This window comes from Ranitomeya imitator, chromosome 5 (genome assembly GCF_032444005.1).
Source record: "Ranitomeya imitator isolate aRanImi1 chromosome 5, aRanImi1.pri, whole genome shotgun sequence".
Lineage (NCBI taxonomy): Eukaryota > Metazoa > Chordata > Amphibia > Anura > Dendrobatidae > Ranitomeya > Ranitomeya imitator.
This window is the reverse complement of record NC_091286.1, coordinates 12,526,331-12,670,509: the sequence shown is the minus strand read 5'-3', so window position 1 is coordinate 12,670,509 and position 144,179 is coordinate 12,526,331. Positions and strand designations below refer to the sequence as shown.

General features: G+C 46.7%; 1 protein-coding gene across 1 annotated transcript; it reads left to right on the top strand.

Moving 5' to 3' along the window:
• Nucleotides 1-94,756: 94,756 nt before the first annotated feature.
• KCNK5 (potassium two pore domain channel subfamily K member 5) lies at nucleotides 94,757-134,058 on the top strand. Its single transcript, XM_069768312.1, has 5 exons — nucleotides 94,757-95,224; nucleotides 122,389-122,500; nucleotides 123,254-123,420; nucleotides 126,609-126,777; nucleotides 129,320-134,058. Exons 1-5 carry the CDS (start codon nucleotides 95,039-95,041, stop codon nucleotides 130,111-130,113), a joined length of 1,428 nt encoding a protein of 475 aa, XP_069624413.1. The 5' UTR covers nucleotides 94,757-95,038; the 3' UTR covers nucleotides 130,114-134,058.
• Nucleotides 134,059-144,179: the final 10,121 nt, after the last annotated feature.

The following is a 144,179-nucleotide window of genomic DNA, read 5'->3' as shown; positions in this document are numbered from 1 at the left end:
TGTGAATAAATTTTACTTCCAAGCCATCGGAAGTTCTGCACCTTGTGGCAAAGACACTTATTTTGATAGTTTCCCACCCAGATTCCTGCATGTCATTTCTTCTTAGCCGCTTATTACAAACTATAACATAGTTTTTTTTTCACCAGATATACAGCACATAGACAGCGAGCATTCATCAAGGGTTACCAAGGAGCAATTGGCATCATGTATCCACAACATGTGAGAGAACGCTGTGGAGACACAGTGATCCTGGGAAATATTCATCATTGTGAAGGATCCCTTTAAGAGCAGGGAGTTCATTCGCAATATCACACAAATAGTTTTGTGGATTATTAGAACACATTATTAAGTTCCAGATCAGCAGAATTTAAACATCTGGAAAACACTTTTCTCATCTTCACTATTACAGTTTATAAAAGATTAAAAACATCAAACAACTCTGGAGATCGGGGGAGGAATGTCCGTGGCCAAGAGCCTGAAATCCAGCTGCCTCCTGAGCAAGAAGAACCCGAAATGTAATGGAATAATCACTGAACCTGAGAACAAAGAGTACTACATGGAAGGTGGGGAGAAAGAAACCGGCCCTGGCCAGGGGAAAAAAATCCTGCCAAAGAGACCAGAGGGCCATGAAGTAAGAGACCAGGACATGGAGAAAGACACCAGCCATGGAAAAAGAGACCGGCAATGGAGAAAGAGATCAGCCATGGAAAAAGAGACCGGCAATGGAAAAAGAGATCAGCCATGGAGAAAGAGACCAGCCATGGAGAAAGAGACCGGCAATGGAGAAAGAGATCAGCCATGGAAAAAGAGACCAGCAATGGAGAAAGAGATCAGCCATGGAAAAAGAGACCAGCCATGGAGAAAGAGACCGGCAATGGAGAAAGAGATCAGCCATGGAAAAAGAGATCAGCCATGGAAAAAGAGATCAGCCATGGAAAAAGAGATCAGCCATGGAGAAAGAGACCGGCCATGGAGAAAGAGACCGGCAATGGAGAAAGAGACCGGCCATGGAGAAAGAAACCGGCAATGGAGAAAGAGATCAGCCATGGAAAAAGAGATCAGCCATGGAGAAAGTGACCGGCCATGGAGAAAGAGACCGGCCATGGAGAAAGAGACCGGCAATGGAGAAAGAGATCAGCCATGGAAAAAGAGATCAGCCATGGAGAAAGACACCAGCCATGGAGAAAGAGACCAGCAATGAAGAAAGAGACCGGCAATGGAGAAAGAGACCAGCCATGGAGAAAGAGACCGGCCATGGAAAAAGAGACCGGCCATGGAGAAAGAGACCGGCCATGGAGAAAGAGACCAGCAATGAAGAAAGAGACCGGCAATGGAAAAAGAGACCGGCCATGGAAAAAGAGACCGGCCATGGAGAAAGAGACCAGCCATGGAGAAAGAGACCGGCAATGAAGAAAGAGACCGGCAATGGAGAAAGAGACCAGCCATGGAGAAAGAGACCAGCAATGGAGAAAGACACCAGCCATGGAGAAAGAGATCAGCCATGGAGAAAGAGACTGGCCATGGAGAAAGAGATCGGCAATGGAGAAAGACACCAGCCATGGAGAAAGAGATCAGCCATGGAGAAAGAGACCGGCCATGGAGAAAGAGATCGGCAATGGAGAAAGAGACCGGACCGCCATGAAGTAAAGGCCCCTTCACATTTAGCGACGCTGCAGCGATACCGACAACGATCCGGATCGCTGCAGCGTCGCTGTTTGGTCGCTGGAGAGCTGTCACACAGACCGCTCTCCAGCGACCAACGATGCCGGTAACCAGGGTAAACATCGGGTAACTAAGCGCAGGGCCGCGCTTAGTAACCCGATGTTTACCCTGGTTACCATGCTAAAAGTAAAAAAAAACAAACAGTACATACTTACCTACAGCCGTCTGTCCTCCAGCGCTGCGCTCTGCTTCTCTGCTCTCCTCCTGTACTGTCTGGGAGCCGGAAAGCAGAGCGGTGACGTCACCGCTCTGCTTTCCGGCTCACAGCCAGTACAGGAGGAGTGCAGAGCACAGCGCTGGAGGACAGACGGCTGTAGGTAAGTATGTACTGTTTGTTTTTTTTTACTTTTAGCATGGTAACCAGGGTAAACATCGGGTTACTAAGCGCGGCCCTGCGCTTAGTTACCCGATGTTTACCCTGGTTACCAGTGAAGACATCGCTGGATCGGTGTCACACACGCCGATCCAGCGATGTCAGCAGGGAGTCCAGCGACGAAATAAAGTTCTGGACTTTATTCAGCGACCAACGATCTCCCAGCAGGGGCCTGATCGTTGGTCGCTGTCACACATAACGATTTCATTAACGATATCGTTGCTACGTCACAAATAGCAACGATATCGTTAACAATATCGTTATGTGTGAAGGTACCTTTCGAGACCGGCCATGGATAAAGAGACCGGCCATGGAGAAAGAGACCGGCAATGAAGAAAGAGACCGGCAATGGAGAAAGAGACCAGCCATGGAGAAAGAGACCGGCCATGGAAAAAGAGACCGGCCATGGAGAAAGAGACCAGCCATGGAGAAAGAGACCAGCAATGAAGAAAGAGACCGGCAATGGAGAAAGAGACCAGCCATGGAGAAAGAGACTGGCCATGGAGAAAGAGACCAGCCATGGAGAAAGAGACCGGCCATGGAAAAAGAGACCGGCAATGGAGAAAGACACCAGCCATGGAGAAAGAGATCAGCCATGGAGAAAGAGACCGGCCATGGAGAAAGAGACCGGACCGCCATGAAGTAAGAGACCGGCCATGGAAAAAGAGACCGGCCATGGAGAAAGAAACCGGCCATGGAGAAAGAAACCGGCCATGGAGAAAGAGACCGGCCATGGAGAAAGAGACCGGACCGCCATGAAGTAAGAGACCGGCCATGGATAAAGAGACCGGCCATGGAGAAAGAGACCAGGACATGGAGAAAGAGACCAGGCCATGGAGAAAGACACCAGCCATGGAGAAAGAAACCGGCCATGGAGAAAGAGACCGGCAATGGAGAAAGAGACCGGCCATGGAGAAAGAGACCGGACCGCCATGAAGTAAGAGACCGGCCATTGATAAAGAGACCGGCCATGGAGAAAGAGACCAGGACATGGAGAAAGAGACCAGGCCATGGAGAAAGACACCAGCCATGGAGAAAGAAACCGGCCATGGAGAAAGAAACCGGCCATGGAGAAAGAGACCAAGACATGGAGAAAGAGACCAGGCCATGGAGAAAGAGACCGGCCATGGAGAAAGAGACCGGCCATGGAGAAAGACACCAGCCATGGAGAAAGAGACCGGCCATGGAGAAAGAGACCGGCCATGGAGAAAGAGACCGGCCATGGAGAAAGAGACCGGCCATGGAGAAAGACACCGGCCATGGAGAAAGAGACCGGCCATGGAGAAAGAGACCGGCCATGGAGAAAGAGACCGGCCATGGAGAAAGAGACCAGGACATGGAGAAAGAGACCGGCCATGGAGAAAGACACCAGCCATGGAGAAAGACACCAGCCATGGAGAAAGAGACCGGCCATGGAGAAAGAGACCGGCCATGGAGAAAGAGACCAGGACATGGAGAAAGAGACCAGGCCATGGAGAAAGACACCAGCCATGGAGAAAGAAACCGGCCATGGAGAAAGACACCGGCCATGGAGAAAGAGACCGGCAATGGAGAAAGAGACCGGCAATGGAGAAAGAGACCGGCCATGGAGAAAGAGACCTGCCATGGAGAAAGAGACCAGGACATGGAGAAAGAGACCAGGACATGGAGAAAGAGACCAGGACATGGAGAAAGAGACCGGGACATGGAGAAAGAGACCAGCCATGGAGAAAGAGACCGGCCATGGAAAAAGAGACCGGCCATGGAGAAAGAGACCAGCCATGGAGAAAGAGACCAGCAATGAAGAAAGAGACCGGCAATGGAGAAAGAGACCAGCCATGGAGAAAGAGACTGGCCATGGAGAAAGAGACCAGCCATGGAGAAAGAGACCGGCCATGGAAAAAGAGACCGGCAATGGAGAAAGACACCAGCCATGGAGAAAGAGATCAGCCATGGAGAAAGAGACCGGCCATGGAGAAAGAGACCGGACCGCCATGAAGTAAGAGACCGGCCATGGATAAAGAGACCGGCCATGGAGAAAGAAACCGGCCATGGAGAAAGAAACCGACCATGGAGAAAGAAACCGGCCATGGAGAAAGAGACCGGCCATGGAGAAAGAGACCGGACCGCCATGAAGTAAGAGACCGGCCATGGATAAAGAGACCGGCCATGGAGAAAGAGACCAGGACATGGAGAAAGAGACCAGGCCATGGAGAAAGACACCAGCCATGGAGAAAGAAACCGGCCATGGAGAAAGAGACCGGCAATGGAGAAAGAGACCGGCCATGGAGAAAGAGACCGGACCGCCATGAAGTAAGAGACCGGCCATTGATAAAGAGACCGGCCATGGAGAAAGAGACCAGGACATGGAGAAAGAGACCAGGCCATGGAGAAAGACACCAGCCATGGAGAAAGAAACCGGCCATGGAGAAAGAGACCAAGACATGGAGAAAGAGACCAGGCCATGGAGAAAGAGACCGGCCATGGAGAAAGAGACCGGCCATGGAGAAAGACACCAGCCATGGAGAAAGAGACCGGCCATGGAGAAAGAGACCGGCCATGGAGAAAGAGACCGGCCATGGAGAAAGAGACCGGCCATGGAGAAAGACACCGGCCATGGAGAAAGAGACCGGCCATGGAGAAAGAGACCGGCCATGGAGAAAGAGACCGGCCATGGAGAAAGAGACCAGGACATGGAGAAAGAGACCGGCCATGGAGAAAGACACCAGCCATGGAGAAAGAGACCGGCCATGGAGAAAGAGACCGGCCATGGAGAAAGAGACCAGGACATGGAGAAAGAGACCAGGCCATGGAGAAAGACACCAGCCATGGAGAAAGAAACCGGCCATGGAGAAAGACACCGGCCATGGAGAAAGAGACCGGCCATGGAGAAAGAGACCAGGACATGGAGAAAGAGACCAGGCCATGGAGAAAGACACCAGCCATGGAGAAAGAGACCGGCAATGGAGAAAGAGACCGGCAATGGAGAAAGAGACCGGCAATGGAGAAAGAGACCGGCCATGGAGAAAGAGACCAGGACATGGAGAAAGAGACCAGGACATGGAGAAAGAGACCAGGACATGGAGAAAGAGACCAGGACATGGAGAAAGACACCGGCCATGGAGAAAGAGACCGGCAATGGAGAAAGAGACCGGCAATGGAGAAAGAGACCGGCCATGGAGAAAGAGACCTGCCATGGAGAAAGAGACCGGCCATGGAGAAAGAGACCGGCCATGGAGAAAGAGACCAGGACATGGAGAAAGAGACCAGGACATGGAGAAAGAGACCAGGACATGGAGAAAGAGACCGGCCATGGAGAAAGAGACCAGGACATGGAGAAAGAGACCGGCCATGGAGAAAGAGACCAGGACATGGAGAAAGAGACCGGCCATGGAGAAAGACACCAGCCATGGAGAAAGAGACCGGCAATGGAGAAAGAGACTGGCCATGGACAAAGAGACCGGACCGCCATGAAGTAAGAGACCGGCCATGGATAAAGAGACCGGCCATTGAGAAAAAGAGACCGGCCATGGATGAAGAGACCGGACGGCGATGGAGTAAGAGACCGGCCATGGATAAAGAGACCGGCCATGGAGAAAGAGACCAGGACATGGGGAAAGAGACCTGCCATGGAGAAAGAGACCTGCCATGGAGAAAGAGACCGGCCATGGAGAAAGAGTCCTGCCATGGAGAAAGAGACCGGCAATGGAGAAAGAGACCGGCCATGGAGAAAGAGACCGGCCATGGAGAAAGAGACCAGCCATGAAGTAAGAGACCGGCCATGGAGAAAGTGACCAGCCATGGAGAAAGAGACCAGGCCATGGAGAAAGAGACCGGACGGTGATGGAGTAAGATACCGGCCATGGAGAAAGATCTCGGCTACCAAGAAAGAGTCATTGCCGGCGATGGAGAAAGAGACCGCCCATGGAGAAAGAGACCAGACGGCCAGAGTCATTGCTGATGATGGAGAAAGAGTCCAGCCAGATAGAAAACAAATGAGCAGTCCGAAGCTAACACTCATTTAATCCTAATTATCTGCCTATTTAAAGTAATCTACTATATATAAAGGTGCTTGCTTTCATTGTACAGGGGAGGAGGTGAGCTGTGATATCACCTATTATGAATGGTGGATCCTGTGTTATCTTCTGTATATAGAGGTGTTATCAGTCATTGTACAGGAGGAGGAGGTGAGCTGTGACATCACCTATTGTGAATGGTGGATCCTGTGTTATCTACTGTATATAGAGGTGTTATCAGTCATTGTACAGGAGGAGGTGAGCTGTGACATCACCTATTGTGAATGGTGGATCCTGTGTTATCTACTGTATATAGAGGTGTTATCAGTCATTGTACAGGAGGAGGAGGTGAGCTGTGACATCACCTATTATGAATGGTAGATCCTGTGTTGTCTACTGCATATAGAGGTGTTATCAGTCATTGTACAGTAGGAGGAGGTGAGCTGTGATATCACCTATTGTGAATGGTGGATCCTGTATTATCTACTGTATATAGAGGTTTTATCAGTCATTGCACAGGAGGAGGAGGTGAGCTGTGACATCACCTATTGTGAATGGTGGATCCTGTGTTATCTACTGTATATAGAGGTGGTATCAGTCATTGTACAGGAGGAGGAGGTGAGCTGTGGCATCACCTATTGTGAATGGTGGATCCTGTGTTATCTACTGTATATAGAGGTGGTATCAGTCATTGTACAGGAGGAGGAGGTGAGCTGTGGCATCACCTATTGTGAATGGTGGATCCTGTGTTATCTACTGTATATAGAGGTGTTATCAGTCATTGTACAGGAGGAGGAGGTGAGCTGTGACATCACCTATTATGAATGGTAGATCCTGTGTTGTCTACTGTATATAGAGGTGTTATCAGTCATTGTACAGGAGGAGGAGGTGAGCTGTGATATCACCTATTGTGAATGGTGGATCCTGTATTATCTACTGTATATAGAGGTTTTATCAGTCATTGTACAGGAGGAGGAGGTGAGCTGTGACATCACCTATTGTGAATGGTGGATCCTGTGTTATCTACTGTATATAGAGGTGGTATCAGTCATTGTACAGGAGGAGGAGGTGAGCTGCGGCATCACCCATTGTGAATGGTGGATCCTGTGTTATCTACTGTATATAGAGGTGTTATCAGTCATTGTACAGGAGGAGGAGGTGAGCTGTGACATCACCTATTATGAATGGTGGATCATGTGTTGTTTACTGTATATAGAGGTGTTATCAGTCATTGTACAGGAGGAGGAGGTGAGCTGTGATATCACCTATTGTGAATGGTGGATACTGTGTTATCTACTGTATATAGAGGTTTTATCAGACATTGTACAGGAGGAGCAGGTGAGCTGTGACATCACCTATTGTGAATGGTGGATCCTGTGTTATCTACTGTATGTAGAGGTGTTATCAGTCATTGTACAGGAGGAGGAGGTGAGCTGTGACATCACCTATAGTGAATGGTGGATCCTGTGTTATCTACTGTATATAGAGGTGTTATCAGTCATTGTACAGGAGGAGGAAGTGAGCTGTGACATCACCTATTGTGAATGGTGGATCCTGTGTTATCAGATGCATGTGCAGGAGTTATCAGCCATTGCACAGGAGGAGGAGGTGAGCTGTGACATCACCTATTGTGGATGGTGGTTCCTCTGTTATTAGATGTATACGGATGGGTCATCAGTCATTGTACAGGAGGAGGAGGTGATCTGTGACATCACCTATTGTGAATGGTGGATCCTGTGTTATCTACTGTATATAGAGGGGTTATCAGTTATTGCACAGGAGGAGGAGGTGAGCTGTGACATCACCTATTGTGAATGGTGGATCCTGTGTTATCTACTGTATATAGAGGTGGTATCAGTCATTGTACAGGAGGAGGAGGTGAGCTGTGGCATCACCTATTGTGAATGGTGGATCCTGTGTTATCTACTGTATATAGAGGTGTTATCAGTCATTGTACAGGAGGAGGAGGTGAGCTGTGACATCACCTATTATGAATGGTGGATCATGTGTTGTTTACTGTATATAGAGGTGTTATCAGTCATTGTAAAGGAGGAGGAGGTGAGCTGTGATATCACCTATTGTGAATGGTGGATACTGTGTTATCTACTGTATATAGAGGTTTTATCAGACATTGTACAGGAGGAGGAGGTGAGCTGTGACATCACCTATTGTGAATGGTGGATCCTGTGTTATCTACTGTATATAGAGGTGTTATTAGTCATTGTACAGGAGGAGGAGGTGAGCTGTGACATCACCTATTGTGAATGGTGGATCCTGTGTTATCTACTGTATATAGAGGTGTTATCAGTCATTGTACAGGAGGAGGAGGTGAGCTGTGACATCACCTATTATGAATGGTAGATCCTGTGTTGTCTACTGTATATAGAGGTGTTATCAGTCATTGTACAGGAGGAGGAGGTGAGCTGTGATATCACCTATTGTGAATGGTGGATCCTGTATTATCTACTGTATATAGAGGTTTTATCAGTCATTGTACAGGAGGAGGAGGTGAGCTGTGACATCACCTATTGTGAATGGTGGATCCTGTGTTATCTACTGTATATAGAGGTGGTATCAGTCATTGTAAAGGAGGAGGAGGTGAGCTGCGGCATCACCCATTGTGAATGGTGGATCCTGTGTTATCTACTGTATATAGAGGTGTTATCAGTCATTGTACAGGAGGAGGAGGTGAGCTGTGACATCACCTATTATGAATGGTGGATCATGTGTTGTTTACTGTATATAGAGGTGTTATCAGTCATTGTACAGGAGGAGGAGGTGAGCTGTGATATCACCTATTGTGAATGGTGGATACCATTATCTACTGTATATAGAGGTATTATCAGACATTGTACAGGAGGAGCAGGTGAGCTGTGACATCACCTATTGTGAATGGTGGATCCTGTGTTATCTACTGTATGTAGAGGTGTTATCAGTCATTGTACAGGAGGAGGAGGAGAGCTGTGACATCACCTATAGTGAATGGTGGATCCTGTGTTATCTACTGTATATAGAGGTGTTATCAGTCATTGTACAGGAGGAGGAAGTGAGCTGTGACATCACCTATTGTGAATGGTGGATCCTGTGTTATCAGATGCATGTGGAGGAGTTATCAGCCATTGCACAGGAGGAGGAGGTAAGCTGTGACATCACCTATTGTGGATGGTGGTTCCTCTGTTATTAGATGTATACGGATGGGTCATCAGTCATTGTACAGGAGGAGGAGGTGATCTGTGACATCACCTATTGTGAATGGTGGATCCTGTGTTATCTACTGTATATAGAGGTGTTATCAGTTATTGCACAGGAGGAGGAGGTGAGCTGTGACATCACCTATTGTGAATGGTGGATCCTGTGTTATCTACTGTATATAGAGGTGTTATCAGTTATTGCACAGGAGGAGGAGGTGATCTGTGACATCACCTATTGTGAATGGTGGATCCTGTGTTATCTACTGTATATAGAGGGGTTATCAGTTATTGCACAGGAGGAGGAGGTGAGCTGTGACATCACCTATTGTGAATGGTGGATCCTGTGTTATCTACTGTATATAGAGGTGTTATCAATCATTGTACAGGAGGAGGAGGTGAGCTGTGACATCAGCTATTGTGAATGGTGGATCCTGTGTTATCAGATGTATACGGAGGAGTTATCAGTCATTGTACAGGAGGAGGAGGTGAGCTGTGACATCAGCTATTGTGAATGGTGGATCCTGTGTTATCTACTGTATATAGAGGGGTTATCAGTCAATGTACAGGAGGAGGAGGTGAGCTGTGACATCAGCTATTGTGAATGATGGATCCTGTGTTATCAGATTTATATGGAGGGGTTATCAGTCATTGTACAGGAGGAGGAGGGGAGCTGTGACATCACCTTTTGTGAATGGTGGATCCTGTGTTATCTACTGTATATAGATGAGTTATCAGTTATTGCACAGGAAGAGGAGGTGAGCTGTGACATCACCTATTGTGAATGGTGGATCCTGTATTATCTACTGTATATAGAGGTGTTATCAATCATTGTACAGGAGGAGGAGGTGAGCTGTGACATCAGCTATTGTGAATGGTGGATGCTGGGTTATCAGATGTATACGGAGGAGTTATCAGTCATTGTACAGGAGGAGGAGGTGAGCTGTGACATCAGCTATTGTGAATGGTGGATCCTGTGTTATCTACTGTATATAGAGGGGTTATCAGTCATTGTACAGGAGGAGGAGGTGAGCTGTGACATCAGCTATTGTGAATGATGGATCCTGTGTTATCAGATTTATATGGAGGGGTTATCAGTCATTGTACAGGAGGAGGAGGGGAGCTGTGACATCACCTATTGTGAATGGTGGATCCTGTGTTATCTACTGTATATAGAGGAGTTATCAGTTATTGCACAGGAGGAGGAGGTGAGCTGTGACATCACCTATTGTGAATGGTGGATCCTGTATTATCTACTGTATATAGAGGTGTTATCAATCATTGTACAGGAGGAGGAGGTGAGCTGTGACATCAGCTATTGTGAATGATGGATCCTGTGTTATCAGATGTATACGGAGGAGTTATCAGTCATTGTACAGGAGGAGGAAGTGAGCTGTGACATCAGCTATTGTGAATGGTGCATCCTGTGTTATCAACTGTATATAGAGGGGTTATAAGTCATTGTACAGGAGGAGGAGGTGAGCTGTGACATCAGCTATTGTGAATGGTGGATCCTGTGTTATCTACTGTATATAGAGGTTTTATCAGGCATTGTACAGGAGGAGGAGGTGAGCTGTGACATCAGCTATTGTGAATGGTGGTTCCTGTGTTATCTACTGCATATAGAGGTGTTATCAGTCATTGTACAGGAGGAGGAGGTGAGCTGTGACATCACCTATTGTGAATGGTGGATCCTGTGTTATCAGATGTATACGGAGGGGTTATCAGTCATTGTACAGGAGGAGGAGGAGGTGAGCTGTTATCAGTCTTTGTGACACACTGCAGCTCAGCTATCACTCGATGATCTTTTTCTTGTGATCGCGGCTTTGTTGCCGGATTATTACCGGTGAGGTGATCATTGCTGTTGTTGTTCACCTTATTCTCTTATTTTGGCCTTCCCCAGCTGACGCTGTACTCGGTGCCGGACGTACGATCATTTTTGCTTTAACTGCATCATTACATGTCGCTCTGTTTCCTCTTGTATAGGTGTCCAGTGTAACCTGTTCCTTGTCCTTTGCACGGTTGCCAGCTATTGTCAGCAGTACAAATACATAAGGTGTTACGTACCGTACCTTTAGAGTCTCAGTCAATACTTTTTCCTTAAAGGGGTTGTTCTCTTTCAGAAAACTTTTCCTGATATGTACAGTTCATTGTAAAAAACAAACTGAGGTGTGCTCGCCCTCCTGGGGTCCAGCTGAATCTCATTATCTCATAGATAAATCTCCGGGTCCGGATGGCATACACCCACGAGTACTAAGAGAACTAAGTAATGTAATAGATAAACCATTATTTCTTATTTTTAGGGACTCTATAGCGACAGGGTCTGTTCCGCAGGACTGGCGCATAGCAAATGTGGTGCCAATATTCAAAAAGGGCTCTAAAAGTGAACCTGGAAATTATAGGCCAGTAAGTCTAACCTCTATTGTTGGTAAAATATTTGAAGGGTTTCTGAGGGATGTTATTCTGGATTATCTCAATGAGAATAACTGTTTAACTCCATATCAGCATGGGTTTATGAGAAATCGCTCCTGTCAAACCAATCTAATCAGTTTTTATGAAGAGGTAAGCTATAGGCTGGACCACGGTGAGTCATTGGACGTGGTATATCTCGATTTTTCCAAAGCGTTTGATACCGTGCCGCACAAGAGGTTGGTACACAAAATGAGAATGCTTGGTCTGGGGGATAATGTGTGTAAATGGGTTAGTAACTGGCTTAGTGATAGAAAGCAGAGGGTGGTTATAAATGGTATAGTCTCTAACTGGGTCGCTGTGACCAGTGGGGTACCGCAGGGGTCAGTATTGGGACCTGTTCTCTTCAACATATTCATTAATGATCTGGTAGAAGGTTTACACAGTAAAATATCGATATTTGCAGATGATACAAAACTATGTAAAGCAGTTAATACAAGAGAAGATAGTATTCTGCTACAGATGGATCTGGATAAGTTGGAAACTTGGGCTGAAAGGTGGCAGATGAGGTTTAACAATGATAAATGTAAGGTTATACACATGGGAAGAGGGAATCAATGTCACCATTACACACTGAATGGGAAACCACTGGGTAAATCTGACAGGGAGAAGGACTTGGGGATCCTAGTTAATGATAAACTTACCTGGAGCAGCCAGTGCCAGGCAGCAGCTGCCAAGGCAAACAGGATCATGGGGTGCATTAAAAGAGGTCTGGATACACATGATGAGAGCATTATACTGCCTCTGTACAAATCCCTAGTTAGACCGCACATGGAGTACTGTGTCCAGTTTTGGGCACCGGTGCTCAGGAAGGATATAATGGAACTAGAGAGAGTACAAAGGAGGGCAACAAAATTAATAAAGGGGATGGAAGAACTACAATACCCAGATAGATTAGCGAAATTAGGATTATTTAGTCTAGAAAAAAGACGACTGAGGGGCGATCTAATAACCATGTATAAGTATATAAGGGGACAATACAGATATCTCGCTGAGGATCTGTTTATACCAAGGAAGGTGACGGGCACAAGGGGGCATTCTTTGCGTCTGGAGGAGAGAAGGTTTTTCCACCAACATAGAAGAGGATTCTTTACTATTAGGGCGGTGAGAATCTGGAATTGCTTGCCTGAGGAGGTGGTGATGGCGAACTCAGTCGAGGGGTTCAAGAGAGGCCTGGATGTCTTCCTGGAGCAGAACAATATTGTATCATACAATTAGGTTCTGTAGAAGGACGTAGATCTGGGGATTTATTATGATGGAATATAGGCTGAACTGGATGGACAAATGTCTTTTTTCGGCCTTACTAACTATGTTACTATGTTACTATGTCATAATAACATTGCTGCAGCCAATCATCTACTGCAGACATGCCGAGCTCATGGATTGGCTGCAGTCATACTGATGTGACATCACCACTGCAGCCAAATAAAAGAGGCCGGAGAGCTGCGGAGACTGAGCGCTGGACCGTGGGAGGGTGAGTAAAGCGCGGGGTTTTTTATATTGAACTCTGCATATAAGGAAAAGTTTTCTGGAAGGAGACAGTTTACATCTGATGATCTTTTCTTTGGATAACAGGAATTATTCTTTTAATGAAGCATTTACTCCACTCAGGGCAAATGCTCACATAGGGGCAGAGAGTGCATAAGTGTGCGGCACTGCGGTGCTAACAGCAAATCTAGGCATGTTCATAAATGCCATCATCAGCCATGAACATCACCCATGCGGAGGGATCAGCCCCCATGTGGAGGGATCAGCTGCCATGCGGTGGGATCAGCCCCATACGGAGGGATCAGCCCCCATGTGGTGGGATCAACCCCCATGTGGTGGGATCAGCCCCCATGCGGAGGGATCAGCCCCCATGTGGTGGGATCAGCCCCCATGTGGAGGGATCAGCCCCCATGTGGTGGGATCAGCCCCCATGTGGAGGGATCAGCCCCCATGTGGAGGGATCAGCCCCCATGCGGTGGGATCAGCCCCCATGCGGTGGGATCAGCCCCCATGGGGAGGGATCAGCCTCCATGCGATGGGATCAGCCCTCATACGGTGGGATCAGCCCCCATGCGGAGGGATCAGCCACCATGTGGTGGAATGAGCCCCGTACGGAGGGATCAGCGCCCATGCAGTGGGATCAGACCCCATGTGGTAGGATCAGTTGCTATGCGGAGGGATCAGCCCCCATGCGGTGGGATCAGCCCCCATACGGTGGGATCAGCCCCCATATGGTGGGATCAGCCCCCATGCGGAGGGATCAGCCACCATGTGGTGGGATCAGCCCCATACGGAGGGATCAGCGCCCATGCAGTGGGATGAGCTCCCATGTGGTAAGATCAGTCGCCATGCGGAGGGATCAGCCCCCATGTGGAGGGATCAGCCCCCATGCGATGGGATCAGCCCCCATACGGTGGGATCAGCCCCCATGCGGAGGGATCAGCCACCATGTGGTGGAATGAGCCCCGTACGGAGGGATCAGCGCCCATGCAGTGGGATCAGACACCATGTGGTAGGATCAGTTGCTATGCGGAGGGATCAGCCCCCATGCGGTGGGATCAGCCCCCATACGGTGGGATCAGCCCCCATACGGTGGGATCAGCCCCCATGCGGAGGGATCAGCCACCATGTGGTGGGATCAGCCCCATACGGAGGGATCAGCGCCCATGCAGTGGGATGAGCTCCCATGTGGTAAGATCAGTCGCCATGCGGAGGGATCAGCCCCCATGCGGTGGGATCAGCCCCCATGCGGAGGGATCAGCCCCCATGTGGTGGGATCAGTCACCATGTGGAGGGATCAGCTGACATTTGGTGGGATCAGCCCCCATGCGGTGGGGGATCAGTCCCCATGCGGTGGGACCCTAATCTTATCCTAAGGCCAGTTTCAGACTGTCATGTACCCGCTTCTCACCACGTGACTGGGGGTTGCACCTGCAAGGGTTAATCTATCTCTCAGTCCAGCATTCAGACTCTGTCCTATGCTGTAATGGGAGCACAAATCACACCCAGACACAGACCATGCACCCCGCTCATACACGCTGACACCTCTCACCAAACACACGGGCGATGAGTCCCGGAAATATTCCTTCTACTATATGCCAATCACCAGGGTCACACACTCTAAGGCTATGGATTCTTTTAGAGCATACAAGGTTCAGATTTATTAAAGTTTTAAGCTTTAATAGAAAAGGTACAATGCTTACAATATAATATATAAAAATATGGAAACAAAAAGTGACATATAAATATGCAAAACAGTTATAAAACTAAAGGGAGAAAACTTACAGAAATATCTAAACTTTGCTGTCCGGCATTCAGCTCCCTGAGAGGGGGATGAATATGGACTGGCTCACATCAGCTTGGCTGCCCCTCAATCTGCGAATACCTTTCTATGCGTAAAGGCCTAATTTATAGAGTCAACCTGGAGGTCAGATTTCTAGACCAGCCTCTCAGGTTAATATTCTATTCCTTGGTTTGTGACTGGATCCTGGCTATTTTACCAATGAATACATTAATTTTCTTTGAACCTATTTGTGTGACTTTTCTTATAGTGTCATGGTGCAATTGGCGTGTCTGTTCAAAAAAAGTCAGAGGGTGTGAAATGTTTCCACTTGTGTGTGTTCAGGAAATCCCCCCTGGGGTGAGACTAGGAAGGCTGTCTTTTCTCAGGATAACATAGGTCATGACCTTTGTGAAGAGCTGCAGCCTAGAACAGATGCTAAGTTAATGCTGGTCATACATCCATACATATACATATTCCACTACACCATCGAAGCAAAGATGTAGAAGAAGAAGGCAAAGAAGAAAAAAGCACAGAAGAACAAGGTGAAAAAGAAGAAGGTGAAAAAGAAGAAGACAAAGAAGAAGACAAAGAAGAAGAAGGCAAAAAAGAAGAAGGCAAAGAAGAAGCTGAAAAACATGAAGAAGAAGAAGAAGAAGATGAAGAAGAAAGCAAAGCAGAAGGTGAGAAAGAAGAAGGCAAAGAAGAAGGTGAAAAAAGAAGAAGGCGAAGAAGAAGACAAAGAAGAAGAAGGCAAAGAAGAAAAAAGCACAGAAGAAGGTAAAAAAGAAGAAGGTGAAAAAGAAGAAGACCGCGAAGAAGACAAAGAAGAAGAAGGCAAAAAAGAAGAAGGCAATGAAGAAAAAGTTGAAAAACATGAAGAAGAAAGCAGAGCAGAAGAAGGTGAAAAAGAAGAAGAAGGCAAAGAAGAAGGTGAAAAAAGAAGAAGGCGAAGAAGAAGAAGGCAAGAAACAAGAAGAAGGCGAAGAAGAAGACCGCAAAGAAGAAGGCAAAAAAGAAGAAGGCAATGAAGAAGAATGCAAAGATGAAGAAGGTGAAAAACATGAAGAAGAAGACGAAGAAAAAGGCAAAGCATAAGAAGGTGAAAAAGAAGAAGAAGGCACAGAAGAAGGTGAAAATGAAGAAGGTGAAAAAGAAGAAGGCAAAGAAGAAGGCAAAAAACAGGAAGAAGGCGAAGAAGAAGACTAGAAGAAGGCGAAGAAGAAAAAGATGAAAAATAAGAAGGCAGAGAATAGGAAGAAGGCAAAGAAGCGGAAGAAGGCAAAGAAGAAGAAGGTGAAAAAGTCAAAGAAGAAGAAGGCGAAGAGGGAGAAGGACGTACAACGATTTACCTCTTGTAAAGTTGGTTCTTGTATGTTCTTCTTTTCCACCTTGCATGTCTTCTTGCATAACTTCATCCAGAATGTAGAAGCAAACAGCACAAATCTCCTTTTGCAAATGATCCCGATCTTCGCCTACATAATAGTCTCCAGCCGAGGAGCAGGAAGTTTCACACGGCGGTGAAGTAGAGGAACAAGAGAGAGCCGACTTCAATTTCAGAGATTTTATTACTACTTAGAATGCATTGGATTCATTTGTATTAATTTTCCTAATTTTTTCAACGAGAAAGGGTTTATATTTTGGTCTCCTTTTACTTCATGAATTTATCTAGGGGATGATATTAGGATCTCTTTAAAGCGATTTGGCCAAAAGAATTAAGAAGCTTCCCACTACCAACAATACATCTAATATAATGAAATAATATATGGCCTTCAGATACTAAGATCTTCGGTAGCCACAATCCTCTCATTTACCCATTGCACCGATGACGCTCCGTGTGCGATCGTGAGAAGTGATTTCATTACACAGAGACATGTTCTTCGTGTACAAACCGCCCTGGTGGTAATATGGTGGTAATATGGTGGGGCATATGTGTAGTAACATCCTACAATTCATGGGAAAATACTTTTTTTTATTTTAGACGCCTCATGTTCGATATGCGTTCTACGTTTTTTGTTTTCTATTTCAAACTGATGAATTCTGAGTGGAGGAATCAGAAATTTTTTATTTCCATCATTAATTTTTAGAAGGTTCCACGTGTTGCGTTTAAAGTGACCCATTTTCACTTTGCCACATTTCTGACATTTTAACAAACTATCAGTTTTCCCCACATTAATATCTAAAACAGAAAAAGGGAAGATGGATAAAGCTTGTGCCCCCTACTGACAATTACTACCAGGATGAATTATGAGGTTAATTAGAGAAGCTGCTGTCTAAATAAACGAGCTACGTAAGATCTTACCTGTAGGTCTGCGGACAATCGCTGGCAGGCGTGCAAAGTACCAGCAACAATGGACACCTATACCCAGAGGAAACTGGGTGAACGTTTAATTAGATGCAATTAAAGATAAGATGTTCCTACGTCCCAGAACAAAGTCTACTGTAGAAAGGAGCAACATCAATTACAATCGCAATTATCACCTCACTCCGGATGTCAACTAACGAGGCAGCGATCACAAAAGAAGTAATGGCAGCGGCCACCACACATTGTATGGAGCTGTGGTTTACGGCCGCTGGGGCCGATATCGGCTGATCGATGGGGGCGCAGGGTGCCAGACCCCATATTATTGATCCAGCCACCACCAGAGCTGATATTGACTGATCGATGGGGGCGCAGGGTGCCAGACCCCATATTATTGATCCAGCCACCACCAGAGCTGATATTGACTGATTGATGGGGATGCATGGTGCCAGACCCCATATTATTGATCCAGCCACCACCAGAGCTGATATTGACTGATTGATGGGGATGCATGGTGCCAGACCCCATATTATTGATCCAGACACCACCAGAGCTGATATTGACTGATTGATGGGGATGCATGGTGCCAGACCCCTATATTATTGATCCAGACACCACCAGAGCTGATATTGGCTGATTGATGGGGATGCATGGTACCAGACCCCATATTATTGATCCAGCCACCACCAGAGCTGATATTGACTGATTGATGGGGGCGCAGGGTGCCAGACCCCCATATTATTGATCCAGCCACCACCAGAGCTGATATTGACTGATTGATGGGGATGCATGGTGCCAGACCCCATATTATTGATCCAGACACCACCAGAGCTGATATTGACTGATTGATGGGGATGCATGGTGCCAGACCCCCATATTATTGATCCAGCCACCATCGGACCTGATATTAACTGATTGATGGGGATGCATGGTGCCAGACCCCATATTATTGATCCAGCCACCACCAGAGCTGATATTGACTGATTGATGGGGGCGCAGGGTGCCAGACCCCTATATTATTGATCCAGCCACCACCAGAGCTGATATTGACTGATTGATGGGGATGCATGGTGCCAGACCCCTATATTATTGATCCAGACACCACCAGAGCTGATATTGGCTGATTGATGGGGATGCATGGTACCAGACCCCATATTATTGATCCAGCCACCACCAGAGCTGATATTAACTGATTGATGGGGATGCATGGTACCAGACCCCATATTATTGATCCAGCCACCACCAGAGCTGATATTGACTGATTGATGGGGGCGCATGGTACCAGACCCCATATTATTGATCCAGCCACCACCAGAGCTGATATTGACTGATTGATGGGGGCGCATGGTACCAGACCCCATATTATTGATCCAGCCACCACCAGAGCTGATATTGACTGATTGATGGGGATGCATGGTGCCAGACCCCATATTATTGATCCAGACACCACCAGAGCTGATATTGACTGATTGATGGGGGCGCAGGGTGCCAGACCCCTATATTATTGATCCAGACACCACCAGAGCTGATATTGGCTGATTGATGGGGATGCATGGTGCCAGACCCCATATTATTGATCCAGACACCACCAGAGCTGATATTGACTGATTGATGGGGGCGCAGGGTGCCAGACCCCCATATTATTGATCCAGCCACCACCAGAGCTGATATTGACTGATTGATGGGGATGCATTGTGCCAGACCCCTATATTATTGATCCAGCCACCACCGGAGCTGATATTGGCTGATTGATGGGGATGCATGGTGCCAGACCCCATATTATTGATCCAGCCACCACCAGAGCTGATATTGACTGATGGATGGGGATGCATGGAGCCAGACCCCTATATTATTGATCCAGACACCACCAGAGCTGATATTGGCTGATTGATGGGGATGCATGGTACCAGACCCCATATTATTGATCCAGCCACCACCAGAGCTGATATTAACTGATTGATGGGGATGCATGGTACCAGACCCCATATTATTGATCCAGCCACCACCAGAGCTGATATTGACTGATTGATGGGGGCGCATGGTACCAGACCCCATATTATTGATCCAGCCACCACCAGAGCTGATATTGACTGATTGATGGGGGCGCATGGTACCAGACCCCATATTATTGATCCAGCCACCACCAGAGCTGATATTGACTGATTGATGGGGATGCATGGTGCCAGACCCCATATTATTGATCCAGACACCACCAGAGCTGATATTGACTGATTGATGGGGGCGCAGGGTGCCAGACCCCTATATTATTGATCCAGACACCACCAGAGCTGATATTGGCTGATTGATGGGGATGCATGGTGCCAGACCCCATATTATTGATCCAGACACCACCAGAGCTGATATTGACTGATTGATGGGGGCGCAGGGTGCCAGACCCCTATATTATTGATCCAGACACCACCAGAGCTGATATTGGCTGATCGATGGGGATGCATGGTGCCAGACCCCCATATTATTGATCCAGACACCACCGGAGCTGATATTGACTGATTGATGGGGATGCAGGGTGCCAGACCCCTATATTATTGATCCAGACACCACCAGAGCTGATATTGGCTGATCGATGGGGATGCATGGAGCCAGACCCCTATATTATTGATCCAGACACCACCAGAGCTGATATTGGCTGATCGATGGGGGCGCAGGGTGCCAGACCCCATATTATTGATCCAGCCACCACCAGAGCTGATATTGGCTGATTGATGGGGATGCATGGTGCCAGACCCCATATTATTGATCCAACCACCAATGGAGCTGATATTGACTGATCGATGGGGGCGCAGGGTGCCAGACCCCATATTATTGATCCAGACACCACCAGAGCTGATATTGACTGATTGATGGGGATGCATGGTGCCAGACCCCCATATTATTGATCCAGACACCACCAGAGCTGATATTGACTGATTGATGGGGGCGCAGGGTGCCAGACCCCTATATTATTGATCCAGACACCACCAGAGCTGATATTGGCTGATCGATGGGGATGCATGGTGCCAGACCCCCATATTATTGATCCAGACACCACCGGAGCTGATATTGACTGATTGATGGGGATGCATGGTGCCAGACCCCATATTATTGATCCAGCCACCACCAGAGCTGATATTGACTGATGGATGGGGATGCATGGAGCCAGACCCCTATATTATTGATCCAGACACCACCAGAGCTGATATTGGCTGATTGATGGGGATGCATGGTGCCAGACCCCATATTATTGATCCAGACACCACCAGAGCTGATATTGACTGATTGATGGGGGCGCAGGGTGCCAGACCCCTATATTATTGATCCAGACACCACCAGAGCTGATATTGGCTGATTGATGGGGATGCATGGTGCCAGACCCCCATATTATTGATCCAGACACCACCGGAGCTGATATTGACTGATTGATGGGGATGCATGGTGCCAGACCCCATATTATTGATCCAGCCACCACCAGAGCTGATATTGACTGATGGATGGGGATGCATGGAGCCAGACCCCCTTATTATTAATCCAGCCACCACCAGAGCTGATATTGGCTGATTGATGGGGGCGCAGGGTGCCAGACCCCTATATTATTGATCCAGCCACCACTGCAGCTGATATTGACTGATTGATGGGGATGCATGGTGCCAGACCCCATATTATTGATCCAACCACCACCAGAGCTGATATTGACTGATGGATGGGGATGCATGGTACCAGACCCCATATTATTGATCCAACCACCACCAGAGCTGATATTGGCTGATTGATGGGGAGGCATGGTGCCACACCCCATATTATTGATCCAGCCACCTCCGCACCTGATATTGACTGATGGATGGGGATGCATGGTGCCAGACCCCCATATTATTGATCCAGCCACCTCCGCACCTGATATTGGCTGATTGATGGGGATGCATGGTGCCAGACCCCATATTATTGATCCAGCCGCCACCAGAGCTGATATTGACTGATTGATGGGGATGCATGGTGCCAGACCCCCATATTATTGATCCAGCCACCACTGCAGCTGATATTGACTGATTGATGGGGATGCATGGTACCAGACCCCCATATTATTGATCTAGCCACCACCGCAGCTGATATTGGGTGATCGATCCACGTGCAGGGGGTCAGACATGGAGCAATTTCATACTCATGATCCATCCACCACCAAAGCTGATATCAACTGTTTGGTGGGAGGTGCAAGATATCAGACCCCATTGATCTCAAATTGATGATCTGTCCTGTGGATAGGCTGATGGATGGGGATGCATGGTGCCAGACCCCCATATTATTGATCCAGCCACCTCCGCACCTGATATTGACTGACTGATGTGGATGCATGGTGCTAGACCCCATATTATTGATCCAGCCACTATCGGAGCTGATATGGGCTTATCGATGGGGATGCATGGTGCCAGACCCCATATTATTGATCCAGCCGCCACCAGAGCTGATATTGACTGACTGATGTGGATGCATGGTGCTAGACCCCATATTATTGATCCAGTCACTATCGGAGCTGATATGGGCTTATCGATGGGGGCGCAGGGTGCCAGACCCCATATTATTGATCCAGCCGCCACCAGAGCTGATATTGACTGATTGATGGGGATGCATGGTGCCAGACCCCCATATTATTGATCCAGACACCACCAGAGCTGATATTGGCTGACTGATGTGGATGCATGGTGCCAGACCCCATATTATTGATCCAGCCACCACCAGAGCTGATATTGACTGACTGATGTGGATGCATGGTGCTAGACCCCCTTATTATTGATCCAGCCACCATCGGAGCTGATATGGGCTTATCAATGAGGAGGCATGGTGCCAGACCCCATATTATTGATCCAGCCACCACTGGAGCTGATATTGACTGATTGATGGGGATGCATGGTGCCAGACCCCATATTATTGATCCAACCACCACTGGAGCTGATATTGACTGATTGATGGGGATGCATGGTGCCAGACCCCCCTATTATTGATCCAACCACCACTGGAGCTGATACTGACTGACTGATGGGGATGCATGGTGCCAAACCCCCTTATTATTGATCCAGCCACCATCGGAGCTGATATGGGCTTATCGATGGGGAGGCATGGTGCCAGACCCCATATTATTGATCCAACCACCACTGCAGCTGATGTTGACTGATGGGGATGCATGGTGCGAGACCCCCATATTATTGATCCAGCCACCACTGCAGCTGATATTGACTGATTGATGGGGATGCATGGTGCCAGACCCCCATATTATTGATCCAGCCACCACTGCAGCTGATATTGACTGATTGATGGGGATGCATGGTGCCAGACCCCCATATTATTGATCTAGCCACCACCGCAGCTGATATTGGGTGATCGATCCACGTGCAGGGGGTCAGACATGGAGCAATTTCATACTCATGATCCATCCACCACCAAAGCTGATATCAACTGTTTGGTGGGAGGTGCAAGATATCAGACCCCATTGATCTCAAATTGATGATCTGTCCTGTGGATAGGCTATTAATATTTTCCTCTTTTAATGAATAAATTCCCTTTTGCCGCCCAATGATGGGATTGTATTCTTTGAATTCAGAAGGATTCTATATACTTTAGTAATATTGTTTCTTCTCCAGCTGTGGTTGTAACAAAAACTCTGTGGGAAAGGAAAGTTTTGATGCTTTTGTAACACGTTACAGACTTTTCAGAAACGCAAAGTGGACCCTTAACCAAATATAAATCAAACCTTTCACTAGAAGCCCAAGACTGGTCAAGGACAAGGACGTCACTGACTGGAGAAGACTTGGAAGAGTTGAAGAAGACACCAGACATTTTGAGAATACAATGGACAGAAAAAGAGACAAACAGATGGACCATTTGACGCCAAACTTGATGCTTAGATAAAGTGACGGAGACCAAATAAGGAGATTACAAGATTAAAGAAAGTCCGGATCATTGGAAAAGGAAAGAAGTGAAAAAAGCAAGATGTCTACTGGCAACATTTTTGCCGATTCTATTTAACGACTTTCACTATTGAATTTCATTGAAGACTTTGAGACTTAAAGAGCTGAGCCAAGATAATGAGAAGATAAAACGTACTGAAGGAAGAAACAGCATTACAGAAACATCTGAGCCAAGAACATGGTAGATCTGAAGTCTCCGTCACTCCAGCTCTATTCTGTACGGCCTCCTCCTGCTTGGCTGTCAGCCTCTATACTATGTGATTTTAGGGAAAAGGAGGAGGTGGCACTGGGCAGGGAATACTGCTGGAGTCACAGATGCTTCAGATCTACCATAGCTCTTTAGCCTCATTTGCATATCAATTCAAACTCTGATTTCTCAGTAATGGAAGAACGGACTGGCCATGTAAAAGTATTGCTGGACTTGCCTTTGAAAGAGGTACATGCACACAAACAAATAGTTTCAGGGATAAAAATCCTTCTGACACACTCCCTTTAATGGAAACAGTAACTACAGAATTGGTAAAACCTTGTTCTGATAGATAGTTGAGGGTTCTAGAGAAGGTTCAGCAACTGTGTATCCTCTATTAATAGCATTCATTGTGGAATACTTCTTTAATTTGATTTTTTTTGCCTAGGAATATTTGTTTTGTGTACATGATATAAAAGTCTACACACCCCTGTTAAAATGCTAGATTTTGTCATGTAAACAAAATCTTGCCAAGAAGAATCATTTCAGAACTTTTTCCCCTTTTAAGGTCTGTCATAATCTGCCCAAATCCACTGAGACTATAAAGGCACAGATGATTGGCCTCGGGGAGACCAAAACATCCAACACCGCGGAGACACCATCACGTGTTTCTCAACGCAGTGATTCCAGAACACTGCCCCCATCCCTTATGGGAAATATGCAGATGCATGTAAAGAAGCTGCGGAGACACCATCACGTGTTTCTCGACGCAAGCAGTGAATAGCCAGGCCTTTCCCCGGGAAGGAACAACCACGGGAAGGGCAGCATCCTATGAAGGAAAGCCACCTATGCCAAGCATGGTATCCATCCACAGACAGCTGTTTCGGGGTTTTTGCCCCTCATCAGTGTGGAGTAGGAATCTGGCTATTAGCAGCAGTGCCTAGTAAAAAGGCTATAAAGGCAGTGTTCTGGAATCACTGAGTTGAGAAACACGTGATGGTGTCTCCGCAGTGTTGGATGTTTTGGTCTCCCCGAGGCCAATCATCTGTGCCTTTATAGCCTTTTTACTAGGCACTGCTCCTAATAGCCAGATTCCTACTCCACACTGATGAGGGGCAAAAACCCCGAAACAGCTGTCTGTGGATGGATACCATGCTTGAAATAGGTGGCTTTCCTTCATAGGATGCTGCCCTTCCCGTGGTTGTTCCTTCCCGGGGAAAGGCCTGGCTATTCACTGTTCACTATTCTTGCGTCGAGAAACACGTGATGGTGTCTCCGCAGCTTCTTTTCATGCATTCACAAATCCACTGAGAAACAAACTGAAATCATTTTGAGGGGGAAATAAAGGTAACAAATTTAAAATAATGTGGTTGCATAATTGTGAGCACCCTCTTATAATTGAGGATGTAATTCAGAATCAGCCAATCACATTCACCTTCATGTTACATAACAGTCAGCACTCGGCCTCCGTCATTAAAGTGATTCTGATTAACCCTAGAGAAAGTGTCGCTGCTCCAGGAGGATTTTCCTGACATGTTCTGGTCCGTAAACAGCTGACAACACAGCAAAGGTTTTCAGTGTGAAAAGTTATCAGTCAGGAAAAAGGGAAAAAATGATTTACAAGGCAACAGATATACCATGGACACTGTGGTTAAATGCGGCACAACAGTGACATTACTGGGAACTGGACGACCATAGGCCGACAGCAACATTAAAGGAGCTGCAGGAAGTTCTGTCCAGTACCAGTTGTGTACTGGATGTGACAACAATCTCCTGTATTCTTCATATGTCCAGCCTGTGGGGTATGGAGGCAAGACGGAAACCTTTTCTAACAGAAAGACATCCAGGCCTGGCTGTGCTGTGCCAAAACCTTCATCACATCTGCCAAAATCATGCAGAGATTGTGCTATGTCTGATGAGACCGAGTGGGAAATTTTTTGGCCATAATTCCAAAAGGTGCAAATCCAACAGTGCGCATCACGAGAAGATCACCATCCCCACAGTGAAGCATGGTGGGAGCAGCATTGTGCTTTGGGGCTATTTTTCTGGAGCTGGAACTGGGGCTTTAGCCAAGGTGGACGGAATTCTGAACAATCCAAATATCAGATAATTTTACAACAAAACCTTCAGGACTCTGCTAAAAAGCTGAAGATGAATTTCACCTTTTACCAGACAGCGACCCTAATTAACCTCCAAATCAGCAAAGGGACAGCTTCTCCAGACGGGGATGGAAGTTCTGGAACGGCCCAGACCTGAACTCAAGGGGCAATCTGTGGTGACCTGAAGGGGGCGCTGTGCACAGGAGATGCCCCTGCGACCTGGAGATGTGGAGGGAGAAAGGGCAAAGATCGCCAATTCTAGACGTGCAAAAGACTGAATGGTGCCAGAAATTCACAGGCGACTGCAACAAAGTAATAGTACAGGGGTGTGCAGATTTCTGCAGCCACAGTTTGGTTCTTTTTCCATCTGAAAATATGTCAGTTTATTTCTCAATAGAAATAAACGTCCTGTAGAAGGACGTAGATCTGGGTATTTATTATGATGGAATATAGGCTGAACTGGATGGACAAATGTCTTTTTTCGGCCTTACTAACTATGTTACTATGTTACTATGTTACTATGTTACTAATAGATTTGTGCATATTATGGGCGACAATAAAGAGGGATAAAGTTCTGAAATGATTCTTCTTGGGAGGATTTTTTTTACATGACCAAAATCTAGAATTTCCAAGGGGTGTGAAGACTTTTTTATATCCACTGTGAGCCTTAAAGTGTTGGCTTTGACCTTGGAAGCGGTCACTGATCTTTTTATGTCGACTTAGGCTTCAGATTCAGCAAAATTTTCATTTTGGACGTCAGATTCTACAAGGTGTGATACATTGAGTACGGACCGTGTGCCCTGCTGTGAATTTGGCCCATGTTCTGACCTCCAGACATGTGAGGTCAGTCTGGAACTAATGAAGGCTTCTGTGACCTAAGTGACGAGGATGATGACGGACGCACTCGGATGCACCGGCTCCTCGTTAGCTACGACCATTTTCATCCACTGGGCAGAGCTGCCGGGAGGTTCCAACAATCCTGTGCAACAAATGAGTTCCCCCAAATTTGGTGCAATTTCCTACAGTTCTGCAGCAGATTGTGAGCTGTCTGATGACGTTCTGCTTCTTTGCGTCCTGTCTGCGTTTCACTCCTTGTCCTCGTGTCATAACTTCCATTGTCAGGTTTGTTTCTTACAGTCTCTGCTGGATTTATAGCCAAAAAACAAGATGTCCCCCATTGTTTGCATTCGCTCCAGGCTTAGGATCTGATGCAAGAAATCAGTGTTTGCTTTCAGCGACCTTAATTATTCTAATTATCCCCATAGCAATGTTCGGTTATTTTCCACTGAGCTCAATGAATGATTACTTGTTGGTTTTTCACGAGTGAAGAGTAGATACGACACCCAACCTGGCCACTATCATCATCGGCTTCTTAAAGGGATCCATTTATCTCATTACGACCCCGCGACATTCATTACATATTACAGATTTCCTACGATGTATACATTTATAACGAGGGGATAGTCTGACGCCGACCATGATCCAGACTTCTCTCGCCCAGGCCAGGGGTGCACATAGAAATCATGGGGCTCTATACCAGAAGTTCTAATTAGCCCCCAAAAAACCTTACTATTCACTGGGGTCACAGAAGAGCATATCTCACCACTTCGCAGTCCTTACAAAGTCATTTTTGTAATGTCACCCCACAGTGAATTCCTCCACACACAGGATATGATGACCCTACTGTACCCTCCTTCCCTGGCAAAGCATGGTGACCCCAATACAGTATGATGCCCCAACTGTGATCCCCACACAGTCTTCCATACGGTGTAATTGATCTCCATACATTAGGATGGCCCCAACATAACCATCCACACTGTATAGTGGCCCACTCTAGCCCTTCAAACAGTATAATACCCCCCTCCCCAGCCCTCCAAACAGCCTAATGACCCCTATGCAGCCCTCTCTACAGTACTATGGATACCATAAAAATCTTCACACTGTATAATTGCTTACATACAGTATAATAGCCCCTAAATAGCCCTCCAAACACTATAATAGTCCCCACAAAGCCCTCCAAACAGTATAATGGCCCCCACATAGCCCTGTGTACAGTATTATGGGCCTTACATGGCTTTCTATACAGTACTATGGGCCCCACTTAGCCCTCCATACAGTATTATGGGCCCAACATAGTCCTCCATACAGTATAATGGGCCCCACATAGAGCTCCAAATAGTGTTATGGGCCCCAAATAGCCCTCCATACAGAATTATAAGCCATACATAGCCCTCCAAACAGTGCCACAGTCCCCACCCACTTAGCCCTCCATACAGTATTATGGGCCCAACATAACCTTCTATACAGTATAATGGGTCCCACATAATGCTCCATACAGTATTAAGGGCCCCACAAATCCCTCAACACAGTATTATGGGCCCCACATAGCCCTCTATGCAGTATTACAGGCTACACAGAGCCCTCCATACAGTATTAATGGCCCCACATGGCCCTACATACAGTAGCACAGGCCCACATAGCCCTGCATACAGTATTATGGGCCCCACATGGTGCTCCATACAGTATTATGGGCACCACACAGTCCTACATACAGTTTAATGGGCCCCATATAGTGTTCAATACAGTATGATGAATCCCACATAGTCCTCCATATAGTATTAAGGGCACTACATAGTCCTCTATACAGTATAATAGGCCCCATATAGTCCTTTATACAGTATTTTGGGCCCCACATAGACCTCCATAGGGTATTATGGGCCCAATATAGTCCTCCATGCAGTATTATGGGCCCATATAATGCTCAATACAGTATTATGGGCCCATATAATGCTCAATACAGTATTATAGGCCCCATATAGTGCTCCATGCATAATAAATAAACACTGACCAGCTGCTCTGGTCTCCTCAGCATCTTCTGACTCTGCAGCGCTCAGCACAGAGGGCGCGCTGTAGTGAAGTCACCGCACACCATGCAATGAGAGGGCACAGAGCTCAGACATGGAGGGGGATAGTCAGCTGACGGTAATAGATCGCTCAGTGCACATCTGTAATAGATCTCTCAGAGCACATCGGTAACAGATCTCTCAGAGCACATCTGTAATAGATCATTCAGTGCACATCGGTAATAGATCGCTCAGTGCACATCGGTAATAGATCTCTCAGAGCACATCGGTAATAGATTGCTCAGTGCATGTCGGTAATAGATCGCTCAGGTCACATCGATAATAGATCGCTCAGAGCACATCGCTAACAGATCTCTCAGAGCACATCGGTAATAGATAATTCACTGCACATCGGTAATAGATCTCTCAGAGCACATCGGTAATAGATTGCTCAGTGCATGTCGGTAATAGATCGCTCAGGTCACATCTGTAATAGATCACTCAGAGCACAGCGCTAACAGATCTCTCAGAGCACATCGGTAATAGATCATTCAGTGCACATCGGTAATAGATCGCTCAGTGCACATCTGTAATAGATCATTCAGAGCACATTGGTAACAGATCTCTCAGAGCACATCTGTAATAGATCATTCAGAGCACATCGGTAATAGATCGCTCAGTGCACGTCGGTAATAGATCGCTCAGAGCACATCTGTAATAGATCGCTCAGTGCACATCTGTTATAGATCGCTCAGAGCACATTGGTAATAGATCACTCAGTGCACATCGGTAATAGATCGCTCAGTGCACATCTGTAATAGATCGCTCAGTGCACATCTGTAATAGATCACTCAGTGCACATCGGTAATAGATCGCTCAGTGCACATTGGTAATAGATCGCTCAGTGCACATCGGTAATAGATCGCTCAGTGCACATCAGTAATAGATCGTTCAGAGCAGATCGATAATAGATCTCTCAGTGCACATCGATAATAGATCGCTCAGTGCACATCTGTAATAGATCGTTCAGTGCACATTGGTAATAGATCGTTCAGAGCACATCGGTAATAGATCTATCAGAGCAGATCGATAATAGATCGCTCAGTGAACATCTGTAATAGATCGCTCAGTGCACGTTGGTAATAGATCGTTCAGAGCACATCGGTCATAGATCGCTCAGTGCACATCTGTAATAGATCGCTCAGAGCACATCGGTAATAGATCGCTCAGTGCACATCGGTAATAGATCGCTCAGAGCACATCGGTAATAGATCGCTCAGTGCACATCGGTAATAGATCACTCAGAGCACATCGGTAATAGATCTCTCAGTGCACATCTGTAATAGATCGCTCAGAGCACATCGGTAATAGATTGCTCAGAGCACATCGGTAATAGATCACTCAGTGCACATCTGTAATAGATCGCTCAGAGCACATCGGTAATAGATCTCTCAGTGCACATCTGTAATAGATCGTTCAGAGCACATCGGTAATAGATTGCTCAGAGCACATCGGTAATAGATCACTCAGTGCACATCTGTAATAGATCGCTCAGAGCACATCGGTAATAGATCGCTCAGTGCACATATGTAATAGATCGTTCAGAGCACATCGGTAATAGATCGCTCAGTGCACATCAGTAATAGATCGCTCAGGTCACATCTGTAATAGATCGCTCAGTGCACATCTGTAATAGATCACTCAGAGCACATCGGTAACAGATCTCTCAGAGCACATCTGTAATAGATCATTCAGTGCACATCGGTAATAGAACGCTCAGTGCACATCGGTAATAGATCTCTCAGAGCACATCGGTAATAGATTGCTCAGTGCATGTCGGTAATAGATCGCTCAGGTCACATCGATAATAGATCGCTCAGAGCACATCGCTAACAGATCTCTCAGAGCACATCGGTAATAGATAATTCACTGCACATCGGTAATAGATCTCTCAGAGCACATCGGTAATAGATTGCTCAGTGCATGTCGGTAATAGATCGCTCAGGTCACATCTGTAATAGATCACTCAGAGCACAGCGCTAACAGATCTCTCAGAGCACATCGGTAATAGATCATTCAGTGCACATCGGTAATAGATCGCTCAGTGCACATCTGTAATAGATCATTCAGAGCACATCGGTAACAGATCTCTCAGAGCACATCTGTAATAGATCATTCAGAGCACATCGGTAATAGATCGCTCAGTGCACGTCGGGAATAGATCGCTCAGAGCACATCTGTAATAGATCGCTCAGTGCACATCTGTTATAGATCGCTCAGAGCACATTGGTAATAGATCACTCAGTGCACATCGGTAATAGATCGCTCAGTGCACATCTGTAATAGATCGCTCAGTGCACATCTGTAATAGATCACTCAGTGCACATCGGTAATAGATCGCTCAGTGCACATTGGTAATAGATCGCTCAGTGCACATCGGTAATAGATCGCTCAGTGCACATCAGTAATAGATCGTTCAGAGCAGATCGATAATAGATCTCTCAGTGCACATCGATAATAGATCGCTCAGTGCACATCTGTAATAGATCGTTCAGTGCACATTGGTAATAGATCGTTCAGAGCACATCGGTAATAGATCTATCAGAGCAGATCGATAATAGATCGCTCAGTAAACATCTGTAATAGATCGCTCAGTGCACGTTGGTAATAGATCGTTCAGAGCACATCGGTAATAGATCGCTCAGTGCACATCTGTAATAGATCGCTCAGAGCACATCGGTAATAGATTGCTCAGTGCACATCGGTAATAGATCGCTCAGAGCACATCGGTAATAGATCGCTCAGTGCACATCGGTAATAGATCACTCAGAGCACATCGGTAATAGATCGCTCAGTGCACATCTGTAATAGATCGCTCAGAACACATCGGTAATAGATTGCTCAGAGCACATCGGTAATAGATCACTCAGTGCACATCTGTAATAGATCGCTCAGAGCACATCGGTAATAGATCTCTCAGTGCACATCTGTAATAGATCGTTCAGAGCACATCGGTAATAGATTGCTCAGAGCACATCGGTAATAGATCACTCAGTGCACATCTGTAATAGATCGCTCAGAGCACATCGGTAATAGATCGCTCAGTGCACATCTGTAATAGATCGTTCAGAGCACATCGGTAATAGATCGCTCAGTGCACATCAGTAATAGATCGCTCAGGTCACATCGGTAATAGATCGCTCAGTGCACATCTGTAATAGATCACTCAGAGCACATCGGTAACAGATCTCTCAGAGCACATCGGTAATAGATCATTCAGTGCACATCGGTAATAGATCGCTCAGTGCACATCGGTAATAGATCGTTCAGAGCACATCGGTAACAGATCTCTCAGAGCACATCGGTAATAGATCGCTCAGTGCACATTGGTAATAGATCTCTCAGAGCACATCAGTAATAGATCGTTCAGAGCACATCGGTAATAGATCACTCAGTGCACATCGGTAATAGATCTCTCAGAGCAGATCGGTAATAGATCTCTCAGTGCACATCGATAATAGATCGCTCAGTGCACATCTGTAATAGATCGCTCAGTGCACATCTGTAATAGATCGCTCAGTGCACGTTGGTAATAGATCGCTCAGTGCACGTTGGTAATAGATTGCTCAGTGCACATCTGTAATAGATCGCTCAGTGCACATCTGTAATAGATCGCTCAGTGCACATCTGTAATAGATCGCTCAGTGCACATCTGTAATAGATCGCTCAGTGCACATCTGTAATAGATCGCTCAGTGCACATCTGTAATAGATCGCTCAGTGCACATCAGTAATAGATCGCTCAGTGCACGTCGGTAATAGATCGCTCAGTGCACGTCTGTAATAGATTGCTCAGTGCACATCTGTAATAGATCGCTCAGTGCACATCTGTAATAGATCGCTCAGTGCACATCGGTAATAGATCGCTCAGTGCACATCTGTAATAGATCGCTCAGTGCACATCTGTAATAGATCGCTCAGTGCACATCTGTAATAGATCGCTCAGTGCACATCTGTAATAGATCGCTCAGTGCACATCGGTAATAGATCGCTCAGTGCACATCTGTAATAGATCGCTCAGTGCACATCTGTAATAGATCGCTCAGTGCACATCTGTAATAGATCACTCAGTGCCCATCTGTAATAGATCGCTCAGTGCACATCGGTAATAGATCGCTCAGTGCACATCGGTAATAGATCGCTCAGTGCACGTCTGTAATAGATCGCTCAGTGCACATCTGTAATAGATCGCTCAGTGCACATCGGTAATAGATTGCTCAGACCACATCGGTAATAGATCGCTCAGTGCAAATCTGTAATAGATCGCTCAGAGCACATCTGTAATAGATCGCTCAGAGCACATCGGTAATAGATCGCACAGTGCACATCTGTAATAGATTGCTCAGTGCACATCAGTAACAGATCGCTCAGTGCACATCTGTAATAGATCTCTCAGAGCACATCGTAATAGATCGCTCAGTGCACTTTGGTAATAGATCGTTCAGAGCACTTCGATAATAGATCTCTCAGAGCACATTGGTAATAGATCGCTCAGTGCACATCAGTAATAGATCGCTCAGTGCACAGCTGTAATAGATCGTTCAGAGTACATCGGTAATAGATCTCTCAGAGCATATCAGTAATAGATCGCTCAGTGCACATCGGTAATAGATCGCTCAGAGCACATTGGTAATAGATCATTCAGAGCACATCAGTAATAGATCGCTCAGTGCACATTGGTAATAGATCGCTCAGTGCACATCATTAATAGATCTCTCAGAGCACATCAGTAATAGATCGCTCAGTGCACATCGGTAATAGATCGCTCAGAGCACATTGGTAATAGATCGCTCAAAGCACATCAGTAATAGATCGCTCAGAGCACATCGGTAATAAATCTCTCAGAGCACATTGGTAATAGATCGCTCAGTGCACATCTGTAATAGATCACTGTTGTGAATTCTGTTGTCGGGCTCCCTCCTGTGGTCATGAATGGTACTTCGGCTGGTTCTGTCCATGGACTTTCTCTGGTGGCTGTGAGTGTTTCTGAGTTTCCTTCCTCAGGTGACGAGGTTAATTCGTTAGCTGGCTGCTCTATTTAACTCCACTTAGATCTTTGCTCCATGCCACCTGTCAATGTTCCAGTATTGGTCTAGTTCACTCCTGGATCGTTCTTGTGACCTGTCTTCTCAGCAGAAGCTAAGTGACTGCTTGTTTTTCTCTGGTTTGCTATTTTTCTGTCCAGCTTGCTATTTTTGTTGTCTTGCTTGCTGGAAGCTCTGGGACGCAGAGGGAGCGCCTCCGCACCGTGAGTCGGTGCGGAGGGTCTTTTTGCGCCCTCTGCGTGGTCTTTTTGTAGGTTTTTGTGCTGACCGCAAAGCTACCTTTCCTATCCTCAGTCTGTTCAGTAAGTCGGGCCTCACTTTGCTTAATCTATTTCATCTCTGTGTTTGTATTTTCATCTTTACTCACAGTCATTATATGTGGGGGGCTGCCTTTTCCTTTGGGGAATTTCTCTGAGGCACGGTAGGCTTTATTTTTCTATCTTTAGGGCTAGCTAGTTCCTTAGGCTGTGCCGAGTTGCATAGGGAGCGTTAGGAGCAATCCACGGCTATTTCTAGTGTGGTTGATAGGATTAGGGATTGCGGTCAGCAGAGTTCCCACGTCCCAGAGCTCGTCCTATATTTTCAGTAACTATCAGGTCATTCCGTGTGCTCTTAATCACCAGGTCCATTATTGTCCTGACCACCAGGTCATAACAGTACAGGTGGCCTAAAGTACTAATGCATCTCAATAGAGGGATAAGAGAAGTTCTGAGACCATTTTTTTTTCTTTGCACTGTGTTTTGTCTTTCTTTTCCCCTTTACCTCTGGGTGGTTCAGAACACAGGTGTAGACATGGACATTCAAGGTCTGTCCTCTTTGATGGATAATCTCACTATAAGTGTACAAAACATTCAAGATTTTGTGGTTCAGAATCCGATGTCAGAGCCTAGGATTCCAATTCCTGATTTGTTTTTGGTGATAGATCTAAGTTCTTGAATTTCAAAAATAAATGTAAATTGTTTCTTGCCTTGAAACCTCGTCCTCAGGTGACCCTGTTCAACAAGTAAAGATCATTATTTCTTTGTTACGTGGTGACCCTCAAGACTGGGCATTTTCCCTTGCGCCAGGAGATCCGGCATTGCGTGATGTAGATGCGTTTTTCCTGGCGCTTGGATTGCTTTATGACGAACCTAATTCAGTGGATCAGGCAGAGAAAATCTTGCTGGCTCTGTATCAGGGTCAGGATGAAGCGGAGATATATTGTCAGAAGTTTAGAAAGTGGTCTGTGCTCACTCAGTGGAATGAATGTGCCCTGGCAGCAATCTTCAGAAAGGGTCTCTCTGAAGCCCTTAAGGATGTCATGGTGGGATTTCCCATGCCTGCTGGTCTGAATGAGTCTATGTCTTTGGCCATTCAGATCGATCGACGCTTGCGTGAGCGTAAAGCTGTGCACCATTTGGCGGTACTATCTGAGCATGGGCCTGAGCCTATGCAGTGTGATAGGACTTTGACCAGAGCTGAGCGGCAAGAACACAGATGTCGGAATGGGCTATGTTTTTACTGTGGTGATTCCACTCATGTTATCTCCGATTGTCCTAAGCGCACTAAGCGGTTCGCTAGGTCTGCCACCATTGGTACGGTACAGTCTAAATTTCTTTTGTCCGTTACTTTGATTTGTTCTTTGTCATCCTATTCTGTTATGGCATTTGTGGATTCAGGCGCTGCCCTGAATTTGATGGACTTGGAGTTTGCCAGGCGCTATGGTTTTTTCTTGGAGCCCTTGCAGTATCCTATTCCATTGAGAGGAATTGATGCTACGCCTTTGGCCAAGAATAAGCCTCAGTACTGGACCCAATTGACCATGTAAATGGCTCCTGCACATCAGGAGGATATCCGCTTTCTGGTGTTGCATAATCTGCATGATGTGGTCGTTTTGGGGTTGCCATGGCTACAGGTTCATAATCCAGTATTGGACTGGAAATCTATGTCTGTGTCCAGCTGAGGTTGTCAGGGGGTACATGGTGATGTTCCGTTTTTGTCTATTTCGTCTTCCACTCCTTCTGAAGTTCCAGAGTTTTTGTCGGATTATCGGGATGTATTTGATGAGCCCAAAGCCAGTACCCTACCTCCTCATAGGGATTGCGATTGTGCAATTAATTTGATTCCTGGTAGTAAGTTTCCTAAGGGCTGATTGTTCAATTTATCTGTGCCAGAACACGCCGCTATGCGGAGTTATATAAAGGAATCCTTGGAGAAAGGCCATATTCGCCCATCGTCATCACCGTTAGGAGCAGGGTTCTTTTTTGTGGCCAAGAAGGATGGTTCTTTGAGACCTTGTATTGATTACCGCCTTCTCAATAAAATTACAGTCAAATTTCAGTACCCTTTGCCGTTGCTGTCTGATTTGTTTGCTCGTATTAAAGGGGCTAGTTGGTTCACCAAGATAGATCTTCGAGGGGCGTATAATCTTGTGCGTATTAAACAAGGTGATGAATGGAAAACAGCATTTAATACGCCCGAGGGCCATTTTGAGTACCTGGTTATGCCATTCGGGCTTTCCAATGCTCCATCAGTATTTCAGTCCTTTATGCATGACATCTTCCGAGAGTACCTGGATAAATTCCTGATTGTGTATTTGGATGATATTTTGGTCTTTTCGGATGATTGGGAGTCTCATGTGAAGCAGGTCAGAATGGTGTTCCAGGTCCAGTTAACTTACAGGGTTACAGTCTGTTTAGAAAGGATCGTAAAAATCGGAGAGGAGGAGGGGTTTGTCTCTATGTAAAGTCTTGTCTAAAGTCCACTTTAAGGGAGGATATTAGCGAAGGAAATGAGGATGTCGAGTCCATATGGGTCGAAATTCATGGAGGGAAAAATGGTAACAAAATTCTCATTGGGGTCTGTTACAAACCCCCAAATATAACAGAAATCATGGAAAGTCTACTTCTAAAGCAGATAGATGAAGCTGCAACCCATAATGAGGTCCTGGTTATGGGGGACTTTAACTACCCGGATATTAACTGGGAAACAGAAACCTGTGAATTCCATAAAGGCAACAGGTTTCTGCTAATAACCAAGAAAAATTATCTTTCACAATTGGTGCAGAATCCAACCAGAGGAGCAGCACTTTTAGACCTAATACTATCTAATAGACCTGACAGAATAACAAATCTGCAGGTGGTTGGGCATCTAGGAAATAGCGACCACAATATTGTACAGTTTCACCTGTCTTTCACTAGGGGGACTTGTCAGGGAGTCACAAAAACACTGAACTTTAGGAAGGCAAAGTTTGAACAGCTTAGAGATGCCCTTAATCTGGTAGACTGGGACAATATCCTCAGAAATAAGAATACAGATAATAAATGGGAAATGTTTAAGAACATCCTAAATAGGCAGTGTAAGCGGTTTATACCTTGTGGGAATAAAAGGACTAGAAATAGGAAAAACCCAATGTGGCTAAACAAAGAAGTAAGACAGGCAATTAACAGTAAAAAGAAAGCATTTGCACTACTAAAGCAGGATGGCACCATTGAAGCTCTAAAAAACTATAGGGAGAAAAATACTTTATCTAAAAAACTAATTAAAGCTGCCAAAAAGGAAACAGAGAAGCACATTGCTAAGGAGAGTAAAACTAATCCCAAACTGTTCTTCAACTATATCAATAGTAAAAGAATAAAAACTGAAAATGTAGGCCCTTTAAAAAATAGTGAGGAAAGAATGGTTGTAGATGACGAGGAAAAAGCTAACATATTAAACACCTTCTTCTCCACGGTATTCACGGTGGAAAATGAGATGCTAGGTGAAATCCCAAGAAACAATGAAAACCCTATATTAAGGGTCACCAATCTAACCCAAGAAGAGGTGCGAAACCGGCTAAATAAGATTAAAATAGATAAATCTCCGGGTCCGGATGGCATACACCCACGAGTACTAAGAGAACTAAGTAATGTAATAGATAAACCATTATTTCTTATTTTTAGGGACTCTATAGCGACAGGGTCTGTTCCGCAGGACTGGCGCATAGCAAATGTGGTGCCAATATTCAAAAAGGGCTCTAAAAGTGAACCTGGAAATTATAGGCCAGTAAGTCTAACCTCTATTGTTGGTAAAATATTTGAAGGGTTTCTGAGGGATGTTATTCTGGATTATCTCAATGAGAATAACTGTTTAACTCCATATCAGCATGGGTTTATGAGAAATCGCTCCTGTCAAACCAATCTAATCAGTTTTTATGAAGAGGTAAGCTATAGGCTGGACCACGGTGAGTCATTGGACGTGGTATATCTCGATTTTTCCAAAGCGTTTGATACCGTGCCACACAAGAGGATGGTACACAAAATGAGAATGCTTGGTCTGGGGGAAAATGTGTGTAAATGGGTTAGTAACTGGCTTAGTGATAGAAAGCAGAGGGTGGTTATAAATGGTATAGTCTCTAACTGGGTCGCTGTGACCAGTGGGGTACCGCAGGGGTCAGTATTGGGACCTGTTCTCTTCAACATATTCATTAATGATCTGGTAGAAGGTTTACACAGTAAAATATCGATATTTGCAGATGATACAAAACTATGTAAAGCAGTTAATACAAGAGAAGATAGTATTCTGCTACAGATGGATCTGGATAAGTTGGAAACTTGGGCTGAAAGGTGGCAGATGAGGTTTAACAATGATAAATGTAAGGTTATACACATGGGAAGAGGGAATCAATATCACCATTACACACTGAATGGGAAACCACTGGGTAAATCTGACAGGGAGAAGGACTTGGGGATCCTAGTTAATGATAAACTTACCTGGAGCAGCCAGTGCCAGGCAGCAGCTGCCAAGGCAAACAGGATCATGGGGTGCATTAAGAGAGGTCTGGATACACATGATGAGAGCATTATACTGCCTCTGTACAAATCCCTAGTTAGACCGCACATGGAGTACTGTGTCCAGTTTTGGGCACCGGTGCTCAGGAAGGATATAATGGAACTAGAGAGAGTACAAAGGAGGGCAACAAAATTAATAAAGGGGATGGGAGAACTACAATACCCAGATAGATTAGCGAAATTAGGATTATTTAGTCTAGAAAAAAGACGACTGAGGGGCGATCTAATAACCATGTATAAGTATATAAGGGGACAATACAAATATCTCGCTGAGGATCTGTTTATACCAAGGAAGGTGACGGGCACAAGGGGGCATTCTTTGCGTCTGGAGGAGAGAAGGTTTTTCCACCAACATAGAAGAGGATTCTTTACTGTTAGGGCAGTGAGAATCTGGAATTGCTTGCCTGAGGAGGTGGTGATGGCGAACTCAGTCGAGGGGTTCAAGAGAGGCCTGGATGTCTTCCTGGAGCAGAACAATATTGTATCATACAATTATTAGGTTCTGTAGAAGGATGTAGATCTGGGGATTTATTATGATGGAATATAGGCTGAACTGGATGGACAAATGTCTTTTTTCGGCCTTACTAACTATGTTACTATGTTACTATGTTACTATGTCCTTCGTGCGAATTCCTTGTTTGTGAAGGGGTCAAAGTGTCTCTTTGGAGATCAGAAGGTTTCATTTTTGGGGTTCATTTTTTCCCTTTCTACTATCGAGATGGACCCTGTTAAAGTCCAGGCCATTTACGATTGGACTCAGCCGACATCTGTGAAGAGCCTGCAAAAGTTCCTGGGCTTTGCTAATTTTTATCGGCGCTTCATCGCTAATTTTTCTAGTGTTGCTAAACCGTTGACTGATTTGACCAAGAAGGGTGCTGATGTGGTCAATTGGTCTCCTGCAGCTGTAGAGGCTTTTCAGGAGTTGAAGCGTCGTTTTTCTTCTGCCCCTGTGTTGTGCCAGCCAGATGTTTCGCTCCCGTTTCAGGTTGAGGTTGATGCTTCTGAGATTGGAGCAGGGGCTGTTTTGTCGCAAAGAAGTTCTGATGGCTCGGTGATGAAGCCATGTCCTTTCTTTTCTAGAAAGTTTTCGCCTGCTGAGTGCAATTATGATGTTGGTAATCGAGAGTTGTTGGCCATGAAGTGGTCATTCGAGGAGTGGCGTCATTGGCTGGAAGGAGCCAAGCATCGCGTGGTGGTCTTGACGGATCACAAGAATTTGACTTATCTTGAGTCTGCCAAACGGTTGAATCAGAGACAGGCTCGATGGTCGTTATTTTTCTCCCGTTTTGATTTTGTGGTTTCGTACCTTCCGGGCTCTAAGAATGTGAAGGCTGATGCCCTGTCAAGGAGTTTTGTGCCTGACTCTCCGGGTGTTCCTGAGCCGGCGGGTATTCTAAAAGAGGGGGTAATTTTGTCTGCCATCTCCCCTGATTTGCGGCGGGTGCTGCAAAAATTTCAGGCTGATAGACCTGACCGTTGCCCAGCAGAGAAACTGTTTGTCCCTGATAGATGGACTAGTAGAGTTATCTCTGAGATTCATTGTTCAGTGTTGGCTGGGCATCCTGGAATCTTTGGTACCAGAGATTTGGTGGCTAGATCCTTTTGGTGGCCGTCTTTGTCACGGGATGTGCGTTCTTTTATGCAGTCCTGTGGGTCTTGTGCTCGGGCTAAGCCCTTTTGTTCTCGTGCCAGTGGGTTGCTTTTGCCCTTGCCGGTCCCGAAGAGGCCCTGGACGCATATTTCTATGGATTTTATTTCGGATCTCCCCGTCTCTCAAATGATGTCGGTCATTTGGGTGGTTTGTGATCTCTTTTCTAAGATTGTCCATTTGGTACCTTTGTCTAAATTACCTTCCTCCTCTGATTTGGTGCCATTATTTTTCCAGCATGTGGTTCGTTTACATGGTATCCCGGAGAACATCGTTTCTGACAGAGGTTCCCAGTTTGTTTCGAGGTTTTGGCGATCTTTTTGTGCTAGGATGGGCATTGATTTGTCTTTTTCCTCGGCTTTCCATCCTCAGACAAATGGCCAAACCGAACGAACTAATCAGACTTTGGAAACATATCTGAGATGCTTTGTTTCTGCTGATCAGGATGATTGGGTGTCCTTTTTGCCTTTGGCTGAGTTCGCCCTTAATAATCGGGCCAGCTCGGCTACTTTGGTTTCGCCGTTTTTCTGCAATTCTGGTTTCCATCCTCGTTTCTCTTCAGGGCAGGTTGAGTCTTCGGACTGTCCTGGTGTAGATACTGTGGTGGATCGGTTGCAGCAGATTTGGACTCATGTGGTGGACAATTTGACATTGTCCCAGGAGAAGGCTCAACGTTTCGCTAACCGCCGGCGTTGTGTGGGTCCCCGACTTCGTGTTGGGGATTTGGTTTGGTTGTCGTCTCGTTATGTTCCTATGAAGGTTTCCTCTCCTAAGTTTAAGCCTCGTTTCATTGGTCCGTATAAGATTTCTGAGGTTATCAACCCTGTGTCATTTCGTTTGGCCCTTCCGGCTTCTTTTGCCATCCATAATGTGTTCCATAGGTCGTTGTTGCGGAGATACGTGGCGCCTGTGGTTCCATCCGTTGATCCTCCTGCCCCGGTGTTGGTTGAGGGGGAGTTGGAGTATGTGGTGGAGAAGATTTTGGATTCTCGTATTTCGAGACGGAAACTCCAGTACCTGGTCAAGTGGAAGGGTTATGGTCAGGAAGATAATTCCTGGGTTTTTGCCTCTGATGTTCATGCTGCCGATCTGGTTCGTGCCTTTCATTTGGCTCGTCCTGGTCGGTCTGGGGGCTCTGGTGAGGGTTCAGTGACCCCTCCTCAAGGGGGGGTACTGTTGTGAATTCTGTTGTCGGGCTCCCTCCTGTGGTCATGAATGGTACTTCGGCTGGTTCTGTCCATGGACTTCCTCTGGTGGGTGTTTCTGAGTTTCCTTCCTCAGGTGACGAGGTTAATTCGTTAGCTGGCTGCTCTATTTAACTCCACTTAGATCTTTGCTCCATGCCACCTGTCAATGTTCCAGTATTGGTCTAGTTCACTCCTGGATCGTTCTTGTGACCTGTCTTCCCAGCAGAAGCTAAGTGACTGCTTGTTTTTCTCTGGTTTGCTATTTTTCTGTCCAGCTTGCTATTTTTGTTGTCTTGCTTGCTGGAAGCTCTGGGACGCAGAGGGAGCGCCTCCGCACCGTGAGTCGGTGCGGAGGGTCTTTTTGCGCCCTCTGCGTGGTCTTTTTGTAGGTTTTTGTGCTGACCGCAAAGCTACCTTTCCTATCCTCAGTCTGTTCAGTAAGTCGGGCCTCACTTTGCTTAATCTATTTCATCTCTGTGTTTGTATTTTCATCTTTACTCACAGTCATTATATGTGGGGGGCTGCCTTTTCCTTTGGGGAATTTCTCTGAGGCAAGGTAGGCTTTATTTTTCTATCTTCAGGGCTAGCTAGTTCCTTAGGCTGTGCCGAGTTGCATAGGGAGCGTTAGGAGCAATCCACGGCTATTTCTAGTGTGGTTGATAGGATTAGGGATTGCGGTCAGCAGAGTTCCCACGTCCCAGAGCTCGTCCTTTATTATCAGTAACTATCAGGTCATTCCGTGTGCTCTTAACCACCAGGTCCATCATTGTCCTGACCACCAGGTCATAACAGATCGCTCAGTGCACATCTGTAATAGATCGCTCAGAGCACATCTGTAATAGGTCGCTCAGTGAACATCGGTAATAGATCTCTCAGTGCACATCTGTAATAGATCGCTCAGTGCACATCTGTAATAGATCTCTCAGAGCACATCGGTAATAGATCGCTCAGTGCACATTGGTAATAGATCGCTCAGTGCACGTTGGTAATAGATCGCTCAGTGCACATCGGTAATAGATCGCTCAGTGCACATTGGTAATAGATCGCTCAGTGCACGTTGGTAATAGATCACTCAGTGCACATTGGTAATAGATCTCTCAGAGCACATCTGTAATAGATCGCTCAGAGTACATTGGTAATAGATCTCTCAGTGCACATCGGTAATAGATCGCTCAGTGCACATTGGTAATAGATCGCTCAGTGCACATCGGTAATAGATCGCTCAGTGCACATCTGTAATAGATCACTCAGTGCACATTGGTAATAGATCTCTCAGAGCACATCTGTAATAGATCGCTCAGAGTACATTGGTAATAGATCTCTCAGAGCACATCGGTAATAGATCGCTCAGAGCACATCTGTAATAGATCGCTCAGTGCACATCGGTAATAGATCTCTCAGTGCACATTGTCAGGACATGTTTACATGGTAAGATAATGGTGAAATGCACATTTTCAGCTTCTGCACAATTTTGTTTCAGTGGAAATGCCTGATCTGTGTGTCCATCACCTCCAGTCCCAGTTCAGGCGCTGTGCTTCTCCACAAGTCCCCATCTTCTGCTCAACCCTGGATAACACCGCTCTCATGTATAATCCTTCCATTTTCCTACATTCTTCCCACTTGTCCATGTAAATTGCTAGAATGCCAGGAAAGTTCTTATTCTTCATTAACCCCATGATTTCTGGCTTGATCACTGATCTCTGCAGTGAATCGTGGCCCCCGCTGCGCTGCGGGGTCTCTGCGGTCGCCGGGTTTATTTAGTCTATAAAGCTGTAATAGGAGAGGCCAAGTTTCCTTTATAGACTCCTCCAGCCGAGATCTCACACCGCGACTACAATGGCTGCACTTTCCATTACAACCTGTACTGATAATATTATTCCAGTACTTGTGGATGAATGAAGGTGGCGGCGGCTGCTGGGAGGACGGCTCACAGCGAGATCCAGTATAGGACAGACTGGAAATCACTTCTAGACTCTGCCTGCTGGAAAGTGTCAGCTCCTGAAGATAGAGCGGCCCATCCGGGCCCAGATGTAAGGTGGTCCTGACATCATCTCACGTCGTCCTACTCTTCTCTTTTTGGAATTTTCAGTTTGTGTTTTGCAAACAAGTTTTAGTAAATGTGTAATAAAAAGTTCTGTTATCACTTGTGTGAAATGCATGCGCTAATTTGAAGACCTCCGCTTGCCGACAGTGAATAAAAACTGTCTTGTATGTATTCAAAGGCTGAAAACATGAGCAAACCTATGGCTATATGCACACGTTGCAGATTTGACTGTGGAATTTTCTGTGCAGATTCTGCATTAGTTTTTTGCGCAGATTTCTTCCGTTTTTTTTTACCCCTGCAGATTTCTATGATGGAATGGGTGCAGAAACGCAGCAGATCTGCACAAAGAAGTGACATGCTCCTTTTTTGAATCTGCTGCGTTTTCTGTGCAGATTTTTCTGCACCATGTGCACAGCATTTTTTTCCCCATTGATTTACATTGTACTGTCAATCACTTGCGAATCTGCAGCGTTTCTGTGCGGGAAAAAAACACTGCAGATCCGCAGGAAATCTACAACGTCTGCAAACACCCATTATTGCATCTCACCGCAGATGTATGGTTACAACACAGTATTGACCATTCTCTGTGAGCTAAACAGAACTCCGGACTGATACATTGTAGTAAACCAGCAGGACTGTGCTGAGGTGTTCCGCTCACAGAGCATTGTCTGGATACAACTGTTACAAACTCTCAGCGGTGAGAAGTAATAGGTCAGGAATAGGATAGGTGCTTCGGTCCCCAACTAATCCTTATATACAGTGACTGTAAGTAGAGATAATCAAAAAGGTGAATATTCTGAGCAATAAATATATGAAAAAGTTCTGGAACTTTTCATTATGAACTGATAAAATCTTGACAAGTTTCCTGTTTTTTGTCCTTATGAAGTTTGATCATCGTATGTGGCGGTTTAGGCTTTCAGCGATGGATTTGGCTGCAGTCGGTCATCAGGATAGGTTACATATAGTGTCGTCTACGGGACTTTTATGACTTTCCTTTTTGGGCCCCCCAGGGCCACGTCCACCCTTCACACTCATCATTATGCTCCTTTGGAGTTAATTTCTAGCATCGGCTTTAGTATTGAAATCGTTGTTTGTTTTCTTTACCTATAACTTTCCATGGAAAACTTTCTTAGCTTTAATTAAAGAGCGGAGATTTACCCGGGAATATTAATAAGCTCCGCAGCAAGTAATTAATAGCATTGACGTTAGCGGCCGCGATCATGTGTGTAATGGAGGGTAAACCCGGGGATCAGTTCATGTGCAGCGGCATCAAGTCACGTATATGTAACAATGTATCACTGACACATTGTTACACATGCAAGCAAAAACTGGGGGTTCTGGTGGAAACAGCTTCAGGAAACATTTTTTCTTTGGTCTGAGTTCACATGTTGCATTTTTTTCACTATTTTTATTCTACAGGCAAAATGTCCTGTCTTCGCAGTAAAGAAACTGTGTAAAAATGCTGCAAAAACACTGAAAGTAGTGACACTCTGCAGATTTTTTCCAATTCATTCATAGATAGAAGAAAACCTGGCAATTCAGCAGCCGTGTATTGTAAAATCACTGCAGGAGCCGACAGGATAGAAGAGATGGATTACATACAGTAAATACACATAGAATAGATAGATATATAGATGTCAGTGACAAATACAATCAGTGCAGTGTGTGTGTGCAGCTTACTGGACATGTATTTAGTTAATTAAAGATTATTTTTCTGAAAAAAATGGCGTGGGCTCCCTCGTAATTTTCTTAACCATCAGAGGGAAAGCCGACGCCTGAGGGCTGATGTTAATTAATATTAATTTCAGCTCACAACTATATACTTAGCCTTTACTGGCTATTAAAATGGGGAACCCTAAAAAAATGACATAGGGTCCCTTTATAATTAATAACCAGCAAAGGTTATGCAGACAGCTGCGGACTGATATTAATAGCCTTGGAAGGGGCCATGGATACTGCCCCCCCAGGCTAAAACATCAGCTCTCGGCTGCACCAGAAAAGGCATATGTCTAAGATGTGACAATTCTGGCACTTGATGTCACCTTTGTATTAGCAGGTGACATAAAGCCCAGAGGTTAGTAATGGAGAGGCATCAATAAGACGCCCGCGTTACTAACGCCATAGTCATATTGTATAAAAACACACACAGAAAAAAGTCCTTTAATTAAAAGAATGACAGACTCCTTTAATAAATCTTAATTAAACCATACTTATAACCTCACCCATTTCACCAACGCCATTGTCTACTGCAAAAGAGTTATAAAAACAAACAGCAATATTCCTCACCTTCCCTCAGAGAAGATAATAATCCATCTGTCCCATGATGGGTCCAGCTCTACTACCTGACAATACAAAGGTGACATCAAACCCCCCAACTATCACCCCACTTGCCACCGCTACAGGGCAAGTGGAAAGGGCGATGTTAAGTGCCAGAATTGGCACATCTTTTCTGGGGTGGCTGAGAGCTGATGTTTTTAGCTTGGGGTACCAGTATCCATGGCTGCTTCCAACGCTATTAATATCAGCCCACAGTTGTCTGCATAGCCTTTGCTGGTTATTAAATATAGGTGGACCCTACATCATTTTGTTTTAGGGTCCCCCATTTTAATAGCCAGTAAAGGCTAAATATACAGCTGTGAGCTGATTTTAATAGCCTGGGAAGCTCTATGGGTAATACCACCTTCCCAGGCTATTAACATTGACCCCAGCTGTCAGTTTTCCCTCTGCTGGTTATAGGGAATCTGTCACCCATTTTTTGCAATATGATGTAAAAATATCATTAAATTTAGTGCCACATAAGCATTATAGCATTACTTTTGATGCTCACTGACTCCCCACCTTTGATGACTGAATACCAATATTTCTAGAAAAAGTTCACCACCAGCACTCGGATAAAGGATGCACGCTCAAGAGTCCGAGGATCCAATCAGACCCATAATAGCATAAAAAGAAAAAAGAGCAGCGTCCATACCAGGTGAAGTCGTGTCCAAAAAGGTCTTCATTCAGCCATACAAAAAGATACAACGTTTCGGCCGGGTTGGCCTTTGTCAAGTATTCAAAACATCCACAGTGGCCATCTTAAATAGTGTGGAACCAATAAAGGAACCAATCACTATCAAGGGGCAGCCTTTATTAAATCCCAATAAAATCGCATTTTGGACATGCATATTACATATAACATTATAAAATCAAGCAGTTAACAACCAATCACCGCCTCATCATATAGAAATCTATAATAATATTAAAAGAAACATACAGGGAGCATAATAACAAATCGAACGTCCAATCCTGGCTATAGCTGTTTTCGTTGTCATGACGATGGTTCACCCAATCGCACGATCCCATATACCGTAAGTCCATATATTGATCATCAAATCACCATCTGTTAAACAAAAGGGGCACAGGTGCTGCTCACCAATAGTCAACACCTACCCATGTAAAGGTATCCATCCACCGTCGGACGCCGGCGCCTGCGCAGAGCGCACACCAGGAGAGCGGTCATGTGATCGCAACCTGGTGTGACACACAGCACCCGCGCCCAGTGTCGCAGGAGGAACGTCATCACCCAGACCATCAGGCAGAGGGCGCAATCACATGATCGGCAGGGAGGAGCAAGGCGCATCAGCGCCAACACCCCCCGCACGCCCATATGCCGCACCACATCAGCACTGATAGGGATGATATACACTTAGCCAAATCCATGGCAACCGCCTTATACTCACATAGGATGCCCTGTTAGTAAGGTGATTTGGCAGACAAGGATCAAAAGGAGGAGAAACTGAAAGTCAGCCGGAAAAAAGACAAGGGAAAAAGGGGGAAAAAAATCCCCAATGTCCTCCGTATGTTCCTTGGATATCAAATCCTAAATACACAGAAAAAAGACGAAAGAGAAAAAAAGAAGAAAAAACAATTAAAAGCATGTACATCACAAAATTAAAAATACACGGGGATGCCACATGAGGATTAAGGCACAGGATACACATATTGATATTATTGATAATATGGACAGTCCAGTCCTCACATATAGTAGCTATATTAAACCATACATATTTGTAGATTGTAATCTACATTTAGCCCCCTTGGCTGTAACGTCTCTAGTATTGAGATCCACCTTAGCTCCTTTTGTTTAAGTTTCAATGTCCTATCACCCCCTCTCCTCAAAGCAGGGACCCCATCAATGACCCTAAAACGCAGCTGGATAATGGAATGTCTACACTCACTAAAGTGTTTGGGAATAGGTAACTCATGTAAATTAGTCCTTATTGTGCTCTTGTGTTTACTTATTCGTGCTTTGACTTCCATCGTTGTCTCACCAACGTACATGAGTCCACATGGACATACTATTAAGTAGATGACAAATTTCGAAGAACATGTGTACCGATCTCTAATCATAAATTTTTTACCAGTTCGAGGGTGATAAAAACTATCGCCCTTAAGCATATTGCCACAGCAGGCACAATTGAGACAGGGAAAGTTGCCCATCCGAGGAGGAAATAAAGTCTTCTGGATGGCAACCTTGCCTGTCCCCACATCTGACTTAACCAATTGATCCTTGAGATTACGTCCCCGTCTATAGGAGAGGATAGGGCGAGAACAAAAATCCTGAATGTGAGGCAAACCCTTCTGTAATAGCCCCCAATGTCTATTCAAAATATTAGAAATACCATTACTTGCTGGGCAATAGGTGGAAACAAATGGTATACGTTTTTGTTTAATTTTTGTTCTATTGGTATGTAAATCATCATCAGATAGTCTAATTAGCCTATCCTTGTGCCCCAATACTCGCTCCTTCGGATACCCTCTCCGCATAAATTTCTCACACATTTCGTCTAATCTCTTATCACAGACCTCATTGTCCGTGACTATCCTCCGTACATGGACTAACTGACTCCAAGGTAGTGAATCCATCATTTTTTTTGGATGGTAACTGTCATAATTTAAAAGGCTGTTCCTATCTGTTGCCTTTATGAACAAATCAGTCCACAGAGTATCACCTTGCTTGTAAACCATGGTATCTAAAAATTGTATCCTATCAAGTGAGTATGTCATGGTAAATTTCAACTCTGGGTGTATACCATTAATTTCGGCCAGAAAATCAAAAAGGTCCTCCTGGGTCCCCTCCCACACACAGAAGATGTCATCAATGTAGCGCCACCAGGCCCGGACGTGACGCCAGAAGATGGATCTGTACACGTGTTGGTCCTCGAGTACCGCCATGTAGATGTTAGCGTAAGTAGGGGCCACATTGGACCCCATGGCGGTACCCCTTAGCTGCTGGTAGTAGTCATCCCCGAAGAGGAAAAAATTCCTCCCGAGGATGAACTCCAGCAGCGTGAGGACCAACCGTGCACAATCCGGGGCCACGTCCGAGCCTGATAGCGCCACATTGACAGCATCCAGACCCCTTGCATGCTCAATCGAAGTGTACAAAGACACTACATCGAAGGATACCAAAATAGTAGAGGCATTCACAGAAATGGTACTTAACTTTTCCAAGAAATCGTTCGTATCTCTAACATAGGACTGAGCAGAGGTAGCAAAACCACGCAAAATCTTATCCAAAAAAATAGCCACCTTATTACACATAGATCCTCTCCCCGACACAATAGGGCGCCCGGGGGGGTTTAGCAAATCTTTATGTATTTTTGGCAATGTATATAGGACTGGAGTAATTAGTGTCGTGACAAATAAAAATTCAGACAGCTTCTGATCAATGAGTCCACCTGACAGGGAATCACTGATCAGAAGCTGCAACTCCCTCTGAAAGATGGCAGTAGGATCACACTTCAGTTTCTTATATACCGCACCATCAGACAATTGTCTCATAATTTCGGCCCTGTATTTTACTGTATCCATGATCACCACTGCTCCGCCTTTATCGGCCGGTTTTATTGTAAGTTCAGTATTGTTTGACAAACGATCAAGGGCCTGTCTCTCAACACTGGACAAATTGTTATAACCAACATTACGGAACCCCTCTCTAAATTTTTTCATATCTTTCTCAACCAATGCAATGTATGACTCGACAAAATGATTTTTCACCTGGGGTTGAAAAGAGCTCTTGTTAAACAAGCCAGCTCCTTTAAGCGTAAATCCCCTTATTCTCTCATCAGTGGGTTCATTCATTATCAAGTCAGTCTCTGAAAAATAAGAGGTTAACCGCAGCCTCCTATAGAAGGCAAATAGATCACACTCGATTTGAAACCAGTCAGGGGAGTTTTTAGGGCAAAAGGAAAGTCCCTTGGACAAAATAGTACATTCAATATCTGATAGTTGTACTGATGATATATTTACCACCAAATCATTGCGGTTTAATTCCCTTTCGGACGGTCGTCCATGTTCCGTGTCCTCATGGGACCGTGTTCCGTGTCCTCTCCCTGTTCATACCGCCTCCTTTTGTGTTTCCTACCACCTCTACGATTCCTCCTTTTGACGCGGTTACGTCCGGTTGCTTGGCTCCTAAAAAATTTAAAGAAGAAGAGGAGGCTCCCAGATTCGAATCATCGGTGGAGTCAGACTCTGCTGTAGTGAAGCCAAATCTTTGTAGATCTCTCTCTTGTGGTCTCCTCCGTTTCCTCTGTTGAAAGGTCTTAGATCTCCTGTTTTGGAATGATCCTTGTGTGCCAGGATGCCATGAAAACACACGGCCCGACCAGTAGTCCTCCATATCACGGAACCACTTAGACCTCTTGGTTTTTTCAATGTCAGCACGAAATTTAGCAAGGTTTTCGCTCAATTTGACCTTATAGGACTCTAAATCCTGTATTGTCATCAAGACAGTCAGTTGTTGCTCCAAGTCCACCACAGATAATTTCACCTGCTCAATCTCCTTTCGGAGAAACTCAATGTTCAGGAGCATCAAGTCAAATGAAAATTTGTTAGTGATGGATTCAAATTTATTACAAAACTGAACATTATCCACCAGCAAGGTGGGACGTAGATGCGGACGTAAGCCACGAGGTATCCTACGGGCTTTGTAATACTCGTTGAGTGTGGTCACATGTAATTCCAAAGAAATCAATCTCCTCTGGTCACTCTCATGTCTCTTGCATACCATATCTGCAATCGGTTTACTCAGGAAGGCATTATCATTAGAGGGACCAGACAGGATCCGTATAGCATCCTCCTCCGTGTATGAGAAAGTTATGGCATTATCCAGTTCACCCACCTCTGGATTACTCATAGGCTCCATAGCCACGATCCGGTGCACGTTGGTTAGGATCCAGACCACAATACTAAAAAAAGTTCACCACCAGCACTCGGATAAAGGATGCACGCTCAAGAGTCCAAGGATCCAATCAGACCCATAATAGCATAAAAAGAAAAAAGAGCAGCGTCCATACCAGGTGAAGTCGTGTCCAAAAAGGTCTTTATTCAGCCATACAAAAAGATACAACGTTTCGGCCGGGTTGGCCTTTGTCAAGTATACAAAACATCCACAGTGGCCATCTTAAATAGTGTGGAACCAATAAAGGAACCAATCACTATCAAGGGGCAGCCTTTATTAAATCCCAATAAAATCGCATTTTGGACATGCATATTACATATAACATTATAAAATCAAGCAGTTAACAACCAATCACCGCCTCATCATATAGAAATCTATAATAATATTAAAAGAAACGTATCTTTTTGTATGGCTGAATAAAGACCTTTTTGGACACGACTTCACCTGGTATGGACGCTGCTCTTTTTTCTTTTTATGAATACCAATATTTATCTCTCATGCAGTGTATGTAAATCCCCTCGGTCCGGTCCGATGGGCGGGGCTTATTCTCCTCTCCCCCTCTTGTCTTGCTCTATGCATTTCTTTCTGGTCATTCCTGTGTTCACGTAGAGTTGCCGAGCGTGCGCATTGAAATGGCCTTTCGCGCGTGCGCAGTATGCTTTGCCTAACTGTGGGCAAAGCATAAAATCAGTATTGCGCATATGCCGGCATTTTTCATTACATTCTATGCCCTGGAAGTTTTGCGATGCAAATTGTGTGTTCCTGGACTTCCGGAGCATAGATCGAAATGAAAAATGCGGGCGCATGCGCAATACTGATTTTATGCTTTGACCACAGTTAGGCAAAGCATACTGCGCACGTGCAAGAGGCCATTTCAATGCTCATGCGCGGCAACTCTACTGGAACTGTAATATCACATTACGTACAGCAAGCCGAGGAGGGGTGAGGAGAGAAGGAGAATAAGCCCCGCCCATCTGACTGGACCAAGGAGATTTACATACACCGCAGGAGAGATAAAAACGGTATTTAGGCATCAAAGGTGAGGAGTCAGGGGGTATCAAAAGTACTGCTATAATGCTTATGTGGCACTAAATTTAATGATATTTTAACATCATATCGCAAAAAATGGGTGACAGATTCCCTTTAAGAAAACTACACAGGAGCCCATGCCATTTTTTTCAGCTAAATAATCTTTAATTAATTAAATATAATTTGCACAGTACTAATAGTATTTGTCACTGACATCTATATATCTACCTATTCTATGTGTATTTACTGTATGTATTCCATCTCTTCTATCCTGTCGGCTCCTGCAGTGATTTTACAGAACATGACAGATGAATTGCCGGCTTTTCTTCTATCTATGTAATATATATACTGTACATACAGTATATATGTGTGTGTCACTGATATCTATATACAGTATCTATGTATTCTATGTGTAGAGATCTATTCTATTCTAAGCTGTCACTCTGTGATATTACTGTATGCGGCACATGAATTGCCGGCTTTATTCTATCTATCTACTATATATATACACTGCTAAAAAAATAAAGGGAACACTTAAACAACAGAATATAACTCCAAGTAAATCAAACTCCTGTGAAATCAAACTGTCCACTTAGGAAGCAACACTGTTTAACAATCAATTTCACATGCTGTTGTGCAAATGGAATAGACTCAGATGGAAATTATTGACAATTATCAAGACACCCTCAATAAAGGAGTGGTTCTGCAGGTGGGGACCACAGACCACATCTCAGTACCAATGCTTTCTGGCTGATGTTTTGGTCACTTTTGAATGTTGGTTGTGCTTTCACACTCGTGGTAGCATGAGACCCACACAAGTGGCTCAGGTAGTGCAGCTCATCCAGGATGGCACATCAATGCGAGCTGTGGGAAGAAGGTTTGCTGTGTCTGTTAACGTAGTGTCCCGAGGCTGGAGGCGCTACCAGGAGACAGGCCAGTACACCAGGAGACGTGGAGGGGCCGTAGGAGGGCAACAACCCAGCAGCAGGACCGCTACCTCAGCCTTTGTACAAGGAGGAACAGGAGGAGCACTGCCAGAGCTCTGCAAAATGACCTCCAGCAGGCCACAAATGTGCATGTGTCTGCACAAATGGTTAGAAACCGACTCCATGAGGATGGTCTGAGGGCCCGATGTCCACAGATGGGGGTTGTGCTCACAGCCCAACACCGTGCAGGACGCTTGGCATTTGCCACAGAACATAAGGATTGGCAAATTCGCCACTGGCGCCCTGTGCTCTTCACAGATGAAGGCAGGTTCACACTGAGCACATTTATTTTTAGATGTGAAAAATTGGATTGTACTCGCATGACACTCACATTACACTTGTGCGACTCTTGGCAGTGAGAATCGGACCGATTTTTCATATGTTTAGTGTGACTCCGGCGCAATAAAATAGATCTGCATTTTCTTTTGTCTCATCTGGAGTTTTTGAAAGCTTGAAGCATTTAAAAGTTGCTCAAAAGCCAAAACATATGAAGAGCAAGTCGTTTTTCCATAGAAATAAATATGGAGATTTTTTTGGAGCATTTTGTGAGAGTATTTTCCAATGTTTTTAGGAGCAGAGAATCTAAACAAAAAAGGCCAGAAAGAGATGCAGTGTACACACAGCTTCAGACAGTAGAAGCTCTCTGCAACCAAAGCTTGTGGTTTTTGAACTCTTCTTCTTCATCATCTCATGTTTTTTGGAAAGTTTTTGCTCCCTTCACACTGGTTCAGGTTCACACAGATGTTTCCTGCCAGTAGAATCCACAATAGAGGCGTAAACACCGCAGAGATCTATAAAAATTCCTGGAGAATTTACAGCAGGTGACAACCTGGAAGATAAGGCAGTGGCACCACATCACCTGTCAGCGGTGACAACATCTCAGGACTTGTGAACGTTTTATGAGCCGCGTCAAATCCTGCTGAAACTGGAGCAAAGAGAACAAAACCTCCTGATTTCACGAGGACCGAGGAATCTCAATAAACAAAATTCTAACACCCGAAGCCCCCATAATGATTTTCTCAGGCAGATTGCTCCAAAAGTCGCCTGAAAAAAAAAGGCTCCAAAATCTCTTAATATTCGGAACACTTGTATTTCTATGTACAAACGACAACGCGCTGTTCACATGTTCAGTCTTGTGAGCTTATTTCAAATTTCCCCAAAAAGCCAAGTGGTTAAAAGTAGAGATCTGACCGTTCCTCTGGAGTTTTCTGCTTAGAAATATAAGTCATTGGGAGATATAACAAAGACCCTCGGGAGACCTCTGGGCATTTTTTGGAGCATTTTGTGAGCACTTTTGCCTGAATAAAGAACAATGATACATTGCGTCTTCACCAGGATCCATTGCGTCTTCACCAGGTGAGAACATTGAGGCGCTGACGCCCCGAGTGCAGATATTGTAGAGTGATTTGGTCGGTGGGGACTATGATCGGACAGGACCGACCCCGCAGCCATCACTTCTCACCATGAAGTTCTTTCTTTCCATGACACATGGATTTCGTATGTTCTCCCCATGTTCTCCTGGGTTTCCTCTATGTTCTCTGGTTTCCTCCCCCAAATTTGCCCGCATTTAAGCCAGGGAGGTTCGATGGCAGCGATCAGCGGCCCTAATATACCGCGGTTACCTGTAGCTGCTATGTACATGGAGCAGGCGGAGACCAGGGGCTCCGAAAATGTTCACTGACTACTATAGGGAAATGCTGTAGACATGTTCTGTGACCTTTGCAGGGAGGAGGAGGTGATCTGTATCCATCACCCATTATTTTCAATAGGACAGTGTTGTGGACATGCTCTGTGACCTCTGCAGGGAGGAGGTGGAGGTGATCTGTATCCATCACCCATTATTTTCTATAGGACAGTGTTGTGGACATGCTCTGTGACCTCTGCAGGGAGGAGGAGGAGGTGATCTGTATCCATCACCCATTATTTTCTATAGGACAGTGTTGTGGACATGCTCTGTGACCTCTGCAGGGAGGAGGAGGAGGTGATCTGTATCCATCACCCATTATTTTCTATAGGACAGTCTTGCAGGCATTGTCTGTAACCTGTGCAGGGAGGAGGTGGAGGTGATCTGTATCCATCACCCATTATTTTCTATAGGACAGTGTTGTGAACATGCTCTGTGACCTCTGCAGGGAGAAGGTGGAGGTGATCTGTATCCATCACCCATTATTTTCTATAGGACAGTGTTGTGGACATGCTCTGTGACCTCTTCAGGGAGGAGGTGGAGGTGATCTGTATCCATCACCCATTATTTTCTATAGGACAGTGTTGTGGACATGCTCTGTGACCTCTGCAGGGAGGAGGAGGAGGTGATCTGTATCCATCACCCATTATTTTCTATAGGACAGTGTTGCAGGCATTGTCTGTAACCTGTGCAGGGAGGAGGTGGAGGTGATCTGTATCCATCACCCATTATTTTCTATAGGACAGTGTTGTGAACATGCTCTGTGACCTCTGCAGGGAGAAGGTGGAGGTGATCTGTATCCATCACCCATTATTTTCTATAGGACAGTGTTGTGGACATGCTCTGTGACCTCTTCAGGGAGGAGGTGGAGGTGATCTGTATCCATCACCCATTATTTTCTATAGGACAGTGTTGTGGACATGCTCTGTGACCTCTGCAGGGCGGAGGTGGAAGTGATCTGTATCCATCACCCATTATTTTCTATAGGACAGTGTTGTGGACATGCTCTGTGACCTCTGCAGGGAGGAGGTGGAGGTGATCTGTATCCATCACCCATTATTTTCTATAGGACAGTGTTGTGGACATACTCTGTGACCTCTGCAGGGAGGAGATGGAGGTGATCTGTATCCATCACCCATTATGTTCTATACCATAGTGTTGCAGGCATTCTCTGTAACCTGTGCAGGGAGGGGTAGGAGGTGAGCTGTGACATCACTTCTGAATGATGGATTCTGTGTTATCAGTATATAGTTCTTCTCACCTGTCCTTATAATCCCACCTGTGATAATAATTAGACGACTGTGGAGAAATTATCTCTGCAAGACACGAGGTGTCAGACTATTATAAGGTTCATATTTGAGGGATAATTTAAAATATAGAAATTGACATGAAAAATTATAGCAAAAAAATACTCAAAATTCTATAAAATGTGTGACACAAATGGTAGTTTTCTGATTACAGACTCCTTTGCTTAATTTCAGTGACACAGATTGCTACTTACTTTCAGGGGAAAGTCACTATAATAACAGATCCAAGCAAACAAACAGGTAAGTAAAAGAATGCGGAGATCAGTTATTATCAGTTACTCTGTAACTGGTGACACTTTGGTTGTTCTATCATTGTATAAACCCGTTTAGACCTGAAATGCAGCAGTTTCACCCTTCCATGTTTTTCGCTCTTGGTCGCCTGAGTCATGGTGACACCTCATCTCCTAGACGCCGTCATTTGTCTGAGCGGCTGCAGAATGACAACCAGCGTGGGAAAATACCTTCAGCTTTACACCACTCATCACTTTTTGATTGACTGATGCCTGTAAATAAAAATGTAACACTGAACAATCAGAGCGTGTTTATATCATCAACATAGCGGGAGCGGGACGGTCAGTGTGCGCTGCGGGGGGCGCTACACGATGATCCCACCACTAGGAACCCAGCAAGACCCTCATTTTACCACGTACGTTATATGGTTACAATGGGAACAATAGTATCTAGTGTGTAAAGAAAAACAACACTGAAATAGAGAAGATGAAAACTACGATAACAGGAGCAAAGTCAGTTACCACTAATAATCTTTATTTATATAGCGCCAACATATTCTGCAGCGCTTTACAAATAAATTTAAAATGACAAATTAATTTACAATTAAACTACAAATAATTGAGTTAAAAAGACATAAATGAGAAAATACATTGTTTATTTTACAATGTATCAACATGTTTTATAATTGAGAACACAGTATTTTATAAACAGATCACAATGGGCAAAAGGACAACAAGGTAGAAACGATAAGTCTGGTCTAAGTCCATGAATGTTCAACACCAGGGCCGGACTGGGACTAAAATTCAGCCCGGGCATGTGAAGTTACACACACCCACTTGTCACATGGTGACTGTATAATATCTCTGTACACTTGTAGGCAGGGCCGGTTTTAGGCAAAGTGGGGCCCTACGCCTAGGCAAAGATTAAAATGGGGCCCCAAATGCTAACATATTGCACATCACACAGAAGCATTTCGGTTGAATTTATAAGCGCTGAGTTGAGGCCGCTAAATGAGTTTGATCGACAATACTGAAGTTGTTCAACACTTGTTTCCCGGCCTCTTTCCACCAGCTGAGGAATAATGATGGGACAGAACGATCACTAACAGATCACTAACAGATCACCATACAGTATCATGTTATCAACAGCACATCTACAGTTTACACCGGCGATGTGCTGCTGAGAACAAGGATTTTTGTTCCGGCAAAACCAATCTGAATATGCAGCATTTTACTTGTTTAGTAAAATACACCCCATAGTCCTCCATAGATTATAATGTGCACCACAGTCCTCCATATAGTATAATACACTCCTATATTTCTCCATATACTAAAATACACTACTCAGTCCTCCACATAGCATAATACACTCCTCATAGTCCTCCATATAGCATAATACACTCCTCATAGTGCTCCATATAGTTTAATGCACCGCCATAGTCATCCATGCAGTACAATTCACTTCCCATAGTATAATGCACCCCATAGTTCTTCATATAGTATAACGTATTCCCCATAATCCTCGATACAGTATAATGCAGCCCACATATAGTATAATGCAGCCACCACCCTACAGAATATAATGCAGCCACCCCAGAGTATAATGCAGCCACCCCAGAGTATAATGCAGCCACTCCATAGAATATAATACAGCCCACCTCCTCATAATATATAATGTAGCCCCCATAGAATATAATGCAGCCCACCATAGTATAACACAGCCTCCCCCATAGAATATAATATACCCCCACAATAGTATATAACAGCCACATAGTATATAACACGGCCTCCCCATAGAATATAGTATACAGCACAACCCGCATAGCAGATAACACAGCCCACGTAACAGTATACAGCACTGCCCACATAGTAGTATACAGTACTGCCCACATGGTATTATACAGCACTGCCCACATAGTAGTATACAGCAGAGCCCACATAGTAGTATACAGCAGAGCCCACATAGTAGCATACAGCACTGCCCACATAGTAGTATACAGCACTGCCCACATAGTAGTATACAGCACTGCCCACATAGTAGTATACACCAGAGCCCACATAGTAGTATACAACAGAGCCCACATAGTAGCCTACAGCACTGCCCACATAGTAGTATACAGCAGAGCCCACATAGTAGTGTATAGCACAGCCCACATAGTAGTATGCAGCACTGCCCACATAGTAGTATACAGCACTGCCCACATAGTAGTATACAGCACTGCCCACATAGCAGTATACAGCACAGCCCACACAGTAGTATACAGCACAGCCCACATAGTAGTATACAGCAGAGCCCACATAGTAGTATACAGCAGAGCCCACATAGTAGTGTACAGCACAACCCACATAGTAGTATACAGCAGAGCCCACATAGTAGTGTAAAGCACAGCCCACATAGTAGTATACAGCACAGCCCACACAGTAGTATACAGCACAGCCCGCATAGTAGTATATAGCACAGCCCACACAGTAGTATACAGCACTGCCCACACAGTAGTATACAGCACTGCCCACATAGTAGTATACAGCAGAGCCCACATAGTAGTGTATAGCACAGCCCACATAGTAGTATACAGCAGAGCCCACATAGTAGTGTATAGCACAGGCCCCATAGTAGTATACAGCAGAGCCCACACAGTAGTATATAGCACAGCCCACATGGTAGTATACAGCAGAGCCCACATAGTAGTGTATAGCACAGCCCACAATAGTAGTATTCAGCAGAGCCCACATAGTAGTCTATAGCACAGCCCACATAGCAGTATACAGCACAGCCCACATAGTAGTATATAGCACAGCCCACATAGTAGTATAGAGCAGAGCCCACATAGTAGCATACAGCAGAGCCCACATAGTAGTGTATAGCACAGCCCACATAGTAGTATACAGCACAGCCCACACAGTAGTATACAGCACTGCCCACATAGTAGTATACAGCAGAGCCCACATAGTAGCATACAGCAGAGCCCACATAGTAGTGTATAGCACAGCCCACATAGCAGTATACAGCACAGCCCACACAGTAGTATACAGCAGAGTCCACACAGTAGTATATACTACTGCCCACATGGTAGTATACAGCAGAGCCCACATAGTAGTGTATAGCACAGCCCACATAGCAGTATACAGCACAGCCAACATAGTAGTATAAAGCACAGCCCACATAGTAGTATACAGCAGAGCCCACATAGTAGTATACAGCAGAGCCCACATAGTAGTGTATAGCACAGCCCACACAGTAGTATACAGCACAACCCACACAGTAGTATATAGCAGACCACATAGTAGTATGCAGCAGAGCCCACATAGTAGTGTATAGCACAGCCCACATAGCAGTATAGAGCACAGCCCACACAGTAGTATACAGCAGAGCCCACATAGTAGTGTATAGCACAGCCCACATAGTAGTATACAGAAGAGCCCGCATAGTAGTGTATAGCACAGCCCACATAGTAGTATACAGAAGAGCCCACACAGTAGTATATACTACTGCCCACATGGTAGTATACAGCAGAGCCCACATAGTAGTGTATAGCACAGCCCACATAGCAGTATACAGCACAGCCACACATAGTAGTACATAGCACAGCCCACATAGTAGTATACAGCAGAGTCCACACAGTAGTATATACTACTGCCCACATGGTAGTATACAGCAGAGCCCACATAGTAGTGTATAGCACAGCCCACATAGCAGTATACAGCACAGCCAACATAGTAGTATAAAGCACAGCCCACATAGTAGTATACAGCAGAGCCCACATAGTAGTATACAGCAGAGCCCACATAGTAGTGTATAGCACAGCCCACACAGTAGTATACAGCACAACCCACACAGTAGTATATAGCAGACCACATAGTAGTATGCAGCAGAGCCCACATAGTAGTGTATAGCACAGCCCACATAGCAGTATAGAGCACAGCCCACACAGTAGTATACAGCAGAGCCCACATAGTAGTGTATAGCACAGCCCACATAGTAGTATACAGAAGAGCCCGCATAGTAGTGTATAGCACAGCCCACATAGTAGTATACAGAAGAGCCCACATAGTAGTGTATAGCACAGCCCACACAGTAGTATACAGCAGAGCCCACATAGTAGTGTATAGCACAGCCCACATAGCAGTATACAGCACAGCCCACACAGTAGTACAGCACAGACCCCATGGTAGTATACAGCAGAGCCCACATAGTAGTGTATAGCACAGCCCACATAGTAGTATACAGAAGAGCCCACATAGTAGTGTATAGCACAGCCCACATAGCAGTATACAGCAGAGCTCACATCTCTTCCCCCCCTAGAATGGCCCCACAGTCCAGTAAAAAACCCACACTCCTCACCTCGTGCCCGCGGTGCTCCCTGCTCCTGTCTCGGCGGCTGCCACTGCACTGCCTGGGACACAGTGAGTGCGCGCACACCTGCAGTGTCAGAGGCAGAGCGGGGAATGATGGGAGAGGGAGCGTCAGGTGACGCTCTCTCCTCCATCATGGCATTCAACTGTACCGGCGATGATGGTACGTATGGTATGTGTCGTCCTCTTCTCCTATGTTAGTGCCCCCTGTGATGTGTCGTCCACTTTTCCTATGTTAGTGCCCCCTCTGATACATCATCCTCTTCTCCTATGTTAGTGCCCCCTCTGATGTGTCGTCCTCTTCTCCTATGTTAGTGCCCCCTCTGATTTGTCTTCCTCTTCTCCTGTTAGTGCCTCCTCTGATGTGTCGTCCTCTTCTCCTATGTTAGTGCCCCTCTGATGTGTCGTCCACATCTCCTATGTTAGTGCCCCCTCTGATGTGTCGTCCTCTTCTATGTTAGTGCCCCCTCTGATGTGTCATCCTCTTCTCCTATGTTAGTGCCCCCTCTGATGTGTCATCCTCTTCTCCTGTTAGTGCCCCCTCTGATGTGTCATCCTCTTCTCCTATGTTAGTGTCCCCTCTGTGTCGTCCTCTTCTCCTATGTTAGTGCCCTCTCTGATGTGTCGTCCTCTTCTCCTATGTTAGTGCCCCCTCTGATGTGTCGTCTACTTCTCCTATGTTAGTGCCCCTCTGATGTGTCGTCCTCTTCTCCTATGTTAGTGCCCCTCTGATGTCTCATTCTCTTTTCCTATGTTAGTGCCCCCTCTGATGTGTCGTCCTCTTCTCCTATGTTAGTGCCCCCTCTGATGTGTCGTCCTCTTCTCCTATGTTAGTGCCCTCTCTGATGTGTCGTCCTCTTCTCCTATGTTAGTGCCCCTCTGATGTCTCATCCTCTTCTCCTATGTTAGTGCCCCCTCTGATGTGTCGTCCTCTTCTCCTATGTTAGTGCCCCCTCTGATGTCTCATCCTCTTCTCCTATGTTAGTGCCCCTCTGATGTGTCGTCCTCTTCTCCTGTTAGTGCCCCCTCTGATGTGTGGTCCTCTTCTCCTATGTTAGTGCTCCCTCTGATGTGTCATCCTCTTCTCCTATGTTAGTGCCCCCTCTGATGTCTCCTCCTCTTCTCCTATGTTAGTGCCCCCTCTGATGTCTCCTCCGCTTCTCCTATGTTAGTGCCCCCTCTGATGTCTCATCCTCTTCTCCTATGTTAGTGCCCCCTCTGATGTCTCCTCCTCTTCTCCTATGTTAGTGCCCCCTCTGATGTCTCATCCTCTTCTCCTATGTTAGTGCTCCCTCTGATGTGTCATCCACTTCTCCTATGTTAGTGCTCCCTATGATGTGTCATCCACTTCTCCTATGTTAGTGTCCCCTCTGATGTGTCGTCCTCTTCTCCTATGTTAGTGCCCCCTTTGATGTCTCCTCCTCTTCTCCTATGTTAGTGCCCCTCTGATGTGACGTCCTCTTCTCCTATGTTAGTGCTCCCTCTGATGTGACGTCCTCTTCTCCTATGTTAGTGCTCCCTCTGATGTCTCCTCCGCTTCTCCTATGTTAGTGCCCCCTTTGATGTCTCCTCCTCTTCTCCTATGTTAGTGTCCCCTCTGATGTGTCGTCCTCTTCTCCTATGTTAGTGCCCCCTTTGATGTCTCCTCCTCTTCTCCTATGTTAGTGCCCCTCTGATGTGACGTCCTCTTCTCCTATGTTAGTGCTCCCTCTGATGTGACGTCCTCTTCTCCTATGTTAGTGCCCCCTCTGATGTCTCCTCCTCTTCTCCTATGTTAGTGCCCCCTTTGATGTCTCCTCCTCTTCTCCTATGTTAGTGCCCCTCTGATGTGACGTCCTCTTCTCCTATGTTAGTGCTCCCTCTGATGTGTCATCCTCTTCTCCTATGTTAGTGCCCCTCTGATGTGTCGTCCTCTTCTCCTATGTTAGTGCTCCCTCTGATGTCTCCTCCTCTTCTATGTTAGTGCTCCCTCTGATGTGTCGTCCACTTCTCCTATGTTAGTGCCCCCTCTGATGTCTCCTCCTCTTCTCCTATGTTAGTGCCCCCTCTGATGTCTCCTCTGCTTCTCCTATGTTAGTGCTCCCTCTGATGTGTCATCCACTTCTCCTATGTTAGTGCCCCCTCTGATGTCTCCTCTGCTTCTCCTATGTTAGTGCCCCCTCTGATGTGTCGTCCTCTTCTCCTATGTTAGTGCCCCTCTGATGTGTCGTCCACTTCTCCTATGTTAGTGCCCCCTCTGATCTGATGTGTCCTCCTCTTCTCCTATGTTAGTGCTCCCTCTGATGTCTTCTTCTCTTCTCCTATGTTAGTGCCCCCTCTGATGTGTCATCCTCTTCCCCTATGTTAGTGCCCCCTCTGATGTGTCGTCCACTTCTCCTATGTTAGTGCTCCCTCTGATGTGTCCGTCCTCTTCTCCTATGTTAGTGCCCCCTCTAATGTGTCGTCCACTTCTCCTATGTTAGTGCCCCTCTGATGTGTCGTCCTCTTCTCCTATGTTAGTGCCCCCTCTGATGTGTCGTCCTCTTCTCCTATGTTAGTGCCCCTCTGATGTGTCGTCCTCTTCTCCTATGTTAGTGCCCCTCTGATGTCTCGTCCTCTTCTCCTATGTTAGTGCTCCCTCTGATGTCTCATACTCTTCTCCTATGTTAGTGCCCCTCTGATGTGTCGTCCACTTCTCCTATGTTAGTGCCCCCTCTGATGTGTCCGTCCTCTTCTCCTATGTTAGTGCCCCCTCTGATGTCTCCTCCTCTTCTCCTATGTTAGTGCCCCCTCTGATGTGTCCTCCTCTTCTCCTATGTTAGTGCCCCCTCTGATGTCTCCTCCTCTTCTCCTATGTTAGTGCCCCCTCTGATGTGTCATCCTCTTCTCCTATGTTAGTGCCCCCTCTGATGTGTCCCCCTCTTCTCCTATGTTAGTGCTCCCTCTGATGTCTCCTCCTCTTCTCCTATGTTAGTGCCCCCTCTGATGTCTCCTCCTCTTCTCCTATGTTAGTGCCCCCTCTGATGTGTCATCCTCTTCTCCTATGTTAGTGCCCCCTCTGATGTGTCCCCCTCTTCTCCTATGTTAGTGCTCCCTCTGATGTGTCCCCCTCTTCTCCTATGTTAGTGCCCCTCTGATGTCTCCTCCTCTTCTCCTATGTTAGTGCTCCCTCTGATGTGTCCCCCTCTTCTCCTATGTTAGTGCCCCTCTGATGTCTCCTCCTCTTCTCCTATGTTAGTGCCCCCTCTGATGTCTCGTCCTCTTCTCCTATGTTAGTGCCCCTCTGATGTCTCCTCCTCTTCTCCTATGTTAGTGCCCCCTCTGATGTGTGGTCCTCTTCTCCTATGTTAGTGCCCCCTCTGATGTCTCGTCCTCTTCTCCTATGTTAGTGCCCCCTCTGATGTGTGGTCCTCTTCTCCTATGTTAGTGCCCCCTCTGATGTCTCGTCCTCTTCTCCTATGTTAGTGCCCCCTCTGATGTCTCGTCCTCTTCTCCTATGTTAGTGCCCCCTCTGATGTGTTGGCACATAGCTGAGAATATGCTGAGTACTAATTACAATGAAACTGGTTCTCAAGACAATCACTAAAAACCACCACTAAAATCGCCTCCTCCCAAGAATCTCCTTATCTCATCTGACAAGTACAAAGGGAACATTGTATCAATTGTTTTCGGCCAATTTACAAACAATACAGAGATTCCTGACTGAGCCTTATTTACCCCCAGGGGGCAAGGAGGGGCTTCTCTGAAGATACTTTAGAAGATCAGAAGGATCCAGTGAGTGACCACATCTTTAGCACTTGGTGGCTTCACATGGAGTCTACAGCTCCAGATTACAGGATGCTCCACCATAAGGACAAAGACAACTGTAATCAGCAAGCACTTAATGATGGCCCCTATCCAGGAACCAGATTTACTGACCCAAAACATGTCCTAAATTCACAGAAAAATATCTCCCCATCTGCTTTTATTTTGCACTTTTGATAAACAGGACGAAAGCGACTCAGGCCACTTTCACACATCAGGTTTTTGCATCAGGCACAATCCGGCGTATTTTCAAAAAAGGATCCGTTTTTTTCTCAGAGTTGTATTAGCGCTGGATTGTGCCTGATGTCCCAACGTTTCATCCGTTTTTGTTGCGGCGAAAAACCTGATGGCGCCGTCCGGCTTTTCTGACAATGGACGCCTATGGGCGCCGGATGCGCCACATGACGATATCCGACAACGGAGTCCGGCCTCCAAACTGCATATGCCCTGTCTCTCTCTTCTTACTATTGATGCTGCCTATGCAGCATTAATAGTAAAAACATATAATTTAAAAAATAATAAACAAAAATTAAAAATCGTGATATTCTCACCTTCCAGCGTCCCCCGCAGCCTTCCCGCTCCTCGCGATGCTCCCAGTCCCAGTAATGCATCACGGCAATGACCTCAGATGACGTGCAGTCTTGTGAGACTGCTGTTATCACAGGTCATTGCCGTGATGCATTACTGGGACTGGGAGCATCGCAACCATAACGAGGAGCGGGAAGGCTGTCGGGGCCGCCGGAAGGTGAGAATATCACGATTTTTTATTTTTGTTTATTATTTTTTTACATTGTATCTTTATCCTGGATCCAGAAGAAAAGCTGATCCGGCGCAATCAGTGTTTACACTAATCAAGCAATCCGTCCCACCGCCGGATTATGCGTGACGGCGCAGGACGGATGTGTGATAGTAGCCTCAGTGGCCAAATGTCTCCTAATCTGACAACCGGACCCTTATGGGGAGTTGTGAAGAGACAAGTTGTCATCTCAACACCCTCCATCCAGGATCCTGGCTCTAGAACAGAGGTAGGCAGGGCCGCATTTAAGAGGTGGGTGGCCCGGGCCCCATTTTGGAGGGAGGACCATTTTTCAAGGTGTTGCAATATGTAACACGAAAACACAAAATGAAACGAACGCAAGTTTAGTTACAGAAATCATTTACGCAGAGTAATTCAGGTAAAATCATTCATTTTTTACAATCCGGGCACTTTCCTTGATTTTCGTGCTGCAAAATCACTAATGATGTCAGTAAAGTCCAATTCTCGCAGTAGATCTGACTCGATGCTCGTGATCGCCAAATTTACAAGTGGTTCCTGCTTTACGGACGTCCTTAAATCAGTTTTCAACTAATTTGAGTTTTGAGAAGGAACGCTCACCACTGCAGCTTGTTACCATCACAATCAGATATATCCTTAGAGCTAGCTCAATATTTGGGAAAGTGTCCTGCACACCCCTCTCCATGATCAGCTTGTACATGAAAAGTTCAGCGCTGATATCTTTTGGCTCCTTGTCTGTGAATAAATTGGCAAATGTTACAAACTGACACAGTTCATCGATAAATGTAATGTCCGAGTCATCTGAATACGACCTGACGAATTGCTCAGCTGTGGCCTTAAGTCTGAAGACAGTTCTGTCAATGGCTAAAAAAGCTAAAGTTGCTTGATATATCTACTATATAAAGCTGAATGTGTGTATGTGTGTGTGTGTGTGTGTAATCTCTACTATATAAAGCTGAATGTGTGTGTGTGTGTGTATGTCCGGGATTGGCATCTGCACCGTCGCAGCTACAGCAACAAAATTTTGCACAGTCACACGTCTGGACCCCGAGAGCGTCATAGGCTATGTTGTGAGGTGAAATATTAACCCCGCGCTTTCCAATTCACCAAACAATTTTGCCCCTATCTACATAATGGGGAAAAAAGTGAAAAGAAAAGTGTTGGAAGCGTCGCAGCTACAGCCACAAAATTTTGCACAGTCACACGTCTGGACCCTGAGAGCGTCATAGGCTACGTTGTGAGGTGAAATTTTAACCCCGCGCGTTCCAATTCACCAAACAATTTTGCCCCTATCTACATAATGGGGAAAAAGTGAAAGGAAAAGTGTTGGAAGCGTCGCAGCTACAGCCACAAAATTTTGCACAGTCACACGTCTGGACCCTGAGAGCATCATAGGCTACGTTGTGAGGTGAAATTTTAACCCCGCGTGTTCCAATTCACCAAACAATTTTGCCCCTATCTACATAATGGGGAAAAAGTGAAAGGAAAAGTGTTGGAAGCGTCGCAGCTACAGCCACAAAATTTTGCACAGTCACACGTCTGGACCCTGAGAGCATCATAGGCTACGTTGTGAGGTGAAATTTTAACCCCGCGTGTTCCAATTCACCAAACAATTTTGCCCCTATCTACATAATGGGGAAAAATGAAAGGAAAAGTGTTGGAGGCAAATTGACAGCTGCCAGATGTGAACAAGGGGGACTTAAAGAATGAGAGCGATGGCGCCAAAGAGTATATACCGTACAGTTGCTAAGGTGGGACCCCGACATGGGATACTCATCACACACGGGGATATGAACACACACAAAATGCGCCACACGCTACCACGTGCTTGAACACATATTACCCTCAGCACACATTTCACCACACATACACCAACCTCGCCACATAAAAGTCAAAACACAAAAGTCGCCACTCAAAACTCGCCACGCGCAGAACTCGCCACATGCAAAAACTAGGCTCTTGCAAAACTCGCCACAAGTGCAAAATTCTCCTCATGAAAAACTCGCCACACGCAAAACTTGCACACGCGGAAAAATTGCCACATGCACAAAAGTTGCAACACATGCAAAAGTTGCCTCACACAAAACTTGCACATACTCAAAAGGCACCACACATAATACTCGCAACGCGCAAAACTCAACATGCGCAAAACTTGCTGCACACAACTTGCTACACTAACCTGTCACATGCAACTCGACACACAAAAAGTTGCTACACGCATGTCGCCACACAAAACTCATCTCACAAAAGTCGCTACATGCATGTCGCCACACGCAACTCAACACACACAACTTGACAAACGAAACTCGCCCTAAAACACACACAAGTCTGGTATTATCCTTCAAAAATAAAAATCTGATTAATAAGCAGACAAACTACAAGAGCAACAAATGTACCATATAGGAAATACGGCAGCTGTCAGTCACATGACCTGTCTATTATGTGTATGTGTGAGCTAATATATACTGCCAGGGGGAGGGCTTCCTGTTGACTGGGGATTTATCAGGCTGCCAATTTATCTTACAAATACTGAGGTAAAAATACTGAGCAAATAACGTGTGAACGAGGTCTAATACAGAAGATCACACAGGTATATACTATATACAGGGGAGATGACACACAGATATATACTATATACAGGAGAGATGACACACAGGTATATACTATATACAGGAGGAGATGACATACAGGTATATACTATATACAGGAGGAGATGACATACAGGTATATACTATATACAGGAGGAGATGACATACAGGTATATGCTATATATAGAAGATGACATGCAGGTATATACTATATGCAGGAGGAGATGACACTCAGATATATACTATATACAGGGGAGATGACACACAGGTATATACTATATACAGGAGGAGATGACATACAGGTATATGCTATATATAGAAGATGACATGCAGGTATATACTATATGCAGGAGGAGATGACACTCAGATATATACTATATACAGGGGAGATGACACACAGGTATATACTATATACAGGAGGAGATGACATACAGGTATATACTATATATAGAAGGAGATGACATTCAGGTATATACTATATATAGGGGAGATGACACACAGCAGGTATATACTATATACAGGGGAGATGACATACAGGTATATACTATATACAGGAGATGACATACAGATGTATACTATATATAAGGGAGATGACAAACATGTATATACTGAGGTGATGAGGTGAAAATGAGAGGTGTGAGGTGAAAATGAAATGGTGTGAGTGCAAAATGAAAGGAGTGAGGAAAAATAGTGGAGTGATCAGAAAATGACAGATGTGAGGTTGAAATGACAAGTGTTAGGGGGGAATGAGAGGTGTGAGGGAGAAAATGAGAGGCGTGAGGGAGAAAATGAAAGATGTGATTGGGAAAATGAGAGGCATGATGGGAAAATAAGAGAAGTGAGGTGCTATAACTAACCACAGATATTTACTATGCCCAGGCAACGCCGGGCTCTTCAGCTAGTCTACTATATAAAGCTGAATGTGTGTATGTGTGTGTGTGTATGTATGTATGTCCGGGATTGGCATCTGCACCGTCGCAGCTACAGCCACAAAATTTTGCACAGTCACACGTCTGGACCCCGAGAGCGTCATAGGCTATGTTGTGAGGTGAAATTTTAACCCCGCGCGTTCCAATTCACCAAACAATTTTGCCCCTATCTACATAATGGGGAAAAAAGTGAAAGGAAAAGTGTTGGAGGCAAATTGACAGCTGCCAGATGTGAACAAGGGGGACTTAAAGAATGAGAGCGATGGCGCCAAAGAGTATATACCGTACAGTTGCTAAGGTGGGACCCCGACATGGGATACTCACCACACACGGGGATATGAACACACACAAAATGCGCCACACGCTACCACGTGCTTGAACACATATACCACCCTCAGCACACATTTCACCACACATACACCAACCTCGCCACATAAAAGTCAAAACACAAAAGTCGCCACTCAAAACTCGCCACGCGCAGAACTCGCCACATGCAAAAACTAGGCTCTTGCAAAACTCGCCACAAGTGCAAAATTCTCCTCATGAAAAACTCGCCACACGCAAAACTTGCACACGCAGAAAAATTGCCACATGCACAAAAGTTGCAACACATGCAAAAGTTGCCTCACACAAAACTTGCACATACTCAAAAGGCACCACACATAATACTCGCAACGCGCAAAACTCAACATGCGCAAAACTTGCTGCACACAACTTGCTACACTAACCTGTCACATGCAACTCGACACACAAAAAGTTGCTACACGCATGTCGCCACACAAAACTCATCTCACAAAAGTCGCTACATGCATGTCGCCACACGCAACTCAACACACACAACTTGACAAACGAAACTCGCCCTAAAACACACACAAGTCTGGTATTATCCTTCAAAAATAAAAATCTGATTAATAAGCAGACAAACTACAAGAGCAACAAATGTACCATATAGGAAATACGGCAGCTGTCAGTCACATGACCTGTCTATTATGTGTATGTGTGAGCTAATATATACTGCCAGGGGGAGGACTTCCTGTTGACTGGGGATTTATCAGGCTGCCAATTTATCTTACAAATACTGAGGTAAAAATACTGAGCAAATAACGTGTGAACGAGGTCTAATACAGAAGATCACACAGGTATATACTATATACAGGGGAGATGACACACATATATATACTATATACAGGAGAGATGACACACAGGTATATACTATATACAGGAGGAGATGACATACAGGTATATACTATATACAGGAGGAGATGACATACAGGTATATACTATATACAGGAGGAGATGACATACAGGTATATGCTATATATAGAAGATGACATGCAGGTATATACTATATGCAGGAGGAGATGACACTCAGATATATACTATATACAGGGGAGATGACACACAGGTATATACTATATACAGGAGGAGATGACATACAGGTATATGCTATATATAGAAGATGACATGCAGGTATATACTATATGCAGGAGGAGATGACACTCAGATATATACTATATACAGGGGAGATGACACACAGGTATATACTATATACAGGAGGAGATGACATACAGGTATATACTATATATAGAAGGAGATGACATTCAGGTATATACTATATATAGGGGAGATGACACACAGCAGGTATATACTATATACAGGGGAGATGACATACAGGTATATACTATATACAGGAGATGACATACAGGTGTATACTATATATAAGGGAGATGACAAACATGTATATACTGAGGTGATGAGGTGAAAATGAGAGGTGTGAGGTGAAAATGAAAAGGTGTGAGTGCAAAATGAAAGGAGTGAGGAAAAATAGTGGAGTGATCAGAAAATGACAGATGTGAGGTTGAAATTACAAGTGTTAGGGGGGAATGAGAGGTGTGAGGGAGAAAATGAGAGGCGTGAGGGAGAAAATGAAAGATGTGATTGGGAAAATGAGAGGCATGATGGGAAAATAAGAGAAGTGAGGTGCTATAACTAACCACAGATATTTACTATGCCCAGGCAACGCCGGGCTCTTCAGCTAGTCTACTATATAAAGCTGAATGTGTGTATGTGTGTGTGTGTATGTATGTATGTCCGGGATTGGCATCTGCACCGTCGCAGCTACAGCCACAAAATTTTGCACAGTCACACGTCTGGACCCCGAGAGCGTCGTAGGCTATGTTGTGAGGTGAAATTTTAACCCCGCGCGTTCCAATTCACCAAACAATTTTGCCCCTATCTACATAATGGGGAAAAAAGTGAAAGGAAAAGTGTTGGAGGCGTCGAAGCTACAGACACAAAATTTTGCACAGTCACACGTCTGGACTCCGAGAGCGTCATAGGCTATGTTGTGAGGTGAAATTTTAACCCCGCGCGTTCCAATTCACCAAACAATTTTGCATACCTCCCAACCGTCCCTCATTGTGCGGGACTTTCCCGGATTTGAGTCTTTGCCCCGCTGTCCAGCGCAGGACGCTCTCATCCCGGGAGACAGCAGGAGAACTCAGTCACACCCCCTTTTGTGAGGCCACGCCCCTTCCCCATGTTCCTGCGTCTCCCAGCGTCACTGTTCAGAGAGGGAGAGAGAGGGGACACTTCTAGTTTGAGGTAACAGCCGAGCACAGCCTGGGTGCCGGCGCCAATGTAAGCAGCAGACCAGTGTGAGTGGACTGGATGCCTGGCTGGTGTAATCCTGCGTGGAATGAGTGGGGCTCAGCAGGGAGGGATGGAAACACTCACAGCCTCCTCTGTTTGCCTCGGCTGCTCAGTGCTCACTGCTGTGTTATCTGCAGATCAGTGTGAGTGAGATCGATGACTCCCTGACACGTCTGTCTCCTGGGAGAGGGTGACAACAGGACGCTATTGTGACTGCTATTCCCCCACCCCAATAAAAAGGGCTAAACCAAAGCCCCTGTGACAGTCTGACACTGTAATGTAGCAGAGCCGTGTGTGTACAAGGTGTATGAATCAGAGCAGCGTGTGAAATGTGTATGGAGCAGAGTCGTGTGTGTAAGACGTGTACGGAGCCGTGTGTACGAGGTGTACGGAGCGGAGCCATGTGTGTACCAAGTGTATGGAGCGGAGCTGTGTGTGTATAAGGTGTATGGAGCTGAGCCGTGTGTGTGCAAGGTATACTGAGCAGAGCAGCGTGTGCAATGTGGACGGAGCGGAGCCATGTGAGTACGAGGTGTACGGAGTGGAGCCGTGTGTGTATGAGGTGTATGGAGCGGAGCCGTGTGTGTACGAGGTGTATGGAGCGGAGCCGCATGTGCAAGGTGAATGGAGCGCAGTCGTGTGTGTGCAATGTGTACGGAGCAGAACCGCATGTGCAAGGTGTATTGAGCGGAGCCATGTGTGTACGAGATGTATGGAGAGGAGCCGTGTATGAGGTGTACGGAGCGGAGCTGTGTGTGTATAAGGTGTATGGAGCGGAGCCGTGTGTGTACCAAGTGTATGGAGCGGAGCTGTGTGTGTATAAGGTGTATGGAGTGGAGCGTGTGTGTACGAGGTGTATGGAGCTGAGCCGTGTGTGTGCAATGTGTACAGAGTGGAGCCGTGTGTGTACGAGGTGTATGGAGCGGAGCCGCATGTGCAAGGTGAATGGAGCGCAGTCATGTGTGTGCAATGTGTACGGAGCAGAGCCGCATGTGCAAGGTGTATTGAGCGGAGCCATGTGTGTACGAGATGTATGGAGAGGAGCTGTGTGTATGAGGTGTACGGAGCAGAGCTGTGTGTGTATAAGGTGTATGGAGCGGAGCCGCATGTGTACCAAGTGTATGGAGCGGAGCTGTGTGTGTATAAGGTGTATGGAGTGGAGCCGTGTGTGTACGAGGTGTATGGAGCTGAGCCGTGTGTGTGCAATATGTACGGAGTGGAGCCGTGTGTGTACGGAGCGGAGCCGCATGTGCAAGGTGTATGGAGCGGAGTCGCATGTGTACGGAGCGAACGCTGGCTGTGTCGGATTGGGCAGATATTGCTCCTCGCTCTGACACGGACTGGCACAGGAGACACGGAGGTCTTTATCAGTGGCATATCACAGCTGCAGTGACGTGAGCAGTCAGCGGCGCAGCTGGATGACACCATTCAGCGCCGTGGGTGTGGAAGCTGCCGGCTGCTGCGAGGGAGCGCAGTGAAAGGTGTCTGTGTGTAGTGATGGAGAAGGCAATGATGGGAGTGGGGTAACCATGTGTGGCCAGTATACTGTACCCAGCATTATGTGTGGCCATTATTCTATACCCAGCATCGTGTGGGGCCATTATACTGTACAAAGCATAATGTGGCGCCATAATACTGTATGGACCATCACGTGGGGCAAGTATGCTGTACGCAGCATCATGTGGGGCCGTTGTACAGTATGGAGCATAATGTGGCCAATGGCCATTGTCCAGTATGGAGCGTCATGTGTGGCCATTATACAGTATGGAGCGTCATGTGTGGCCATTATACAGTATGGAGCGTCGTGTGTGGCCATTATACAGTATGGAGCGTCGTGTGTTGCCATTATACAGTATGGAGCGTCATGTGTGGCCATTGTACACTATGGAGCATCATGTGGGATCATTATACAGTATGGAGCGTCATGTGTGGCCATTATACAGTATGGAGCGTCATGTGTGGCCATTATACAGTATGGAGCGTCATGTGTGGCCATTATACAGTATGGAGCGTCATGTGTGTGGCCATTGTCCAGTATGGAGCGTCGTGTGTGTGGCCATTGTACAGTATGGAGCGTCGTGTGTGTGGCCATTGTACAGTATGGAGCGTCGTGTGTGTGGCCATTGTACAGTATGGAGCGTCGTGTGTGGCCATTGTACAGTATGGAGCGTCGTGTGTGTGGCCATTGTACAGTATGGAGCGTCGTGTGTGGCAATTGTACAGTATGGAGCGTCATGTGTGGCCATTGTCCAGTATGGAGCGTCGTGTGTGGCCATTGTACACTATGGAGCGTCGTGTGTGGCCATTGTACACTATGGAGCGTCGTGTGTGGCCATTGTACAGTATGGAGCGTCATGTGTGTGGCCATTGTACAGTATGGAGCGTCGTGTGTGGCCATTGTCCAGTATGGAGCGTCGTGTGTGGCCATTGTACAGTATGGAGCGTCATGTTGTGTGGCCATTGTCCAGTATGGAGCGTCGTGTGTGGCTGTTATACAGTATGGAGCGTCGTGTGTGGCCATTGTCCAGTATGGAGCGTCGTGTGTGTGGCCATTGTACAGTATGGAGCGTCATGTGTGGCCATTGTACAGTATGGAGCGTCATGTGTGGCCATTGTACAGTATGGAGCGTCATGTTGTGTGGCTGTTATACAGTATGGAGCGTCGTGTGTGGCCATTATACAGTATGGAGCGTCATGTTGTGTGGCCATTGTCCAGTATGGAGCGTCGTGTGTGGCCATTGTCCAGTATGGAGCGTCGTGTGTGGCCATATTTTTTTGTTTATAATTATTGTTTACGAAACATTGTGATCAGAAGTGCTAAATGGGTGTGGTTGGGGCGTGGCTAGTTGTGAAATGGGTGTGGTCAGAGGTGTGGCCTAAAATTTGCCGCGCCGCGTTACGCGCGCCGCTGACTTTGTCCCTCTTTCCCTTCCTCGAAAGTTGGGAGGTATGATTTTGCCCCTATCTACATAATGGGGAGAAAAGTGTTGGAGGCGTCGAAGCTACAGAAACAAAATTTTGCACAGTCACACGTCTGGACCCTGAGAGCGTCATAGGCTATGTTGTGAGGTGAAATTTTAACTCCGCGCTTTCCAATTCACCAAACTATTTTTCCCCTATCTACATAATGGGGAAAAGTGAAAGGAAAAGTGTTGGAGGTGAATTGACAGCTGCCAGATGTGAACAAGGGGGACTTAAAGAGTGAGAGCGATGGTGCCAAAGAGTATATACCGTACAGTTGCTAAGGTGGGGCCCCGACATGGGATACTCACCACACACGGGAATATGAACACACACACAAAATGCGCCACACACTACCACGTGCTTGAACACATATACCACCCTCAGCACACATTTCACCACACATACACCAACCTCGCCACATAAAAGTCGAAACACAAAAGTCGCCACTCAAAACTCGCCACGCGCAAAACTCGCCACATGCAAAAACTAGGCTCACGCAAAACTCGCCACAAGTGCAAAACTCACCTCATGGAAAACTCGCCACACGCAAAACTTGCACACGCGGAAAAATTGCCATATGCACAAAATTTGCAACACATGCAAAAGTTGCCTCACACAAAACTTGCACATACTCAAAAGGCACCACACATAAAACTCACCACGCGCAAAACTCGCCATGCGCAAAACTTGCTGCACACAACTTGCTACACTAACCTGTTACATGCAACTCGACACACAAAAAGTTGCTACACGCATGTTGCCACACAAAACTCATCTCACAAAAGTCGCTACATGCATGTCGCCACACACAACTCAACACACACAACTTGACAAACGAAACTCGCCCTAAAACACACACAAGTCTGGTATTAGCCTTCAAAAATAAAAATCTGATTAATAAGCAGACAAACTACAAGAGCAACAAATGTACCATATAGGAAATACAGCGGCTGTCAGTCACATGACCTGTCTATTATGTGTATGTGTGAGCTAATATATACTGCCAGGGGGAGGGCTTCCTGTTGGCTGGGGATTTATCAGGCTGCCAATTTATCTTACAAATACTGAGGTAAAAATACTGAGCAAATAACGTGTTAACGAGGTCTAATACAGGAGATCACACAGGTATATACTATATACAGGGGAGATGACACACAGATATATACTATATACAGGAGAGATAACACACAGGTATATACTATATAGAGGAGGAGATGACATACAGGTACATACTATATACAGGAGATGACATACAGGTATATACTAAATGCAGGAGGAGATGACACACAGGTATATATTATATACAGGAGCAGATTACCTACAGGTATATACTATATACAGGAGGAGATGACATACAGGTATATACTATATATAGGAGGAGATGACATACAGGTATATACTATATATAAGAGGAGATGACATACAGGTATATACTATATACAGGGGAGATGACACACAGAAGGTATATACTATATACAGGGGAGATGACATACAGGTATATACTATATACAGGAGATGACATACAGGTGTATACTATATATAAGGGAGATGACAAACATGTATATACTGAGGTGAAAATGAGAGGTGTGAGGTGAAAATGAAAAGGTATGAGTGCAAAATGAGAGGAGTGAGGGAAAATAGTGGAGTGATAGGAAAATGACAGATGTGAGGTCGAAATGACAAGTGTTAGGGGGGAATGAGAGGAGTGAATGAGAAAATGAGAGATGTGAGGGGAAAAATGAGAGGCGTGATGGGAAAATAAGAGAAGTGAGGTGCTATAACTAACCACAGATATTTACTTTGCCCAGGCAACGCCGGGCTCTTCAGCTAGTATCTTTATATGCTTGAAGACGTTGGTCAGGAGAAGCGATAAACTGATCAATGATCGGCAAGAAAGTTTCTGTTCTGTATTTTTTCAGAAGGGCTGAGTTGTACGTCTTCCGTATGGCCATAATCCAATGGATTGAGACACGTTTCGGCGCCTGTGTGGTCTGTGTCTGTGTCGTCTGAACATACTCAGAGGAACCAGACAGCTCTTCGCCTTGTTCTCAGAAATTTTGAAGGCGTCACGCTTTGATGCGAAATAGTTTTTTAAGCTGGTAAGTGACGCCACAGCAGGTCAGGTACCATCACTGCCGCTCTGCGCAGGCCACTGAGATGTAGGACCGTAGCCAGGTCCTTACACTTTCAATAATTTCTCTTTTGTTAAATGTTCCTTATCATTAGAAACGGTTCACAGTAAAGAGACGTGTATTTTACATGTTTTGAGATATTTATCCCTATGTTGGTGGGAGGCCCCTGCTTGGTGGGTGGCCCAGAGCCCTTGGGCCCCCCTAAATCCGGGCCTGGAGGTAGGTATATATGTATACTGTATGTACACACACTGCATGGTCTCTTTCTCATAGAAATCATAGGATGGAGACCTTACTGATCTGGAAATTAACAAGAATAGTAACAAAATTTAGCACACATCTGGATTTGCTCAGTATGGAGTTTGCATCACGTGCAGAAATCCCGGCACTTACATCCTTGTCTTGGTATCAATGAGGTTATTATTGGTGCGGCCATTTCTCTGAAGTGTCCCAGGAGCTGTTTTTCTACATAACAACCCCCAGGCCACATGTTCCTCGCACTACTGTGAGCCGCCTGTGTTTCCTAAATCTGCACCCGTGGCTGCAGCGTCTCCGGACTTGTCTCCCTCGAGTACATTGGGGACATCATTGGTCGATGATCACAGGAGCTGCCAGCAATAGATAATGATGTCGTTGTCAGACAACAATTAATAACCTCAGTGACAGCAGCCGAGGCTCTATGTACTGGGATTGCAGAATAGAATGACTGCAGTTTTATCAAAAGCCTGGACAACCCCTTTAATGCTTCTAAATAAATAATAATCTTTATTTTTATATAGCGCTAACATATTCCGCAGCGCTTTACAGTTTGCACACATTATCATCACTGTCCCCGATTGGGCTCACAATCTAGAATTCCTATCAGTATGTCTTTGGAATGTGGGAGGAAACCGGAGTGCCCGGAGGAAACCCACGCAAACACGGAGAGAACATACAAACTCTTTGCAGATGTTGTCCTGGGTGGGATTAGAACCCAGGACCCCAGCGCTGCAAGGCTGTAGTGCTAACCACTGCGCCAAAAACTTTGTAACCCTTAACTTGTCAGATGGTGTAACACTTTATTAACATAGCCATGTATCATGTAATCTTACAAGTCATGGATTGTTACAAATATACAGGAGCAGAACCAATAACAGCACAAGAATACATCAGTAGAACCACCATCAGTATAGAAATACAGCATCACAACTATCATCAATACAGAAATACATCACCAAAACCACCACCAGTATAAGTAAACATCACTAGGACCACCATTAGTACATGAAGACATCATCAGGACCACCATTAGTACATGAAGACATCATCAAGACCACAATTCGTACATTACTACATGATCAGGACCTCCTTTAGTTCATGAATACATAATCAAGACCACAATTAGTATATTACTACATGATCAGCACCTCCATTAGTACATGAATACATAATCAAGACCACCATTAGTACATTAATACATCATCAGGACCACCATTAGTACATGAATACATAATCAAGACCACAATTAGTACATTAATACATCATCAGGACCACCATTAGTACATGAATACATAATCAAGACCACAATTAGTACATTACTACATGATCGGGACCTCCATTAGTACATGAATACATAATCAAGACCACAATTAGTACATTACTACATGATCAGGACCTCCTTTAGTACATGAATACATAATCAAGGCCTCCATTAGTACATTAATACATTACCAATGCCACCATTTATATATTAATTCAGCACCAGAACCACCATCAGTACAGAAATACATCACCAGAATCAACCAACATTAAATGAATAAATCACCTGAACCAGGATCAGTACATGAATACATCACCAGAACCACCATCAGTTCATGGCACATATATTGTAATGTCAGGTCAGACCCAAATACATTTCTGTCGTATGAACCTACAACTTGTAGTATATCTTTAACAATGGTAAGGAGATGCTGGGAGTTGTTGTTATCAGCCATCATCAGACTGCAGACAATACAGGAACCTCAGTACTGATAAGAAATAGTCAGTATCACAAACAAACATTGACATCCAGATACCTTATAGATGTTTCTGATTGGAGTCGTTTTCTGTTTCCTTCATCTTGTCCAGACTTTATAATGACTTTTCATATACACAGCCATCTCTTCAGACTTCCATCTTCTCCGGGTCTTGTGCAGCACCTCCCCACACTATGCGCTTACAAATAGCAACGTGATTGCAATGCTCCCGAATAAAAATATCTGCCCTACGCTGAGCCCCTGAATAAATAATTGCCTCTCAGTGTGTCCCCTGCACAAAATATGACCCCACACAATGAACCTCTTATAGTCTTGCCCTCCACACTGCCCCCTCTTTTCCGTACTGGGTCCCATGCTCACACTGTCTCCCCTATACTGTCCAGTCTCCATACTGTGCCCCCTCATCTCAGTTGTTGCTACTAATGGCGGCCTGACCAGTTATTAGGTTTAGGGGGCAATCACTTTTTCACACAGGACCCTGTAGGTTTGGATTTCTTTTTCCCTTAATAATAAAGTCCTTCATTTATAAACTGCATTTTGAGATTACTTGTGTTATCTTTGTCTAATACTTACATTTGTTTGGTGATCGGAAACATTTAAGTGTGACAAACGTGCAAAAGAATAAGAAATCGGGAAAGGGGCAAATACATTTTCTCACAACTATATACACTGTATTTGACTCGCCCCGTTTCGCACCATATTTGTGTCGTGTACTTGACATTCATTTGTACTGTAAATAAAAAAAACAAAAAATAAACATGGATACTTTTGAATCTACATACAATATAATTGGAAAAACATATGTAAAATGTGCATCAGGGTGACAGTCATCTCTGCATATATCCATTCCGATACATTTTTTTTTTACAGGACACAAACTATGTTCTCTGTCGCGCTTTTTTATTAATTAAAAAATGTATTTTTATAACATTGCAGTCAATGGAAATTGGCACTCGTCCGATCATATGTTTGCATTTTTTTTAGCTTTTTTTCCTTTCCCAGAAAACAAGTCAATTGACCTCCTGACGCTGACTCCTTCCTACGACTGATAGAGAAAGATGCAAACACAATCAATTTATATATTGTATACTTTACAATACATCTGTTTAATATCAGTTTTTACATATCATATGTGTCACAATAACGTGGTGCGAAACGGGCCTCAGACAAATTGGGCATAAAATCCATTGTATGGAAAACGCTGGGTGGGGGAGGGGGTAGGGCATAGGAAACAAAGGGTTACTGTGTCTCCCCCACATTCTGAATTTCTGGGCACTGAGCATCTATTCTTCTGTATGTAGGGTGTAGAAAAGGCCATCTGTCCGTCCCAGCAGCTCCGGCAGCGTCTGCCTCAGTAGTGCAGCTGTCTGTCTCCCGATTATCCCACTTCTGCCTCCGATAAGTCCTCCTGTTATATTAAACAGTAACTAAACTTTATTTATTTTTTTAATTAATTTTGATCATCATATATTAAACGGTAACTAAACTTTATTTATTTTTTTTTTATTAATTTTGATCATCATATTAAACAGTAACTAAACTTGTTTTATCATTATTATTATTATTATTAATTTTGATCATCATGGAAAGTTATGATACTTTATAAATCAATCGCTTTATTACAAGATCTGGCTCCATTCCTGTAAGATAACTGCAGGTTGTCTTTTTCCTATCTGCACTTACAGGTCCTTCTCAAAAAATTAGCATATAGTGTTAAATTTCATTATTTACCATAATGTAATGATTACAATTAAACTTTCATATATTATAGATTCATTATCCACCAACTGAAATTTGTCAGGTCTTTTATTGTTTTAATACTGATGATTTTGGCATACAACTCCTGATAACCCAAAAAACCTGTCTCAATAAATTAGCATATTTCACCCATCCAATCAAATAAAAGTGTTTTTTAATAACAAACAAAAAAACCATCAAATAATAATGTTCAGTTATGCACTCAATACTTGGTGGGGAATCCTTTGGCAGAAATGACTGCTTCAATGCGGCGTGGCATGGAGGCAATCAGCCTGTGACACTGCTGAGATGTTATGGAGGCCCAGGATGCTTCAATAGCGGCCTTAAGCTCATCCAGAGTGTTGGGTCTTGCGTCTCTCAACTTTCTCTTCACAATATCCCACAGATTCTCTATGGGGTTCAGGTCAGGAGAGTTGGCAGGCCAATTGAGCACAGTAATACCATGGTCAGTAAACCATTTACCAGTGGTTTTGGCACTGTGAGCAGGTGCCAGGTCGTGCTGAAAAATGAAATCTTCATCTCCATAATGCATTTCAGCCGATGGAAGCATGAAGTGCTCCAAAATCTCCTGATAGCTAGCTGCATTGACCCTGCCCTTGATGAAACACAGTGGACCAACACCAGCAGCTGACATGGCACCCCACACCATCACTGACTGTGGGTACTTGACACTGGACTTCAGGCATTTTGGCATTTCCTTCTCCCCAGTCTTCCTCCAGACTCTGGCACCTTGATTTCCGAATGACATGCAAAATTTGCTTTCATCAGAAAAAAGTACTTGGGACCACTTAGCAACAGTCCAGTGCTGCTTCTCTGTAGCCCAGGTCAGGCGCCTCTGCCGCTGTTTATGGTTCAAAAGTGGCTTTACCTGGGGAATGCGGCACCTGTAGCCCATTTCCTGCACACGCCTGTGCACGGTGGCTCTGGATGTTTCCACACCAGACTCAGTCCACTGCTTCCTCAGGTTCCCCAAGGTCTGGAATCGGTCCTTCTCCACAATCTTCCTCAGGGTCCGGTCTCCTCTTCTCGTTGTACAGCGTTTTCTGCCACATTGTTTCCTTCCAACAGACTTACCATTGAGGTGCCTTGATACAGCACTCTGGGAACAGCCTATTTGTTGAGAAATTTCTTTCTGGGTCTTACCCTCTTGCTTGAGGGTGTCAATGATGGCCTTCTTGACATCTGTCAGGTCGCTAGTCTTACCCATGATGGGGGTTTTGAGTAATGAACCAGGCAGGGAGTTTATAAAAGCCTCAGGTATCTTTTGCATGTGTTTAGAGTTAATTAGTTGATTCAGAAGATTAGGGTAATAGGTCGTTTAGAGAACCTTTTCTTGATATGCTAATTTATTGAGACAGGTTTTTTGGGTTATCAGGAGTTGTATGCCAAAATCATCAGTATTAAAACAATAAAAGACCTGACAAATTTCAGTTGGTGGATAATGAATCTATAATATATGAAAGTTTAATTGTAATCATTACATTATGGTAAATAATGAAATTTAACACTATATGCTAATTTTTTGAGAAGGACCTGTATATCTGAGCCTTCTCTTTAGGAGTACAGATGATGGCAGTGATGGGTCCGCTCCGCCCCGGTGCCACTACCTCTAGTGTTACGCTGCAGGACATCGTTCTGATAAAACCCTCAGAGGAGGAGACCGGGGCCGACCCATCACTGCCATCATCCGTACTCCCAGTGAGAACATTCTGATATCGATGCAGCTGAAGGTATCAATCACATAGACTGGGAAAAGCTGGGATTGGAAGCCATGTACACGCATTTTATTTTACCAAAAAAATGATTTGCAAAATTTTATAACTTTCCACACTGGACAAAATAAAATATATATATATGAAAGTTTAGTTACTCTTCAATGTACTTGAAAAGCGTTAACTTTTTTGTAGTTTTTTCAAGGTCTCGCTTTTTTTTTTTAAAGGAAACCTGTCAGCAGTGACCTGCACGCACTCTCAGGTCGGCGCCATTATACTGAATAAAATGATAGCTTTCTTAATCTTTATTTTCATTGTTGTGGTAATGAGATTCTCGTGCCCTATGGCGGGGTTGGGGTATGAGGTGCTCCGATTAGATATTCATTATGCAGCCAAGAAACCACAAGACGGATTTCATTACCAGGTACCATTGTAATCAGTGTAACGGCGCCGACCTGACAGTGTCTGCAGGTTACCGAGCACGACCCCGCTGACAGGGGCGCTTTAAGATCTCTCTTTGCAGTAGTGAAGCTGGGGAAAAAAGAGTCCCCATCTAAAGAGGAGTCAAATGTATCAACGATTTGGCGACATGGATACATTATGAGCAAATAACGACAATGCAGCCCCATGCAAAAATAATTCCCCCCCCCATGAAAAAAGTTGCAGAGATATGAATTCTGAAAAACGATGTACAATAAAATAAAATGATATTGCGATGCCTGAAAAATCAATGTGAATAGTTTTATGCCCAAAATTGACAAAAGTATTCTATCAGTGATATCATGTTTCGGGTTAGCCAAGTATCGCTCCTAGAAGACTTTTATCGTTTTGGACAGACGGGAAACGCTGTTCATGTTAATACCGAACATACGACAGCTGCCCGGCCGGCCGGCTCATCCTCTCCTCTATGACTTCTGCCATCAGGTACGTCTGTGCCATTGGAGATGGGGCGAAGCGACAACCGGAAACAACCGATACGTGGCCTTCAAGTCAAACATCACACCGCTGTGGTCAGGGCGCCCCCTCTGCCAGTCAGCAGGACCACGATGGCTCATGCGATACCACATATATGTCTAAAACGTCATGTAAATCTATAAATGAATGATGGACGCAAGTCTTCTCCAGTCTCAGTCCCCCAACAGACCAGTCTATCAGTTGTATAGGCCCATTCTAATGGCACCACATGTTCTTCCTCCCTCAACACTGCCCCCTACATGCAGCATCTCCTCCTGCAGACCTCTGCCTGCCACGTGACCTCTGCCTGCCACATGACCTCTGCCTGCCACGTGACCTCTGCCTGCCACGTGGCTGCAGCCACACACTGACTCACTTCCTGCCATCATTTTGCCTTCTGCTGAATCAGAGACTTTTATTGGTAAGTTAAAGGGATTGTCTAATTTTAGTTCTCCACCGCCTCGTGGCTTCCTGCTTGCCAGGGAAGGTGCGCTCCTGAAAATGAACAGACGGCGCGGTCTCAGCTCTTGTCTGGACGGTGCGTTCTCCCAGCTTTGCCTCAGCAGCATCAGAACAGATCCAATGATCAGCTTGTAATTGTGCACTCCCTGCCCTGTAAGCCGGCCACTTCTGGTAAGACTGCAGAGGTGGCCACTAACCTAACATTAAAAAGCCTGAGCAGTCACTTTGGTGATTACCCCGTTAAAAGTACAAGCGGTCCGATGGGAAAAGATGGGACTGCTTACATATAAGCGCAAGAGAGTTTGGCCCAAAGCACCTAATGGTAAGGAGGGTTCACTACAGGTGACTGTAACCACTGAGCCGCCTTCCTACATCCGTCATTAAACTACAAGAAGCAGGAGTCCCGTACAAGACTTACCATGAGTCTTATGTTCCTCCTCCGTCTTTTAGCCCCGTCATTTCCCCGATAAGCCGGACCGATAACATTCTGCAGATGACCAAACTTACGAAACCATCTCTGAAATCAGCAGAAACAGAATATCAAATAAGCCAGGTCATTATAGACGAGGGCGGGAAATGGCCTCATCACCGCTGAGTGCTGGGCGAGGCGGCTCCGGGCCGAGGTCACTTTTGGCTTGGTCATCGCCCTGCACATTCGTAAGCACTCGGGGAGCGGTCGCTTGGAGCGATGGACAAGAAATCAGAAGATGATCTCTCTGGCAGGAACAGTCGCAGCCCACGTGTCTAATCAATGTGTTTGGTCTCAGGTGACGAAGATGGATTTGGCAAGGCGACATCTTCAGCGAGGAGCGTGATTAAGACGTCTTCAAGACTTTCCAAGATGAAAATGAGAACAAAAAAAGATAGAAGAGTAAAGAAGAGTCTAAGAAGATCAATTGATATTCCATGTCCTGAGATGAAAATCGCCTACAAGGTAGAACTGTTCACAAAGTGGTGAGTGCTCCACAAAGCTCCATAGAGGGAGCCATGAGATCTGCAAAGGAATCCAATCAATGGAGGAACCTAGGGTGGGCGTCCACCATCCTAGAGAGGCCTGGGTCAGGCGCCCACAATCCTGGAGAGGCCTGGGTCAGGCGCCCACAATCCTGGAGAGGCCTGGGTCAGGCGCCCACAGTCCCGGATAGACCTGGGTCAGACATCCACAGTCCCGGAGAGGCCTGGGTCAGGTGCCCACAATCCTGGAGAGACCTGGGTCAGGCACCCACAGTCCTGGATAGACCTGGGTCAGGCGCCCACAGTCCCGGATAGACCTGGGTCAGACATCCACAGTCCTGGTGAGGCCTGGGCCAGGTGCCCACAGTCCTGGATAGACCTGGGTCAGGCGCCCACAGTCCCGGATAGACCTGGGTCAGGCATCCACAGTCCTGGAGAGACCTGGGTCAGGTGCCCACAGTCCCGGAGAGGCCTGGGTCAGGCGTCTACAGTCCCGGAGAGGCCTGGGTCAGGCATCCACAGTCCCGGAGAGGCCAGGGTCAGGCGTCCACAGTCCTGGAGAGGCCTGGGTCAGGTGCCCACAGTCCCAGAGAGGCTTGGGTCAAGCATCCACAGTCCCGGAGAGGCCTGGGTCAGGCGTCCACAGTCCTGGAGAGGCCTGGGTCAGGCGTCCACAGTCCTGGAGAGGCCTGGGTCAGGGGTCCACAGTCTCGGAGAGGCCTGGGTCAGGCGCCCACAGTCCTGGATAGACCTGGGTCAGGCATCCACAGTCCTGGAGAGGCCTGGGTCAGGGATCCACAGTCCCGGAGAGGCCTGGGTCAGGTGTCTACAGTCCCGGAGAGGCCTGGGTCAGGCGTCTACAGTCCCGGAGAGGCCTGGGTCAGGCATCTACAGTCTCGGAGAGGCCTGGGTCAGGCGTCCACAGTCCCGGAGAGGACTGGGTCAGGCGTCTACAGTCCCTGAGAAGCCTGGGTCAGGCATCTACAGTCCCGGAGAGGCCTGGGTCAGGCGCCTGCAGTCCCGGAGAGGCCTGGGTCAGGTGCCCACAGTCTCGGAGAAACCTGGGTCAGGCGTCCACAGTCCCGGAGAGGCCTGGGTCAGGTGTCCACATTCCCGGAGAGGCCTGGGTCAGGCGTCCACAGTCCCGGAGAGGCCTGGGTCAGGCGCCTACAGTCCCGGAGAGGCCTGGGTCAGGCGCCTACAGTCCCGGAGAGGCTCGAGTCAGGCGTAAACCAATAAGTAGCTGAATTATCCCATTTTGGAAGCCCAATGGTCCAGGTATCTGAAGTTGCAGAGGCTATCACAAGGACATCTCCAGCTCCGGCACACAGGACCCCATGCTCTTAAGTCTTGTATCTTCTTAGATATCTATATTTGGACATTTTCCTGGAAATTGGGGTTAGGTTACTGGATTTTGGATGAGCAGTAATCCCTGCAGGATCCCAACAACAAATGCATATGCATCGATTTCTATGGGCGAGATCTAAATTTCCACATCCAGAGCTCCCTTGGGCAGAAATAGAATGACAGATACTGAAGCATCAGGTACACGATCCTGTTCCTCCATGTTGGAGCAGACTATAGTACCCAGTATTGTCTGTATATGTCTCTGTGATAGGATTTTGCTCCCTGTTTATTTTGGTTTATTTTCTATTCTGCACAGTTCTGATGAAGGTCCAATGCAGGACCCTACTTGGGCACCTCCTCGCACTACAGGAGTGCCGCATAGCTACCAGCTATAGAGTATAAGACCCAGTTATGGACACTTCTACCTCCTGCAGTCTTCCTGCTCACACATGGTGGCGAGGACATGATGGCACCATATGGCGGCACACGGAGCACCTACAAGTCAGTAATACATCACGCACACCCATTGGGACATCTTTTGCTGCAGTCTGTGCTAATAGGTTCTCTGTGGTCTTGAGTTGTCCTGTAGGTGGAGAGGCAGCCGTGCATCTGCCAACTAGGGTCTATGGATAACTGGATGACCCCAAAATATCATAAACCCCTAATTCGTAACAAGGGGATGACCCAGGGACGTGCACCGACACATTAACACTTGCATCCTTGTCCAGTGCATACATAAGACCGTCCGTCACCAGCGGTCAGTTCTATTAGAGTGTAAGCTCTGCAGCCCCGAGGTCAGGAGAACGTCACCAGCATTTCCCCATCTGTACAGCACAGCCGGATCCCAGCTGTGATAATATTAACACTTCTGATCCTTCATCTTTCCAATGTAAACCATCAAATCGTGGAAAAACACAAGAGCCTTGTCGGTTCAGCGTCCGGACGACACTTGGAGGACGCTCACAATGCACAAGGCGCGGATGGCAGAATTGTAGCACCTGAGGCACAGGACACTTCATTACTTCCCCATAGACACCAAAACAAGCAGCAAGTAATGATTGGTCCTATTGTATGGGAATCCGGGCTATTTCAGGTGTAAACACGGCTCGGGGCACTGAGACTGAACAGATGGATTTAAGGTCTCATTGTATTAGACTTATGGGATAAATGAATGCTATAAGACTTATTATCAGAACTGGCCTGGGAAAAAGGAATAATCCGACCCCAGGGATCAGCACAACGTATCCCAAAATCACAGAAATCGATTGTTTAGTGTGTGAATATGAACAAATGGAGAGAAGATTGTGGGGATTTAATGGGGCCCGGAACGATGGTTTAGGCAGAAAGCAGATTATATCTGAACATCACAGGGGGAGACATCATAGGAAAGAGAACGGCCGAGAGACGGCAGCAAATCCTGGACTAAATGATCCACTGGCAGAGAAAACGTCATGTGATTAGCAAAGGGGTGAAATGCAGCTTGACAGGTGACAGAATACAGGGCACTAAACCCAAGGACACCCGGAGCAAGAGGACTAAACCCGAGGACACGCGGAGCAAGAGCACTAAACCCGAGGACACCCGGAGCAAGAGGACTAAACCCGAGGACAACCGAAGCAAGAGCACTAAACCCAAGAACACGAGGAGCAAAAGGACTAAACCCGAGGACACCCGGAGCAAGAGCAATAAACCCAAGGACACCCGGAGCAAGAGCACTAAAACTAGGACACCCGGAGCAAGAGGAATAAACCCGTGGACACCCGGAGCAAGAGGACTAAACCCAAGGACACCCGGAGCAAGAGCACTAAACCCAAGGACACACGGAGCAAGAAGACTAAACCTGAGGACACCCAGAGCAAGAGGACTAAACCCAAGGACACCCGGAGCAAGAGTACTAAACCTGAGGACACCCAGAGCAAGAGCACTAAACCCGAGGACACCCGGAACAAGAGGACTAAACCCGAGGACACCCGGAGCAAGAGGACTAAACCCGAGGACACGTGGAGCAAGAGGACTAAACCCGAGGACACTTGGCGCAAGAGGACTAAACCCGAGGACACCCAGAGCAAGAGCACTAAACATCAAACCACTGGGCAACCGCAGCAAGAGCACTAAACCCGAGGACACCCAGACCAAGGACATCAAACCACTGGGCACCCGGAGCAAAAGCACTAAACCAGAGGACACCCGGACCAAGGGCATCACACCACTGGGCACCCGGAGCAAAAGCACTAAACCAGAGGACACCCGGACCAAGGGCATCAAACCACTGGGCACCCGGAGCAAAAGCACTAAACCAGAGGACACCCGGACCAAGGGCATCAAACCACTGGGCACCCGGAGCAAAAGCACTAAACCAGAGGACACCCGGACCAAGGGCATCAAACCACTGGGCACCCGGAGCAAAAGCACTAAACCCGAGGACACCAGGAGCAAGGTCAACAAACCACTAGGCAACCGGAGCAAGAGCACTAAAAAGGAGAACACCTGGACCAAGGACAGCAAACCACTGGGCACCCTGAACGAGAGCACTAAACCCGAGGATATGATGAGCAAGGGCACTAAACCTGAGGACACCCGGAGCAAGAGCACTAAACCCGAGGACACCCGGAGCAAGAGGACTAAACCCAAGGACACGCGGAGCAAGAGCACTAAACCCGAGAACACCCGGAGCAAGAGCACTAAACCCGAGGACACCTAGAGCAAGAGCACAAAACCCGAGGACACCCGAAGCAAGAGCACTAAACCCGAGGACACCCGGAGCAAGAGCACTAAACCCGAGGACACCTGGAGAGAGAGGACTAAACCCGAGGACACCCGGAGCAAGAGGACTAAACCCGAGGACACCCGGAGCAAGAGGACTAAACCCAAGGACACGCGGAGCAAGAGCACAAAACCCAAGGACACGCGGAGCAAGAGCACTAAACCCGAGGACACCCGGAGCAAGAGCACTAAACCCGAGGACACCTGGAGCAAGAGCACTAAACCCAAGGACATGCGGCGCAAGAGCACTAAACCCGAGGACACCCGGAGCAAGAGGACTAAACCCGAGGACACCCGGAGCAAGAGCACAAAACCCAAGGACACGCGGAGCAAGAGCACTAAACCCAAGGAGACAGGAGCAACGACACCAAGCCATAGGGCAACTTGAACAAGGGCACTAAATCACAGGGTAGTGGTAGTAAAGGCACCAAACTACAGGGCAGACAGAGCAAGGGCCGCAAACCTTAAGGCAACCTGAAAAAGGGCACCAAACCCCAGGGAAACCTGAGCTAGGACACCAAACTGCAGGGCAACCGCAAACCAAAGCCACGTGGAGGTAGGGCACCAGACCAGAGGGCACCAGTTCGCAGGGCTCCTGATCGGCGGCTATTATGTGCTGACCGGCTGCTGGACCAGGGTCCAGAGATTCGATTCGCACATTTCTAGTATCAAACTATTAGGACAAGAGAGATGTGAATGGATTATGACCTCAATTCTTCAAAGCAATTACACCCGAATTCTGACATAAATCGCTTTGAAGTCGTAAATCTCGGCCTTACGTACATTTGTTTTCCAGCTTCTGGCGTTTTCATGACGATTTCAGCCAATTCTGCCAAGATGGGTGGAGCTGGGCTGGAACGGGGGGCACAATGCGACAACGCTGACTGGAGTAGGATTTGTGGCGAGAAGCACAACACTTGTCGGACGCTCCGGACTTATTACGTTACGGGCGCCTATTAATGAATCGGGAGCGTCCGACTCCTCTCCGTCCATCTCGATGAATTGGGGCCCGAGTTTTCACCTCATAGAGGTTTGTCTGCGCTGGATACATTGTAACAAACCCTCAGCTGTGAGACATATTACGGTAGGTCTGTGCAGGCTGTCAGTCTTGTAAACGAGGCTATGTCCATACAGTGACAGCAAGCAGACATATTGAAAATGCTACTGAAAAGATCGTCGCCTCCTTCTAGAGTAAGAATTTTAGTTTTTTAATAAAACCTGGAAAACTTTCTGCTGCTGAAATCACAAGTCCAGAACATTAACCCCTCACCCTCCTCGCTGAGTGATAAAGAGCAGACATTACTGCGCGGGGTTAATAATAAGGATGTAAAATTATTAGAAGACGAGAACAGCAACAGTGACACCAAGCGGGAACGAGAACGCCATCGAGGCGCAAATCCCAAAACCGCTGCCGGACGGGGCCCGAGGGGCCGGGGGGCACTTACTTCCACCAACTATATGATGGCATTATGTTCTGCAAAGCTCTAATGTCGGGAAACCACAACTCTCAGCATGCCCTGCTGGTCTACCCCTCCTATTACTCCTCATCTAAGTTCTTGCTACTAGTCCCAACATGCCCGCCGCCCCGAAGACCACCCTGCAGCCAGGAATCCGCAAACTAATGAATCCCCTCCCCCGTAATCCTAATACCAAAGGCAAAGTGTCTCCCCGGGGAAGATGCAAGTAGCCCCTCACCCCAATCCGCCATCTGAGACCACCAGAGTCAGATAAATCCAATGTTTGACAGAAGCAGCCCCCCAACTGCACAGCCTCTGCCATAAGCTGAGCCCCCTATTAATGTACACACCATCAGCTAGAAGTCAGCTTTGTGGGGCCCCTTATACACCCTATGGGGGTCCCCGTACAATAGCTGCTCACAGTGGCCCCCACTTCAACAGAATCAGCCTCAAGTGGGTAATTTTAACCATTAAGACCCCAAAATACTCTGTACATTCTGTCAGAAGTGGTCTCCTATTCACCATCAGCTCAGTGCCACCTGGAAGCAGGGACCTGGAACCCCCCAGTGCCAGAAATGGGGGCTGCTGCTACCCCATAGTGTCATCCGGAAGAGGGGTCCCAACTCCATACTACTCCCCTAGTGTCATCCACTAGTGGAGTCCCCTAAACTAACAGGTAGGGTGTAGGGCACTAGTTGTAGTCCCCCAGTAGTAGGGTCCCCTTTACTCACAGGTGGGGTGCAGGGCACTAGTAATGGCCCTCAGGCCTCCCATTACTGGGGTCTCCTCTGCTCTCAGGTGGGGTGCAGCCAGGGCAATGTGCGTAGCCCCCCAGTAGTGGGGTCTCCCTCTGCTCTCAGGTGGGGTGTAGCCCCCCAGTAGTGGGGTCTCCTCTGCTCTCAGGTGGGGTGTAGCCCCCCAGTAGTGGGGTCTCCCTGCTCTCAGGTGGGGTGTGGCCCCCAGTAGTGGGGTCTCCTCTGCTCTCAGGTGGGGTGTAGCCCCCCAGTAGTGGGGTCCCCTCTGCTCTCAGGTGGGGTGTAGCCCCCCAGTAGTGGGGTCTCCCTCTGCTCTCAGGTGGGGTGCAGCCAGGGCAATGTGTGTAGCCCCCCAGTAGTGGGGTCTCCTCTGTTCTCAGGTGGGGTGTAGCCCCCCAGTAGTGGGGTCTCCTCTGCTCTCAGGTGGGGTGTAGCCCCCCAGTAGTGGGGTCTCCCTGCTCTCAGGTGGGGTGTGGCCCCCAGTAGTGGGGTCTCCTCTGCTCTCAGGTGGGGTGTAGCCCCCCAGTAGTGGGGTCCCCTCTGCTCTCAGGTGGGGTGTAGCCCCCCAGTAGTGGGGTCTCCCTGCTCTCAGGTGGGGTGTGGCCCCCAGTAGTGGGGTCTCCTCTGCTCTCAGGTGGGGTGTAGCCCCCCAGTAGTGGGGTCCCCTCTGCTCTCAGGTGGGGTGTAGCCCCCCAGTAGTGGGGTCTCCTCTGCTCTCAGGTGGGGTGTAGCCCCCAGTAGTGGGGTCTCCTCTGCTCTCAGGTGGGGTGTAGCCCCCAGTAGTGGGGTCTCCTCTGCTCTCAGGTGGGGTGTAGCCCCCCCAGTAGTGGGGTCTCCCTGCTCTCAGGTGGGGTGTAGCCCCCAGTAGTGGGGTCTCCTCTGCTCTCAGGTGGGGTGTAGCCCCCAGTAGTGGGGTCTCCTCTGCTCTCAGGTGGGGTGTAGCCCCCCAGTAGTGGGGTCTCCTCTGCTCTCAGGTGGGGTGTAGCCCCCAGTAGTGGGGTCTCCTCTGCTCTCAGGTGGGGTGCAGCCCCCCAGTAGTGGGGTCCCCTCTGCTCTCAGGTGGGGTGTAGCCCCCCAGTAGTGGGGTCTCCTCTGCTCTCAGGTGGGGTGTAGCCCCCAGTAGTGGGGTCTCCTCTGCTCTCAGGTGGGGTGCAGCCCCCCAGTAGTGGGGTCCCCTCTGCTCTCAGGTGGGGTGTAGCCCCCCAGTAGTGGGGTCTCCTCTGCTCTCAGGTGGGGTGTAGCCCCCAGTAGTGGGGTCTCCTCTGCTCTCAGGTGGGGTGCAGCTCCCCAGTAGTGTGGTCCCCTCTGCTCTCAGGTGGGGTGTAGCCCCCCAGTAGTGGGGTCTCCCTGCTCTCAGGTGGGGTGTAGCACCCAGTAGTGGGGTCTCCTCTGCTCTCAGGTGGGGTGCAGCCCCCCAGTAGTGGGGTCCCCTCTGCTCTCAGGTGGGGTGTAGCCCCCCAGTAGTGGGGTCTCCTCTGCTCTCAGGTGGGGTGTAGCCCCCCAGTAGTGGGGTCCCCTCTGCTCTCAGGTAGGGTGCAGCCAGGGCAATGTGTGTAGCCCCCCAGTAGTGGGGTCTCCTCTGCTCTCAGGTGGGGTGTAGCCCCCCAGTAGTGGGGTCCCCTCTGCTCTCAGGTGGGGTGCAGCCCCCCAGTAGTGGGGTCTCCTCTGCTCTCAGGTGGGGTGCAGCCCCCCAGTAGTGGGGTCCCCTCTGCTTTCAGGTGGGGTGTAGCCCCCCAGTACTGGGGTCTCCTCTGCTCTCAGGTGGGGTGTAGCCCTCCAGTAGTGGGGTCTCCTCTGCTCTCAGGTGGGGTGTAGCCCCCCAGTAGTGGGGTCCCCTCCGCTCTCAGGTGGGGTGTAGCCCCCAGTAGTGGGGTCTCCTCTGCTCTCAGGTGGGGTGTAGCCCCCAGTAGTGGGGTCTCCTCTGCTCTCAGGTGGGGTGCAGCCCCCCAGTAGTGGGGTCCCCTCTGCTCTCAGGTGGGGTGTAGCCCCCCAGTAGTGGGGTCTCCTCTGCTCTCAGGTGGGGTGTAGCCCCCAGTAGTGGGGTCTCCTCTGCTCTCAGGTGGGGTGCAGCCCCCCAGTAGTGGGGTCCCCTCTGCTCTCAGGTGGGGTGTAGCCCCCCAGTAGTGGGGTCTCCTCTGCTCTCAGGTGGGGTGTAGCCCCCAGTAGTGGGGTCTCCTCTGCTCTCAGGTGGGGTGCAGCCCCCCAGTAGTGGGGTCCCCTCTGCTCTCAGGTGGGGTGTAGCCCCCCAGTAGTGGGGTCTCCCTGCTCTCATGTGGGGTGTAGCACCCAGTAGTGGGGTCTCCTCTGCTCTCAGGTGGGGTGCAGCCCCCCAGTAGTGGGGTCCCCTCTGCTCTCAGGTGGGGTGTAGCCCCCCAGTAGTGGGGTCTCCTCTGCTCTCAGGTGGGGTGTAGCCCCCCAGTAGTGGGGTCCCCTCTGCTCTCAGGTAGGGTGCAGCCAGGGCAATGTGTGTAGCCCCCCAGTAGTGGGGTCTCCTCTGCTCTCAGGTGGGGTGTAGCCCCCCAGTAGTGGGGTCCCCTCTGCTCTCAGGTGGGGTGCAGCCCCCCAGTAGTGGGGTCTCCTCTGCTCTCAGGTGGGGTGCAGCCCCCCAGTAGTGGGGTCCCCTCTGCTTTCAGGTGGGGTGTAGCCCCCCAGTACTGGGGTCTCCTCTGCTCTCAGGTGGGGTGTAGCCCTCCAGTAGTGGGGTCTCCTCTGCTCTCAGGTGGGGTGTAGCCCCCCAGTAGTGGGGTCCCCTCCGCTCTCAGGTGGGGTGTAGCCCCCCAGTAGTGGGGTCCCCTCCGCTCTCAGGTGGGGTGTAGCCCCCCAGTAGTGGGGTCCCCTCTGCTCTCAGGTGGGGTGTAGCCCCCCAGTAGTGGGGTCTCCTCCGCTCTCAGGTGGGGTGTAGCCCCCCAGTAGTGGGGTCCCCTCTGCTCTCAGGTGGGGTGTAGCCCCCCAGTAGTGGGGTCTCCTCTGCTCTCAGGTGGGGTGTAGCCCCCCAGTAGTGGGGTCCCCTCTGCTCTCAGGTGGGGTGTAGCCCCCCAGTAGTGGGGTCTCCTCTGCTCTCAGGTGGGGTGTAGCCCCCCAGTAGTGGGGTCCCCTCTGCTCTCAGGTGGGGTATAGCCCCCCAGTAGTGGGGTCCCCTCTGCTCTCAGGTGGGGTGTCGCCCCCCAGTAGTGGGGTCTCCTCTGCTCTCAGGTGGGGTGTAGCCCCCCAGTACTGGGGTCTCCTCTGCTCTCAGGTGAGGTGTAGCCCCCCAGTAGTGGGGTCTCCTCTGCTCTCAGGTGGGGTGTAGCCCCCCAGTAGTGGGGTCTCCTCTGCTCTCAGGTGGGGTGTAGCCCCCCAGTAGTGGGGTCTCCTCTGCTCTCAGGTGGGGTGTAGCCCCCCAGTAGTGGGGTCCCCTCTACTCTCAGGTGGGGTGTAGCCCCCCAGTAGTGGGGTCTCCTCTGCTCTCAGGTGGGGTGTCGCCCCCCAGTAGTGGGGTGTCGCCCCCCAGTAGTGGGGTCTCCTCTGCTCTCAGGTGGGGTGTAGCTCCCCAGTAGTGGGGTCTCCTCTGCTCTCAGGTGGGGTGTAGCCCCCCAGTACTGGGGTCTCCTCTGCTCTCAGGTGGGGTGTAGCCCCCCAGTAGTGGGGTCTCCTCTGCTCTCAGGTGGGGTGTAGCTCCCCAGTAGTGGGGTCCCCTCTACTCTCAGGTGGGGTGTAGCCCCCCAGTACTGGGGTCTCCTCTGCTCTCAGGTGGGGTGTAGCCCCCCAGTAGTGGGGTCTCCTCTGCTCTCAGGTGGGGTGCAGCCAGGGCAATGTAGCCCTCCAGTAGTGGGGTCCCCTCTGCTCTCAGGTGGGGTGTAGCCCCCCAGTAGTGGGGTCCCCTCTGCTCTCAGGTGGGGTGTCGCCCCCCAGTAGTGGGGTCCCCTCTGCTCTCAGGTGGGGTGTAGCCCCCCAGTAGAGGGGTCTCCTCTGCTCTCAGGTGGGGTGTCGCCCCCCAGTAGTGGGGTCTCCTCTGCTCTCAGGTTGGGTGTAGCCCTCCAGTAGTGGGGTCCCCTCTGCTCTCAGGTGGGGTGCAGGACAATCTGTGTAGCCCCCCAGTAGTGGGGTCTCCTCTGCTCTCAGGTTGGGTGTAGCCCCCAGTAGTGGGGTCTCCTCTGCTCTCAGGTGGGGTGCAGGACAATCTGTGTAGCCCCCCAGTAGTGGGGTCTCCTCTGCTCTCAGGTTGGGTGTAGCCCCCAGTAGTGGGGTCCCCTCTGCTCTCAGGTTGGGTGTAGCCCCCAGTAGTGGGGTCCCCTCTGCTCTCAGGTGGGGTGTCGCCCCCCAGTAGTGGGGTCCCCTCTGCTCTCAGGTGGGGTGTAGCCCCCCAGTAGTGGGGTCTCCTCTGCTCTCAGGTGGGGTGCAGCCCCCCAGTAGTGGGGTCTCCTCTGCTCTCAGGTGGGGTGTCGCCCCCCAGTAGTGGGGTCTCCTCTGCTCTCAGGTGGGGTGCAGCCCCCCAGTAGTGGGGTCTCCTCTGCTCTCAGGTGGGGTGTCGCCCCCCAGTAGTGGGGTCTCCTCTGCTCTCAGGTGGGGTGCAGCCCCCCAGTAGTGGGGTCTCCTCTGCTCTCAGGTGGGGTGCAGGACTATGTGTGTAAACTTTCCGCAGAGTTGGAGAGGTTGCAGCGGGGGGAGAAGCCTGGACGGTGCTCGGTCGCGATAGTCCCGGGGCGGTGTCAGTCCCTATCTCCTCCCTGCTTCACTGTCTACAAATACGATCCCCAGTGAGTCAGTGCAGCACTAGACACGTGTCTGCCCGCGGTGCTCCCGGCGCCTCCATGCTGACGCTCTCCGGGGCTCCGGCTTCTGTCCCGCTCTTTCTTTGCGCTGCCGGAAACTTGTAAAACAAACTTGTTACATTGTATCATAGAAAAGTTGGTCAGCAACAGCGCGCATGCGCGGAGGGTGCACCGAATTCAAACAGCTGGTGCGAGGGGCTCCCATAGCAGAGTGCAGGAGGCGGGGGTCCGGCTGCTCCTCCACGACCCCCATGCCCTGGTGAGAGCGCAGCAGCCGTCATGGTGGACAGGGGGCCCCTCCTCACCTCGGCCATCATCTTCTACCTGTCCATAGGGGCAGCCATCTTCCAGGTGTTGGAGGAGCCCAACTGGAAGCAGGCGACCAAGGAGTTCGATGAGAGCAAGACCAAGATCCTGCACAAGTTCCCCTGCCTGACCCTGAGGGACCTGGAGGACATCCTGGAGGTAAGAGACCCCTATCAGGAAGGCTCATCCGCAGCGGGGACCCCCAGTCACTGTCTGATGCAACCACAACCCTGGGACCCGCTCCTGAAATCCTCTGTGCTGCTCGGGCACTTCAGATGTCAATGATAAGTGACTTGTGTGGACTGGACGGTATGGGGGGGGGGGGATAGTACTGGGGGTCCACAGTGGCTGCTGTCTGTATGGGGGCAGTACTGGGGGTCCACGGTGGCTGCTGTCTGTATGGGGGGCAGTACTGGGGGTCCACGGTGGCTGCTATCTGTATGGGGGGCAGTACTGGGGGTCCACGGTGGCTGCTATCTGTATGGGGGGCAGTACTGGGGGCCCACGGTGGCTGCTGTCTGTATGGGGGGGCAGTACTGGGGGTCCACGGTGGCTGCTGCCTTTATGGGGGGGCAGTACTGGGGGTCCACGGTGGCTGCTGTCTGTATGGGGGCAGTATTGGGGGTCCACGGTGGCTGCTGTCTGTATGGGGGCAGTATTGGGGGTCCACAGTGGCTGCTGCCTTTATGGGGGGCAGTACTGGGGGTCCACGGTGGCTGCTGCCTTTATGGGGGGCAGTACTGGGGGCCCACGGTGGCTGCTGTCTGTATGGGGGGGCAGTACTGGGGGTCCACGGTGGCTGCTGCCTTTATGGGGGGGCAGTACTGGGGGTCCACGGTGGCTGCTGTCTGTATGGGGGCAGTATTGGGGGTCCACGGTGGCTGCTGTCTGTATGGGGGCAGTATTGGGGGTCCACAGTGGCTGCTGCCTTTATGGGGGGCAGTACTGGGGGTCCACGGTGGCTGCTGTCTGTATGGGGGGGGGCAGTACTGGGGGTCCACGGTGGCTGCTGTCTGTATGGGGGGGGGCAGTACTGGGGGTCCACGGTGGCTGCTGTCTGTATGGGGGGGGCAGTACTGGGGGTCCACGGTGGCTGCTGTCTGTATGGGGGGCAGTACTGGGGGTCCACAGTGGCTGCTGTCTGTATGGGGGCAGTACTGGGGTCCACTAGAGGTTTGTTAGACTCCGGGTTCTCACTGGTTGTAGTGATGTTGAGGGTCCGGTGTTTGTATATTTATATGATCAGATGACACAGCTGCAGTGTTGTGATGGCCGCACCACATTGATCGACGCTGTCAGTAACGAAGCGCCATATTCATGGGGGCCGACTGATAACGACTCCACTGTCTTCAGTAGAAAGTGCTGAAGTCCTCTCCTTATTACAGGTCAGGACTGTAATGTTTTATAACTGGAGACATTGTTACTTTGTATCCACTGACCTCAGGGACAGAATGGAACTTTCTCCTTGGGATCCGTTTTCAGTGGGGTTTTTCCTTTTTTTTTTTTTCTTATATTTTGAAGCAAATTCTGCCCCAAAAGCCGCAGCAAAATCTTCTTCAAATACTTGTTCTATTGAAATCAGTGTTCACACAATGCTGTTTTTTTTTTTTTTTTTTTTTTTTTGTAAGGTGGGAAAACAAATTAACACTTAAATCTTAAGATGTTTCTTGCCGGCGGGAAAAGGGGGAAAAACTTGACCACTGAACTAATAGAAATAGAAAAGACCTTCGCATCCCCACCGCATGCAGCTTCTGAGAAATGCTCTACAGGCTGTGTGCACACGTAGGAAATGTGGTGCAGAATTTTCTGCCCTAAATCTGCATCTCCTGGCAGAATCCGCAGGTGCAGTTTTTGTGCAGATTTTATCATGGAGGGGCGCAGTAACGCTGCAGAAGTGCACAAAAGAAGTGACATGCACTTCTTTGAAATCTGCAGCGTTTCTGCGCGGATTTTTCTGCACCATGTGCACAGCTTTTATTTTTTTCAGATTGATTTACATTGTACTGTACGTCACGGTGCAGATCTGCAGCGTTTCTGCACTGCAAAAAATGCTGCGGATCCGCAGAAAATCCGCAACGTGTGCACATGCCCTAAAGGAAAAATCGTATAATTTACTGTCCAAATAAAGTCCATGGGGGAAGCGAGGGGGTCGCTGGTGCCAGGAGCGTGAATCCGGGGTCTCTTTGCCCCAGATATTGCCACCATCACTGTATACTGTGCAGGGGGGCAGTCTCTGGATACATTTTTGGCTGATTTATGGATGCACTTTTTTTTTTTTTTAAGGGAAAGTCTGCTTCTTAGAAGTGAAGGCGTTAATGTAATTCTTTGCGCTCCACCCATATAATTCACAGTGTGACTGTGGGGGGCTACATTGTATAAAGTGATGGAGCAGAGCGGTGTGGAATAATCATTAGTCTTCAGATCTCTATATTTGTGGCGGGCAGGAATGGGGGTCTGGGTGATCGCCCCTCTTCTTCCTCCTTGTCATTAACTGCTTCCCTCCAGACTCCTTGTGAAGGAGTGGTCCGGGAGATAATGTCTTCATGGGCGCTGAGATTAGCGCTGCCAGTTGTCAGTTTTTCCGCTGTCAGTGTATGTGCACACGTCAGGATTTCTTGCAGAAATTTTCCTGACAAAAACCAGACATTTCTGCCAGAAATCTGCATGCATTTTTGACGCGTTTTTTCCCAAATGCATAGAATAGCGGGAAAAACGCAGAAAATCCACAAAATTAATGAGCATGATGCTTTTTTTTTTACCGCGATGCATTTTTTTTTTTCGCGAAAAAAAACGCATCAATGTGCACAAAACATGCAGAATGCATACTAAATGATAGAATGCATAATGTATGCATTCTTAATGAGTTTTTATAGCATTTTTAGCACGATAAAACGCGAAAAAACCTGAACATGTGCACATAGCCTCAGTGGCTGAGCAGATGATGATCTGGAGAGATCTGGGATCAGTCACCTGCAAAAAAAAAAAAAAACCCTTTTATTTAAAAGTAAATCCTAAAGTTTAAAGCCCCGTGTCCTCTCCTGCTCCACTGAGTGCAGGGCGCGCCGGCCACTGAGGTCGACTCCACCTGCGGTGACTGAAGCGATTTGGGGCCAGAGGACGCCGTTTGTGGAAGTGACGTCGGCCGTTGTTGTTGTTGTTAGGAAGTGACTGTACCATCGGCCTCTTCTGTGTTTGCTTTCTCTTAGGCTCCTTTGTGCTCCTCGTTGGTCACCTGCTCCTCCGATCATCCTGTCATTAGAATTTGGCTGAGGTTTCTGGTGGCGCTTGCGGCCATTTTCCTGTGCCCAATGGTCAATCAAATGGGTGATTCTGATGGAAAGCTGGAGATGAGCGGCACAAAGCGTCCGGCGGCCTCTTCTCTCCGCTTTCCAGCCACATAGACATAACATTGGTGATGGCAGCACGAGTCTGGTTACATAGTGATTTGGCATCACCAGGGAAGTGGAGGGGCTCAGGGGGCAGTGTGGGACCCCCACATGATGGCGCTGCGGTGGGGGTACTTGGGGCGTTTCGGATGGACTTCCCCTTTAATGAGTGTTTGTGGTTTCTGTGTACATTGCTGCAGTCTGCCCTGTACTCTGCCACTTGTTAAGGATCTGAGGACTGAACTAGAAAAACAGGTTCCCCAACTCCGCGAGCGTTCATTGTCTGTCCCCATAAGTGTCCCACAAGGTGGCGCTGTGTGGGGAGGGCTGGGACTTGTGGTGTCGCTGCTCTTGCGCCCTGCTGGATCCAGGTGTAAACATTGTTACTGGTTGTCTAGAAGAAACATTAGGAAACAATGTAGCTTGTCATCGTCACGGCAACAGGACACACTGCTGTACATGGATGTGAAATGGGCACGGACTGAAGACCCCTCCTCCCCGTCCCCCACGAACCATGTGAATCCCGGCAAAAAACGTAAGGGTTCGAATAAGCCAGAAGTAAAATGAAGACCCCCACCCACCTATTCCTGGGGTTTGTGCAGTTCGTCTCTGGTCACATTTTCATTATTTCTGTTTCATTATAGGAAATTAAATTAAAAAATAACAGAAGCGCCGGACCCCTCACACCGGCGTAGCGCGTCCCGGCCAGACTGTGGGTCCATGACCTGAACTATCGGCGTTCTCAGGATCTCGGCTGCTGGTATCTGGGCGCTGGATTCACACTCGGCCAGCAGATGTTCAAAGGCTCCAACATTATCACCTCTGAACAAAGTCTTAGCAGGCCCCTTGACTATATATTTATAACTTGCAGCCATTTATTATTGGTGGACTTTCCATATTCACCCTCTGTAGCGACCAAGAAAGGTGACGTCTTGTCTTTTGAGATTGAAGCTTCACAGGTCCAACTTCTTAAATGCTGCTGAGAATACGTACAAGAACGTGTCTGCATATCCATCCTTTCACCCCCCACCCACAGATGCCAGTGATTTTGTCTCTAACATCATGTCCTCCCTCTATCTAACACTGAATCCAGTACTGATCTCCTTGTGGATCCTCCTCCACTAGCCTTCCAGTGCCCAATATGACCATCTCCATGTCTGGTTCCACCATTACTCCACAATAACACACTCGCTGTCGTGATCATATTTAACTCTGATCTTTCCATCACTCGTTCATGTCACCTAAACCTCAAAAACTTCTCTAGAATTCAACCTTTTTTGACCTTTGACTCTGTAAAATGTCTTTCTGCTTCTTATTCATTCTCGTCTGTGCCAATCAGTCTCCATGTTACTAAACTCTCCCCTCTCCAATCCGTCCTGAATGCAGCAGCCAGGATCATATTCCTGTCCAGCCTCTACAACAATGCCTCCACCCTGTGCCAGTCACTACACTGGTTTCCCATCCGCTATAGGGTCCAATATAAACTTGTCTCGCTCACAAAGTGCTCCATGGTTCAGCACCATCCTACATCTCCTCCTCATCTCTACCTGTCCTCTCCACAGTGCTGCACCACCCTACATCTCATCTCTACCCGTCCTCTCCACAGTGTTACACCAACCTACATCTCCTCATCTCTACCCACCCTCTCCACAGTGCTGCACCATCCTACATCTCCTCCTCATCTCTACCCACCCTCTCCACAGTGCGGCACCACCCTACATCTCCTCCACATCTCTACCCACCCTCTCCACAGTGCGGCACCACCCTACATCTCCTCCACATCTCTACCCGTCCTCATCTCTACCCGTCTCCTCCACAGTGCTGTACCACCCTACATCTCCTCATCTCTACCCGTCCTCATCTCTACCCATCCTCTCCACAGTGCTGCACCACCCTACATCTCCTCCTCATCTCTACCCATCCTCTCCACAGTGCTGCACCACCCTACATCTCCTCCTCATCTCTACCCGTCCTCTCTACAGTGCTGCACCACCCTACATCTCCTCCTCATCTCTACCTGTCCTCTCCACAGTGCTGCACCACCCTACATCTCATCTCTACCCGTCCTCTCCACAGTGTTACACCAACCTACATCTCCTCATCTCTACCCACCCTCTCCACAGTGCTGCACCATCCTACATCTCCTCCTCATCTCTACCCACCCTCTCCACAGTGCGGCACCACCCTACATCTCCTCCACATCTCTACCCACCCTCTCCACAGTGCGGCACCACCCTACATCTCCTCCACATCTCTACCCGTCCTCATCTCTACCCGTCTCCTCCACAGTGCTGTACCACCCTACATCTCCTCATCTCTACCCGTCCTCATCTCTACCCATCCTCTCCACAGTGCTGCACCACCCTACATCTCCTCCTCATCTCTACCCATCCTCTCCACAGTGCTGCACCACCCTACATCTCCTCCTCATCTCTACCCGTCCTCTCTACAGTGCTGCACCACCCTACATCTCCTCCTCATCTCTACCCATCCTCTCCACAGTGCTGCACCACCCTACATCTCCTCATCTCTACCCACCCTCTCCACAGTGCTGCACCATCCTACATCTCCTCATCTCTACCCACCCTCTCCACAGTGCGGCACCACCCTACATCTCCTCCACATCTCTACCCACCCTCTCCACAGTGCGGCACCACCCTACATCTCCTCCACATCTCTACCCGTCCTCATCTCTACCCGTCTCCTCCACAGTGCTGTACCACCCTACATCTCCTCATCTCTACCCGTCCTCATCTCTACCCATCCTCTCCACAGTGCTGCACCACCCTACATCTCCTCCTCATCTCTACCCATCCTCTCCACAGTGCTGCACCACCCTACATCTCCTCCTCATCTCTACCCGTCCTCTCTACAGTGCTGCACCACCCTACATCTCCTCCTCATCTCTACCCATCCTCTCCACAGTGCTGCACCACCCTACATCTCCTCATCTCTACCCGTCCTCTCTACAGTGCTGCACCACCCTACATCTCCTCCTCATCTCTACCCATCCTCTCCACAGTGCTGCACCACCCTACATCTTCTCCTCATCTCTTCCCGTCCTTGCCACAGTGCTGCACCACCCTACATCTTCTCCTCATCTCTTCCCGTCCTTGCCACAGTGCTGCACCACCCTACATCTTCTCCTCATCTCTTCCCGTCCTTGCCACAGTGCTGTACCATCCTACATCACCTCCTCTGTCTACCACCGTCCCCGTCCTCTCCAGCGCTGCATTGCTCTACATCTCATCTGTCTGCCATCCCCCCCGCGCCCTCCCTTCCACTAAAGACCTAAGACTAACATCCTCAATCCGAACCTCCAGTCTCCAGGACTTCTCTCATGCTGCACCCATTCTTTGGAATCCACTATCCGGGACAATTCGATTAATTCCCAATATTCAGTTTTGAGCGTGGCCCTTCTTTGGGCTGGCCTATTGCCTCACTTATGTAACGATTCCTGTTTTGCCCCTACCAAATTTTCTTACAAACCAGGCCCCTGGTAGCATCTGCTCACGTCCTACATGCACTTGTCCGTACACACACACCGGCCGGTGACCGTGTCATGCAGCGTTATGTGAATCCAGTATTTATTGTAATGGTGTCCGGACCGTACATGACGGCACGTTCTGCCTTGTGTCCCCCCATCTCCTGGCGCAGGACCCTCGCTCCTCCTGTAACCGGTAAACTGTTATTCTGTGATGTCATCATGGTCCGCTCACGTCTCTGCGTATTGTACAGCGCTGCAGGGTATGTTGGCGCGATAGAAATAAGAACTCTGGGAGTTAACCCATTATTGTCCGGCTGTGCAGTCTGGACAGAACATGACGGTTCCTCCACTGACGGCGCGGCTAATAACGTGCAGCGATTTTTATTCCTTAGATTTGTTGTTTTTCTTGGCTTTTGTCGTGGACCTTAGCAGCTCGTCTTGCTTTGCGGAGCTGCCAGGGAGCGAGGTCAGCGCACTATTCAGAGAGGGGAGCGGCGGACGTGTGTGACCTACTTCTGCTCCTGTGCGCTTTCCAAGAGCGATGTGAACATGGAATCCTGAGAAACCGGAACGTCATGATGGAACTGCAGCGTGTGGGCGCTAATATATATGCACACTGACATGCGCTGCTGTGAGGTTCTTGTGCATCCGCACACACTTCTCTCTCGGCGGGGTCCTTGCTGCCGCGTGGCGACGTCTTTCTCTCCTTGTCGCCACCGCACGGCGATGTGTCTGCACATGGTAATGGGAGGATGACGCTGGAGATGGCCCGCGCCTTCAGAGGTTCGTGATGCCTCTTATTCATGGTGAATTGTTAGGCAAATAACACTGGGGAACAATTTGAAAAATTTTTTCTGTTGAGTTAGGTTTTTGAGCTGATTTATACTAAAATTGGCATGCTGATTCCAAAAATGTAGTCAGTTTTTTTTCTAGCACGTCAAGTTTTTCCTCCACAACTTTCCTGCCAGAGAAGCACAATTGCACTGATATCTGTAATATGACTTGTTATCTGATTACAATTCGACTCATATAGAGCTACGTGGCAACTTGTAAGAGTAGTCACAACTGAGACAGTGCGGTGAGAGGTGTGTGCAGCTCCCAATACGTCATAATTATCAATATCTTTATCATAGTAGGAATAAATAGGGTTTGTGATAGCTTTTCTCTTTACATTGGGCGCTTAGTTGTAATTTATATATCTTTTATGATTTTTTTTCTTTTTTAGTTTTCAAAGCTTGTAACTTTCCATCTCAGTGTTTTATTTATATATGTACATATTTCCTTTGTTTCAGATCATGTCTGCTCCTTCCTCTCGTCGTAAATGCCTATTTGTACTATTTAAAAAAAAAACAACAAAAAAAAAACAACACTTTTTAGGTACAGTAGTTTACATATTTTTGAGAAGACAAAAATCCTATAGTTCAAAAACTTGACGTGATAGAGAAAAACTGAGATCATTTCTGGATTCAGCATCCAAAAATTAATTAAGAACAGTTGTCTGACCTAACTCCTAAAATAATTGTGTTCCCCAGTGTAATCTGGTGCTAACTAATCCACTTTCCGAGGACCCATGCTTGGTGATGTGGGGGTCTTCGGGGGGAAGGGGGTCCTGTGAATGGTCCGCTGTGTGTCCGGTGTCTGTCGGAGGCTCTGAATGAGTCTTCTATTCAGAGTTCACCGCTGTCAGTGTATGTGCACATGTCAGGATTTCTTGCAAAAAGTTTCCTGACAAAAACCGGACATTTCTGCCAGAAATCCATAATTACATAGTTACATAGTTATTAAGGTTGAAGGAAGACTATAAGTCCATCTAGTTCAACCCATAGCCTAACCTAACATGGTGATCCAGAGGAAGGCAAAAAAAACCCATGTGGCAAAGAGTAAGCTCCACATTGGGGAAAAAAATTCCTTCCCGACTCCACATACGGCAATCAGACTAGTTCCCTGGATCAGCGCCCTATCAAGGAATCTAGTGTATATACCCTGTAACATTATACTTTTCCAGAAAGGCATCCAGTCCCCTCTTAAATTTAAGTAATGAATCACTCATTGCAACATCATACGGCAGAGAGTTCCATAGTCTCACTGCTCTTACAGTAAAGAACCCGCGTCTGTTATTATGCTTAAACCTTCTTTCCTCCAGACGTAGAGGATGCCCCCTTGTCCCTGTTTCAGGTCTATGATTAAAAAGATCATCAGAAAGGTCTTTGTACTGTCCCCTCTTATATTTATACATTAAAATAAGATCACCCCTTAGTCTTCGTTTTTCCAAACTAAATAGCCCCAAGTGTAATAACCTATCTTGGTATTGCAGACCCCCCAGTCCTCTAATAACCTTTGTCGCTCTTCTCTGCACCCGCTCCAGTTCAGCTATGTCTTTCTTAAACACCGGAGACCAGAACTGTGCACAGTATTCTAAGTGTGGTCGAACTAGTGACTTGTATAAAGGTAAAATTATATTCTCCTCATGAGCATCTATGCCTCTTTTACTGCATCCCATTATTTTATTTGCCTTTGTAGCAGCTGCCTGACACTGGCCACTGAATATAAGTTTGTCATCCACCCATACACCCAGGTCTTTTTCATTGACGGTTTTGCCCAGAGTTTTAGAATTAAGCACATAATTCTACATCTTATTACTTCTACCCAAGTGCATGACCTTACATTTATCCCCATTAAAGCTCATTTGCCATTTATCAGCCCAAGCTTCTAGTTTACATAAATCATCCTGTAATATAAAATTGTCCTCCTCTGTATTGATTACCCTGCAGAGTTTAGTGTCATCTGCAAATATTGAAATTCTACTCTGAATGCCCCCTACAAGGTCATTAATAAATATGTTAAAAAGAAGAGGGCCCAATACTGACGCCTGTGGTACCCCACTGCTAACCGCTACCCAGTCCGAGTGTGCTCCATTAATAACCACCCTTTGTTTCCTATCCCTGAGCCAGCTCTCAACCCACTTGCACATATTTTCCCCTATCCCCATTATTCTCATTTTATGTATCAACCTTTTGTGTGGCACCGTATCAAAAGCTTTTGAAAAGTCCATATACACTACATCCACTGGGTTCCCTTGGTCCAATCCGGAACTTACCTCTTCATAGAAACTGATCAAATTAGTCTGACATGAACGGTCCCTAGTAAACCCGTGCTGATACTGGGTCATGAGGTTATTCCTCTTCAGATACTCCAGTATAGCGTGCCTTAGAATGCCCTCCAGGATTTTACCCACAGTAGAGGTTAAGCTTACTGGCCGATAATTTCCAAGTTCAGTTTTTGTCCCCTTTTTGAATATTGGCACCACATTTGCTATACGCCAGTCCTGTGGCACAGACCCTGTTATAATGGAGTCTTTAAAGATTAAAAATAATGGTCTATCAATGACTGTACTTAATTCCTGCAGTACTCGAGGGTGTATCCCATCCGGGCCCGGAGATTTGTCAATTTTAGTGATTTTTAGACGCCGCCGCACTTCCTGCTGGGTTAAGCAGGTGACGTTTAATGGGGAATTTTTATCACTAGACATTTTGTCGCCATGGGATTTTCTTGTGTAAATACTGATGAAAAAAAGTCATTTAGCATATTGGCCTTTTCCTCATCCTCATCCACCATCTCACCCAGACTATTTTTAAGGGGGCCAACACTATCATTTTTTAGTTTCTTACTATTTATGTAGTTAAAGAATATTTTAGGATTATTTTTACTCTCTCTAGCAATGAGTCTCTCTGTCTCAATCTTTGCTGCCTTGATTTGCTTTTTACAGAATTTATTTAATTTTCTGTATTTATTTAATGCCTCCTCACTACCTACTTCCTTTAATTCTCTAAATGCTTTCTTTTTGTCACTTATTGCGCCCCTTACAGCTCTATTTAGCCATATTGGTTTCCTCCTATTTCTAGTATGTTTATTCCCATACGGTATATACTGTGCACAGGTCCTATCCAGGATGCTAATAAAAGTATCCCATTTTCTTTGTGTATTTTTGTGTCTCAGGATATCGTCCCAGTTAATTGCACCAAGATCCTCTCTCATCCGTTGGAAATTTGCCCTCCTGAAGTTTAGTGTCCTTGTAACCCCTCTACTACACATCTTTTTAAAGGATACATGAAAACTTATTATTTTGTGATCGCTATTTCCCAAGTGACCCCCAACCCTTATATTTGATATGCGGTCTGGCCTGTTGGTTAATATTAGGTCTAGCAGTGCCCCCCTTCTTGTTGGGTCCTGAACCAGTTGTGAAAGGTAATTGTCTCTCATAATTGTCAAAAACCGATTACCTTTGCTGGAACTGCAGGTTTCTGTTCCCCAATCTATTTCAGGGTAGTTGAAGTCCCCCATAATAATGACTTCTCCTTGAGTCGCAGCTTCATCTATTTGCTTTACGAGGATATTCTCCATTGCTTCCATTATTTTTGGAGATTTATAACAAACCCCTATCAGTAATTTATTATTTTTTCCCCCTCCCCTTATCTCCACCCACAGGGATTCTACATTTTCATCAAATTCACCGCATGCGTTTTTGTTTTTTTTGCATTTTTTTTTGTGCGGTTTTTCCCAAATGTCTAGAATTGCGGGGAAAACGCAGAAAATCCGCAAAATTAATGAACATGATGCTTTTTTTTACCGCGATGCATTTTTTTCGCGAAACAAAACATGCAGAATGCATTCTAAATGATAGGATGCATAATGTATGCATTTTTAATGAGTTTTTATAGCATTTTTAGCGCGAAAAAAAACGCAAGTAAAACCTGAAAGTGTGCACATAGCCTTAATGCTGAACTTTTCCTCCGTGACACAAGACAGTGTCCTGTGCCGTATACAGTGCGAGGCACCAGTCTCCTCACCTTGGCATGCCAGGGTGAGGAGACATGTCACTCTCCGCAAGGAGAAACGTTACCCCTTTGGCCCCGTTATACAGCGGTCGCTCGGAGGGACAGTGTCACAATATCTCGATCTCTATATTATGTGTCTTCAGGTTTTATCCGCCTTAGCCAATACCTAGATATGGATTTCCTCCTTGTCTTCTAATTTTAGATATTTCTTCCTTCCACTATGATTCCTGCTGATGGCGGCCATTGATCTGCCACATGAGGGTGGCCCTGTTCTCCCCTGGGATCATGAATGCAGTTTCATCATGGTCGTCATTCTGCAGGTTAAAGCTCCCATCCTGCACGTGTCGGTCTATACTGTAGTTTAGGAATTCCATTCTTCCACCAGGAGGCTCAGGATGAGCAGAATGCCAGGTCCGCAGAGCTGCAGCTCATGGTATGGGCCTCCTGTTCTGATGAATGTTGCTTTCTTTTGGGCAGATATTTTTGGCGCAGCCTCAGACCCCCACACTCCAATTCTGCGCTGTCCCTCTGCACCTGCAGTTATGACGGGGAAGTGGATTCTGCTGACATCGGCGCAGCGTTTCCTGGAGGCCTCTGATCTGCTGAGACTGGATGAGTGCGCAGAGCAAAAGTGACTGTCAGCAGCGAGGCCGAGACAGAAAGGTCTCCTTCAGCAGGTCACAAAGGATCTGATCTTCCCACCAGCACCACAACTCCCAGCCAGGATCTGTTATGGTATTACTACATGCAGTAATCAGTTCTGAATGTATCATATTTGCAGTAATCCCATAATGTCATCTACATGAGCTGTTCATCCTGAGCATTCTGGTTCATCAACACTGACACTCGTACCGGCAGAATTCTTAGAAAGAAGATAATCATTCCTTACGCCTTTGAAAATAACATGCCTGTAATTGTGACACTTTGCCTTTAAGAGATTTGTGGCAGTGTTACATTGTTTCATTATCTCCCATCCAGTATCAAAACTTTGTCCCCAGTGAGACAGACTGAACGGATCGATGCATGAATTGTGGTCATGATTCTTTGCAGATGACTCCATTGAGGAGGGCCGAGGCCCGAGGAGGCGACTATGCTGCTGAGGAGGCGACTATGCTGCTGAGGAGGGCCGAGGCCGGAGGAGACGACTATGCTGCCGAGGAGGCGGCTGTGCTGCCGAGGATGAGATCAGCGGATCTCCAGCTCCTCTCCGAAATATTACCTATAGATGGAAACTGTCAGCAGATAGGCCAGCTTCTCCTGCTGATCTTCTGTCTCGGTATCCCATCGCCTGCGATTATCCAGAAGCCATGACAGCGGCCGTCCCGTGTAGTGACGTCCCTTCTATGCCTTTATGGCGAACTCCACCCAAAACCTCTTTCTTTCTTTTTTCTTTCTTTCTTTCTTTTTTCTTTCTTTCTTTTTTCTTTCTTTCTTTCTTTTTTCTTTCTTTCTTTTTTCTTTCTTTCTTTCTTTCTTTCTTTCTTTTTTCTTTCTTTTTTCTTTCTTTCTTTTTTCTTTCTTTCTTTTTTTTCCCCACATTTTCTCCTGAATCCCGCAGTTACTGGAGTGGATGTGAATCATCTGTTTCGCACTACATCATGGCCCCTTGTCTTCTCTGGGTGGAGTGGTCCTTTCCTCGGAGTCGCCCCAGTTTTCCTCCGGACCACCCTGTGCCTTCTCCCATCGCTTTGCCGGCTGATGGCCTCTTCTGTGAGTCGCATTCCTTGGGCGTTGGGTAACTGGGGAGTTTACGGCGCGGAGCCGGGTGTCTGTTTTGTAGGGCTCTCGTGCACGAGTCCAGGATTTCCTGACCTCCACATCCACATCCTATTCCCATGCCGTGAAGGCTCCGCAGGTTGTGCTTATGCTCCATTCTCGAGGTGAATGGCCGGTGGGTTGGCGTGGTCATGTGACTGTGTGCGTGATGCCAACATAGTTCCTGGACTGGTCACTTTTGGTACTGATTAGATGGTAGAGGGGCAATTCTCATCCAGGAAGACAAGTGTCGTCCTGCTCTGTCCAATATGGCGGTTCCTTCCCTTACTTGTCCGAGGACTGAAGATCTGAGATTTTCTGAGGACCTGCCAAGTTTAGGGAACATGGTCCTTACATGACGGTAGTATACGTCTGTTCTGTGGGCTTTTCTGACTCTTCTTCAGAATGAGACTAGAAAATACACAGAAGTCTTCAGGTTTTAGATGAGTGAATTCTTGGGTTTCTTTTAAGACAAATAAGAAGGAATCCTGCCTGAAGGAGAAGGGTCTCTAGATCAAAACTGATGGACTACGACTATGGTGGTCATGACTCTGAAAGGGGTCCTCGTCCAACTTTCCCATGTCCCCCGACGTGACTTGTTCTACATCTACAGGGGACAAGCTGAAGCCAAGCGCAAAGACTTGTATTCCCAGCTGCCTCCTCCATCCATGACCTGCATCTGTGATGATGAATTCCAGGAGCCCATCTGTCTTCTGGAGTCACCACACAAAGCCCCTCAGACCATAGGGGCAGCTCTCAGGTCTCCTCTGGAATGGAAAAACTCAGATCAGCTTCCGGCCAGAAGTCTGTAACCTTCACTGCTCAACATGTGGCTCAGACGCCTGATAATGTGTTTTCTCTACCTCTTATCTTGTGTAACATGTACCGTATGTCTGATCCTGGATTTCCAACTTCCCTGATCCTAACTCATAGCAGGTGTTTACACTGACGGGCAGGGAAAGACTGAAAACCACGTAAATGGCATAGGATATCCCCTATGTACAGAAATATCACTACTATAATACTGCCCCTATATACAAGAATATAACTACTATAATACTGCCTACTGTGTACAAGAATATAACTACTATAATACTGCCCCTATGTACAAGAATAGAACTACTATAATACTGCTCCTATGTACAAGAATATAACTACTATAATACTGTCCCTATGTACAAGAATATAACTACTATAATACTGCCCCTATGTACAAGAATATAACTACTATAATACTGCCCCTATGTACAAGAATATAACTACTATAATACTGCCCCTATATACAAGAATATAACTACTATAATATTGCTCCTATGTACAAGAATATAACTACTATAATACTGCTCCTATATACAAGAATATAACTACTATAATACTGCCCCTATGTACAAGAATATAACTACTATAATACTGCCCCTATGTACAAGAATATAACTACTATAATACTGCCCCTATGTACAAGAATATAACTACTATAATACTGCTCCTATGTACAAGAATATAACTACTATAATACTGCCCCTATGTACAAGAATATAACTACTATAATACTGCCTACTGTGTACAAGAATATAACTACTATAATACTGTCCCTATGTACAAGAATATAACTACTATAATACTGCCCCTATATACAAGAATATAACTACTATAATATTGCTCCTATGTACAAGAATATAACTACTATAATACTGCTCCTATATACAAGAATATAACTACTATAATACTGCCCCTACATACAAGAATATAACTACTATAATATTGCTCCTATGTACAAGAATATAACTACTATAATACTGCCTACTGTGTATCTGATGAGTAAGAAGTTACTTTTCATCCTTTCCCGCTTTGTCAGTAATGTTATTTTTCTTCCTCCTGTTACATGTATGTATCACATTACTTCCTCATCATCTTTGATTTTTCAGATTTTCTTCCTCTTTCTTGCTCCGTTCCTTTTCTCTGGCTCTGAGTCATGTTACATGTGGGATATGGAACCTCCTCAGTCCATCACACGTGGTGGGAGGATAATTATTTAGTTTGGGGGGTCCACATTGGGGGAGGAATGATGGTTTGCAGTTTTTGGGTTTGACCTGTTCCCAGGGCCATTGATGTGTCGGGAAGGGAATGGTTGAGGTCAGACAGAAAAGCTTTCTTTGTAGCGAGCAGTTTCCATTCCTTCAGCTTTGGGTGTTGATGGAAAGTGTCCGGGGTCCCGGGGGCTTTTGAGCTCCTTTTGTGGTCTGCGCTGCCTCCTGATATGAAGCGCTTCCATTGTGTCTCCTGCATGTGATCTTCTTGGTGACGTAGGACATGAGATACATTGTAAGGGCTTGACGTGGACACAAGTCTGTAGGCTTTGTGTCAATGCTTTGGTGTCTAAGGAGCCAGATGCGCTGTGGGGTGGGGTTTTGGCATAAAATATATGACCAGCCCCATACAGACTCTTGTAGAAAAAGTAATGACCCCCCACGGGGGGAAGACTTGGGGTATATGCACACGCTGCGGATTACTCTGTGGATTTTTCCAGACTGATTTTGGTAAATCCGCAAGTGACCCGCACTGCAGATTTCCTGCGGAATTAACTCCGATTTACAGCAAATTTTGTGCGGATTCCACCTGCGGATTCCTATTGAGGAGCAGGTGTAAACAGCTGCGGAATCCACACAAAGAATTGACATGCTGCGGAATAAACAACGCTACATTTCCCCCCCTTTTTTTTTTTTCCGCAGCATGTGCACTGTGGATTTTGCTTTCCATGTGTTTACATGGTACTATAAACGCAGGGAAAACTGCGGCGAATCTGCAGCGTGTGCACATAGCCTTGCAAAATGAAAACCTTGTAGCCACTGTGTATCTTCTTGTCTAGAAAAATGTGAGAAAGTGCTTCTAATGGAGTATTGGCAGGAACGTACAGATGTGAAGCCTGGACACTAAAGAAACAAGACAGAAGACCAGTCAACGCCTTCAAAATGTGGTGCGGGAGAAGGACGTTATCAATACCATGGAGGGCAAGATGAACAAACCTCAATTTGGAATGAATCAAGTCAAGATCTTTCACCAGAAGCAAGAATCGCCGAGCTACGACTTGTCTACTGTGGACACATCCTATGTAGTGACCACTGGAGAAGGACATCATGGTCTGAAGAACAGAAGGAACATGGCAAAGATGAAGACCAGTATCAAGGTAACGTTGGCGAAGACCCTGGTGGACCCATCTAGGCTGCACAAGATCCATCTTCCTTGTTCATTGATCAAGTCACCATGGCTTCAGATCAAGCCAAAGGCCATTAAATAATTAGCACTAAATCCATCATGGCCCCACAAATGACCATGCTCGGACCCCCACATTGTGTATTGCAGATGGGTTTTTGACAACTTTCACCTGCATAGCAAATATAAGGTCCAGGGGCCTCGCCATCATGAAGTTTGGTGAATACACAAATGACCCCACCACTGAGGACCTGCTCATCTCTATGTTCTCCCCTCTTCCCATCCCCTCCAGGCCCTTCCAGCCTTCACAGTTTATTGACTTTGGGTGTCAATCGACGCTCGATGGCTTCCTCCAGCCGCAGTGTTTGCTCACACAACACTCCACATTCCCAGGAAATAATAGATCTCGTGACAAGACTTTCATTTGGACAGTTCCCCGCTCTACCTCGTGTATTTGCACATTCTGTCACCGTAGCAAAATGTCTGTATATAATAGAAGTGAGGAGTCGGGGACTGGAACGTCCCTCGATGTAAGTAACTTCCTGCCAATAAAAAAAAATTAAAAAATGTGAATTGGTTCACTCCTCATAATAATATTTATCCACCCAAAACACTTTTTTTTTTTTTTTTTTTTTCTCATGGATTGAGACCTCGGGGCTGCGGTTTTGCATTAATGGACCCTAGGAGTAAGTGCAGGTGTCATTGGGCTGCATGATGTCAGCGTGGTGTTTGCCTCATGTGATCTGCAGGAACATCTGGTGAGACCGCCGCGCTGCCCGGCTCCGATGATGCAACTGCAAGTGTTCACACATCATCTGCCTCATGGTGAAGGAGAGCGGAGCTTCTGGGTGGATTGCCTTGCAGGACAGTGTCCACGGCCATGTTCATTCTTTGGCCAGTACCGGTCTTTTCAGAGGCGTAGCTAGGGCTTTGGTTCAGGGGACAAAGCTTCTGAGTGGGCCCCTTACCAGGTAACCTTGATTACAACTGGGCGACGCGCCCTAATAGTGGAGGAGAACATCCAGAGGTGACCGCGATCTTGCTGAAGATAATCTCTGTATAATGACCAATATGGATATTACCGCCATATGGCCAGTGGTAGATACCCCAATACTGAGCCGCTGCTGCCGTATGTGTCCCTATTACTGCCTCTGCTGCCGTATGTGTCCCTATTACTGCCCCTGATACCCCAATACTGAGCCGCTCCTGCCGTATGTGTCCCTATTACTGCCCCTGGTACCCAATACTGAACCTCTGCTGCCGTATGTGACCCTATTACTGCACCTGATACCCCAATACTGAGCCGCTCCTGCCGTATGTGTCCCTATTACTGCCCCTGCTACCCAATACTGAGCCACTGCTGCCATATGTGTCCCTATTACTGCACCTGATACCCCAATACTGAGCCGCTGCTGCCGTATGTGTCCTTATTACTGCCCCTGATACCCCAATACTGAGCCACTGCTGCCGTATGTGTCCCTATTACTGCCCCTGGTACCCCAATACTGAGCCACTGCTGCCGTATGTGTCTCCCTATTACTGCACCTGATACCCCAATACTGAGCCGCTGCTGCCGTATGTGTCCCTATTACTGCCCCTGATACCCCAATACTGAGCCGCTGCTGCCGTATGTGACCCTATTACTGCGCCTGATACCCCAATACTGAGCCGCTGCTGCCGTATGTGTCCCTATTACTGCACCTGATACCCCAATACTGAGGCGCTGCTGCCGTATGTGTCCCTATTACTGCCCCTGATACCCCAATACTGAGCCGCTGCTGCCGTATGTGTCCCTATTACTGCACCTGATACCCCAATACTGAGGCGCTGCTGCCGTATGTGACCCTATTACTGCGCCTGATACCCCAATACTGAGCCGCTGCTGCCGTATGTGTCCCTATTACTGCACCTGATACCCCAATACTGAGGCGCTGCTGCCGTATGTGTCCCTATTACTGCCCCTGATACCCCAATACTGAGCCGCTGCTGCCGTATGTGACCCTATTACTGCGCCTGATACCCCAATACTGAGCCTCTGCTGCCGTATGTGACCCTATTACTGCCCCTGATACCCCAATACTGAGCCTCTGCTGCCGTATGTGACCCTATTACTGCCCCTGATACCCCAATACTGAGCCTCTGCTGCCGTATGTGTCCCTATTACTGCCCCTGATACCCCAATACTGAGCCGCTGCTGCCATATGTGTCCCTATTACTGCACCTGATACCCCAATACTGAGGCGCTGCTGCCGTATGTGTCCCTATTACTGCCCCTGATACCCCAATACTGAGCTGCTGCTGCCGTATGTGCCCCTATTACTGCACCTGATACCCCAATACTGAGGCGCTGCTGCCGTATGTGTCCCTATTACTGCCCCTGATACCCCAATACTGAGCCTCTTCTGCCGTATGTGTCCCTATTACTGCACCTGATACCCCAATACTGAGCCTCTTCTGCCGTATGTGACCCTATTACTACACCTGATATCCCAATACTGAGCCTCTGCTGCCGTATGTGTCCCTATTACTGCACCTGATACCCCAATACTGAGCCTCTGCTGCCGTATGTGACCCTATTACTACACCTGATACCCCAATACTGAGCCGCTGCTGCCGTATGTGTCCCTATTACTGCCCCTGCTGTGTGGTTCTGTGCCCTCTAAAGCACCCCTCTATAATATAGTAATGCCGGGTGCAAGTGCCCTAGAAAACAGAGCCCATGTTTTGACCCCTAGAAAGTAATATTGCCATGTGTGCTCCTTTGATAGACACAGTAACCTGAGTTCCCCTATAACAATAAGTGCCCACTTTCCATTTAATAATGTCCCAAGTCTCCACACTGTACAGCTCCCCTATACACAGTATAATGCTCTCTTATACACAGTATAATGCTTCCTCACTGTATAGTACTACCCACACAGTATACTGTCCCCTTAGTAGCCCCCCAACTGTTTGATGGCTCCAACACTGTAATCCCCACACTGTACGATGGCCCCCTAGATGGCTTCCATATAGTACTGTATAATGCACCAGATCGTCCTAAATATAGCATAATGCACTCCCCATAGGCAGACCCTGTAGTATAAGGCAGCACCCCCATAGGCAGATCCTGTGACGTCATCGTTCGCACTGTCAGTGTCGGTGACGTCAATCAATGGCGGGGATGATGGGAGAAGGAGTGTAGCGCTCCTTCCCTGATCATTGTGGTCAGCTGTAGCGACTAAATGCCGAAACAGCTGACGTTGCGGTGATGGGCGGGGCCCACTGCTGGCACCGCCCCCCCTGCCTGCTCAGGGGCCCCGTAATGGCCGACGGCAGAGCAGGGAGATCGATTCTCCCTGCTCTGCCACAGAATGGAACTGTACGCTGCAGTTACAGTATTATAGCTCCGGGTGGGCCCCCAGAGCACCTGGGCGATTGCCCCCTCTGACCCTCCACCCCCCCCCCCGGTAACTACTGGGTCTTTTACATCGTTAGTTTTCCCGCACTACTGGTCTCCGCTGACTCGTGCAGAAGTGGTGACTTGTTTCTATTTACTTCTCCTGATTGTTCCACTACTGGTTACAAATGCTGAACGTGGCCTAAAGGGGTCTCCCGACTTTCCGGCGCAAATCACTTGGGGCAAAACCAAACTCTATCTGCAGTTCACTGTCTGACATGGAAACTTTACTCTCAACACTGTTGCTCTCATTTTTGGCACTGATCACAGCCATTCGTGTACGGACCTGTAGGTGCTCGCTTTGTAAGATAACACTTTACACATTTAGGGTATTTTTTAATTTTTTTTTTTTTTATTATAACCCCCCTTCCCCCTGATCCACGCCGACCTCCATCTGCTCCTCTTCTGTGGTGGTTGGTAATTATATACAAATTTGGACAATTAGCGAGGCAGCATGCAGACCTTCCTATATGATCCCACCTAGTAAATATGATCTCACCGTGTGCAGCTTTTGCACTGACAGGGACCTTTAGCGTCGATCATCCTGTACCTCCTGATTCAGGAGCTGACAGACAGGAACAGCAGAGAGAAGTCTTGAACTTTGGAGAGAGTTTTCGTTTTATAAATTATTGTTTCTTCTCGTACAATGCAACTTGTACAATCTTCGTCGCCCAAAAGAAAGTCTGAGGTCTTGACAGATGATACTCAATCCTTATTGAGCTTCCTGTGACTTCTGCCCCAGGCCGGTCTTATCCTGTGTCTTCAGGTTTTGGGGTGTCTAAGCCCTGTGACGCACAGCGCATCATTCCAGGTCACTTCCATCACAGATTGTCACTGTGGGTGAGTAAAGCAGATCTGTCGCCAGATTTCACAATGCAACCTGTATACGTTGTTACTCATTTATTAGGTGTAAGATTTATGTTCTATGAAACTTTGAATCCCAATAGATTCTACACCAATCTTCCGCCACTTAGCTTGATTGACAGCTCCTCGGCGTCCCTCCTCCCTGCTGAGATCTCGCTCTCCGCAGTGTCCCTCCTCCATGCTGAGATCTCGCTCTCCGCAGTGTCCCTCCCTGCTGAGATCTCGCTCTCCGCAGTGTCCCTCCTCCCTGCTGATATCTTGCTTTCCTCAGTGTCCCTCCTCCCTGCTGAGACTTCGCGCTTCACCGTGTCCCTCCTCCCTGCAGAGACCTCGCTCTCCTCAGTGTCCCTCCTCCCTGCTGAAACCTCGCTCTCCTCAGTGTCCCTCCTCCCTGCAGAAACCTCGCTCTCCTCAGTGTCCCTCCTCCCTGCAGAGACCTCGCTCTCCTCAGTGTCCCTCCTCCCTGCAGAGACCTCGCTCTCCTCAGTGTCCCTCCTCCCTGCAGAGACCCAGCCCTCCTCAGTGTCCCTCCTCCCTGCAGAGACCCAGCCCTCCTCAGTGTCCCTCCTCCCTGCAGAGACCCAGCCCTCCTCAGTGTCCCTCCTCCCTGCAGAGAAACCAGCCCTCCTCAGTGTCCCTCCTCCCTGCTGCGATCTTTCGCTCCACAGTAGCTGCTGTCAGTCCGGCTGAGTTAGTATAAGCTTTGGCTTTAGTTGGACTTGCATATAATGCTATTCTGAATATCCGTATTATTCGACCACAGCGACGTGGATTGTCACAGTAAGTAAGAGACAACCCCGAGTGTGCATGTGTTCAGTAGATGGGAGAAAGCAGTTCCCAGACTCCTCCAGAGGGGAGGACAAGCGGATCGGGCAGAGCGGGGGACCATATTCCACACCCCCTAACAATGGAGCGGGGCTGTAAGGTGATGAGGGAACCTCTCTAATCCCTGTCACCCGTCCATACAGGTGTACGGTTCCGCACTGAGGGGCACATGCTGCCCACACCGTCCCCTGTAAATGCCGCATCTCTGACGCTTGGGTTTGTCTCTGCTGCGCTCAGGACCTTCTCTGACCATTTCCCGGGGTCTTTTCCATTTCCTTCTGTGCATTCTCCCTCTCCCGCCTTTCTGCCCGGAGCTGCGTTCCATACATGTGGGTCTGCACTTTCCATCTTGGAGGATCGTTCTTGGGCCTTTACAATATATAATATTGTAATGTATCGCATAATGGGGTCCTCTATTCTGCCCGCACCGTGGTGGCAGTACGCCCATTTCTCCTTTCGCTCACGTTTGGGTCCTCATTGCCCCCCTTTATCAGGAGCCCTAAATGATGGTTGTTGGTTGGATCTTGAGGCAGAGCGGTTCTGACAACCTGTTATTTCCATGAATGAGGTTGTCACCAGGAGCAGGTGGAGACCCTGCGCCGTCTTTCTACAATCCTCCGGTTACTGCACAAGCTGCTGATTCCAGTTTCCTCGGCCAAACGCTCGGCAGCTGGGATGGAGGCGAGAGAACGCTGGTCCATTGCCACGACAGCTGCGGATTAGGTAGAACGGCGGCTCCGACACAATGTATCCACTGCTTCTTCGGTGAATTCACGTGAGCTCTTCATAGGGAGGTGGACACGAAGTCGCGTCAGACGGGAGGGGTAACGGAGTCATCTCTGGGGTCGGATAATCTGACTTTTATTGTTCTCTTCCTCCTATAATAACTTGTTGTTCTCACCCATTCTTTCCTTCGTTCTCATTCACTTTCCTGTTGTGTCTGTGGGAAGAATCGTGGATCGCCGGTTCCGCCACTTTGGATCCAGGGAGTGAAGTGGCCGATGGCGGGAGCGGAGCTTGCTCCATGCAGCTACAGACGTGGCGCCGACATTTCTGTAAATTAAATGTTTAGCTGCTTTCTAATAATTTCTGCTCCTAACTTTTACTTTTTGGTATCCATCTCTGCTTGCTGCCAGTGAGTGGCAATGCTTTTATTCCCAGAGATTGACCCTGTACCTTGGTCCTGCTCACACAGCTGAGGTTCTTGTCACAATGAATCAATTGCAATGTTCTGTCGGCATCTGGATCCCTCCAAGGTTCTTGCTCTATTCCATCCTCTGCCGCTAATGCAATCTTTTGCTCCCTGTTATCAGCCCTTACAATCTGATGGGGAATGCTGACTGAAGGACAGGTGTATACAGATGGGCGCCCCGTTATCTCTGGGGGGAATCCAAATGTATCCACCTGTCCAACAAGCTACTGCTCCCTGTTATCAGCCACTACAAGCAGGGGCGAGGCTGACTGGTGTGTACATCATATTGCTCCCTGTTATCAGCCACATGGAGACCTGTGACGTATTCGCCATCATTCGCATTCTTGCTGGATACCTGCTGTTTGTTTTTCCTGTTTGGGGTTTTTCTTCATCGCTTGTTTTTATACTTTTTAATGTAAAAATATTTGCTCTCCCCTTATTTATCAGCCCGGTGATGGCATTCAAGGCTGATGGGTCATTCATTAACCTGATGCAGATCCCGTCCAGGACATTATTAACCGCCTTCTCCTGGCCTCAAACGCGTTGGATCAATGATCACAATGGAGGCTCTTCTGGGTCTTGTGGTTGTGCAGCGATCAGATTGCACTAGGCAGTGGCGCGTACATGAGTATAAACCCTCTGACCGCCATTTTTTATGTCCTATAGTCCTGTCGGTGGGGTGTAGCTCTGGCCCAAGTACAATTTACAGATCGTGCCTCATCTTCTGTCGTGTCCGGCCGAGGTCGGATGAGCCATTTGCGGTGCTTTGATCTGAATGGAGTCATTTAATGGCTCCATAAATGTTTCTATAGACTTTTTTTTTTTTTTAACTGAATTTATACATGAACATTTTATGGGGTTTTTCTCCTGTATAAAATCCCAAACTCAAGTTTTGTAAGTTTCCTCGCGGCGAAGTTTTTGGCAGTGCTCCGGACTTTCGCTCGCTCACAGTTGATTTATTCGATCCTATTAACGCTCTATTAATCGTCCATTTTGTGGAGCCGTCTCCTCGCAGCTGGTGATAATAAGGCTGCTTCCTCCATGTTTTTTGATCACGACTTCATTTCTGGCCCCAGAGGGGCTTTTTACAACAGGAATTTGCTCTATTACATAAGGAGAAGTCTGAAGACAGACAGGCAGCCAGCTGTTTGCGTGCCTGAGATGTCAGACGTGGCCTGCGATGAGCTGTCTGTGGAGCTGCGGGCTATAGGCTCCTGTATGTAGAAGCTTGCAGTGGCCATGACTGTGTCGGTGGTGGAGCACCCTTGTGGGAGATGTTAAATCTTATTGGGTGACCTATGGGAGCTGTTACCCATAATGGGGGGGCAGGGCTGATTGATTCAATCCTTGTACTGGCTATCTTGATGAGCAAATGACTGTAACCACATGTTGATGAGGAATCTGGGTCATGAGGAATGTTACTATGTTCCCTGGCACAGAGGGCATCGTGTTCTCTGCAGCCTCACCCAGCAGTTTGTTATGGCATCTACAGGGCAAGGCTAGCTTCTTGCCATTGGCAGCAAACTCAAAAGTAGAGGGATAAATGTACAGTTGTGGTCCTGCTGTGGGGTTGTCTGTGGGACCCTATGCTATTAAAGAGGACTCTGCAGGTCTTGGTACTGTTGAGGGAAGCTACTGCGATCCTGATGGTATTAATGGGACTCTTCTTGTTCTGATGTGAATAAAGAGCGTTTTTAGGGACCTTATAAGAATTCAATTTGTCCTGCTACTATTGAGGGGACTACATATCTGAATGCTATTAGGGAGGGACTCTTTAAGTTATGGCACTCTTAAGGCAAGGTTCTGAAGGTTCTGGCAGCCTTCAGGGGGAAAGGATCCTGATGATGTTGAGGTGGGGACTCTGCTCGGCCTGGTGACTAGTCAAGAATGCTGGAGGATGCTGCTGCCATTTTGGATGGACTCTGTCAGGCCTGTTGTGGGATATTGGTGATTTTATAATAATATAAATGAAGAAACTTTCTAAGCTCTCTGAAATCAGGTTTCACACTATGGACTTGGATTGTTAATCTTGAAATGTGAGGGCTGGACCTTGTATGAGATCTTCTTCAGTATTCCCCCTCCCCCCCCCCCATACATTGTACTTGCAGAACACTTGCATGTCTGTCCATGGGCGATTCTCACTGCGTCACCTGTACACCTCTCCTTACATTCCCACGCCTCTCCCTTGTTTTACAGAATCCACATGAAGAGCAGCTGTCAGCTCCCTATAAAATGAGGTTAACAGACTACAGCTACTTACCCGTAAACTTTTAAGAGAACAGCCACTGTGCAGACCTCCGCCTGCTGTGCAGATGTCATAATGAAGGGCTAAGCGTACATAAAAATTACAGGACTTCTGTACATTTACAAAAACACACATTGCAGCTTTCCCAATAAAGTCTCAAGTAACCTTTAGTCCCATAAGTAGAGTTGGGACAAGATCGAGGAGACATGGTAACCAAATAAGTGGAACCGTAATGGGGTCTGCTGCAACACCAAGAATGGAAACCTGAGAAGCCAAAATTCAGACCAAACTAGCTGCTTATTATCAGTCATGTGAGTCTTCTAAAGACTGCAGTAATGAAGCAGCTGACTAGGAACATTTCATTTCTTAGAGAAGCATCAAAATATTCTTTTAGATACTATATCTGACCAAGGTGGAATGGCATCATCAAGGTAGTGGCAGTCATATTTTGTGGCCATCATTTCTTACAGTAATGGGGCTGTCTCTCTATGGCAGGAATTTGATTGCTGAAGTTATTGAACATGGCTATGATGTTGTCAGTGGGTATGTCCTGTCTATGGCGGTCTTCTCATTTTTTACATGCTTCCTTTTACGATTATGACTTTTTTTTTTTGTTCTGAAGATAATCCTGGGCAGCTAACTTCTTGTCGGTTTGTTTTGTCCTTCCCATGAGCCCATTATTTGTCTGTTTACATAACTTTATTCAGAAGCATCCGGATAATCTTAAACCTCAAAATAGTTTCTAAATTTGATTACTTTGCATTGATGCAATGGGATCTATGTTAAGCTCCGTGGTGCAGAATACACGACCTCCTTGGGTTTCTTGCTTTTGTCCTGCAGTCCCTTAGACCCCTGATGTGGGACAGACCAGCATTTGCCATATAGAGGAGGGGTGGTAGCCAGATTATTTCTATGCTTTTTTTTTCTTGTCCTTGCTGCTCTAAAACCCAAGAGACCTTTTTTTCCACATCTGGACTCATGTTTGTTTTCCATGAGTCCTAAATTGATTTTCCAGTCTCTGAATTAGGATGAGAAGGAAATGAAAAGCCTCATCCACCGGCCCTTAGAAACTGTGGGTCAAGTGCTTGGAGGAGCCTGGAGGTCCTCTTGTTTGAAGGCACATGGGCCATGAGGTCAGTGGCAGGTGCCTGAGCGCTCGGTCTCCATGTGTTGTCTTATAACCCTTCTTTATCACATTCCAAGGAATGCAAGACATAAGGGGTTAATCTGAATGTCGAAATTTAGGCTTTTGCAAAGAAATAAAATTGAAAGGAGTTTCCTTAATGTGGAAGATCTCTGCTCACTACGAGTCCTTCACATAGACCAGGGGTCACTGGCCGGATCTGGTGTCGATCCTCGAATATATATATATTTAGTGGAAAGATGTGGTTAGAAGGATCCGATGTCTTCTCTCTTCTCGCCCTTTAAACCCATAATGTGGCTCCGTGTTAGCGCGGCTCCACCACTTGTGGGTAATCGTCACACACCGGCTGTTCTTCCTATGGAGAGGAGGACAGAGAAGCTCCGGGGAGTAAAGTTGCCCAGAATTCTCCAGCGCGGAGACAGTGGATTCCTGGGATCTCGGAGTGTGGGAGATCAGCGCTGTTAATCTGCTGTTATTTTATAGATAAGCGGCACAAAAAAGGATCAAAAGTGATACAAAGTTAATGTTTTATTTTCTCTCCATAATCCTATTTTATTTTTTAGGAAATTGTGCATTTACTTTGCAGCAGTCACATTAACTCCTAAAATTAACCTTTCACCCCTCCCCCCCCCCCCCCCCAGTGCATTTATTCTACTGGTTTCCAGCCCGTCTTCATGTAATTTACTTTCCATTCTGTAAATGCTGACTGTTGCATTCCTTCATGTTTGCTGCAGTGCAGGGCTCTTCGTGCATGCTGGGAGTTGTAGTTCCGCGACAGATACTTTACTGCCATGAGGGATAACCATAGTATGTCTGGTCATGCGCACGACAAGCCTTCCGGTCTGGACAGAACGCTCCTGTCTGACGACCCCTCAGACACATGTGGCTGATAGAGGAGAATAATAGCTTGCACTAGAATCTGCCTGTGTTTCTGTCCGCAGACGGTTTCCAATGCTGCTGGTCAAGGTGTGACGATCACTGGGAACACGACCTTCAACAACTGGAACTGGGCGAACGCCGTGATCTTTGCAGCCACAGTCATCACTACAATCGGTGAGCGGGGGCTACAGAGATGATGGGAGGGGCTACATAGATGGGAGGGGCTACATAGATGGGAGGGGCTACATAGATTATGGGAGGGGCTACATAGATGGTTGGGGGCTACAGAGATGATGGGAGGGGCTACATAGATGGTGGGGGGGCTACATAGATGGTGGGAGGGGCTACAGAGATGATGGGAGGGGCTACAGAGATGGTGGGAGGGGCTACATAGATGGTGGGAGGGGCTACAGAGATGGTGGGAGGGGCTACATAGATGGTGGGAGGGGCTACAGAGATGGTGGGGGGGCTACAGAGATGGTGGGGGGGCTACAGAGATGGTGGGAGGGGCTACAGAGATGGTGGGGGGGCTACAGAGATGGTGGGAGGGGGGGCTACAGAGATGGTGGGAGGGGGGGCTACAGAGATGGTGGGAGGGGGGGCTACAGAGATGGTGGGAGGGGGGGCTACAGAGATGGTGGGAGGGGGGCTACAGAGATGGGGGGGCTACAGAGATGGGGGGTGGTGCTACAGAGATGGGGCAGATGGAGCCTTATGGGAAATATCCAGTTTGTGGACACCTCGCTTATGGTTGGTTGATGACGTAGTGGCCCACAGTCCTGGGACGAGGGTCCCGTGTAACCCCCCAAGATTCTGTTCCTATGAAGGACAATGGCCCCTGGTGTTGACTGAGCAAATTCTGGAAAGAAAACCGCCTTCACTGAGTGAGCCGTGTATTAATTGGGTTTTACCATTTTTCTCCTCCAGGTTACGGTAATATCGCTCCGAAGACGTCAGCCGGGCGGCTCTTCTGCGTATTCTATGGATTATTCGGGGTACCGCTGTGCCTGACCTGGATCAGCGCCTTGGGGAAGTTCTTTGCCGGACGAGCAAAAAGATTGGGCCTGTTTCTCACCAGAAGAGGAGTCACTCTGGTAAGAAATCCTGTTTTTGGCCACCAGAGGCGCTGTTTTATCAAAATAAGAGAGAAGTCCGGTGTGTACAGCAGTGAGGGGCTAAAGTGGTAACTTATCCTGTATTATACTCCAGAGCTGCACTCACCATTCTGCTGGTGCAGTCACTGTGTACATACATTATATTACTGATCCTGAGTTACATCCTGTATTATGCTCCAGAGCTGCACTCACTATTCTGCTGGTGCAGTCACTGTGTACATACATTACATTACTGATCCTGAGTTACATCCTGTATTATATTCCAGAGCTGCACTCACTATTCTGCTGGTGCAGTCACTGTGTACATACATTACATTACTGATCCTGAGTTACATCCTGTATTATACTCCAGAGCTGCACTCACTATTCTGCTGGTGCAGTCACTGTGTACATACATTACATTACTGATCCTGAGTTACATCCTGTATTATACCCCAGAGCTGCGCTCACTATTCTGCTGGTGCAGTCACTGTGTACATATATTACGTTACTGATCCTGAGTTACCTCCTGTATTATACTCCAGAGCTGCACTCACTATTCTGCTGGTGCAGTCACTGTGTACATACATTACATTACTGATCCTGAGTTACATCCTGTATTATATTCCAGAGCTGCACTCACTATTCTGCTGGTGCAGTCACTGTGTGTATATACAGTGGCTTATGAAAGTATTCACACCCCACCCCTAAAAATTTTTGGTGCAAGAAATTCCCTTCATGAGTCTCATGCTTCTTGACTGGACGTCTCCTGTGTGTAATCGAAGTGTCGCACATCTGTCGTATATACATCTTACCTTTTCTGAAAGGCCACAGAGGCTGCAACACCAGTAACAAGAGGCTCCACTGACCAAACACCACCATGATGACTAGGGCAGGGGTGTCAAACTGCATTCCTCGAGGGCTGCAAACAGGTCATGTTTTCAGGATTTCCTTGCATTGCCCAGGTGATAATTTAATCACCTGCAGAGAATGATTCCAGCACCTTGTGCAATGCTAAGGAAATCTTGAAAACACGCATGGTTTGAGGCCCTCGAGGAATGCAGTTTGACACCCCTGGACTAGGGAGATCTCCAAACAAGTCAGGGACGAAGTTGGGCAAGGAGGGCATTAATCAGAATCGGTACAGAGACCAAAAGTAACCCTGAAGGAGCTGCAGCGTTCCCAAGCAGAGACTGGAGTATATTTCCATACGACCACAATAAGCCGTACACTCCATAGAGGCCTTTATGGAAGAGTAGGCAGAAAAAGGCCTTTACTTGCATAAATTTTAAGGCTCGTTTTGAGTTTGCCAAAAGACGTGGGAGATTCCCAGTTGTGTGGAGGAAGGTGCTGAGGTCAGATGAAACCAAAATTGAACCTTTTTGGTCACCAAGGTAAATGCTATGTCTGGCTTCAAGCCAACTCTGCTAATCACCCCAAGAACACCATCCCCACAGTGAAACATGTTGGTGGCAGCATCATGCTGTGGGGATGTTTTTTGGCAGCAGGAATAGGGACAATGTTCTAATTTGAGGGGAAGATGGATGATGAGAAATACAGGGCTAATCTTGAGCAAAACCTGTTTGTTTGTCAGTGATTTGAGACTGACGGAGGTTCACCTTCCAACAAGATAATGGCCCAAAGCATCGGGCTAAAGAAACACTGAGTGGTTTAAGGGGAAACTTGGAAATGTTCTGGAGCGGCCGAGTCACAGCCCACACCTTAATCCAATGGAGAATCTGTGGTCCGAGGTGAAGATCGCTGTTCACCAGAGGAAACATCTAACCTGATGGAGCAGGAGCAGTGTGTAAAAATCCCAGTGGCCAGATGTGGAAAAGCTCGAAGAGACTTATCCAAAGCGAATTGTAGCTGGAATTGCTGTAAATGGAGGCTCTACAAAGTACTGACTTTAGGGGGATGAATAGTTATGCACACTGAAGTTTTCAGTAATTTAGTCCTATTTGTTGTTTGCTTCACAATAAAAGGAAAGGTATCAAAACATGAAACATGCAAGGGGATGAATACTTTTGCAAGCCCCTGTACATTACTTATCCTGTACTGATCTTAAGTTACATCTTGTATTATAATATCTCAGAGCTGCGCTCACTATTCTGCTACTTAATATTGGAAACAGTCAGCAAGCTGGTGGCAAGGTACCAATAAAAGTTTATTCTGTGCTCAGTTTTTCTTATTTCAGATGACTGTGGAAAAACCCTAAACAAGCAGGGAATTCTGGGAGAGTTTGGCTCTGAAGCCTGCAGAATAGTGAATGCAGCTCTGGAGGATAATGGTAGAATTGAATAGAAACTCAGCTGTTAAATGTCATTTTATGAGAAAGGTGCAAACTTCTTGCAGCATATACATCTCGTGACTTTCTGTTCTCGTCTCTGCAGTGGTTTAGGGTAACTAGGTTTTTTTGTCTTTTTTTTTTATCTAAAACTTGCTGATTGTAGCATTTAATTTGCAGTCTGTGCAGGAACTTTTTAAAAGCAGCTGATTGTGCAGAAAATGTATATAAAGGCGTTGTCCGGTCATGACCGACACAGAATTTACATAAGGAACGGTGAATTGGGGCGAGATAAACGGGCGAGTGCAATCCGATAAAATCAGACTGCACGCGGACCAATGTTATTCAATAGGTGACATCTCGTTTGCGATTAATTTTTTATTTTTTTTTTTTTTCTCAGCCGAAATCAGACTGAGAAAAAAAAATCACAGCATGTTGCGAGTCTGAGTCTCGCCAATGCAAGTCAATGGGTGCGAGGAAAAAAAAACCGCACGGAATACGGACCATCCGTATTCCGTCCGTTTTTTATAGATGGCTTATCATTCTGTGACATAGAACACTGTAAATGGTTGTAGAAAAATAGTAGCAGAGAAAAAAACACACATTGCATACGGATGTAAAACGGATGGTGCGATTTAAAAATCGCATTGAACTCGCATGACAATCGCATAGTTTGCATCCAATTTTTTTCGGTCCAGATTACGGACCAAAACTTTTTTTTTTTTTTTCTTGCAAATGGGTATGAGCCCTTAAAGTGACACTCCGGCCCCTTCCAGTCGCCGTGCGGCAGACCCCAGTCATCTGGTTACGTTTGGCGCTCTGCCTGGTTTCTTCCGCAAGGTTGACTTTTACTAGTCTGAAGAGTAAACTTGTAATTTCCTCTCGTTTTATTCCCCTGCAGAGAAAAGCTCAGATCACCTGCACGGCCATCTTCATCTTATGGGGCGCGGTGGTCCACCTCGTCATTCCTCCGTTAATCTTCATGAGGACAGAAGGGTGGGACTACATCGAGGGTCTCTACTTCTCTTTCATCACCATCACCACCATTGGCTTTGGAGACTACGTAGCAGGTTTGTTCTATGTGAATTCCACAACATCCAAACATTGTCTCCAGTCCTCCTCCATTGAATTCCCATCACTCCTTTTTGGCCATTTTACCCAATTATTGCACCCCCTATTTCCAGTTATATCACCCTTCTCCCATACAAAATAATATTTAACATATTCACCTTCCTTAATAGCCTCAGTTAAAGAATTTTTCTTTTTTACCCCATACTTTTGCTTTGGGAAGAGTGATTTTTTTTTTTTAGTCAGATAAATTTTTATTGAGCATAATAAATGTTATCTATTTATACAATAAGTTGCATTTGTGTTTTATTTTAACAAAAAAATATACCCCTTCCCCCCCCCCCCTCCCTCCCTCAGATAGCCAAGCCCAACTTCCCCCCCCCCCCCCCCTCCACGAGAAGATCTTCTTTATTACAGACATATTGTATTATTAACATTGTTTTCCACAACCCCTCAATTATTCCCGTTTAGCCATGGCTGCCATAGCTTTTGAAAAAACCCCATCCTATTCCTCTTGATATAAATGCTTTTTTCGAGCTGGACAATATGATTCGCTTGTGCGACAAATTCTCGTCTGGTTGGAGGTTCCTCCCTAATCCAGTATCTCGCAATCACTTTCCTTGCAACGAAGAGCAATCTAGCTATTGCCATTTTGGCAGTTTCGTCGGCCGACAATTCCTCCACATACCCAAGTATACAAACCACTGGATCCCTGGGAACCGCACATCCATAAAGCACCCCAATTTGGTTCATCACTGCTACCCAATACGAAAAGAGCCTGGGGCACACCCACAACATGTGGAGCATACCCGCCTCAGTCTGAGTGCACCTAGGGCACTCAGAATCCGATCTCACTCCGGCTTTGAACAACAAGTCGGGTGTCCTATAGGCCCTATTAACCACATACAATTGCGACAGTCTCCCAGGCTCACTCATCGACAATTTGGGTATGTATTCCAGAATAGACCCCCATTTGTCATCGTCTATTTCCCCCAGTTCAGCCTCCCATTTCTCTCTAGCCTTAATCGGGTAATCCGCCAAGAATGTGTGCAGTAAATCCCCATAAACTTCCGATATAGCCCCCTTTGTTCCATTATTATTTAGTATACAGTCTAACATAAGATCCTTCTGAATCACCATGGGCCCCCTCCTCCTCTGTGCCTGAAAAGCGTGCTGAACTCTCCTATATTGATACCATTTTAACCCCGGAAACTGAAACTCCTGCTGAAGCGCATCGTAAGACTTAAGGCTCCCACTGTGAATCAATTGTCCCAACAACCTAATGCCCTTTTCTCTCCATTCTCCCATTCCTTCCATATGGTTAAATTCTTGAAGAGATGAGTTATCCCAGATAGGTGAGAATTCCGTGAATCCCCCAACTCCCCTAATTCGCTTCAGCATCTGCCATACTCTATGAATTAAATTCATGGTGGGACAGCCAATCCCCAATTTCTTAAAGAGTCCTGATTCCAGACCCTGACTCAAGGGCCACACCCCACCAGAATACTATGACCCAGTTCTTCCTCTAACCCTTTCCCCCATCCCCTAAGATGTTGGCTCTGTGCAGACAGAAAGTACAGCCATGGGTTGGGTAATGCAAGCCCCCCCTCATCTTTGGGTCTCTGCAGAGTCTCCTGCCTAATCCTCGGGCTCTTCTTTCCCCACACCAACTCTCCGAATGCAGGATTCACTCTCCACCACCTCCCTCTGTGCCCCAGCCTGCTCACCCGTCTGCTCCACTGAGTCCACCGCTCCTCCTGTCACCTCTCCTTCAGCTCCTTGCATCATCCGTCCTGCCTCCTCTGTTCTGGCGAACTGCTCCAGCTTTGCTAATATTTCTAGCCGCTTCTGGTAAGCAGCGCCTGCCTTTGCCGCCTCCTCCGCTGCGCTGTCGGCGCCATCTTGGGAGCGCGTGCAGCCCGCCACCCCGGCTTCTTTCTGCCTTTTGCGCGTCATTTACCGGCTCCTGCAGCGTGCGGTTTACTCTCCCTGCTCCCCGGTTACTCAGGAGCTGCTCCTCCGGTGTTTGGCGTTCGGCGGCGCCTTTAGAATCTCCTAAGTCTCCGTTCGGGCAGCGGGAGAGGTCCGGCAAGCGTCCTCTCGCATCTCCTGCTAGGCCACGCCCCCGGGAAGAGTGATTTTAAGGAACGTCTGTGGGGAGACCGTTCAGTGTGGCTCATTCCTTTAAATATCTATTTGTGATGATATTGTGCCCCATAACTAATTAGGATTGGTACTTTTATCTTTCTTCCAGCATTCCCTGCACAGATCTCCATCTTAAGAGATCCTCGTGGGCGGAGACTTTGGCTCTGCACTGTGGCCTGACCTGTAACAGATCAGTGTGACACAATGTATCATATTGTAACTGTGTCCTCCAGAGAAGGGTCTGATGTAAGAGATGTTCACACTATGCACTGAAGGCTTTGGGATAATGGACAGATTGGAGGTTGACTGATAAAGTCTGAAGAGTATGCGATTTACATAATGCTTCATATTATTATACCTAAAACTTTATCTTGTCATTTTTTTATTTTTTTCTATCAGGTGTGAATCCAAAGGTGACGTACGGTCCCCTTTACAGATATTTTGTGGAGATCTGGATTTACCTCGGCTTGGCCTGGCTTTCCTTGTTTGTGAACTGGAAGGTCAGCATGTTCGTGGAGGTCCACAAGGCTATTAAAAAGAGACGTAAAAAAAGAAAAGATCCCTTCGAAAATGACCCACGAGCAAAAAGGGACAAGCAAATGCCAATGGCGAATTCAAAGGACGCCAACATCTTAAGTTTCCTAAGTAGAAAACAGGAAACTTATAACGATTTGATTAAACAGATTGGCAAGACTGGTGGCGACAGAATCCTAAACGGGGATCTTCCTGGTAACGTGCCGAATAAAGGCAAGGATATGATGGCGGTCTACACGAAAGGCAACGGATACGGCTACGACGCGGTCACCTTCTCTAATGGTCTGCAAAAGGAGAATGGAGTAAAACCCCTCCAGGACAAAGAGGCCACCATTTTCATCAACCAGCTAGATCGGATCAGCGAAGAGGAAGGAGAACCTTGGGAGGCGAAGGATTATAAACCCTTGATTTTTCCGAACAACATAAACATTGCTAATGAGGAAGAAGATGAGGAGGAAGATGATGGAGATAACTTTGAAGATGAAGAAAAGTCTAAATCTTCTACAGAGGAAAATATCGATGACCCCGAGACTCCTACTGGGCTGGATACATTTACGTGTCTGGACGAGTCTTCGTTTTCCAGTAATGACATTGAGGTTTCTGTTCCATACGAACAACTTCTGAACGAGTACAATAAAATGAATAAGGGAGAAACGTGACCTGACCCATGACCAGACTGGTTGTTCTTGGACTGGTGTTCATTGGGCAAAATCTAAGACTGTTATTTGTTTTATTTTTTGAGACCAGTCGTTGGACGGATCTGGTTGATAACTAGATCCTCCAGATTGGGTCAACAGCCTGTAGACGTTTCCATTGGCAAGTCTAATCCGAAGCTGGTGGTGTATCGCTCGCTGCCTCATTCTTGCACTGGACTTTTTTTTTAGATTAACGTAGGGAAAAAAACTGAACAATGGTGAGTTTTTCTTTCTGAAGATCTTGGTTGGTCAAATCCAACCAGAAACGGTGCACGTCAGACTTTGAATTTCTCCTGCCTTCTGTGTCCATTTTATTTCCTCCATGAAGATACTTGAATTTTAATAGGTCTGTGGACTTTTTGTATATATGTACATTTTTCTTTTTTTAGTCACTCGGTCTTCTGATAATATACTGGCGTATCCTGGTTTTTATGTACTGACATGTCTACGGGAAGGAAAAAAAATGATGGACCATTTTTATTTATTTGGTTAGGCAAGGTCATACTTTTTAGAGTATCGTAAGTTCTTAAAACTATTTATACCCGTAAATAATAATGTGACCTCCTGAGCTAATGTTGACGTTTGTACTGTCCTACTAGGTGTTTTGAGGGCCCTTGGTTGGTGGAATTGTGGACCACTCCAAAAGAAAAACCAATGAGAATTTTTTTTTTTATTTTTTTTTTAATCTTTAGGATTAGGAACACCTAATACGAGTTGTTTTATAAATGCCTCCACCTGCACCTAAAACGATTGCTGTAGAGTGTTGGCTTCTGCTCCTCCTTCGTAAGCAGCTGGAACGTTGTTTGTACTGAAGCTCCAGTCTGTTTTCTGGATGTGCCAACGTCTCGTTAATTGACTATTTGTGTTATTTTGATGTGATTTTTATGTTGCTCACAGTTGGTACTGGATCGTAAACTTGAAGCTTCCAACACTGCGGCCACGTGAACATGTTTCCAAGTGTAACTTACGCCCCGTAGGTTGCTGATAACTTGGGAGGGACCTTTAAGTATTTAACCTTCCTTTGACATTCCATTTGGAATTGTAGAACTTCCTTTCGAAGACTGATGGTAATTAGTGGCAGGACCATAGGGACTGGGTGAGAAATCATTAAAGGCAGAATTATGTAATGTCCTCTGTGACCTGCAGAATATCTTGGGGGAGGGGAATCTAGGCTCACAGCTTCACAGTAGTATTTAAAGGGGGTGTCCATGGTTTTTAAAAAAAAACTTTTGGACAACTGCAGGATATGCAATAAACATTAAATCCCCTCCTGATCCAGCGCTGGTGCACCTGAGCTCCCCGCCGGGCTTTGTTTAGCTCCATATCGCTGTCTCGTATATCACATGACCATTTTGGCCAATCATTTGCATCGTATCTCGAACATCACTGCTGAGGCCAGAAATTAGCCGTAGTAGTAAAGTGCATGCGATCACTGGCTGCTGATGATAAACCTGGAATTTACCATAACTTACAACTTTTTGCAAAAAATTGAACAAATCCCTTTTTTTTAAGTTTATTCAAATATGTAGATGCCTTTTTAAGATGTTGGCTCGCCTTCTCCCTTCAGGAGCCTCCCAGCTGCCTACTTGTCCTTGGGGGGGGGGGGGGGGATTGTTGCTCTTCTGGTGATGGACGGTTGGGATCGGCGATTTTGTTTGAGCCGTTATTCTGAACTGTGCTTTCTGATCCTGCTGACCGAGGCAACGTTACCTCTGCACCAGTGATCCGGAACGCTGTGGAGCAGCGCTGTGCACCTTTCCTAGGAAACCGGTCACCTCTGATAGAATCTAGAGGTGGCCGGTAACCTGGGTTTTGAGAACCGAGAGGATTTTTTAACAATAAGTATTTTGCAAATTTTACCCATTTAAGAAGATGGAACGGTCACTCTTAATTGTGGTAAGAGGAGTTGAGTACTCGCAACTGTTACAGCACGGTTCCTACATTGTAGCAGCTTGTGCTCGGCCTTTAGACACCACGGCTGCCAGACTGTTACATGGGACTGTCACAATTTATTTTTAGATGAAAATTTGTATAGATGTCAAAAGGCCATTGCCGGCCACTGAGTGCGGCGCACCGATGTGTTCTCTGCTGTTTGTCTGTAGGTGTTTCTGCGTCCTGTACGATTCTGTCTGTAGAACCCCATTAATTCATGAACCTGCTGCTCGTGGCTGTTCCCCTCCCCCATCTTCATCTTTCCCTTTTTTTTCGTGTATTTATCGTATTTGGACCTAATCACTGTGACGAGATTGGGTAACACTGTGAAGCGTCGTTCATGGTCTACGGCTTCCACATGAGAGGTACGCGGGCGGCAGCTTCGCTCTGATGATGCAGCTTCGCTCTGATGATGCCGTTTCTATTGTCATCGCGTTACATTGTATCAGTCTCCTTCATTTGGGGATTCACTCCATTTTTGCAATGTTGCCACCAGTCCCAAAAGGAAAAATTAGTATTGTTGTACTGTAGGTTCATGTGACGGACGATCCATCCTCATCAGAAACACTCCCTGGTTGGATGTTGCACACTGTCACGGCTGCTCAGCTCCGATATGTGGGGCATATTGAATGGTCTTGGATAATTACGATGGAGGATCTTCATTGTGGGTCGTGCATGGCCGCGATAATAAGGGTCCTAGAAAGTGAAATTAATCGAACCCTTGACCTTATTTTGCAGGAAGCAATCGGCACTGATCACGTGATCGACTAATTGTTCTACACTCCCAATTCTGACCGATGTATGAGCCGACACTTATCTAATGAATGGGATATAGAGCCGCGCAGAGGCCTCGTACCAATGTGCCGCCTCGGGATATCCCGGGGGGACGCTGGCGGTGGCCATTGCTTTTTGCCCCCTTCTTTCTGTGTTGGAGACTATAATTGTTGATCTGTAATCAAAAATCTTAAACTTTTTGCAAACTGTAAAAGTTAAATTTTTGTTCATCTAAACTCTTGATGCAATAATGGGATCTGATTGGCAACTGGAGCACTTAGTCCGTCTAAAGGCCGTGGTCAGTGGGTCCTGGGAGCAGATCCAGGGGGTCTTCCTCCTCTGATATGAATAAGAAGGACCCCCTGGATCTGAGATCTAACGTCTGCTCTTGGTGACCCAGACTCCATCTGTAATTATACAGTGTGCGCCCAGAACAACACCTTTCATTTAAATTAGGTTTTCATGTTACATGCACTAAAAAAAAAAAAATCTTGCTATCTTTTCAAGGAGAGTTTTTATAGCGGTTTCCTTATTGGTCTTGATAGGATTTCAATGATTAAGTTAGAATCCACCATTCACAATACAAGATGTCACAGCTCACCCCCACCTTCTGTACAATGACTGATAACACAAGATCCACAATTCACTATAGGTGATATCAGTCATTGTACAGGAGGAGGTGAGCTGTGATAACACCTCTATATACAGCTGATAACACAGGATCCACCATTCACAATAGTTATCACAGCTCACCTCCTTCCCCTCAAATCACAATGATCTTGGCACACACTCATTAGATGCTTCAATGCATTAATGTCTGTTCATTGTTGCAGCTAATGTACCAGTGTTTCCTGAAACAACCAGGCAAGAGTTTAGATAACGCCCCAGTGTAAAGTAAAAAAAAAAATTGCAAAATTTCTTTTTTTTTTTTTTTTTTTTTGTAACTCCGACTATATGGAAGAAAAAAGTAATCTTTTAGCACACAAACGTGACTTAAACCATAGATGATAAATTTTGCATTTCCAGATTCCCCAAGTTTCTGTGAACTCCCAATGTCTTCCAGTCTTAGTCTTCCTCTGTGTAGTCCTCGAACGTCTCGTGTCCTTTGTGCCCTGGACTCGCTGTATGTAAATATCGTGCTACTTTTATGTAAAATAATGTAATTTATTTTAATATTTTTCAATAAAAAAAAATTGATACAGATGTCAGAGTATTTATTTTGTATAAACACAACAAGTCGCACTCGGCATAATTAAAGCAAAATGAGGTCACGGAGTATATTTATCCATAAAAACAAATTTATCCACGTAATTAAACATTAAAAAGTCCCAAACCAGAGTACCACTATCAAAGCAGGGAAATGTATAGGGATAGCAATGGCAAGTATAACCAAAGAATGTAAAAAGAGGTCAGGATGTAGTGCACAAGCAGGATAAGTGTATGTGGGAATACAGTTCATAAAGGGTTAAATACTGAGCAAAAGGCAGGGCGGTAATGAGAGGATGTGAAATGAGCACCAAATGTCTTGGCAAACTCCAACATTTTCTCCAAGCGTCCTCTCTAAAGGGTACGGTACTCATGTGAGATGGAGGGTAGGTTGGATGTATCTGAAGCAGCGGAGCGAAGGTTCATACTGTGCAAAAATAGTGTAAGTGCGTGTGCTGGGTTATTGGTTACATGATAAATAGACCACGACCCCCTGCTCCTATGTGCATGTCTTCATTTCCACCCTGTCCTGCTCCATGGCCTCTCGGACACATAGAACAGCGAGGACTTCACACTGGAGATCTTCTCGCGGCTACCCCCAGTCGAGACAAGATACTCGAGTTTCTCCTCAGGCTCTGATACAGGCGATCCCTGTTCAAGCTTCTGAGGTTCAAAAGTTGCCGGAAGAATCTCGCCACCCCATGTTTGAACATCTCCCACCACTCTGACTTAGTGTTACTTAGGCACAGAAGCGGTACCTCGCTCGAAAGAAATTCCTCAAAGGACAGTCTTACAGCTTCTTCCTCAAGGAGTGACGAATTCAGCTTCCAATAACCTCTTCCCATCCGAGGAGTCCCTGTAACATTCAGGGAAAACAATCAGTGATCGGAGAACTCCACAACCGACAACGGCGAGGAGATGGCCTCCTTTTCCACACAAAACCTGTCTATCCTAGACCTGCACTGACTACCTCTAAAAAAGGCGAATCCTGCGTGGCCTGTGTTGTGCCGGATGTGGACATCCACCAGGCGCGCCTCACTTACTATCCTATTTAGTGCGACACATTCGTAAGCCACCTGGTCTCTGGAACCTCCTCTATCACAGGGTCTCGTGACTTTGTTGAAATCCCCTCCTAAGACCACCTGCCGACTCGAAAATAAAGGTTTGATCTTCATAAAGAGACAATTGTGGTCCCCACTTGGACTGGGGACCGTAGATGTTAATGAGCCAAAGCTCCTGTCCCCCCCATGGAGACATCTAGGATCAAGCATCTTCCCATTTCTAATTCGATTAATCGTCAGCATTCAACCGCTGCGATTTTAAAACGGACTGCCACCCCGCTATATGGCTCGGCCGCAAGAGACCAGTAGGAGGGCCCGTGCCTCCACTCCCACCTTGCCTTATGCATGGTTGATAGGTCAGTCAACCTGGTCTCCTGCAAAAACAAAATGTCGGCGTCAAGTTGGCCGAGAAAATGAAAGGCAGTGTACCTTGCTACTTCTGACTTTATGCTGGTGACATTAATGGTTGCCAGCGTCAACATGATGGGTGCCGCCATCATGATTGATTGAATTAGATAGCCTTTTTCTTCCCACCCCTGACAATTTCACCCTCTTCCTCTGATAATGATGAGTTTTTAGTGCACTTAAGACAAACAGACTCATCCATTCTCTCCTTGCGTATGGCCCTTGTCTGGTGGTCCTAAGGTAGTCCCCCCCCCTCTTATCCTTAGTTGTTTTCCTGTTACCCTTTTTCTTTTGTTGTGACCACTCCCCCTCTCCCTCATCCAGACTGCCACCGGATGAAGGTTCCTGGGCAGACATGGCGTCCATTTCCTCCTCCCTTTCACGTCCCTTGACTTTCTCTCAATTCGCTGTCTTTAGGATCCTCAGCTGCAAGTGAAGCACCCGGGTCAGAGTTTAGGGTCATTACTCCCTGCCCCCTGTTCCCATGGCGCTGCTCCTGCTGCCTGATATTGGATGGCGGCAGCCTGCTCCTCACTGGTTCCCTGCCTCCTCCGCCCCTACTGGTCCCTTCACCGGTGAGATTAGTCCCGGGTTTCGCCTGTCCCGCACTCGCCGCTTTCAGGACCGCATTGGCAAAGGAACATGGACAGCGACGGAATGGTTGACCGAGGTCACACAAGTTACACCTAATCCTGCCACAGGTCGCAGCGAGATGGCCGAGGTCCCCACACAGTGCGCATTTCTGGGTGGTACACTGCGCACTGACGTGTGTGGGGCTGCCGCACCTGTGACAGACCTTAGGCTGCCCCCGATAGAAAATCAAGATCCTGTCCCTCCCCAAAAATGTTAAGGAAGGGATATGGGTAACGGTGTTTCCTGAAACCTTCAATTTCACCATGAAGGTCCAGGCCCCTGACCAGATACCATGGTCTTCATGGGAATATCCACGATGTCGCCGTATCGACCAACCGAGGTGGAGATGTCCACACAGGAAAGTGATTTGTTACTGGTCAAAACGGTCACCTTCCTGACTGAGTTCTGGCGGGATATTGCTACAGCGAGGAAACCCCGCCATTCGGGGCGACCCCAAGCCAGCTCGTGGCGAGACCAGAAAAGCTCAAGGCCCTCCGGTCTCACAAAGCTGACATCGAAGTAGGAGGTCCCATAGGGATGGATCAAGGCAAAGATGTCATATGCCGCGAAGCCCATCCCCAGCAGGAGCTCAGCAACCTTCCACCGATCAGGACAGACATCCTTGCTTACCCACTGGAGACGGGCCACGTTCCTACGGTTACTCCTCTGCCCCGGTGTCGGTAGAAACCAGACAGTCTCTGCCCCTCTATCTCGGAAGGCGGAAAGACCGTGTCTCTCTATCCAGAAAGACAGATCAACCTCCCTCCCCTCTACATTGATGGAACTCTCCCCTCTCCTCAGGGCGTCCAGGAAGCGCTGCTGCAAGTCACCGTCCCAAGGACAGTTATTGTTCCCCACCAGCATAGACCGGGGACACAGAAGCCTGGGAAGCCATGCCGGCCTCCCAGGAAACCTTCCTGAGTGTGGTCCTCCTCCTGGAAGTCCTGGAGCTTCGTAGGCAGGTGCTGCTCCTAGCAGGCAGTAACTGATTGTAACGACCTGTCCTACTGTGGCCTCCCCAGTAATGGCTGATAACAGGGAGTAATAGATTACATTAGCTGGACAGCACATCGTGTTGTAAACTTTCGGTTCGGTCCCTCCGCATCTTCTCACTATAAACGTGACCCACATATTTCTCAGTGTTGAATATTCTCCAAATCCCGGCAGCTCAAAAAAGAAAGTCACATAAAGTCCAGCTCGATGGACAGGAATTCATCGCCCGGGTCCGTGGCCGCTCGCCAGGATTCTTACCTTGTAGTTACATAACTTGGTGGTAACACGCACTGACCGGGGGGCATGGAGGGGCAGCATGCCACACATAACTCTGCCCCGTCCAGAGGACCATGGAGCACATGATGGAGCTCGTGGGAGATGAGCGGCGTCACGTTCATGATTTGCACCTTGTGATACTGACGTACAGCGGAGAGCGACGTCTGCGGTCACATTGTGCAAAAAACTTCTACAACTTTCTGCTACAACAGGGCGCTGATACGTTATTGCATCTGCGACTCGCTTTCATCTACATTTTCCTGCTTTATATCTGTTCTTTGTTGCGCCTATTCTGGAGACGACTTTCCACTTGTTCGTGTGCGTTTTCCTCTTCACTGTTGTGGCTGCGGTTTGTGCAATCCAGATGTTTGCAGACGATTCACTATTTAACATGTCACGATTCATTGTTCATGTCCTTTCTGAGGGTTTGTTACAGTGTAGAGAATCCTCTGTAAGCCACACTCGGCGGTAGCACAAACACATGATCGGGACTGACAGCAAGCAGAGATCTTTAATAAAAAGGGTCAATATGGATCAATGGTGAAACTGCATTAATGACATTGAAACTGGAGATATTGGAAGAGGGCTACACCCTGCAGATCATGATGAAGGATCCAGGCACAGAGCCGCACACTCAATGTCACATCCATCCATTCATAGCGACGTCACTGACACATTCCCCCGAATTACATACACATTCCCCCGAATTACATACACATTCCTTCATCCAAGAGCAAATAAAGGCTGAAAAAATCAATTGGCTACAAGAAATTCTGGGAGAGTCTCATACAGTGAAGAGAAAAATACATCTGTTATTTCCTGCAACAGAAGGAACGAAGGTTCTCAACACGACAACAATTTATAAAAAGAGAAAGACACAAAACAGCAATTTTATTATAAAGCAGTAAGTAGCCACAAACAGGGAAACGAACCATGTGCAAAGAATCCAGGGATAAAACTCATTACTCCATATAAACTGATCAAAGGGAGCTGGAGTATAACACAGATAGTACAACAGAGAATTTATTATAATACTGCCTCTATATATAATATAACTCCTATAATACTGCCACTATATATAATATAACTACTATAATACTGCCCCTATGTAAAAGAATATAACTACTATAATACTGCTCCTATGTACAAGAATATAACTACTATAATACTGCTCCTATATACAAGAATATAACTACTATAATACTGCTCCTATGTACAAGAATATAACTACTATAATACTGCCCCTATGTACAAGAATATAACTACTATAATACTGCCTCCTATGTACAAGAATATAACTACTATAATACTGCTCCTATGTACAAGAATATAACTACTATAATACTGCTCCTATGTACAAGAATATAACTACTATAATACTGCCCCTATATACAAGAATATAACTACTATAATACTGCCCCTATGTACAAGAATATAACTACTATAATACTGCTCCTATATACAAGAATATAACTACTATAATACTGCTCCTATGTACAAGAATATAACTACTATAATACTGCCCCTATGTACAAGAATATAACTACTATAATACTGCCTCCTATGTACAAGAATATAACTACTATAATACTGCTCCTATGTACAAGAATATAACTACTATAATACTGCTCCTATGTACAAGAATATAACTACTATAATACTGCCCCTATGTGCAAGAATATAACTACTATAATACTGCTCCTATGTACAAGAATATAACTACTATAATACTGCCCCTATGTACAAGAATATAACTACTATAATACTGCCCCTATGTGCAAGAATATAACTACTATAATACTGCCCCTATGTGCAAGAATATAACTACTATAATACTGCCCCTATGTACAAGAATATAACTACTATAATACTGCCCCTATGTACAAGAATATAACTACTATAATACTGCCCCTATGTACAAGAATATAACTACTATAATACTGCTCCAATATACAAGAATATAACTACTATAATACTGCCCCTATGTACAAGAATATAACTACTATAATACTGCTTCTATATACAAGAATATAACTACTATAATACTGCCCCTATGTACAAGAATATAACTACTATAATACTGCTTCTATATACAAGAATATAACTACTATAATACTGCCCCTATGTACAAGAATATAAGTACTATAATACTGCCCCTATGTACAAGAATATAACTACTATAATACTGCTCCAATATACAAGAATATAACTACTATAATACTGCCCCTATGTACAAGAATATAACTACTATAATACTGCTCCTATGTACAAGAATATAACTACTATAATACTGCCCCTATGTACAAGAATATAACTACTATAATACTGCTTCTATATACAAGAATATAACTACTATAATACTGCTCCTATATACAAGAATATAACTACTATAATACTGCCCCTATGTACAAGAATATAACTACTAGAATACTGCCCCTACATACAAGAATATAACTACTAGAATAATGCCTTTATGTACAAGAATATAACTACTAGAATACTGCCCCTATGTACAAGAATATAACTACTATAATACTGCTCCTATGTACAAGAATATAACTACTAGAATACTGCTCCTATGTACAAGAATATAACTACTATAATACTGCTGCTATGTACAAGAATATAACTACTATAATACTGCTCCTATGTACAAGAATATAACTACTATAATACTGCCCCTATGTACAAGAATATAACTACTATAATACTGCTGCTATATACAAGAATATAACTACTATAATACTGCTCCTATGTACAAGAATATAACTACTATAATACTGCTCCTATGAATAAGAATATAACTACACCCATCAGAAAACAGATGTCATGGCTCTGTTGTTGGGTGTCTCGGAACCAGGGGCTCCCTCCCTGTTCCTAACACTAGGTGTGCCATAGCTCTCCCTTTTCCCCGGATTACTTCTGATGGTGAAGACACCAGGACCACGTACCTTGCCTTAGCTCCTGAATTTTCCCTCAGTCTGTACCCTTCCCCCCTCCCCCATGGAAGAGGGGAATAGCAGAGTACAGTAAAACACCAACCAGAGTAACACGGTAATTCAAACAGGGGTAATGAAAAATACCAAATATAGACATATAAAACAGGAATGCATTAGGGAGTGGAGGAGGGTGTATAACCAAAGTAGGAGAAGAAAGGGAATTATCACATATTCAAACCTCGCAACAGTCACAAATAAATCCACCAAATGCCTTCTCCAATAACCACCAACAACCTCCAGCCATACGCTAACTCTGACAATGAGTGCTTAGCCAGGGCCCATTTTATATAGCGGATAGGAATGGCTAACAGTGCACAGCTGAGAGCCTAAATGCTCCAGGAGCTCTCAACTGAGCAGATTAACCTGTGCACTGCCAAAGGAAATTTACACAGTTTAATATGAAGGTGAAGAGCTTCTAATCAGGGCTGGAGTAGGAGAAATCAGACGCTGTGGTCTTCTGGCTCCTCTCTGTCACGGTAAACCTGTGACAGAAGGAAACCCCCATCAAAAATCTATTAAAATAATTTCTTTATTTCATGTGATAAAATGTGCACATATCCTCCCTACTTGTCATGTGAACTGTAACACACTTTGGGTTTTGGATTACTTCATGGAACTAAGAATATGTTCCTTTCCTTTATATACCTGTGTCTGAGTTTTCTGGGGCTGCGTCACAAAATCCCAATTAAAGCAGGAAAAGAAGTAAAAAAAATTGTAAAATCCTGTGGATTAAAGGCTGCTCAAAGAATGTATACAGAATATGCCCAGATCTTATTAAGTAAAGCTGCAGTGTAAAGCACCAGAGCATCCAACCAGAATGATGAGGCTTTAAGATGGTCTTAGACCACCTGTGGTTGATGGTAGCTGAGCCCAGATGGAGCAGAACCAGGAGGCAGCGTCCAGTGTCACACTATGTTACAATGTAGTATGTGAGAGCAGGATATGGCGGTTATACGGAGCAGGGGATACATTGTGACAATAGCGGAGATGGCGAGCTCGCTGCCCGGCATACATGCGCACGTAGCGTTCTCAGGACGGCAGCTGGATGCGGAGCAGAGGTTACGGTGAATGTGAGGAAGCTGAGCGTGGCTTCTGTACAGTAAGTGCTCGTCCATTATGTGCTTGACCCCATGAAGTCCTGTTTGCTCAATCAACAGATGGATGATTTCAGACGACTCAAGCAAAAAACGAATGTGAGAGCGGCGCAAGGAAACGTGCAGAAATGGCCAAATGGACACAAGGGTTAAATTGTGAAAACTTATGTATCGGCATCTCATGACTGCACATTCACACCATCCCAGTTTTAGTATTCTTGGCATGGACCTTGTTTACCAAATACATGGGAATTCGCTGCAGAAAAATTAGGAGACAGGAGCTTTTGCAAACTCTGCAATACTAGGGATTTCATGTGGAATGGTGCTCATGAGGGGTCTTTATGAGGAGTGGTGCTCATGATGAGGGCGTCATGAGGAGTGGTGCTCATGATGAGGGCTTCATGATAAGCAGTGCTCAAGATGGGGACTTCACAAGGAATGGTGCTCATGATGGAGGCTTCATGAAGAGTGGTGCCCATGATGAGGGCTTCATGAGGAGTGGTGCTCATAATGGGGGCTTCACTAGGAGTGGTGCTCATGATGGGGACTTCAGGTGGAGTGGTTCTCATGATGAGGGCTTCATGAGGAGTGGTGCTCAGGTGCTCATAATGGGGGCTTCATGAGGAGTGGTGCTCATGATGAGGGCTTCACATGGAATGGTGCTCATGATGGGTGCTTCACGAGGAGTGGTGCTCATGATGAGGCTTCATGAGGAGTGGTGCTCATAATGGGGGGCTTCCTGAGGAGTAGTGCTCATGATGAGGGCTTCACATGGAATGGTGCTCATGATGGGGGCTTCACAAGGAGCGGTGCTCATGATGAGGGCTTCATGATAAGTAGTGCTCATGATGGGTTCCTTACGAGGAGTGGTGCTCATGATGAGGGCTTCACAAGAAGTGGTGCTCATGATGTGGGCTTCATGAGAAGTGGTGCTCATAATGGGGATTCACAAGGAGTGGTCCTCATGATGGGGGCTTCACAGGGAGTAATACTCATGATGGGGGCTTCACAAGGAGTAATATTTATGATGGGGCTTCACAAGGAGTAATACTCATGATGGGGGCTTCACAAGGAGTAATACCCATGATGGGGGCTTCACAAGAAGTAATATTTATGATGGGGGCTTCACAAGGAGTAATACTCATGATGGGGGCTTCACAATGGGTAATAGTCATGATGGGAGCTTCACAAGGAGTAATACTCATGATGGGGGCTTCACAAGGAGTAATATTTATGATGGGGCTTCACAAGGAGTAATACTCATGATGGGGGCTTCACAAGGAGTAATACCCATGATGGGGGCTTCACAAGAAGTAATATTTATGATGGGGGCTTCACAAGGAGTAATACTCATGATGGGGGCTTCACAATGGGTAATAGTCATGATGGGAGCTTCACAAGGAGTAATACTCATGATGGGGGCTTCACAAGGAGTAATATTTATGATGGGGCTTCACAAGGAGTAATACTCATGATGGGGGCTTCACAAGGAGTAATACCCATGATGGGGGCTTCACAAGAAGTAATATTTATGATGGGGGCTTCACAAGGAGTAATACTCATGATGGGGGCTTCACAAGGGGTAATAGTCATGATGGGAGCTTCACAAGGAGTAATACTCATGATGGGGGCTTCACAAGGGGTAATAGTCATGATGGGAGCTTCACAAGGGGTAATAGTCATGATGGGAGCTTCACAAGGAGTAATACTCATGATGGGGGCTTCACAAGGGGTAATAGTCATGATGGGAGCTTCACAAGGAGTAATACTCATGATGGGGGCTTCACAAGGGGTAATAGTCATGATGGGAGCTTCACAAGGGGTAATAGTCACGATGGGAGCTTCACAAGGGGTAATAGTCATGATATCAGCTTAAGTCTTCATTCAGACGTCCATGTTGCATGTACGTGTTGTATCCACTTTTCTCATGAATACTACACGTACCCATTATAACCTATGGTGCTAGGCACATATCCATGTTTTCACGCGGACTGTGTGTCCATTAAAAACACACGGAGTCATATCTGTATTTTTCAGGCATAACGGATGATAAAGGTCAATACAAGTCTATGAGTCCATCACACGGATGACATCCCTGTACAGTCTGTGTGTTCTACGTGTTTAACATTGCAAAGTATTGGAGAAGCTTTTAATTTCTTTCTTCATCCATACTGGAAAAACACTGATTGTCTTCACGGGGAATAGTGCTCATGGTGGAGCTTCACATGGAGTTGTGCTTAAGATGGGGGCTTCATGAGGAGTGATGCTCACGGATTCAACGTTACAAGGAGTAATTCTTAAGATTGGGGATTTACGAGGTGCTGTTCATGATGTCAGTTTGCTGACAATGTCGGCTTCACAAGGAGTAGTGCTATTGTTGGGGATAAACGAGGAGTAATGTTCATGACGTCGGTTTTACGAGGAGTGGTGCTCATGATGAATGTTCACAAGGAGTAATACCCATGATTTCAACTTCATGAGGCGTAGTGCTTATGATGGTGTCTTCACAAGGAATGGTGTTCACGATGAGGGCTTCATGGGGAATAGTGCTCCTGATGTTGGCTTCAACAGGAGTAGTGCTTACGATGGTTGCTTCATGAGGAGTAATGATCATGGTTTCAGCTTCATGAGGATTGGTGCTCAAGATGGGATGTTAT

Coding starts and splice junctions, on each gene's coding strand:
- KCNK5 (XM_069768312.1), top strand. CDS start 95,039: ATGGTGGACAGGGGGCCCCTCCTCACCTCGGCCATCATCTTCTACCTG. Junction 123,421..126,608: donor CCAGAAGAGGAGTCACTCTG/GTAAGAAATCCT, acceptor ATTCCCCTGCAG/AGAAAAGCTCAGATCACCTG. Junction 126,778..129,319: donor CTTTGGAGACTACGTAGCAG/GTTTGTTCTATG, acceptor TTTTTCTATCAG/GTGTGAATCCAAAGGTGACG.